The 144179-nt window shown below is 38.6% G+C and overlaps 3 protein-coding genes across 14 annotated transcripts; 2 read left to right on the top strand and 1 right to left on the bottom strand.

Annotated features, from left to right (window-relative positions):
• Positions 1-33969: 33969 nt before the first annotated feature.
• luzp1 (leucine zipper protein 1) lies at positions 33970-81944 on the top strand. Its single transcript, XM_081347202.1, has 4 exons — positions 33970-34225; positions 70381-73560; positions 79826-80007; positions 80166-81944. Exons 2-3 carry the CDS (start codon positions 70609-70611, stop codon positions 79982-79984), a joined length of 3111 nt encoding a protein of 1036 aa, XP_081203328.1. The 5' UTR covers positions 33970-34225; positions 70381-70608; the 3' UTR covers positions 79985-80007; positions 80166-81944.
• A 7602-nt stretch (positions 81945-89546) lies between these two features.
• kdm1a (lysine (K)-specific demethylase 1a) lies at positions 89547-106791 on the bottom strand. Of its 6 annotated transcripts, none has more exons than XM_081347204.1 (21): positions 106728-106791; positions 105516-105797; positions 100515-100692; positions 100250-100383; positions 99490-99568; positions 98433-98525; positions 98174-98280; positions 98006-98087; positions 97793-97887; positions 97258-97275; positions 96382-96524; positions 96171-96261; positions 95960-96094; positions 93856-93929; positions 93642-93753; positions 93321-93453; positions 93040-93227; positions 91452-91566; positions 91010-91137; positions 90625-90771; positions 89547-90540 (listed from the first exon to the last, which is right to left on the bottom strand). In XM_081347204.1, the coding sequence occupies exons 2-21, from the start codon at positions 105774-105776 to the stop codon at positions 90352-90354; spliced, it is 2502 nt and encodes an 833-aa protein (XP_081203330.1). In that variant the 5' UTR covers positions 105777-105797; positions 106728-106791; the 3' UTR covers positions 89547-90351. The 6 variants fall into 6 exon arrangements, with proteins under 6 accessions (XP_081203330.1, XP_081203332.1, XP_081203329.1 ...); XM_081347206.1 differs by having other exon boundaries at positions 100527-100692; XM_081347203.1 differs by having other exon boundaries at positions 100515-100696; positions 105517-105797.
• Positions 106792-108432: 1641 nt separating this feature from the next.
• tmem30b (transmembrane protein 30B) lies at positions 108433-114269 on the top strand. 7 transcript variants are annotated; one of them, XM_081347211.1, is made up of 8 exons: positions 108433-108530; positions 109983-110169; positions 110482-110589; positions 110679-110786; positions 110893-110983; positions 111077-111220; positions 111332-111538; positions 113195-113952. In XM_081347211.1, exons 1-8 carry the CDS (start codon positions 108466-108468, stop codon positions 113374-113376), a joined length of 1092 nt encoding a protein of 363 aa, XP_081203337.1. In that variant the 5' UTR covers positions 108433-108465; the 3' UTR covers positions 113377-113952. The 7 variants fall into 7 exon arrangements, with proteins under 7 accessions (XP_081203337.1, XP_081203339.1, XP_081203340.1 ...); XM_081347213.1 differs by having other exon boundaries at positions 108440-108557; positions 113195-114269; XM_081347214.1 differs by having other exon boundaries at positions 108440-108539.
• The last annotated feature ends 29910 nt before the right edge of the window (positions 114270-144179 follow it).

The following is a 144179-nucleotide window of genomic DNA, read 5'->3' as shown; positions in this document are numbered from 1 at the left end:
TGTGTGCAGCGATTTACAAATGCACAGAAAGCGGTTCACAAATAAATGCCAGGCAGAGTTGTGTTTGTAAAATAATAAAACATTTGTAAATATTTTATTTATTTGCAAATCTTTGCAAAATTTATTTGTGTATTTTATATTTTTTTGTGAAACTCTTTACATTTATTTGTGGATCTTAATCTATTTATTTGTGAATTCGATAAATTTTTGTGAATCTCTTTACATTTATTTGTGAATATTAATCTATTTATTTGGAATATTGCAACAATAATACCCCCATACTCTATTGCTCTCTGTCTCTCTTTGTCTGTCTGTCTGTCTGTGTGTGTGTGTGTGTGTGTGTGTGTGTGTGTGTGTGTGTGTGTGTGTGTGTGTGTGTGTGTGTGTGTCATTTATTACAATTTACTGACATGTTTCAAACATTTCCACTGTAGAAATGTGACCGAACTAGTGGGGGGAGAGCAGTACATCTCCTGTTCAGTGGTGTTACCAGCATTGTGCCACCTGTTCAGCGTTATGGAGCCATCAGATGATGATCTGATCTATGTGTTGAGGTTCAAGAAGGTGTTTACCACAGACCTAGCTAAACAGAAGGAAAGCACCAACCTCACATGGCTGAAGATCGCTACTGCCCTGAACCCCACCCTTACGAAAAAGAAATATACTTCAAGTTAATTTTATGAAGTATACTTAAGTATATTTTTAAGTATACATTATGTAGTAAGTATACTAATGTCAATATGTACTAGTAGTAAACTTGTAAGTGTACTATTTTAATACTGCTTGGGACTAAATTGGCCCACTTTTAGTATTTAAAGTATATGTTTAAGTGTACTATAAGTGTAACGGTAGTAAACTTTGAGTGCGCAACAAGTTCATAATTACGTTTCTCATTTGTACTCCAAGTGAACTTATGGGTATACTAGTAGTTTACTATTTTAATACTTGTAGCAACTTTTAAGTATACTCTCAGTAAACTACTAGTTTAATAGTTTTATACTACAATTTTTCTTTAAGCGAACTTAACATCATACATATAGTTTACTATTTATATATTATTTTTGCTCTTTTAGTGTACTCTCAGTAAACTACTAGTTAATAGTTTTATACTGCAAGTATACTTGCAAGTTTTCTTTTAGTGTACTCTCAGTAAACTACTAGTTTAGTAGTTTTATACTGCAAGTATACTTGCAACTTTTCTTTTTTGTGTACTCTCAGTAAACTACTAGTTTAGTATTTTTATACTACACGTTTTCTTTAACTGAACTTAACATTATACTTATATATATTTTTTGCACTTGCAGTAGGCATATACTACTATGTTCAAATGTTATTTTTTATACTTGAAAAATACCTTTAACTGTACTGTAATTTTAAAAACATTGTATTAGCTTCATGCATCCTTTTTTTCAACACTTGAATGCTGGTAAGTTTCATAAAGAAAGGCAACATTTTAAACAAAAAATATGAGAAAATCACATTTTTGTCAAAGACTACGTACCCTTGATCAGATTCAGAACGATGATCAAAACACAGATGGAGTAGATCGAGTCCAACACCCCCACAGCTTCACAGTCATTTTATCTTCATGGGTTACGCTTCATTTCATTTGGAAACACTGAGCAGTTTTGATTTACAAGCTGTTTATTGTTTGATGATCACATTATTTTACATTTGAGTGAGCAATCTACTATCACTTGTTTCAGCTTCTTCTTCTCCTGTGTTTTGATTCTGTACTAGAAGATGTGTCATAGCGCCCACTACCGTATAACAGTGAAAACATGGATAGCTGGAAAATTCAGTCAATGGTGGGGAAAGAGTAAAGTAGAATTCCTATACATTACCAGTGGACTAGCCAACTTAGATACGCAGAATTAGAAACCTATCTGTTTTGTATCAATATTTGAATCAATATTTTCAAACAATGTAAGTTTCATAAGACTGTATGAAATTATGTTCAAATTATGAAAAGACAATGCAGAAAAGCAGAGCACATGTGGCGGAAGACAAAACTTGTAGTCCATTATAACATCTACAAAGACAGTCTTCATGCTTTCAATATGGAACTAGGCAAAGCTAGACAGACTGTCTTCTCAAATATTATAAACAGCAATTTATACAACACATGCACTCTTTTTGCTACTGTAGAGAGACTGACAAACCCCCCAAGCCAGATTCCCAGTGAAATGCTCTCAGACAACAAGTGCAGTGAGTTTGCTTCCTTCTTCTCTGAGAAAATCAATAATATCAGAAAGGTGATCAGCACATCCTTGAGTTGCGCTGGGGTCAGACAGATCAGACCACCTGAGAAAGTAGTTACTATGTCTGATTTCAAAGAAATTGATGGCAAAATTTTGGAAGAAACCGTACAGCACCTTAAAACATCAACCTGCGCTCTTGACACACTTCCCATATCTTTTTTCAAAAGTGTGTTAAACAGTTTAGAAGCAGATCTTCTAGAAGTGGTAAATGCCTCACTGCTCTCTGGGAGTTTTCCAAACTCCCTGAAAAGTGCAGTTGTCAAGCCCCTCCTGAAAAAAAGCAATCTGGATAAGACCATATTAAGTGGATAAGACCATATTAAGCAACTATAGACTGATCTCAGATCTTCCTTTCATAGGCAAGATCATTGAAAAAGTTGTCTTCAATCAGCTGAACAAATTCTTATGCTTGAATGGATACTTTGACAATTTTCAATCTGGTTTCCGACCGCACCACAGCACAGAGACAGCACTCATAAAGATAATAAACGATATTCGCTTAAATACTGATTCAGGCAAATTATCAGTGCTGGTACTACTCGACCTCAGTGCTGCATTTGACACTATTGATCATAACATACTTCTTGACAGGCTGGAAAACTGGGTGGGGCTTTCTGGGATAGTCCTAAAATGGTTCAGGTCATACTTAGATGGGAGAGGTTATTATGTGAGTATAGGAGACCATAAGTCTGAGTGGACATCCATAACATGCAGAGTCCCTCAAGGCTCAATTCTTGCGCCACTCCTGTTCAACCTGTATATGCTCCCAATGAGCCAAATAATGAGAAAGAACCAAATTGCTTACAGCTATGCAGACGACACACAGCTCTACTTAGCCCTTTCGCCTAACGATTACAGCCCCATTGACTTCCTGTGCCAATGCTTTGATGAAGTCAACAGTTGGATGTGTCAAAACTTTCTTCAGTTAAACAAAGACAAAACTGAAGTCATTGCGTTTGGAAACAAAGATGAAGTTCTCAAGGTGAACGCATACCTTCACTCTAGGTGTCAAACAACTAAACATCAAGTCAGGAATCTTGGTGTGACACTAGAGTCAGACCTTAGTTTCAGTAGTCATGTCAAAGCAATAACTAAATCAGAATACTATCATCTGAAAAATATTGCAAGAATTAGATGCTTTGCTTCCAGACAAGACTTAGAGAAACTTGTGCATGCTTTCATCACCAACAGGGTGGATTATTGTAATGGACTCCTCACTGGCCTTCCCAAAAAGACCATAAGACAGTTGCAGCTCATACAGAACGCTGCCGCCAGGATTCTGAGCAGAACCAGAAAATATGAACATATCACACCAGTCCTCAGGTCTTTACACTGGCTCCCAGTTACATTTAGGATTGATTTTAAAGTAATATTACTGGTATATAAATCATTCAATGGCCTAGGACCTCAGTATATTGCAGATATGCTCACTGAATATAAACCCAACAGATCATTCAGATCATTAGGATCATATCAGCTAGAAATACCAAGGGTTCACTCTAAACATGGCGAATCTGCTTTTAGCTATTATGCCAGCCGCAGCTGGAACCAGCTTCCAGAAGAGATCAGATGTGCTCCTACAGTAGTCACTTTCAAATCCAGACTCAAAACCAGGGGCGCTGCTAAGGATTTTGGGCCCCATGAAAAGAATCTTGACAGGGCCCCTAACACAGCTGAGACTTTTTTCATATTAATTTACATAAAATCATGGTTTATGGTATTTTGACTATCATTCTCATATATTTAAGTCAATCAGACAATTGAACTCCATCCCATATCCACACCCGTAATTTGTCCTCTGTAATAATGCACTACTTCAGTACTGTATAATGTATATACTGTGCATAGCTGTACATGCTGTACATGTGCGTACGCACAGAAAAGTGCCGTAGGCTACGATCATTGTCACGGGCGGTCCACTAACAATTTAGGCCTACTTACAAACCCACCTTTTCTTGTGAAATATTGGGTAACATACTGTCGACCCTTTGCCTCTTTGTTTCACTTCTCTTATTTTTTTCTCTTTCCGTTTTTGACTTCCAGATTTTTGAGGCATTTTCACTTCCTCTTCCGTCAAGTTGATATTCTGCCGGCACTATTAGTGAAGTCAAGCCGTTTGTGTTGCCTGGATACAATTTGGGCGGACTGAACCATTTTATGATAATCGAGAGGGGAGAGGGGCCCACGGACGTTTGTGTTTCCTAAACAAATATATTTTTTTTGACACCAGGAAATAGCAAATAGAATAATTTAAAGAATAATTTTATTGGGGGCTTCTCTGGGCCCCTCTCTAAGTCATGGGCCCCGAGAATCGTCATCGTTTACCCCCCTTTACAGCGCCCCAGCTCAAAACACATCTATTTAGCTGTGCATTTACTGAATGAGCACTGTGCCGCTGTTCGTCCGACTGTTTGTAATGTATTGTATTTTATCTTATTTTTCTAAACTGTTTTAATTATTCTTATTTCTTTTTGTTATTTTAATTTCTTCTATGTAAAGCACTTTGAATTGCCATTGTGTATGAAATGTGCTATATAAATAAACTTGCCTTGCCTTGCCTTGTATATGAAAAACTATGTAAAAAAAGTATATTTAATAGGCTACTCGATCAAAAGAGTTAACACAGCTTTAAGCCACGTATACTTTAAATTAATTATACTTTTAAGTATATATCGCTCAAAAGATTGAGTAAAAGTATAAGCCAAATATACTTGGACTTTTCTCAGTATAAGTCAGGTACACTTAAAGGGATAGTTCACCCAAAAATGAAAATGCTGTCATCATTTACTCACCCTCATGTTGTTCCAAACCTGTATGATTTCCTTTCTTTCCTGACTCCAGCTGGTAACTCAGGGTTTATCTGAAAATCTGGATGTAGCCTATTATGTTTTTTACTTTTTACTCTTGGAAAGAGAAACTATGGTGTTTAATTTCATTTGTGTACCATCTGTTGGCTGTTGAATTAGGCAAAGTATGATATATCCTGCCATGAATAAACAATTATTTCCTTAGTAGCCTATCTGTAAAGATCCTCTTAAATCAGAGCATGACATTTAAAGCTGATATGAAGACTGTGAGAGCACTGTAAAAAAGTATAGGCCTATTGCTCAGTTATGACAACATGTTTTGTTACAGCAAACATATTTTAAACCATTTTCAACTTTTTGTGATAAGTTATACAAGATATCATGTATCATGTAATTTAAGTTGAAATGACTTGATGAAACTGGGGCCCTATTTTAACGATCTGAAACGCAAGTGTCAAAACGCAAAGCGCAAGTAACTTTGTGGGCGGGTCTTGGCGCTGTTGCAAATGAATCTTGTCTAAAATGGGTTGGTCTGAAGTAGCTTCATTATTCATAGGTGTGGTTTGGGCTTAACGTGAAATAAAACAATCAGAGCGTCATCTCACTTAAGAGCAGACGCGCTTGATCTAAAGCGGATTCCTATTGTAACGGTGGATTTGCCAGGCGCGCGCCAGGAGCGGTTCACAGCAGAGGAGAGCAACGCTCTCGTCAGGGACGTTGGGGATGAGAAACCCACCCAAATTAACTTCGGTTAAAAAGGCGTATGATAATTTGGGTAAATGTGTAAGCTAGATGTATGCTTTTATAATAAATTGTCTATCAATCAATCTATCTAGGCCTATCTATCTATCTATTTATCTATCTATCTATCTATCTATCTATCTATCTATCTATCTATCTATCTATCTATCTATCTATCTATCTATCTATCTATCTATCTATCGTAATAATGTATGATTTGCAAAATGAAAACTGCTGCTTCTGTGTAGATGAGAGAATCAGGGCCCTATCTAACGATCTGAAACGCAAAGTCAAAGCGCAAAGCGCAAGTAACTTTGTGGGCGGGTCTCGGCGCTGTTGCTATTATACCGGCGGGATAAATGACTCTTGCGCCAGGCGCAAATCTAAAATGGGTTGGTCTGAAGTAGCTTCATTATTCATAGGTGTGGTTTGGGCGTAACGTGAAATAAACCAATCAGAGCGTCATCTCACATTCCCTTTAAGAGCAGACGCGCTTTTTCTGACTCCTATTGTAACGGCGGATTTGCCAGGCGCGCGCCAGGAGCGGTTCACAGCCAAGGAGAGCAACGCTCTCGTCAGGGACGTTGGGGATGGAGAAACACACCGCTAGATGTATGCTTTTATAATAAATTGTCTATCTATCTATCTATCTATCTATCTATCTATCTATCTATCTATCTATCTATCTTGTAATAATGTATGATTTGCAAAAATGAAAACTGCTGCTTCTGTGTAGATGAGAGAATCAAAGTGTATGCGCGTACTCGTAGTGCTCACGCTACATTGATTATGGCCCAGCATGCGCCCTTAAAATAGCATATGAATAACATGCGCAACGCGCCAATGACTTTAAACTATTTTTTCCTGGTTAGTGGCGCAATTGTTTTCTAAACCTGCAAAATAGCATGAGGGAACGTTTGCGCCGGAACACGCCTCCTTTTTTGCGCTGAACCGCCCAGGGAGCGCAAGTTCATTCCCAAGTTTAGCGACGTGCTTCTGTGGAGGGAAATGCGCGCTTTGCGCGGGTGCAAAATAGGAATGATACATGTGTCGGTGTACAAAGTCAATTGCGCTGGGTGCAAGATAGGGCCCTCAAAATGTATGCGCGTTGTGCACATGCTACATTGATTAAGCACGCGCCCTTAAAATAGCATAATAACATGTGCAACGCGCCACTGACTTTTTCCTGGTTAGTGGCGCAATTGTTTTCCAAACCTGCAAAATAGCTTGAGGGAACGTTTGCGCCGGAACACGCCTCCTTTTTGCGCTGAACCGCCCAGGGAGCGCAAGTTCATTCCCTAGTTTAGCGACGTGCTTCTGTGGAGGGAAAAGCGCGCTTTGCGCGGGTGCAAAATAGGAATGATACATGCGTCGGTGTACAAAGTCAATTGCACTGGGTGCAAGATAGGGCCCTTAAGGTAGCAACTTTTTTTGTTTTAAACAGTATTAAAAACATAACATTTGAATAGAAGGAAAAATGTTTTGGTTGTATTTACTATATTTATGCAATAAATAATTATCTATAACAATAACTTATAGTGGAATCGGATATTGTAAATAATATCTACAGCAGAGATGATTCCTCTTTTTCGAAAAACGAATATCTGCAATCTGCTGATGCAAACTCAAATACAGTTTCTGTTTATGTTCATATTTGCGGAAGTCCTGTACATCACGGGCAAGTCTTGACATATCATGCAGTGTGTCAAGTCAAAACATGAAGAAATCTTCACCAAATATGTGAAAACTGGTCTGCTGAGTGTTTTCTATTAGAGTTTAGTGTTTCAAATGGAGTTTGCTGATGGAAAGAAATCTCCCTAATGACTCATTTGGAAGGCAGAACAATTTCAGATAAGTACAAAGAAAGAGGATGGATATTGTTTGATAATTAGACCACTAATGGGTTCTTAATGCTTGACATGGAGCCATTTGAAATGTAATCTATGTAATGCATCATTAGTGGTTTGTTCACTCAAAATACTTACTTTTTTAAAAAACCTTTGTCTCTTACAGTCACTGGGGTTCTAAACAATACACTTGAAAATACAACTGTAGTTCAGCTCTCTTTTTTCTGTTCCTTGGGGCAACAAAAACAATGTTTTTTTTTTTTAATCATTCTTTTTTTCCTGCATTGACTCATTGTGTTATGATTCTGCCCTTGTGTCTTTAATACTTTTCTTGTCTTAGGGTAGGATCATAACTATGGAAGCTTGTTTCCGCCACAAAATAAAAAAAATAAAAGATAATTGCGACTTTTTATCTCACAATTGCGAGTTTACATCTCGCAATTCTGACTTTATTTCTCAGAATTGCGAGATATAAAGTCAGAATTGCGTGTTTTAAAGTCGCAATTGCGTGTTATAAAGTCAGAATTCTGAGATATAAAGTCAGAAATGCGAGATATAAAGTCAGAATTGCGTGAAATAAAGTCACAATTGCGTGTTATAAAGTCAGAATTCTGACTTTTTTTCTCGCAATTGCGACTTTATATCACGCAATTCTGACTTTATATCTCAGAATTCTGACTTTATATCACGCAATTGGGAGATATAAAGTCAGAATTGCATGATATAAAGTCGCAATTGCGTGTTATAAAGTCAGGATTGTGAGATATAAACTATTCTGAGGTAAAAAAAAAAAAAAAGTCCGTCTTTTTTTTCCCCTTAGAATTGGACTTTGTATCTCACAATTCTGAGAAAAGATGTCAGAATTGCGAGATATAAACTCGCAATTATGTGTTATAAAGTCAGAATTGCGTGATATGAAGTCAGAATTCTGAGATATAAAGTCAGAATTGCGTGATATAAAGTCGCAATTGCGAGAAAAAAAGTCAGAATTCTGACTTTATAAGACGCAATTGCGACTTTATATCTCGCAATTCTGACTTTATATCTCAGAATTCTGACTTTATATCACGCAATTCTGACTTTATATCTCAGAATTCTGACTTTATATCACGCAATTCTGACTTTATATCTCGCAATTCTGAGAAATAAAGTCAGAATTGCGAGATGTAAACTCGCAATTGTGAGATAAAAAGTCGCAATTATCTTTTATTTTTTTTTATTTTGTGGCGGAAACAAGCTTCCATAGACTCTTGTTAAGTGTGCAAGTGCGTGGCTTTTCGGCCCATGTGCTTGTGTTGTCTCGTTCCTCGCCCCGCCCCCTTGTTATCCTTGTTTAGTCTTCATTGCTTTACCCTTGTCACCTGTTTCCCTCATTAGTTTCTCCCTATTTAATCCCCTTGTGTTTGCTGTCCTGAGCCGGTTCATTGTCATTCATTATGTGAAACCAACTGTGAGTAACCTGTTGAAAGTCTTGTGAAGAGTTTGATCCTGTCTTAGCTGTTAGTTTATTGTTCAGTTTTCTGTCTGAGTCTTAGTCTAGTCTTGTTAGTCTAATATAGTCTATCCTGTCTTGTTTTGCCCCCTCGTGGGTTTTGTTTTCCCTGTTTTTCTGTAATAAACTTAGTTCACTTGCATACTGTCTTCATTTGGGTTCATCTCCTTGCACCATCATAACACATTGACCCTGAATTACCTTTCCAGGCCATTTGATGTTTAAAGGGTAACTCTCGCCAAAATTGAACCTAGGCTCTTTTTGTTAATCTAACCGAGTCAAACTTCCATGTAAAAGCATAATTAGAATGGAAACGCCACTTTTAAGATTGACTGTATTTCCGTTTTAGGTCAAAATGCCTTTTGAATGGGAGTGCATGTGGCACTTCTATGATAACATCAAAATCGCTATTTTTAAAACACTAAGAAGGCTCGACACACCATAAAACTGTGCTCGAAGTATCACCAGGGGCTCTACACATGAACTTGAGCACTGACTACATTGTGTACACAAAGTTTACTAAAAAAGGTTTTGTCCGACTCACTTTATCAGTTAGTGTTTCCGGTGGCTGGAACTTTGTCAGTCAAAAGTAGTCGACCTCCGAATGCAACATAACATGAGGGGAGTAAAGATTGTTTCCATATAAATTCACGGATAATTTTTTATCTAAGTTATCATGCTTTTCATTCAGATTACAAGTTCATGACATTTCCTCATATGGAGTCAGTTAATTACGTTGCATTCGGATTAAATGTACCCTTTTATTTTAGTAAGAAATAAAGAACAAACAGATGAAGTCATATAGTCTCAAGATGGGGTTAAGCCAAAACAACAAACAAAATCTGATTCTTTCTATAATAATATTAATACAGTTTTATATAGCGCTTTTTATCAAGGACGCTTTACAATATATGCAGCAAGGAAGGGATAACACCAATAGGGTAGACAGTGATGACAAACAATAGTAGTAGGTTAGAGTAACAAAAATACAGAACAGTAAAAGAAAATTATGTAGACAGGGCAGAATACAGCAGAATAGAGATAAGCACAACGAACAGAACAAAACTTAAGAATGATAACATTCAGAAAATAAGTGAGTTTTGAGTAATGATTTGAATTCAGAAATGTTATTAACACAAAAGAGTGATCAGGGGAGATAATTCCACAGTTTAGGTGCTAAAATGAATGATCTGCCCCCCACTGAAGAGAAGTGATGCCGAGGGACAACGAGAAGGCCAGAGTCAGATGATCTCAGTGAGCGAGTCGAGGTGTAGGAGAGGAGCAGGTTACAAAGATGGGGGAGCCAAGCCGTACAAAGATTTAAAAGTGAGCAGGAGAATTTTGTATTTAATACGATAAGCCACTGAAAGCCAGTGGAGATCATGCAAACTGGGGTGATGTGAGCAGAATGCTTGGTATGGGTAATTATTCTAGAGTTTTGAATACTCTGGGAACTCACTGAAAAGGGCATTGCAGTAATCAGGACGTGATTAGACAAATGCATGGATGACAGTCTTTGACAGTGATGAAGGGACGGAGATGGGCAATGCGACGCAGGTGAAAGAATGCAGATTTTGTGATATAATTAATATGAGCCTGAAAGGAAAGGAATTTAGATTTACCTAGATTTTTAACAGTACTTAATGGTTAAAGAAAAACTAACTGGTCAACAACAGAAAAAATAAATAAACATGGAACTTCGCTATCTCCCCGACTAAACCAAAAACAGGAGAAACCTGTTAAACAAAAGTTGGCACCATGCACCTCCCTACTCAGAAAGTAGTAATTTAGTAGGCTACAATAGATTAAGTTTTTTACAATTCAATGTTAGATGGCACACAGCACACCAATCCTATATTCAAACAACAAATGAAGTTTTCAATGTTGATGTTGTTGTCAATGATGGATGGAAGGAAGGAAGGAAGGAAGGAAGGAAGGAAGGAAGGAAGAAAGGAAGGAAGGAAGGAAGGAAGCAAGCAAGCCCCTCCACACAACAGCTGTGTCCCAATTCAGGGGCTGCATCCTCCAAAGGCCGCATTTGAAGTCCGATTGTGTCACAGCGGTATGACGAAGGCTGTCCAAAGTCGAAGGCTCCTTCTAATGCGGCCTACCGTCAGTGTTGCCGAGTTTTCCCATGGAATTGGGCTACATTTTTTCTGTGGATTGATTTCCAACCCTGTAAGTACAAATTCGACGCTCCAACACCCCCAAAACATACTCACAAATCCAGTGTAGAATTCAGCCACCCGATGGAGAAAAGCCGATGGGGTTTTTGGGCTACTTTTGTTGCACAGACCTGGCAACCCTGCCTACTATCCTTCTTTCCCATGACCGCAAAGGATAGAACAAGGAACAATAGGTTACTTGCGTAACCCCGGTTCTCTGATAGCATTAAGTGAGGTGTCTCACTATGGGATACGCTCCTTCCGCGTATTCCTCAGAAGCCCTATTACACCCTTACTGGAATATGCCAATGAAATCACCTCCACTATCCAGTGCGAGAAACGCTGCTTAGTAATCGGCTTCCGCGTATGTGGTTTCACCCAAGGAAAGAACAGCTGATCACTCTCCCCGATCCCCCTGGTTCTTTCCGAGTAAATGCGTAAAGCACGCACTGGCCACAACACATTTAGCTTTTGCTGTTCTGATGAAGCAAAAGGTGGTGGATAGAAAGCTCTTAGCTCAAAAGTAGTTGATAGAATTAGCTATTTTGGGCATAAATACAGGATTAGGATTCAGAACCACCCCTGCATCCCTGGGCATGAACTGTGTACATGCTGAATGCACCGAAAGTGCGTGAATCTCACTAACGCGCTTCGACGAAGCCAAGGCTAACAGCAGCACCGTCTTAAACGACAATATTTTTTTAAATCAATCTTGTCCAGTGGCTCATATGCTAAATCCTATGAAGGGGAAAGCGGTTTTGAAACTGGCAAAGCACGACGCGTGCCCTTCATGAACCTGCATACTAAAGGATGCTGCCCAACGGTTTTATTATCAAAACTTAGCCTACACTGTTAGAAAAATCTGTAGAAATTACAGTATTACTGGCAGCTACTTGCCAGTAACTTACTGTAGATTTAAATTGATGTTATTTACTGGCAACAATTTGTTCAAAATTAAATGAACATTAAACATCAACAAGTCTTTATCTTTACAGAATAAAACTAAAATAACATCCTCATGCAAAGCATTCTGGGAACCAAAATCTGAAGGAAAAAAACGGAAAAAGGTTGATGAAGATTTCTGGTTCCCAGAATGCTTTGCATTAGATTGTTATTTTATAATTTTATTCTTTAAAGACAAAGACTTGTTAATGTTCAATGTTCATTTAACTTTGAACAAACTGTTGCCAGTAAATAACATCAATTTAAATCTACAGTAAGTTACTGGCAAACAGCTGCAAAACTACAGCAATTTTTTTACAGTGTATGTGACAAACAGAAATAGCGGCACTCATAGAGTTCATAGAGAGACCTAGTCGACGAAGCTCTAGCATTCTGTATGGTTCTGATAACACTGTCAGACAGACCGGTTGTATTCAAAGTGAACCACTCACTGGCCAGGCCCATAGTGCCAAGCGTTCTGGGTGAGGATGAAAGATCTCCCCCCCCCCGCCTGTGACATTAGATCTCTGCTTAACGGGAGAGACCACGGATTTTCGTACATCATACGTATGATTTCCACCAATCAGTATTTCCCTGGCCATCTCAGAGCTCAGATCAGCTTTAGTCCCTCCTCCCTCATTCTGTAGAGTGTTGGGGATATTCCAAGGCGCACTCTGATCTTTCAGGGAGAAAAACAGAGGACACTGAGCATTGTCATGGGACGCGAACAGATCCACTTTCGCTCTGCCGTATATTTCCCAGATCTGTTTGACCACTTCCCTGTTCAATTTCCACTCCCCGTAAAGTGGATTGCCCCTGGACAGCATATCCGCACCCTGGTTCATGACACCCTGTACGTGCTTCACTCTCAGGTGTAAAGACCACCCATTGACCCAAAGACGGAGTCTCAGGGGGAAAGGAAGGGATGAGGGAGAGGGGGATGCAGAGATAAGGAAGGAGAAAAGTTTGGACAAGACAATGTCCTGTGCTCTTTCTTTGCGATCTTCTGTCCAGGGTGCATTTTATTGCGTTATTGTAGGGTGAGTTTTATCTCAGCTTTTTTCTTAGCAGGAAAATCAGTTCTTACACAGGGATGAAAGATTGGCATTGCTCCACAAAATCAGTTTGCGTGCCAGCATGTGCAAGAGAAATAATCTTAGGTCTCCCTGTCGATTTATAAGCTGTTGTCCGTTCTAACAAGAACATGATGCCCTTTCAGAAAAGGGAGAAAATGCTTCATCGTCAGCATTTCCAGTTTATGTGAAAATTGGTCAGATGATGACCCCATCTTCCATTCACTATCCTGCCCTCGTGAATGACTAAACCGGACAACGTTTTCTGGCTTGAACCACGCCCATGGGTACCCCTTGAACCAGAAAGGCTGGGTGTCTCCACTGGCGCAATGCAAAGACTGTCTCTGATGTCACTCTCACTCTCCTCCGGGAGTGCCTTAATGGGTCCAGTCTCAGAGATGCTACCCAGTGTTGAAATTCTCTCATAAACAGTCAGCCTAAGGGAATAACTATTATGGCTGAGGCCATCAGTCCCAATAACCTGAGGCATGTGTGGAAAGAGACATTTTTCCCCCTCTGAAATTCGGCCAGGCATCAGATGAATTTTACAACTCTGTCCTCTGACAGTCGCGCTCTGAAGGTCAGCGAGTCCAGTGACAGCCCCAGATATGTTATAGACTATTTGGGAATCAAAACACTCTTTTCTGTGTTTAATTTTAAGTCCAGTTTCTGTATATGTTCCAGAAGCATGATTGTGTGATCTCTCTCACTCTGACTGAGTTGTCACCAACCAGAGTCAGGTCAGGGCCGCTTCTGTACTTTTTATAAATACTCTTGGGCTGAGAGACATGCCAAAGGGTAGAACCAGGTATTCGTATGTCACTTCAAAGTAAGCAAACCTCAGGAATTTCCTGTGGGGTGGGTATATCTTTTTGTGAAAATATGCGTCTTTCAGGTTTATCTCTCCCCGCCCCTGAGAATGAATTCTCACTTTGAAATGCGGGGGGGTGGGGGGGGGGGGGGGGGAGTGGCAAACTGCAGTCTGCACCCAGCGGGACTGTCTGCACTTTCGGCATTTGTTTATTCGCAGCGTTCTGGTGCCATCGTGTGGCTGAGTCGTGAACGAGTTTGTGGTCTGTACTGTGCATGCGTGGGCACTTAGCGCTTGGACAGAGTCTGAGTGGCTCATCACCTCTAAGGGAGCGATAGCTCCCCGAGGTGATGTTATAATGTGTTCTGTGAATATGTTTTGCAAAATGGTTTGGGGCATTATGTTTTGCAACATTCTCTGGGGGTACAGTGAAAACTTTATGAATTTTGAACATGAAAAGTGCTTGTGACTAGTGGGTGGGTGTGCACCACTGCACCGTGTCTTTTCCTTTTCACCGCTCTGCTTCCCCTGGCCCAACTGGGCTCTGTTTTCCCCACAGAACATCTGGGAACAGTAGAACTCATGACTTGTCGAATGCTGAACGACTGAGGGCCGGGAGCTAGCAAACTGGGGGGCTCCCTTCCCTGAGGAAGACCCTGTAAAACTGTCTTCTTCTTCTTCCTCGCTCCCTGAAGATGGGGATATGAGGTTAAGGAGCTGGCTGGACCGTCTGAGCTGCTGCAGGAGGACAGTTCTTCCTAAACCAGGCAGTTTTCTTAGGTTTCTACCGTTTCGGAATGCAAAAGTTGGGGGGTGGGTGGGTGGGCCGTAGCTTGTGTAAAGGTCTGTACGGGTGGCGGAGGTGGTGTAGTCTGCATCTTTCTCAGCATACCTCGTTGCAAAGCCTCATCATCCCTCTTTTTCTCTTCGCATCTCTTTTGCATCAGTGTCAGAGCTGATCCAAAAATGCCCTCTGCAACGACCGGTGCGTCTAGGATGGCTTCTTTTTCCCTGTCAGAGAGATTAGCCAGATTAAGCCATCGTCTTCTCTCTTGGATAACCATTGTGGCCATGGCTTTCCCAGCAACTTGAACCGTGCATTTCTGAAGACGCAGAGAGAGATACGTGACAACACAGACTATACAACACATATTATTTTTATGTAAGTTATAATTTGTAAATGAAACAAAAATAATGTATGTGCATTGTTTATGTTTGTAATGCAAGTTATAACTTGTAAATGTAATAAAGAAATGATTCTGTATATTTATTTTTGTCATGTCAATTAATTTTTACATTATTTTGATACAAAATAAATTGCTCTGTACATTTTTACTTACAGTAGCCTACTTTTTTACAACTATTTACAAGAAAAGTTGCGTTTAAGATAAGAAAAACAAAAATAATAGTTTAAATTAACAGTATACATAAAACAGATTGGAAGAAAACTACTCGGTTACTATCGTAACCTCAGTTCCCTGAGATAGGGAACGAGTATTGCGTAGCTATACGCAGTGGGGAAACTCCTTTTCCTCGATTTACTGAAGCTTTTATTTAAAACGCATTTGCAGCTGCACAGCTAGCACATTGAGCGTGGCTCGCTCATAGGCTGTGCTGCAGCAACTGCTTAAACCAATGGCGCGGGCGCCTCAAACAGGCCACCAATGAACAACATTGTACGTCAGAGCTCCCAAAGGGGGCGTGGCCTTAGTCTATATCAGAGCCCCGCATTCGCCATTATAGCAGGTTCCACGACTGAAGCGACAACTCACCAGGTTACTATAGTGCGGCCGGCTACGCAATACTCGTTCCCTATCTCAGGGAACTGAGGTTACGATAGTAACCGAGTAGTTCCCTTTCGAACGGTCACTTCGTATTGCGTAGCTATACGCAGTGGGGACGCCATGCAAAACATCGCACCAACAGTAACTGGTTGCCACTGAACTCAGGACCCCTGAGCTCAACAAGTCCGAACCATTATAATATATATTTTTATATATAGACCAGACACCGTCGGGCCTTATAAAATATATGTGTCAGTAACAATACCAATCCAATATACTAATGAACCCAGACACCGTCGGGGCTATTTAGTAAATAGAAAATAACCAGCAAGCGGGTTTTATATATATGTATGTGAATGATTATGCACCGTACACTGTAGAGAAGACCGGGCACTGCCGGGTCTTCATCATACTGAAAGCACCTTCGCATGCAGAGAAGGAACTTCCATATTATAAATTTTCATAAATGTGGAAGGCGAGGACCAGCCGGCCGCATCACAAATATCCTGAATAGGAAAACCAGATGACCAAGCCCACGATGAAGCCATGCCTCTAGTCGAGTGGGCTTTAATACCTATGGGGCAAACCTGACCCATTGAAGTATAAGCCATAGATATAGCATCCACAATCCATCTAGACAGCCTTTGCTTGGTGACTGGATCGCCTTTGGATCGGCCACCAAAGCAGACAAATAGCTGTTCTGACTGCCTGAAAGACGCAGAACGCTCCAGATAATTCTCAGTGCTCTGACAGGACACAGAAAATTCACCTCCCCATCCTCGGCAGAGGGGGGAAGAGCTAATAACGTAATGACCTGTGCTTTAAACGGAGTTGAAAGCACTTTAGGCACATAACCATGTCTGAGTTTGAGGACGACCTTAGAGTCACCTGGGCCAAACTCCAAACATGAGGGGCTCACTGAGAGCGCCTGCAGATCCCCTACTCGCTTGATAGATGCCAGTGCCAGCAGGAGAGCAGTCTTTAGCGAGAGAGGTTTCAAATCAACCGACTGTAGCGGTTCAAATGGTGGGCCCTTTAAGGCCCCCAGGACCCTGGAGAGGTCCCAGAGGGGCACAGAAGGGGGTCTGGAGGGGTTAATCCTCCTAGCACCCTTCAAAAACCGCACCACCAAATCATCCCTTCCTATCGACTGGCCAGCTATCAGGGCATGATGCGCTGCAATAGCTGCCACATACACTTTGAGCGTGGACGGGGAGCGGCCCGCATCCAACAGCTCCTGCAGGAAGGATAATATTGCATCTACCTCACATGACTCTGGGTCCAAACAGTTTTTCGAGCACCAGCTGGAAAACACTGACCATTTCAAAGCATATAGGCGCCTAGTAGACGGGGCCCTAGCTTCGGAGATAGTGTTTAGGACCTTCCTTGGAAGGTCCCCGGGTACCCGTTTAGGGGCCACACATGGAGGGCCCATAAATCGGGTCGCGGATGCCATATCGTTCCTTTCGCCTGGGAGAGGAGGTCTCTCCTCATCGGAACAGGCCAAGGGACTATGTCTGATAGCTGAATCAGCTCCGGAAACCACGGTCTGGATCTCCAGAGAGGGGCCACCAGCAGGACTGGGCACCCGCTCTCCCTGACCTTCTTTATGACTTGTGGAATCATCGAGACAGGGGGAAAAGCATAGAGGGGGCGATTGGGCCAACGATGGGTCAACGCATCCCTGCTCTTCGAGAAGAACATCTTGCAATGAGTGTTGGATCTCGAGGCAAAAATGTCTATTTCGGCCTCTCCGAACACACTCCATATCAGACGAACCGTCTGAGGGTTTAGGGACCACCCGCCTGGGGGAGTGTTGCCCCGTGAGAGCATATCCGCGCCCAGATTCTGAACGCCCGGGATATGCATCGCTCTCAAAGAGCGCAGATTGCTCTGTGCCCATATAAGGAGTTCTCTCGCTAGGGCATACAGGCTGCCTGACCTGATGCCGCCTTGGCGATTTATATAGGCCACCACTGACATGTTGTCCGTGCGGACCAGGACATGGTGGCCTTTTAGGTTTGTTAGTAATGCTTTCAGGGCCAAACCAACCGCTTTCATTTCCAGACAGTTGATGTGTAAGCTCTGCTCCGTGCTCGACCAGAGGCCGGAGACAGGCTTGCCCTCGTGCAGAGCACCCCAACCTAGGTTGGATGCATCTGTAAACACTACTTTCCTTCTGGAAACTACTCCCATGGTCACACCCTTGATGCACCAGTCCTGAGCTCGCCAGGGAATCAGGGCTCTTATACAACCGTGATTCACCATGATGCGCAGGCTGCCGGACTGCCATGCATAGGTTGGCACACGGCGTTTCAGCCAGTGTTGCAGCGGGCGCATGCACAGTAATCCCATACAGAGTACTGGCGATGCTGCTGCCATGAGGCCGAGAAGTTTCTGAAATTTTTTCAGGGGCGCGCGCTCGCGCGCTCTGAACGAGGCTGCTAGCGTCTGCACTGCGAGCGCGCGCTCTCGTGTGAGCCGCGCTGTCATCTCCACTGAGTCTAAAACTGTGCCCAGAAAAACTACAGTCTGGCTGGGTGTCAGTTTGCTTTTGGCAACATTGATTGTGAGACCCAGGCATTTCAAATGGCCGAGAATCAAATCTCTGTGAGCTATCAGCTCTGCTCTCGATTGTGCTAGCACCAGCCAGTCGTCGAGATAATTCAGCACGCGCACTCCCTGATGTCTCAGGGGAGAGAGCGCTGCCTCCATACACTTCGTGAATGTACGGGGTGCCAGGGACAGGCCGAAGGGCAGGACCGTGTACTGATAGGCTTGACCCTCGAAGGCGAATCTCAAAAATGGCCTGTGACGAGGGTTTATCTGAATATGAAAGTACGCGTCTTTCAGATCCATTGTTACAAACCAGTCTCCCGGGCGAATTTGCGCTAGGATGTGTTTGATAGTCAATATTTTGAACGGCCGTCTCATGAGAGCTTTGTTCAAATGTCTCAAATCTAGTATGGGTCTGAGACCGCCGTCTTTTTTCGGAATTAGAAAATAACGGCTGTAAAACCCTGAATATGTTTGCGCTGGAGGGATTAATTCTATCGCCCCTTTTGCTAACAAATTCTGTACTTCGGCGCGAAGCACGTGACCCACGCTGCTTCTCACTGAAGACTCGACTACCGCCTGAAATTTTGGGGGTCTGCGAGCGAATTGGAGCGAGTAACCTCGCTTTATAAAGTTTATGACCCAACTCGACACACCAGGGATGGCTTGCCAGGCCTGCACCCGCGTGGCTAGGGTTTGATACACAGTTTGGGATGGGCCGCCTAACACAAGGGGACCTGATACCCTTACATTGTGATTTGTGCACATACTGAGTGTTGGACTGACTGTACAGGCTTTTGTCTGGGGAAAAGTCAGTGTAACAACTGGGAGGGGGCCGCCTAGCGAAGGGGGACCGTGAACCCGTGTGTTGTGATTGTGAAACATACTCTTTTTGTGCTTTACGTGGGTCGCCGTGAAAAGGCGTTTGTTTGTAGAGGCGCACGCAGTGCAGTGGGCCTGTTGACAATAATAAAATCTCCAGCCACCTGAATTAGACAGGGAGCTGTGAGAAGTGTCATGGGATTTTGAGCAGTGACTATCTGTGGCGGCGCACGCTTCATAGCGGGCGCGCTGACTGCAGTGATAGTGTGCGGCATTAGTGGCACGCTTGTAACGGGCCTAATGACTGATTTGAGAACGTTCCCAGCTACCTGTGAGCGGGGGCTGTGGGGGAACATTTATTTCTCACTCTGTTTGAGCTGCTGTGAGAACAGCGATAGTTTGCAGCAGTGCACGGTTTACCGGGCCCCTAGACTGCAGTTATAGCTTTGTTAGAATCGTGATTCAACATGACTAGCTGGCCATTCTTCTTCCAATTGCACTCCTACTGGGTTTAGATGGGGGCGGGGTCAACGTTGAGCCCGATCAACCCCTTTCCCGGACGTTGCCAACGAGGGTGAGTCACGCGGGGGCGGAGCCGACGTGAACTCGTTCGCTTTGGTGAAAAATTTTAGTCCAGCCGAGAGGCGCGAGAGTCTCAGAATCCACCACTGACAGAGAGGGATTGACAGAGAAAAACTCTTATAATACTTAGAATGGCAGCTTGTTCTTGCAGTGAGAGAGAACGGTTTCAGCGTGGTTGATTCCAGGCATGAAAACGCGCTGTTGTGTCTGAATCACGGAGAAGGTTCTGCGTGATGAACAGAATGTAAGGGAGCGGTAGCTCTCGTGTTTCGTAAAGAGAGATAGCCGCGTGCACATCTGACCGCGCGCTTCTTCCGTTGCTGCTGCACGAGAGAGCATTTTCAGAGAAAACGCGCTTCTGTGTGACATGCAAAACAGAGGGCGGGGTAGCTCTCTTGTGTCGTAAAGAGAGCTAGCCGCTCGAAACATCTACCCACGCGCTTCTTCCGTCGAGGCTCGACGAGGGAAGAAACGGGGGGGAGCGCGAGAGGCGGTTTGCCGTCCCAAAGGAGAGCTAGCCGCGAGCGCATGACGTAATAAGCCGATCCGCACATCTGACCGCGCGCTTCTTCCGTCGCTGCTCAATGAGGGAAGGAAGCGGGCAAGCGCATGAGAGCATTTTCAGAGAAAACGCGCTTCTGTGTGACGTGCCAAACCGAGGGCGGGGTAGCTCTCTTGTGTCGTAAAGAGAGCTAGCCGCTCGAACATCTACCCACGCGCTTCTTCCGTCGAGGCTCGACGAGGGAAGAAACGGGGGGAGCGCAAGAGGCGGTTTGCCGTCCAAAAGGAGAGCTAGCCGCGAGCGCATGATGTAATAAGCCTCATGCAGATGCATCCGCACGTGGCACACATCCGCCGGCAGAGAGTGCATTTTGCGTGGAGAACTCCCAGGCAAGAAATGCAGCTCGCGTGTCCATCGGCCTCGTGCAGCTTACCTCCGCACGTGGCACAAGATGAACCAGGCATATTAGAAACATTAATTGCTAGTAAAAGGATATGTATCGTCGTCGTCGCCGGATAGCCACAGGTGAGACGGCGTCAGGGGGAAACGGCAGAAAGGGCGTAGTCCGCTGAATAGATGCTCGCTCAGGCTGAAGGGCTTGTTCAAACGGCGAAGCTCAGTAAAACAGTCAGAGACATGAAGTTGTCGCTGAAGGAGTGATATCTGCTATAATGGCGAATGCGGGGCTCTGATATAGACTAAGGCCACGCCCCCTTTGGGAGCTCTGACGTACAATGTTGTTCATTGGTGGACTGTTTGAGGCGCCCGCGCCATTGGTTTAAGCAGTTGCTGCAGCACAGCCTATGAGCGAGCCACGCTCAATGTGCTAGCTGTGCAGCTGCAAATGCGTTTTAAATAAAAGCTTCAGTAAATCGAGGAAAAGGAGTTTCCCCACTGCGTATAGCTACGCAATACGAAGTGACCGTTCGAAAGGGAACAGACTTTTATTGAGCTAAGCAGGATATCCTGGATGGGCTGCACAATAGAGACCCTGGTAAGGTCTATACCAGTGGGACATCATCTGGGATCAGTGCATATTTCCATTATCCACTAAGGTTTGCAGGGCTGTCTCAGTCGTGGGCTGCCAGTCACTGAAATGTTCTCAGAAAGAGGGAAGAATAAAAGAAATTAACATGCAAAACTGTCCTACGAGCTAAACTCTGGATGACAGCGGCCCTCCAGGACCAAACGTTACCTATCCCTGGTATATAAGACATATTTTAGTGTTTCTATATATACACTGTTCATATTTTTTTTTGTAAATAATATCTAATATCATAACACAAATGTGAATCATTTCCAGTGGAGAGAACGCTGGCGCATGTTGGCTGCCGCTTCTCCATCCGGCTTTCTTTATTTTAATTTATTTATTCTTAAACAGTGTTCATTTTATTAGTTGGTGTTTTTTTTACACTGCTTTTAACGATACTGGAATTCTGTTGTGGAGTCTTTCGGTGCGTGCATTTATTGTTTTATCAGGTTTAACACCATTGGATCGCTGATCCTGTCAACTTGGAATGCTGTGGGCTGCGTGACTGCTATCTGTGCTGCTGTGTGACAACAACGTGTCTGGATTCTACCTCAAGTAAATCAAATAGGATATTTCTGTTCCTATCATGCGGATTTCCCTGCTATCTATTGTCATCATCATTTTGACCCTGTCTGGGCTTCGTGGAGACCGGGTCCTTCAACAAGTATAATTTTGAAGTACTTTAGATTGTTATTTAACTCCACTTCATCTCAGAGGCAAATATATTGTACTTTTTATGAAAAACTGACTTTTTACACATGGATATTAGATGATTATTATTATTATTATTATTATTATAATAATACTAATAATAATACATTTCAATTTATAAGCAAATAAAATACAGAAGTACAAGAGTAATACAAAAATAATCATTACAGTACAACACAGTAAAATACTAATCAATATGTGTTACAAGTATTAAACTAGTAAACTACTTTCTGAGTAGGGTGGTGGGTGCCAAATTTTGTTTAACAGTTTTCTCCTGGTCAGTAACACTAGTCAGTATAAGCAATATTAAAAAGATGAGTTTTTAACAACTTCTTGAAACTGGCTAATGTGGGAGCACCTCTTAACAATAAGAGGAAGTGCATTCTATAACCTGGGTGCAGCAACACTCCCCATAGATTTTAATATACAAAGTGGCTGCTGAAGAGTTAGTGAATCAGTAGACCAAAGGGAACGGAAAGGCGCGTACAGGCTGACTAAGTCACAGATATAAGAAGGGACTATTTCGTGAATAGCTTATGTTAGTGTGAGAGTTTTAAAAGCAATATGGAACAGGAAGCCAATGCAAGCTATAAAGCACATATAATGTGCTGACGTGGTGAAGTGTATGTAAGCACACATGCTGCTGAATTCTGGATATACTGCAGCCATTTTATAGATTTAGTAGGTAAACCAACAAAGAGTGTGTGGTGGATTTTTAATAGATAAAATAGTAAACTGTATATTAAACTAACATGTTGAAACACAGTGTACTAAATGTTCTGTCCTGTGTTTTTGAATGTTGTATGTTGTGTTGCCATACCCCTTTGACTTTGGTTGTGTGAGTGTAAAAATAACAAATATAGGAAATGAAACTAGACAACTACCTAGTTTAGAACCATGTGATTAACAATGAAGTAATCATTAAAACAAAGTTTGCTTTACCTAGTAACAGAAGGGTTAAGCTAAGCAAAGAAAAGGCATATGAAGAACCAATAAAATTCATATAATTTTGCCATACCTCCCTATTCTATAAAAACTGTTGTATTTTTGTTAGCTGGTGGGATTCTCAATGGAATTTGTCTGAGATCCTCCGGCCTTGCTTCTTCTTGGGGGAGATTCTCTGAGAACTGCTCGAGAGATCCTCCGGCCGTGATTAAAGCATTTAAAGGACATTTGCTGAAGTTTGTTTGTCGATTATTCCTGCGCAGGAAGTAAGCTAGTAAGGGGAACAGGTATTAGCACCCAGCCGACATCGATGTGTAGACGTGCTGGGGTATAGGATTAGACTCAGCCGACGTCGATGTGTAGATGCGCTAGAGTATAGGATTAGACTCAGCCGACATCGTTGTGTAGACGCGCTAGGGCATAGGATTAGACTCAGCCAACGTCAATGTGTAGATGCGTTAGAGCAGTGGTTCTCAATTCCAGTCCTTGTGACCCACTGCTCTGCACATTTTGTATGTCTCTCTTATCTGACACACTCAGTTCAGTACATGGAGTCTCTCCTAACGAGCTGATGATCTGGTTCAGGTGCACATAAGGGAGACATACAAAATGTGCAGAGCAGTGGGTCACGAGGACTGGAATTGAGAACCACTGCGCTAGAGTATAGGATTAGCCTCAGCCGACGTCGATGTGTAGACGCGCTAGAGTATAGGATTAGCACCCAGCCTACGTCGATGTGTAGACGCGCTAGAGTATAGGATTAGCACCCAGCCTACGTCGATGTGTAGACGCGCTAGGGTATAGGGTTATACTCAGCCGACGTCGATGTGTAGACGCGCTAGAGCAGGTGTCACCAACCCTGCTCCTGGAGGGCTACTGTCCTGCAGACTTTAGGTCCAACCCTGTTCCAACACACCTGCCTGTAATTATCAAGCAACCCTGAACAGCTTGATTAGCTGGTCCAGGTGTGTTTGATTGGGGTTGGAGCTGAAATCTGCAGGACTGTAGCCCTCCAGGAGCAGGGTTGGTGACACCTGCGCTAGAGTATAACCCTATACCCTAGCGCATCTACACATCGTTGTCGGCTGGGTGCTGAAAACAAACACGCCTGTCATGGGTACGCATGAAAGATTTGCGACTGGAATTTGAGTGAGTCCCTCTTCTAATCAAGTGTGAGAAAACTTCCATCACAGAACCTACAGCAGAAGGGGTAGAAACAGCAGTTCGACAATCTAAACAGAAAACATTTTGGTGTCCGTCAGCACAAACTCAGACAAAACTGCCACATCCGCAAGCGAAGTGACTTTCTGTTTGTTTAAATGGACAACGACCCTTTTTTAAAGTCTTCCAACAAGAGTAATTCCTGAAGTTGCTCAAAAATTTTCAACCTTGTTGGAAAGACACCGCTTCTCAAAAAGTGTAATTTTCTCTCTCCATATACGCCTGTTTGACTGTGGATGAAATATTTGCCTGTAAGCCTCAGGGACCAACTCATACACATGTAGAATTGAAATAATCCAAGATATTTGAAATGAACAAAGACATTTGCTTGACTGTTTTTCTACCCCCTCTTTCTACCACAAGGACCATTTGGAGTTTCTAAAAGCACAGATGGGCTGATAGTGATCTAGGCCTGTAGGCCAAAATGCTTGTATTTTGGGGGTCAATTAATTGTCACACCTTTAGTACGTGGGGGAAGTTCGAATTATCTGATTGGTCAGCTTAAACGTCTCACAGTTGGGTTAAAGTCACATGGTCAGGAAAGGATAAAAGAAGATTGAAACTGTTGCTCTGTCTCTTTTTATGCTCTGGCTCTCTGATTATCTGGGTCCCTTTCTTGGGTCTCTCTCTCTCTCTATTTTTCTCTCAGGTAACATTTTTCACATATGCTGGGTACAATTAATAATATAAGTTATCATCATCTATATACATGTACATCTATTTTGTAACTATTTTAAGTGTAACCATAACCATATTGTCATTAAACCTTTTCAATTACAACTAATGTTCTAACTAGTTCTGATTTTGTACTGACTTTGAAGTGCTACCTATTGCAATACAATATTGCCACTCTCTATAGCCATGCTCTCCAACTTATTAAGCTATTGTAACTGCGTTTATTCCGTTGTTGGTATAAGTGGCAGTGGGTGGAATAGACAAGAAATGTACAGTTTTCTCCCATCTTGCTAATAACATTTCTTTAGTCATTCGGCAGTCTTGCAACTTGAACCCCTGCAGGAATTCCACCCTTACACACACATAAAACTGTGGACTTCACCAAGTCATTGTCAAGAGATTTAGAGTTTTAATGGTAAGGCAGAGCAAAGCTATTGTGCCTTAGCAGTAAAACTACACTGCAACAATAAAGCCCTTATAAAATGTCTTTAGGCCATTTTAACTTACCTGCTACACGCTCGAAAGCTACAAAATAAGTGTTGACTTCTGCTTCTCTAAACGGTGGCACAAGTTTGATTAATTAACTGGAATCGAACTTAGAGGATCTGTGATCAGAGTCGTCAGAGAAGGCAAGACTAAATACAGACAAAGGCAATGAAGTAGAGTTTTTTTTTTTTTTTTTAGATTGAGACATTGGCACAGGCTTTTTTTCTAGCCGCTGATCCTCCGGGTCCAATCTGTGCAATGTAATGTCTCTGTCTGCCTCAGCCTCAACAACACGAAGCATTATCATCTGAGCCTCACATTCTTGCTTTTATATCATGAGGTCTAATTATTTAAGTTAACATTAACAAAGGATCCTGTGGGCCTTCCGTCCCAGTGTTGAGAAGAACCGCTTTGGTTACAGTTTCAACTGTTGCCTCAGGTTGTTCCTCAGCACTGCCCTCTGAATGTCCTGGAAAAATACCAGCCTTCACAAGATTTCCAAACAAGTCCTTTTCAAAGACTTTCTTTGTAGACTCTTTTGGAATATCAACATTAAATGAAGTCTGCAGTCAAAAGCAGATCTTCCTTTCTACAACAATTGAAAACCTCAGTGGAAGGAGAAAGGGTAAACGATATTAAATCGAATTCCATTTTGCCGCTCCACCACTCCCTCCACAGTTGAAAACAGTCAAACAGTTATGGAAATAACAAAAAAGAAAAGAACTTACCAAATTTCAAGATTTTTGATCACAACAATCTACACAATTTACAGTAGGACGAGCCCCCAATTGTTATGTCACTCCCTAGTCTAGGGGTATCAGGAACGACGAACAAGGTTAAATAATTTGAGAGAAACAAGTAGGTTTTCCTGTCTCCAACCAAGACACTTAATCTGGTCAAATAAAATGTAGTCTTTTATTTTAGTAAGAAATAAAGAACAAACAGAAGTAGTCATATAGTCTCAGTCTTATGCTAAAACAACAAAATCTGATTATTTTATATGGTTAAAGAAAAACTAACTTTCTTGTTTAACAAAAGAAAAATAAATAAATTAACAGGGAACTTCCCCATCTCCCCAACTGAACCAAAACCAGGAGAAAACTGTTAAACAAAATTTGGCACCCACCACCCTACTCAAAAAGTAGTTTTAATACTTGTAACACATTTTTCAGTTTATGGAAGAACACTTTGAAGAGTAAACTATAGATTAGTAGTTTTATAATGCAAGTATATTTGTAAGTTCTTTAAGTGAACCTAACATCATACTTAGAGTTTATTATTTATAAATTATTTATTATTATTTATTATACTAAGTTCCTATTTAGGTATTTTATACTTGAAATTACATAACTGCACTTTTTTTGTAAGGGAAATTGTAATTTATTTCAACATATCCTAAGAATTTGAATATGATAAATTCTTGTAAAGTGCTAAACATACAGCACCCAAATGAGAAACCCACATTATGAACATTTTAACATGATGTATTAACTCAAAATGTGCTCTAACAAATTGTTGAAGTGCCTGTTAAAGTGTATGAAAAATAGAAGCACGCAATCATGCATTTTCCACCTAATAAGTTATGTCTCTCTCTCTCTCTTCAATCTACAGATGTCATAGTGGCCACATGGGGGCACCAAGTCATCAAGAATATTGTCTCGTTTCATTTACTTCTGTATTGATTCCACAAATAACAACAAAAAAAAAATCTCAACAAAAAAGATAATGATGTGCAATCTGTAATTCCCAGTTAGAACCCCATATGGGTGAGGCTCACCAAACTAGTTCCCCCCACTGTAATCACCAAACTAACTGTGAACATAAAAATAAAATATTACAACAAATGTAATAGTGCTCAATATACAGCTTCCCTATAAATGTGAATTATATATTTATCCATATTTACAATTCAAGTAAAACAAGCAACAGCACAGAAATATTAGCATAGAATGTTAGTTATGGCAATGCAACAACAGAAAATCAGACAGAGCAGTCACTCCTCCTTCAGACAGGTAGGCTACAACAATTCCTTTTATATGTTCTCTCACAGTGCTCACATAAGTCAGAGACAGTCAAGAACGATCCCATTCTGCAGAGGATAGAGTAAGAAAAGAAAATAATAAAACAGCAACAAATATTCTCAAAATTATGCCACTTTCATTTCCTGTTAAAAGACAAAGGTCATACATTTGAAAGAGAGAGAGAGAGATTTTTTTTTAGTTGAAGTACGTTTCCTCATGCAATGCTACTTTATTTTTTAATAGATATTAACTTTAACAACATGCACACAACACAGACACGCAGCCCTAGTCCTGATGGAGCCACAAGCTAAATCCTGGATTAAGGTTAATGATAGTCTCTAACCAAACTACTGTTTGTTATGATAATGCCTGCAACAGAGATGAGAAACATGCTGCTGGAGCAAACCAACCATCCATCCATCCACCCGTCCGTCCGTCTATCTGTCTGTCCTGATACACTCCAACAGCAGGTTACATCACTAGAAGGTGGTGACTGTCGTTATGAATCACTGAATCATTCACTGAACCAATTCACTCAAAAATACAGATTCATTCTGGAACTAAACCACAACTGCGTGTTGTTTGGAGACATATAAAATTAATTTTGCTGTGGCTTCATTTGTTGTGTCTAAAATATCAAGTCAAGAAAACTCTAATTTATTTATATAGTGCTTTATAATAGGGTACAGCTGTCACGGTGGGTGGCTGACACATGATGAAGGAGATACTCAAAATAGATCTTTAATCCAAGAATCAAAACAATAAACAGGAGAATAACTCGGAGGAAACACAACCACATACACATTGATGTTAAACAATCCAGGACAAAGAACTGACAGGAACTGAGGGTTTAAGGGCAAACAAAGGAGCTAACGGGATCATTAACAAAGGACAGGTGAAATAAACGAACCAATGAAACACATGGGAAAACTGGGTCAAAGAAAAACAGGCAAACAGAAACTGAACACAAAACAGAACATAGAGCATAACCCTGACAACAGATTAAGGCCACATTTACACATACCCGCGCTAAACATGTAAACATAGGGCGCTCACATGACGTTAAGCATTTTCTGGCGCATTATGTGACGTTTGAGAACCTAAAACCCCATTTCTCCCAGTTGACACGGCAACACATTGGCCGGAGTTTTTAGAAATAATCGTTTTCTGTGATAAAAACTGGGTTTTCGTGTAAATGAGTGTAAATAGTGAAATGTTGTAAAACTCATCAGTTATGAAACAAATTCAATTCCAGTAAAGAGCTCTACAAAAAGACATCATTATTCAGCTCAAATGAGTTCAATGTTGTTTTAAATTCAGTTCAATAACTTTGTCAGTGTCAATTATGAAACAATTATGAAACAAGTTCAATTTAACTTTGCGCAGCTCTACAAGCGGCAATATTCAGCTCAAGTCAGTTCAATGTTGATTCAGTAAGTTTATGTACTCAGAATTAGCTTCTTGTTTATTTAACTGTATCACACTCACAATTATGTTATTGGTAATACAATTATTTCCACATAGGCCTAACTGAGAAACCACACTAATGAGTGAATACTTTTAAAATGCACTGTCTGGGCAACACACCATCATTTTCATTGCAATTCTTAAAACTTCAATCATTTCTTACAGAGGGCAGGTCTTGCAGATGGAATCTAGAAAAGCAATGGAGCAAATTCACCCAGGTGCTCTTTGGGGAATGTTGGCCTGCAGCCCAAAGGCATCATGCGATATTATGGAGATAGACGGAGCCACATTCCAGAAAAAGCTGAAGCACATTCTGGTGAGCACCTTTTGCAGCACACAAACACCCCTTGCAATGAGATGACATAACAACACATGGTTTGCTTACGTCTCAGGGCTGTGCCGTAAACAATAGTGAGAGAGAGATATGACGGTGAGGCGTCTTAGTTCTGACTCTAGATATTGTTTGGCTGAGCGTTTCAATACGCCTAGAGGCTCCTCTGAGTGTCCAGGTATATAAAGGATGATTCACAGCTCAGCACTTAAGATAAAACAGCTTTTATTTCACTCAATAAAAAAAAATCTCTTCTCCTTATAACTGCAAGTTGACATTTGAATGTGGGAGAGAGAGAAAAATATGCCAGCACTCAAGACCTCTCTCTTGTGTTGTGACACACTGATAGGATACCTGGGCATGTCCCATCATGCCATGCTGTTTTAAAGCATGCATTTCACACGTTTGAGGCTGTTCTTTCAATGATTTAACAACCACTGAACAGATTTTATGGGATTCAACTGTACAGTGACCGGGAGGGGACATCTTCGGTCCACGTCGTTGGCACGACATATTAACTTGTGGGAACGTGATAATATGTTGCTTCTACGAAATATTTAATTATTATTTTCATATTAACTTGTTGTGATCTCGCAATGTGAAGTAAGGGCCTCAAGATCCTATGGTGACGGAACGACAGAACAAATAAATATTGTGTCTGCGATCTCCATAGCCTATACTTTTCTTTTTCCCAAAGTAATTCCACCTTGCAAGCAAAGCATATATACTAATTGTGTATATTATTTTGTGAAGGGGGCGGTTGGGGGGGTTCAAGTCTATGTCTATTATGGTGGTCACCATGCTTTTGCCAGATATCTTCCTGGATCAACATATTTGGTTGATCCTGGAACAACACTTTACGAAAATTTTGTGATAACCCTATCCCACCCATAACTTACCCCTAAAATCAGAGACAAATGGGTGAATAAGAATGGTGCATAAGCCCCTAACCCTTGTTGTAAGCCTTAACATGAGAAAACTGTAAACTTGTCCCTCAAATCTGATTGGTTGATTGGAATGGGTTAGGGTTTGTACAAAATGTTCCTGGATCAACATTTTGGTGATCCAGGAACATGTTGTACTTGGTGAAATCACCTTCACCCTAGTAAGTATTATGTAAGACCAAATTTTTTCCACATATTTAGCACACCGTTCACCAAACAGTGCGAACTTGGGATTTTCTCCCCACCTACAGTCTCTCCTGCTGTGACATGCAGTGGCCTTATTCAAAAATAATTGAAGAGTGAAGGACTTTGTTTTGATTTAACCAATGACAGCTTGTGTAGGAGTGAGAGAGATCTGAAAGCCACTTGTGCTTTATCCCATGACGTTCAAACTCATAACTACATCTACAGATGTTCAGATATGCAGATAAATAATAGGTAATTATATTGTTATATTATCAGGATAGCTGGATATTTTGCTGTAGTTATTAATTTCAAACTTTCAAACTTTCTGTAGAAGTCATCACTGAATATTATATAATGGAACATCAGTTTAAAAAAAAATCATGATTATTTGCAACAGGATCTGCATTTTCACGGGTAAAAAAATTTACTTGATTTCCAAAAGACAACAAATTTGTGACAGTTGAATGTGACATTTTTGATAAGCCAAATAGCCTATGTCAGTCTCTGAGAAACAGGTCATTTATTTAAAGGGTTAGTTCACCCAAAAATGACAATTCTGTCATTAATTATACTCACTCTCATGTCGTTCCAAACCCATAAGACCTTCGTTCATCTTCGGAACACAAATGAAGATATTTTTGATGAAATCTGAGAGCTTTCTGTCCGAAGATGAACGAAGGTCTTATGGGTTTGGAACGACATGAGGGCGAGTAATTAATGACAGAATTTTCATTTTTGGGTGAACTAACCCCTTTAAACCACGAAATAAACTTCAATCCATAAAATAAGTATAAAGAAATAAGTATAATGAAAATAAAATGTACAGTCTAATAATGTATAGTCTAATAATAATATAAAGTATAGTGAACTTTTCCAGCACGTTTTATAATTACCCCAAAATCAAACATAGTTCACCTCTTACGCACGTTATCATGTCCGTCATAAATTTGGCTGGCTGGAATATTAGAACTAAAAACATTGACACAACACAATCATGGGCATCAATCACTTCACTTAAAACTTGCTGGCTAAGAAATAAATAATTATTACCTTTTGATTAATCTGTTTTCAAATCCACATCATTTGAATATCACAAAATCGATGTCTGTCGAAAAATAACGTGCACAATACACACGGTAGTATTTACGAGAAGCAGAGGTCCAGCGAGTACACGTTTCCTGGAAAACTCACACAACCATATGTTTTGAATGCATCATTGCTTTCCGAGAAGAGGGAGAAAATGGCAGCCTGAGCGGTTTCAACATGCTGTCTGTCAGAGACGATAACGTGCAAAATACATAACGTGAATATAAATGTGTTCTTCACTCACTGAAATTGAATCGGAATGATCAGGGAACTGAGTGAAATACTTCACAATGCATGCTAAAGACAATAAATGCAATCTAAATGAAAAACTTTGCAGGGTTAGTGAACATCGTTCAACGTGTTAGTTTTGCGGGCATTTTTTATGCACAAACTACACATTCTGATTCCTGATTTGAATATTGTCAATAATTTTCTTTTCATGGCTGATCTTTTATTTCATAATTTTGGCAATAGATGAACTGTTAAATGAGTGATCTTGAAATGAGTCCCTGTGGTCTTCCAATCTGACTCTTATATGCTGATGTCATGTATATTATAAACTTGACAGGTGATTTTTATCAAATGTTTAAATACTATCTTCTCTGTTGTTTAAAGGATTAAGGCAATTATTGAAGTTTGATAAAATGTTGTTTCATTTTACAATAAAAGATTATTCATTTTTACATGATTTTGTTACATTTAATTTCCAGATTTTGACAGTCCTATATGGCAAAGTAACCCTCTTAATGTTTGATGTTTGCAACATGCAGTAAGAGACAGTTAACTAAGATATATAATCCAGTAAAGTGTAAATTTGAAATAGGCAAAGTTAAAAATACTGTTATATGGCAAAAACATAAATAGGATAATATAATACAGCATAAGATTCCAAAAACAGGCAAGTCAAAAGCATATGGTGAAGATTATCCTTGACTATGGCAGGTGTAACTTTTGGTTGGTTACACTTCAGCCACTCTGAAGCTAGTAGGCTGTTTATAGCATTTTATTTCTGCTATGTGCTTATTTAGGATCACTGCCGCTGGAGAAAGAGTAATTTTAACTGCCATCCATCCCCAACAGAGCATATATGAAGCTTGGACTGTGATAAAGTGAGCCTGGTTCATTGATTGCTCTTATCTTATTTTAATACATTGAAAGCAACTAAACCTATTCATTATAGTTTTCAGTCCCTACACATGGACCTCAGTACATGACCGCAGTGTTTGCCTTACCATGGTGGGCAGATTTGACTTTGTCATACACTTTTCATGTTGTAATAATGGTTCACTGAGTTCACTGAGTGCTTAAATAGTAAATTGCAGCACAAGAATAAAACTTGGCCACCGCACTAATACTTGTTGCTTTCAGAAATAAATGCTTTCCTTTCTTTTTGGACCAAAAACAGGATTGTGTGCATTTGGAGTGGATATAAATGTTTCTGAATTCTCTTTTGCAAATAACAGTCACGCCTTCTCTCTTCTCAACATCAAAAAAGTGGAGCGAGAGAGTTGGTTTTCTAATGAGAAACCACTATGCATTGCTTTGAAATGACTCTAATGAAGAGTAAAAAGAATGCAATCAAAGTTTGGTGAAACAGTGTAGTTGCTAAAAATATAAGGGTGTTTGTGATTTTGGTGGTTGCTTGCGGGTTGAGGCTCTACACCAGCAATCAAATGCTGGTTCAGATCCCACTTTGGAAACGTAAAGTCAGCTTTCTACTGGACTGGGTTTTTTTTTTTTTTTTTTTTGTGCACTATTTCTGACCACTATTAAGTGTCTAAAGGGTTAGGAAATATGTTTAATTTAGCCCGGCCCCTAGTTAATGCACTGTTACCTTTGGGTAAGCAAAGCACAATACACAAAAAACTACAATATTTTTTACACAAAAACAATAATAATCAAGATATGACTTTGAATAAAACAATACGGGTGATAATATTATTATATTTGTTATACTATTCGTGGGTGGTAGGCTAATGTTAATATCTTTTTCTGGTATGGTGTAATTATTACAATTAAAATGTATTACATATCATTCATATTGGAATTAAATACCATTTAAAACATTTAGAAGCATATTATCTATTTGCATGCTACAAGGAATGGCTTAAAGGTTTTTTTTTTTTTTTACTGCAACATTACCTGACAGTGGAATGGACACTGCAGTGCTCACCTTTGCAGTGACGTCACTAATTCTGTCAATACAGAGAATATTGCTGTTGTCATGTTGTTTTTTATTTACGTTTTTGAATTATCCATTGTCATTTTTTTTACTCACTTACATATAGTGCATGAGGAATAACGGAAACGGCGTTAAATGTTTTAACACCTGTATTGATTAGTGCTAAAAAATAAAGTCCAGCTTGTGAACTCAGTTCCGTTATTCCTCAAGCTTCCTCTAGAGCTCTCGACTGATCCACTCTTTCACTCTTCGCTCTGGGAAGGCGGGACCGTATTACCCGGGTAGGGCGTTCTTTCTGCGGTCACAGGCGGCGTAGTCGTTCTAGGGGTGGGTCTTTCTTGGCAAAGGAAAACCCACCTTTTTCATTGTTTGGATGTCGAAGGAATGTGATGGTTTGATCTTGCGGCGCAAGGGAGGGGGTGAGTGAAGGAACTAGCGAGGACCCTGCGGAGAGCTGATCTATTCATCCTCAAAAAGTCAAACGCGACTGAGTAGTTTGCCCTCCCAGAGAGCTACCTCCGAAAAATTCTCACTACTCTTCTCCTGGTGCTCAAGGTAAGAGAAATCCGAAGCGGGGCTATTAAGATAGTTTAGTTGGAGGGGAGCTGAATGGTCGAAGCTTGCCCCCAGACACAACTCCAAACTGCGGCAACTTTGCCACCCTCCTCCCCCTCCTGTTCGCTGCAGCGGAGGAGCTCGATACGCCGGACTGCGGTGATTTTAGTCAAGCTATTTTGTGGCTGATGTAGGAAACAGCTTCGTAGCGATGCGGTTGTAAACTTTAACCGGGACTTTCCAAACGACGGATGTTTAGTAGTCGAGCGACAACTGAAATGTAATGGAGTATGTTCTGATTTTAGGAAGCTGAAACAGAGATTCCCTCACTATGATTGTGATGTTCTTCGTCAGCAGCATCGCACTATGTAGCGAAATAAAGTTTACATTTACGCTGTATTTGCACTAAGTTTGTCGCGCGCGAGCATTGAAATGTCAAATCGATTTAAATTCCTCGCCACGTAACGTTACACCCGACGTATTATAGAATATTGTTTCCAAACAGGAAAAGTCGCTTTCTCTAAGAAAAATAGCGCAGAGTTTGAGAACTTGGGTCGGTTAGAGTTTAAAAAATGTGATTTTATTCCTACAGTTCCCCCCCTCCCCCGGCAAGTCCGGAGTGGGACTGTGATTATGAAGCTCATGGTCGCTTGTCAGATAAACCGTGTTAAATTTATATTTCTGCATCGTAACGTGTAGCTTTTTTGACGCAGTGTGTGTGTCTCGACCTGCACTACTGTCGGCACGTACACGAATAGAAAATGTATTTCAAGCTGTTGCTATTAATGTTGACAGCCGTTATTAGAGATGCGAGGTGCGTTCACACACGATGACAGGCACAATTAAACGCTTTTGATGTCATTAAGCAGAAACTTAACCTTACATGGCTCATATTTAGGCCTATATTAGAAGTGGAAAGTCCTGTTTTTGCCTTGGCCTAAAAATCGGTGTTTATTTTTGACTCGAGTAGAGGCAAAGACTTTATATACCTAAAGGGACTTTGGTAGAGGTCAGGAAGATTGAGGCTAGCTCTAGACTGTTTTGGCAGTCTGTGCATATTGGTGTGTTGACTGTGTACATGTCTGAGATTATAGACACATACATTTTATTCATATCAGTGATTCGAGCCTTTGAATCCACCAAAAAGGTTTGTTCTGATATGTTGAGTGACTCTTTTTGCAGGTTACATCTAGGGATCGACCGATATGGATTTTTTAGTGCCGATGCCGATACCGATTTTTTTTCATCAGCCTTAGCCAATGACCGATACGGGCTGCCGATTTTCTTGGGCCGATATTTGGAGCCGATACTGCTTTTGCTCACTCAATTTAAATCATAAAAATGACACAATGATGATAACAAACGTTACAAGTCTCAATTTAAAAAAGGAACATTTATTGAACTTAAAAAAAACAAAACAATATTTGACAAATATTAAAAACATGTGAGGTAGAACAAGTAAAAAAAAGTTCAGTGCTAAAATTACTGAAAATAAATATTTAAGCATAATTCAAATTCTTTAAGTAAATTCTGAAAATAAATATTTAAGCATGAATAAAATAATTACACTATTGCACACAGTAGCAACAAGCAAGCAGCATAATAAACGTCTGTCGTTGCTATGCAGCCATGAACTGCGCTCTCCATGATGACATGGAGGAAGGATTAATTTATTTCCTGCCCTTTACGACTACATATATTTATCACAGATGCGGCATTCTGAAAAGTTGAGATGTTTTTATCTCGATGCGGCGCGGACACGCTTGGAAAAAACAAGCGCGTCGCTTCCATTATGAGCGCGCATAATAAAACTCCCACAAATATCACGGAACAACGTCGGCATTATTTAATCCTATGACCAGTGTTCGTAACAGCTGCCGTATGCATATGGATAGCCTCAAACTTAGCTATTTGCAGCTCCTTAAATACAATGACAAGCAGTTTTATAGATGAGGCATTCGCGTTTTCCATTTGGAGCCACAAACTTGCTTAGTTGCACACACATATAAAGCAACGTGTTTCCACTTTTAAAGTGTATGGCAATATTTCAGCTAAGTCAAACAGTTAAAAGATGCTTTGAAAGTTTAAAACTTGCCGTTGTCTTGAAGAGGCTTCCAGCACTCTGCTAGTGTGGGAGGGGCAGTGCATGGGCTGCACGTGAACTGCAGCGTCTCCAGCAACACAGAGCTGCCTGCGGACACCTGTCTGTAAATAATGCCGGGAAAAAACTATCGGCGAACGCAGCAGCCGCGTATCGGCCGATGCCGATACACGTCAAACCCGCAAATATCGGCCCGATTTATCAGCCGACCGATATATCGGTCGATCACTAGTTACATCGTTTCGCCAGTAGGTGGCGAGAACTGAGTCACTGCATACCTACATAGTACGCAAAAAGTATGCCAGATAAGCAGAATAGTGGAATACGCAGTATTTATGAAACAGTAGCAAAATCATACTTTAATACTTAAATATGTGGCAATTACTTCCCTTTCCCATCATGTAATGGGAGTCATCAGATTTGAAATGTAAAAAAAAAAAAAAAACATTAAATTTGATTTGTTCACAAATGAAAAATGTCCTTGTTAATTTGATTGTTCACGAAACAAACATTTCCCAGGTTTGTCACTCTTTTCATACTTATGCACTTTTCTATGCCGTTTTGTAGTATAAATAGCGTGAGTAGTGTGTATACACTGAAATTGCAACATTGCGTGAAAATGTGCACTTCAAAAACCCAGATGATGCTCTTATTTAAAGGGGTTATAGGTAGAATAATAGACTGTCAAAAATAAAAATAAATAATTAAGATGGACGACGCACCTTCACTTGCTTCCATTGTAGAACAGTGAAGCCGCCAATGCCCCAATATGGCGCTGATTCGGGACCCGAGTCTGCGCAGTAGTGAGCGTGAAGTGGAGCCACGGTATCAAGGCCCCGCCCACACTCCCACAGAAACGGTTAGCACAGTTTACTGCAGAACAACTCATTATGTCGGTGTGATATGGAAATGTAGAAATTACATTTAAAGCTCCAATTTTCTCCCAAAAATCCTGATAAAAGTCTGTTGGTGCCTCTGACTACTTTGCTCAGAGAAGCTGTCAATCTCAGCTGTCAATCATGACATTACACTCTCGGTTTTATAGCATCAAATAACTAACTTTATAAAACCAAATTTATAATAACCAAATTTATAAAAAAATAAAAAATAAAAAAAAACTTTTGAATTTCAACGCCATAGCTACCTAAAATGACAGACACTATCTTTGGACGAAATTATTTAAAGTGTAATTTGATTGTTTAGTTTGTCTCACGTCCCATTAGATGACATGGAGAGACATGGTTTATGACCTATACTGGGTCCAGCCACCCGGGGGTGATCGAAACGTTTTGGCTTCACTTTTCAGGACTTGTGTGGCACATTTGGGTAGAATTCAGATTCAGAAACCCTTGTTATTATTAACACTAGTGGCCGTTATGTGAACTGCAGCTAGCAACCTATAGGCCCCGAAATAATCACTGCGAAGTTCTTTTTCGTTCTTAGCTTAGAAATTAAAAAAAACTGGTTGGAAATACCTTTGCAGCGATATGCTGTTAACGAACATCCAGACGCTGCCCACCCTGAGAGTGATGTTTAGATGAATGTAAATATGTGCTGTGCGTTTTCCTCTCAACACAACAAAAATGACAGCGGTGAAAAAAACGGTAGTTAAGAAAGCATCTGAACATAGCGATGTGGATGTGTTTGTACCAGCTCTGAAATTCACCGGCATAATGTCAACAGATGAGATAATTGAAATTATATTGTTATGATAGTTTGATTATAAGGTCTATAGGCCTATGTCACGAAAAAATTGAACACCGGAAGTACGTCTTTTAGTAGGGATACGGCTCTTCCGGTTAGCTTTTTACAATGGCGGTGTCCGATAGATACCGCTGGACCAAATCTCTCCACAACCTGCCTGAAGTCACATATGAGGATGTGGTTCGGATGGTAAATGAAACTCTCAAGTGCAGAGCAACCCGGTAAACTACAACAACAGCTGCGGGTGTAGCCTGCCATTGTTGTTATAGCTCTAGCCGTTCGCCAGTAAGGTAAACGTTTCTATGGTAACAGCGAGTTGGACCAATCAGCAGATGTTGCTGCTACGCTTAGGATTGTGGGTAGTGTAGTTTTTTTTCATAAGATCGCGGATAACAAATGTTTTTCTTAAAACAAGGTTGATTTCATACAAACTTATAGCTTCTACAGGAGCAAAAACCTTCGTTTCACAACCTCATAGCTCGTGGTCAGTCTACCTCGGATGGTTTAGACATTATGGCTGATAATGTAAATCCTTATCGAGAAATACTGTTGACCGGAAGTTCTGAATCCCTACTCCGCGTTCCGGAAGCAGGAAGTGTGACATAGGCCTATTTGAGACACTAGACTATATACTGTAGATCTGACTGTGAGACTACATAGTTTGAATGAATACATTTTCTTTGCATGACTACATTTGCATGGACACTTCACACACTTAAAAACTAAAGTACATTGTAAATCATTTGGGACACAACTAATAACTCTTGCAGTGAAAGGGGAATGTCTTCATCAATAGATCCAACCAATGATGTTCGTTCAACTACTGTACTATGCACTATAGTTAATCTTTAAAGGCAAGAAAGCAGGCGAGAGACAGACTTAAGAGAATGAAAAAAATGAGTCGGTTTGTGAAAAAGCATTTAATTAAAAAACTCATTAAAAACACTGATTTGTTTATTAACAAAACACTGCTAACACATATACACACACGAGTATGCATTTGTCAGGTAAGCTGCATTGGGGGGTGGGGGATGACAGAAAAATGAAACACTAAGCACAGAGAGAACTGCAACCCCCATATAAACTCCATTGCATTAGGCAGGTGGGGCCCATAAAGCAGATAGAGGGAAGATGAGTACAGAGAGGACCTGCCATGACCTGTCCCAGACTCAAATGCAGAGCACTGACGGATTTCCAGTAAGACCTGAGAAGCAGCGCCTGTCATAGTGACTTTAGAACACTTGTCTATTTGTGTTTAGTATGAACATAAACTAGCTCATTCAACTAAAAACTGCTACAGTTACTGGCACTTAACTTTTACAAGACTTCTTTTAGCTTTAGACTTAGACTATCTTGAATACCCTGAAATTTTATGGAGTCAAGATCAAATATTTGCACTTTCCTGTGAGTTGCTTTGATCTTTAGTTTGAGATGTGTTCAGTGACTGACTAGAGAAGAAAGAGAGACAGTATAGGTGTTGGTTTCTGAATGGAAGTCAAAGGGATTGCCAAGGTGAGATTCTGTATTGTCTGTAGTTAAAGCTTTTAAAAATGCAGTTGAAAGTAGTTTAATGTTGTTTGAATTTAAGATTGTGCTGTACCTAGTTTCACTTGTGTACAGTTTCTTGAGCAGTGGTCCTCAGGGCTGGGTTTTTTATTAGATATTAAATATATTCACTGCTTCTAATAGTTTTCTAGAAACAGATGCATTTTTTCTTTGAAAAGAAAGTAGAACTGCATTTATTTTAAATTGAATATTTTTGTAATGTAAGTACGTCTTAAAGGCACAATATGTAAGTTTTGCTGCTAGAGGTCACTTATTCAAAACAAAAACAAAGGTGTAGCTTGATGACGACGTGAATGAGCGTGAAATCATTGGAGTTGTTGTCTTCACCTCCACAGCTGATGGAAAGCAATCTGATGGGATTGGGCAGAAATTATGTTCATGGATGAGCTAATGTATTAAAGTTTTATTAACGTTACTGTGGTATGAAACTGTTGTTTATTTTATGATTAAAGTTATGGTTAATGTGAACTTTAACTTTGTTACAATTATGTTTAATAATTTATATTCACATTATTTTATTTCATTCTAATGAAATGGCCACAAGTGCCGAATAACTTCACACGTCACTTTATTTGACAAATTAAAATTGTTGGTTAACACAGCGCTTTTTAACTTGGTCAAAGCAATCATTCTACAATATATTCGAGTGTTGAAAGTTATGTTAAAGTTACTCTGTGCGTTAGTTCTGTGGATGGTATGAGACACAGTATTGCACACTGCAGTAAGCTAGATTGATATTAGAATATGCTGGATGACTTGTGTTGCTAAATGGCATGCAATTATTTTAAAATATATGGTAGGCTATGTTGGAGAAAATGCTTTATTACTGTTGCTACAAATAAAGCTCTTTCTGATTATGCCATGTTAGCTGCTTGTCAAAATAGTGTTGTCTCTGAGGCATGGCACAAACTACAGCTGCATGATAAATTGTTTTTGCATCGATATCATGTGCGCATCTGCGAAAAGTCACATGTGCGATGTAAAGTATAGGATCGTAGTTGATCTGTGATTCATATGGACCAGGCTTCACGGTTAGAAATGCACATGATTCTTGGATTAACTGCAAAGTTTAGCCATCATAGAGTGAAAGGTTATCATTTGCATGTGTTTTTAGATCCCGTCAGTTTAAACATTCAAGCAATTTAAAGCCATTAGAGCTCAAGAAGACGCAAAAGAGAACTCATGGGCTGTTTTCTGTGCGCACACACAGAGCAGCACAGACAGCAAGCGTACACCGAATTCTGTTATAATGTTAAAATACCCGTCTCAGCGAGTGTCCTTGTAAACAGTCACAAATGGCTTACGTGAACCTAAACAACTGAGAAAGAAAACAGATGTATCATTATATTGGATCCATGCATTAGCTCTTAAAGTGACAGCAGCCCGCAGCCCACAACCCGCTGCTGTTTTTAATGTTAATCAAAATACAAAGAGAAAATCACTTTTGTATTTTTAACAAAGATGAATTGCAGTGTTACACTATGCAGTGTTATTTTACATTTGATTGTTCAATTTCTGTAACTGAATACTGTTAGACTTGACAGAAAAAAACATAAAGCACTGTATATTTAATTTGTATCTTTGTTCTATTGTATTTATCTAATGCTTGCAATTTGTTTATTATTTTCCATGCAGATTCATTCACTCCCCTACAAAATCACGTCAATCATTCTAGAATGATTAATTCTTTCCAAATCGAGCTATTCAAGTCATCTAGTGAAACTGTTTTTATATTGCAAGATATATTGCAGAAAAACTAAATATCACAATGTCAGTTTTTTCTAATATTGTGCAGCCCTAGTACAAACTTACTTGTGGTAAATCAAGAAAACAAAAGATTCAAACAATAAGACTAACCATGTTGGTGACTAACCATAATATATAACAATGATTAGATTTCGGTCAATAAAGGTGTCCAAACAGTTGTTCACCAGCCTAATAAAACACATAATATATTATAGCATCTTTGGTGTTTGGTTTCCACAGAAGTAAAACCGGCAATTGAAGGTTATGCGGATATATGACGTCATTGACAGGCAACGTAATGACACGGCTGAAATGGCTGATTTCTCTGGATTTAAACATTGTTGGAAACATTTAGCATAATACTATATTACATCAGTATTTTAGTGCAATTTCATTTGTCACTTTGTAGATGCTAAGCAATTTATGCAGATTTGACAGGTTGTGTGAGATGCCCTCATCCTTAAAAAATATCAATAAAAACTACATAAGGTCAAAGAAAATATGACCCAGACAACATTAAGCATTAAGAATGGTATGTGTTTGGTTACCACTTGTAACATCTGAAAAAAAAAAAAAAAAAAAAAACTGAGAGCCACTGTATTAGTGTATGTTCAGCTGGAAATCTGGACTGCATTCTAGAGCCGGATGTATTCTCTTTCTGCCAAATGCCGGCCAACACTCTTGTGTTGTTCTTTGTCTGTTTCTATCTTAGCTTATCTCTGCCTATCTCTTGTGTGTCTCATGACCTGCTATGCCATTTCACTTGTCTCTCACCTTAGAAGGGCAAAGGTTGTTTTATGATGAGCTGTTATTCTTGGTTATACAACAGTACATGTGAACTTTGTCAGCTGAAACAGGATGGGTGTGTGTTCATGAGAGAGTGAAGGCAGGGGCAGTTCTCGCTCAAGAGAAAATTCGAAGACCGTTTGCCCAATGAACAAACGACGAACACCGGTGTGCTGTAATTCCTGCCCTCCCTCTCCGCTTTTCTTTATGAGCAGGTCCTGCTTCTGGTTTTGCCAGTCTACTGATCGCTTTTCCACTTGAAGGAAGCATGCAGCGAAACGCTTGTGATGGTTATCGGTGTCCAATAAGAGTAATTACCAGACTTAGCACCAGACCCAGGGATTATGGAGAGGCTAAATGACTAGTTTGAGGTTTAAATTAAATACTGCGGTTCACTCCTCTTGTTCCCTCTCTTTTTCTCTCTTTCATTCTTGCTCAAGTGAACTTATAGATACTGACACCGTTTTGTCAGTATGTCTTCATTCTGTTGCAAAATCTCAGTTCTCAATACAGTTTTAGTTTTACAGGGACATTATTGGACAGTTTGGTACTTTACATGACATCATTGTTCTTCTTTCTCTGTGAGAATGAGGCTTTGAGTTGACATTGCTCTTCAAATTAAAAGGAAGTGAAATTTGTTGTGTATTTTACCAGATTTACCAAATGGTATGGTCGTTAAACGTCATCAGTGGACTTGGCTAGCTTTTGACAACCTGTTAACAAATTCCCATCCCAGCACTGCCACTGACATTAAAGGGACACTTCACCCATTTGCATTAAGCTTTGCATTGTTAGAAACCCAGTCATACTATTGAATGGTCGTGCAACACTCTCTCATTTTCCCCTGAGACGGGAGAAATCTGTTATTTACCTCTTACACTTCCTCCTACAATGACGCAAAAATCGTCATTTTGCGTCATTGTAGGAGGAAGTGTTAGAGGGGGGGATTTCTGTTAAGACTACAGACACTAGTTTCTCATCTTTCCCAGGGTGGGGCGCGCTCACGCTACAGACCTATTACAGATCATTGGGTGGGACTTTACTCTCTGAAACTGAAAGCAATATCCTCCATCTTGTTTGAAGCTAAGCTAACAGGCGCTGTGGAGACAGATGTAAAGTTATGACAATAGCGGAGGAGAGTGCTCAATATGATATAGAAGAAGAGGATTTCGGAAGTCTGATGCTTGAATCAGGTGTTTGTGGCTACCTTTACAAGCCGCATTATAGCGAAGAGCAGCCGAGGCAGAAGACCTGCCTGCCGCGGACGAGGAGCCCGGACTGGCTCGAGTTAGGGCGGACTGGTGGCGCCGGTGATCTCACAATGCAGCTACGAACCGCTACGAACACAGAGATAGAGTCCGTCTGCGGCAAAGAATTTCAACGATGACAATTTCTCCTGGACGAAATCTCTGAATCAGACGAGGACACGGACGTTTGTGTTGAGAACTAGTTTCGCACCGCATATGTTCTGACTGAACATCCAGGTACCATGCAATAATTCACCTTTTCGAAAGAAATACAAACGAGGAGTAATGCACTATATGAGTTCGCCAACTAACTAGACATTTTGTGTGAATGTGAAATGAATTTCAAGCTCTGGTAGTAGCTAGCCTTGTAGACGGAAGAGTGATTTCTCTTATAGGCAGATATGCGCTTTCTGGATTAGTGGGAGTGGCTTGCGGAGCTGTGCAATGTGGTGCATTGTGGGAGTTGTTGTCTTTCATACAAATGCGTTCTGAAGTTATTTTTTGTCTTTTCTCGGTCACGAAGGCACCAAATTCAAAAATTATTTTACATTTCGACTACATATATGACCCACTTTAAATAAAAAACAATGTTCAAATGGGTGAAATGACCCTTTAACAACCAGCTGTTTATCTTGAAAATGTACATTTTTATAATGGAATGGTATACACAATCTTGAAAAAAATTACTTAACTCTTTCATTAATTCTCTGTGTTCCTGCGAACTGTGATATATAATGAGGTGTTTAGGAACTTGGATGACCAAATCTGGTGCACAGCTGAATGTCTCTAGTTTTGTGCTGTCAGGGAGTGGGAAAGCTTGCTGACAGACATACAGCTTGAGGAAGAGGTGTTAAACTGTGAACACAAAAAGATTACAGCAGCTCCTCCCACACACAAACACACACTGAACCAGTCCAGCTGTCCCAGTTTGCCCTGAGGACTGATCTTCACACAGTACCAAAGGACTTAAATCAAGAGTGCTTCTTCCATGACTATGTTTACACCTGGTTTTATGTGTGAAAGATATTTTGAAAAACTGTTTTTGTCTATACAAAAAAAGTCAATGGTGCCCAAGTTGTTTTGGACCCCATTGATTTTCAATGAATGGACAAAAATGTACTTTGTGTTTTAAAAGGATCTATTTTGGGCCATTTGATCATTAGTGTGCTAAATTCAGGTGTAAACGTGGTCCAAAATGTTTTGTGATAGGTAGTCGAAAATGCATGTGATCACATTTACCATTGTTCAGTTAATTTTTGAAGGCAATATACAGTTATTTTTAATTAGAATGCAAGTGATTAGGAATTTTGTGTGATTTCCCCACACAGATTTCACATTGTGTTCAAGTTGTTCACACAAATTCACTGTGTTGACCAAAAGAAAGCTGCTTGGTTTGAAAGTTTCTTTTGTGTGAGCTGTGCTTCACACATTACTACACTATTGACAATAGACAGTAGACTTTTTTTGTCCGTGAAATTTCGTCAAAACGTCGCTAACATGACCGCACATTAATCTTTCTGTCCATTTGAGAGGTTGGTGTAAACAGAAATCGTATCACCCGAGATGAATCTTAATACATCTTAAAGTAAGCAGTGCCTGTAGATTTAAAAAGAAAAAAGAAAAGATGTTTCAACATGTCTAGTTGATGTTGTGTCACAGATTTGAAGTTATTATTTGTGTGTCCCAGATGAACATTTGCCATCATTCTTTCTAGTGTCAGACAGAAAACTTTTTACATTTTTTATTTTGAATACATTTTGTCTTAAATTGATGTTCATTGGCATGATACAATTTTGCATATTTCATTTGCAGTCATTAAATTGCATTATTATATTGTCCATTGGCCAGCTTTGTTATAGGCATTGGCAATTAAAAAACCCATGTCAGTTGACCACTATTTGAATGGAAGAGCTTACAACAGTTAAGTAACAAAGAGGTACACAGCAAGAGTTGATATCCTAAGTACTGCACTGTGTCTGGGATTGCTAATGTGCTTGGATTTGCTCAGACCTGCTCCTCCTGTGATGTTTTACATCATAGAAAATATTTGTAAGAAGAGCTCATCAGATTCCCCAGCTCTAAGCACTCAAATTCATCTGTAAATTATGCTGAATGTCTTTTCTCCTCAAAAACGCCCCACCCTTTCTCTCTCTTACCTGCGCACAAACACACCCGTGTTTACATTTGAGCATATGTACAGTACAGAATACAGAAGTTTTAGTGTGTGTGTTAACCAGCAGGTGTGTATTTTACACCTGGAATTAGGAACTGTGTTGGTGATCCGATTACAAGTAGTCAGCAGAGAGCGAACACTGTTCAACACCTGGTAGTAATGTGCATCTCAAATAAATCAATTAGCAAATGAAAACCTCATCGACCTTTGACCTTTTTTTTTTTTCCACCTCCCCCATCCTCTGTGACGTTGTTGAGGAGTGTGGGTGCGAGAGTGGGAGCGCGTTTGAAATATCTCTAAGGTCTCCTGAAATAGCTCAGCTGAACCAGAGTGATGCACACACAGCAGCCCACATGCTCTGTGATGGTGTAATGTTCCCTCAGTATCCGGGACGGCACACCGTGACCGGACACAGCTGCAGCACTCTGCCCGCTGCACAGAAGTGATTATATTTAAGTTCATTAGCTTCTGTGCATGTTTGTGTTGGGTGGAGATGGGGAATTCCATCAGGGATTTGACTAATGGATCTCAAACACTGTCCTGATTTCCTTCTCTCCTGTCTTGTAAAGTCTAGTGTGCTACAGAGGGCTAATAGTCCTCTACATAGTTTTTCCCACCTTTAGTCTAAGAATCAATCTCTACAAATCACTTGATTTGTGTTGGCTATATAAAAGGAAGCAACATTGATGCATTTTAGTATGGTAATTAAGGTTCCTTAAAGATCTTGTGGTGAAAATCAAGTTTTTAATGTTGTTTATATAGGTCCTATGTCTATGTGGTGTTTTTAATATGCTTCAAGACAAACCATGTGCATATTCATAAGTCAACACCATTGCAGTGAAAAAAAGACAGTTTTAAAAACAAGGTTTGAATTCGCTGGTGTTTCTTACGTCACAAACTACCTTGGCTTGTAACCAATCAGGAAACGTGCGGGCGGGCTTTAGCATATCTTTACTATGCTCTGAAGCAGGGGAGTCTCAAGACATATCTCTGTATATTTTTCTGTTGATATGAAAAATCATAAACATTTAGCAATAAAGCAGGTGAATTATGTATATGATGTAGGCTATATTGCAATGTTATGATAAACTATATGCCTTTATTTCTTTCATGTTCAAAGTGTTTCTAAGATACTGATTTTTAGAAGGCAGCTGTCTGACTCTGAGATGGCGAACAGGAACATGGTTTGTGTAAAATTAGTAACACATTATTAGCTGTTTGATAATGTAATCAAGCAAAAGGCTAATCATATTAATTACCGTTATGTGTAATACACCAACTTGAATACCATTCTGATACAATTATTGACTATGGGGGACTTTAAGAGCACGCTCTTAATGTCTTAGGATCTGTCTTGACATTGATTTTTTTATTTATTTAATGAATAAATAGGATAAGTTAATATTACAAACTGTTTCTGCATTTATTTTGGATTTATTGTCAGTACTGGGCTCGCAGTTCACATTGGTAGGGTACTTTGTACTGTGTGTATGGATGACCGTGTTCGTCCACCACTACCGAAGACCTTTTTTGACCCAGAAATAACCCTGTTGGGTCGTACAAAAAGTCATATCCAGTGATCCCGGATTTCCTCTTCATTTACCATGAGGCTGTTGGTTTTTTAATTCTGTGCTGTACTGCCTATTTATACCCTCCACTTGGAAACACAAGCAGAGACTTTTGGGTCCAACACTGACCTGATTTCCAGCAGAGAGGTTCAGGCATGGGCAGGGAAAGAGTCCGTGCCCTTCCTCCCTCTGCACAGTTTCTCACTGATGCATGAACTCTAGTTTTAGCTGACGTTTTAGCCACGTTGCTGACTACACACAGTAATATAAAGAAGCACAGAGTTAGTGTTATTGAATAAACAGTGAATGAACCCATCTGTCAAAGATCTGACAGACAGATGAAAGATTTCTTTGAGCCATTGCCTTCACGGTAATTGTTTACTGTAATCTGAGTGTAACGCTGCAAGAAGAATTTACATCAGATTTTCCTTTATCTTGAACATCTACCATAACCTATATATGTTAATGCTCTATAGAGGACAGCAACACTCAAATATTGTGTACTTGGGCAGTCCCTGTCCTAAATGCCACCCTAAGCCCTTGCAGTCGCAAGGGCTTAGGGTGGTATTTAGGATTGCACTTTGATGTAATGCTAGTAGTCTAGGTTAGTAGTGCTCTTTGGCCATTATGATGTCTGTGAGTTCACATCAAGTTCACCATTTGGGATTTTGTTTTAGCTGGTGTATGTAAGATGGAGTAATGTAATTAAACCAAGATCATGTCATGTGAATGCTGCATTTTTTATCGGTGTTTATCGGTACACGCCCTAATTTTTCATTGACCAACTCTTGCTAACTTTTTCCTGAATAGAATCACAGTAGCTGCTCTTTCAGGTACACTTTGCTTTTACGCTGCATGTGCCTACGTTCTGAAACAGACTAGGGCTGCACGTTTAATCACAATTTCCATGTAATGTTGTGATGTTTCCATCACGATTTTGAAATCGCAAAGGCTGCGATTTATTTTGTATGCGCAGGTTGTCATTGATGTACGGCTCTGTAAATGCTGCTCCATCTGAAAGCACTGTGATTTTGAAACTGTGAAGTTTGAATCACTTATAAGGTGCATAAAAGCAACACGCGTCAAAACAGCTTTCCAAATGAGAAGCATGTAATAAACTCTCGTCCAACAAAAATGTCCCCTTGTCATATTGTATGTATGTTTGTATGGACAGGTTGATGGCTAATTTCGCTGATACTTGTGACTAAGTGACAATAAAGGCTGCTACTACTACTACTACTACTACTACTAAAAGACAACATTTAATAACATGCTTTTACTCAACTAACTTCATAACGACAGTTGAGCATCCTTCTGTGAGATGATGTGGCTTCTTGCACATTATAAGGCAGTTGTGTGTTTATTGGTCATGTCTAATCAACCGAAGCATTTCAATCTCCTGTTTATTCAGCTACAGCGATAGGGATTTCATGGAATGCCAGGCGTTATCTACTTCTTGGGCGGGGCATATTTGGCATGTCTGCACGAGAGTGCCCTCTGGTGTTCAGATGGAGCAGCATTTACTAACAGCCATACTACACTGACAAGCTGCACATAAAATAATCGCAGCCTTTGCCAAATTGTGTGCGGCTGTTTTAATTGTGCAGCCCTAAAACAGACCTAGGCTAAGTGTTTTCCACCCTGCACACATCCTCACAACAGACTCAAGCTTTTTTTTGTAATCAGCTACATGCAAAGCCTTAATCTATTTAAAAAATGAACGGGCTTAATACATTGCCCAGAGGGATGCCTCATATTATGCTAAAAGAAACCGCATTTGATCGTCATTTTGAAGTACTATCTTTGCTTGGCATCACAGCAGTCAAAGAACTGTATCAGCTGCTTCCATTTCCTGGTCATGATTCAGCATTATACTGTAAAACCATATATGCAGAGTAACCCCTTTTGAGGAATAACTTAACATACCCTTTGTCTTTACTCTCACTAAATGCAAGACGTCTCTAGTGTGGTTTATCAGGGGACAGTGGAAATGCACTATCTTTTATTAGAGGCAGGATGGCTGTGACCTGTGAACTCTAATATGTAGAAAAAGTTAAACTGAGGCTGACGCACGTTTGGTCTGCTCTGGTTCGAGGTCTATTATCCCTTATCTCTGATAGAAAACATGTTTCTACTGTGACACTCGATTGTAAACATTTTCCTGAGTTCTGTAATGGTTTACATATGGTTGGGAATTTTTGCCGTTCGAAAGGGTAGTTCAAGCCTAAAGCCTGAAAACTCTGCCCTGCATGTCTCTTCCTGTTAAAACGCAGTGCCTGGTAAAACTTACACTGCTTCTGCTTTTACACCTGCAACGCAATGTAAAAAAAAAAAAAAAGGACAGTTATTTTATTAGGACGACCCACTGAATTTTGTGGACCTTTTTATGTCAAAAAGATACTGTGAATGAAAATAAAACCTGACAAAAAGCCGTATAAGATCTCAGAACCAACTTTTTGTTTTTGGTGGTGTAGACAAAGCTAAACAAATGTAGGACGTCTTCCTGAATGTTCTCCAAAAAGCTCTTTTAATGCTTAACTAAATAGAAATTACCTCTAGGAATGGCACACATTGTGTGCAGATGTTCAGAATATTGTTTTCCCTATTTTGTAAATCATTTTTTAGAGAAATGTTACATATTCAGAACGTCTTCCAAGAATGTTCTACAAAAGCTCTTTTAAGCCATAACAAAATATAAATTACCTCTAGGAATCGGACACATTGTGGACAGATGTTCAGCGTATTGTTTTCCGTATTTTGAAGAACATTTATTAGAGAAATGGACGAAATGTTAACATTAGGAATAATGTGTGACTGGATGGAACAAGACTTCCTTATTTCACAGTCAAAATAGATTATTTTTTCCATCTGGATTGGTTTATATATGATTAATTGAGTACTAAGTTCCACTACGTCTCTTGGATGTTTGCTGTTGAAAAATAAACTGCCTAAAGAAGATTGTCAGACATAAAGTGGACAAGATGGAACCTAAAACATGGGAATTCAAAACATTTTAAAAGGTTCAAGAGCAGGGATCTTTAATCTTGTGTCATATTACTTTTGTGAGTCCGAATCCTCTGGACCGGCTCATATATTTATGTCTGAGGCCTCAAGGGGTTTTATCAGGTTTGTCCAAGTCTGTAAAAGCCGTTCTCTCTCTTTTCTGTAGTCATCAAAGCCAAGAGATGTCAGCTCAAACCAGGCAGTGCAATGATTTCTCTTCCCTTCTCTCGTTCTCTCTGTTCTTGAGGTATTTTTGGAACTTAATGAAAAGAGAAATCTGAACTGCTTGGCCTTAAAAGGGATGTTTCGGTCAGCTGAGTGGAAAGTTGTGTTATTAATTCGTTTGACGTCTCTCTCACACTGTGTTTTGTTAAAGGGGCTGGAGAACACAGGAATGCTCTGGGTTGGATGGTTAAGTTGGGCTGGACTTGATCTTTGGGGAGGGAGAGTGGAAAAGGGGCATAGTTAGCATTTTTTAGAAACCATTCCAGCTCCCTTCAAGGTCCACTTTTTGCACTCTGGGACATGCTATGGATGAGGCTTGTGTAACATTTAGCTTTCTGTTCTGTACTGAGGACTTGAAAAAGTAACTTAAAAGAACATTTACTAGAGAAAAACAGCATGAGTTTTGCCCATTAAACAAGTCTTTCTGTCTCAGCAGAAACTTTGGGTTTTAACAGCTCATCATGTGGATACTGATCTCTTTCTTGTGTCTTTCCCTTGTATGATCCCCATAGATTGTTCTAAAAATTGTACTCGCTTCATGAAGAAATGCTGTATTTTGACTGTATGGGTGACTGCGTTACAGTCCATTTCCATGCTTATTAAAGAATGGATGAAGAAATAGTTGTTGTTGAGATTGGAGCGTATTGGTGGTTTTCCATGATTATTATCTATAATTGTGATGAATTATAGAATGTGAGCTGCAGAAAAGAGTCTTTGTTTGAGGTTGACTTTGTGTTGCCTTGTTACAGGTTTATTTGTGAGGGTCTGTTTTGTACTATAATGACATTTAAGATAAAGAAAAGGAAAAATATTTTAAAAATCGTCACACAACATGACATTTTTTAATTAGAATTTATGACAAAAATCATAATAAGGTCAAATCATTTATTTTAAGAGACTCATTGACCTTGACACAGTCAAGTAGGTCTGAAGTGGTCCACTCTGACAATCATAAACTGTTTTGTTTTTGTTATTGTTTTTTGGTTTGGCTGTCAAATAATAATAATTATTATTATTATTATTATTTTCAGATATTTAAACGCAGCAAAGCAGTTTTATTTGATTCATAAATTAAAAACATCATTAGAAGAGTTTAAGACATGCATGTTTAAATGTTTTTTGAATAAATAATTACTATCATGTCACTGACCCACTAATTTAGTGTTAGTGAAGGTTTTGCTGTGTAGTTTAGATGCAGTCTTCTGCTAAACTCCATTGCTGCCTCCCAAATCGCATACTATCTGTCCTAAATAGTGTTAGAATTAGAGTTAGAATTAGTGTGTCCCAAATCATAGTACGTTGAAATGAGAATTCCATAGATACCCGGATGGTCGTCTTTTTCCGGTTAGAATCCGAAGTGGCGAACCGTGCACACTCTACCGACTAATATTGCCGACAACCAATTGCGCATTGGACGAGGAATTCGATTAGAACTACAAGTACAAACACAAATGAAATGTGTTAAAAAAAACACAAACATGGCGGATGTGAGAGTCAGACCTGAAAGTCCTGCCACATGTTTATTCCATCCATGAACTGATTTCACTAATTAGTTGTATCTCCTGGCTGAAAAACTGTGCTAATTAGCAAATCCAGGTGTTTTGAACAAAATACTGAGGATGACTTTTACTTTCTGAACCTGGACTTTACTCCTCTGGTTTATATAAAGGGGTTTGAGTGATTTAATAGTCAGTATCTAAACTGACGAAAATATATTTATTCAAGTTATTCATGTTATCCACGTTATATTTCATCTGCAACAGCATTGTGAACTTCTGTAAAGATAGGTTTAGTCATTAACTTTTAAATGCATCATTATGCAAACACATGAGGAGAGTCTCCGCATGAAAGACCCATGACTGGCAGATCAACATGTTACTACATTTCTCTTTGAAACGGTCGGAAATTTAATTAAATTGAATGTGGAGGATTTGAACTGTGACAAGATGATTGACAGGGCAGTTGAAACGTTGACAGGATGCACGTAACTAAGCGACAGCTGTCCGTTAAAGACGTGATTACGACAAAGTAGTGTGTCCCAAAGCTTGCCTACTATTCTGCTACACACTCAAAAGTATGTATTTTTCCTTCACAAAAACAGTACATACTTTTTATTGGGACGCAGCACATGTGTCACTGCAACAAGACTGTTCTTATCTCACTGAAAGAGGAGCACCTCTGCTTCTGCTGAATGAAACTATAAAAAAAAAAAAAAAAAAAAACACTGATGTCATTGTTACCCTTGGTGATTCCTGGTGACCTGCATTTCCATTGGAATGGCTGCCACGCATATTCTGACCATCCCACTTCTTGTCGATTAGTGACGAGGTAATTGGATTTAGAGCTGTCAGTCTGAGTAGGACTTAAAGGCCTAAATAGATTGATTTTACTTCATTCTTCTTTTTTGATCTTTACTGACAGTTTTTAGATACTTTTTTTTTTAAACATTTTATTTTATTTAGGCTATATCCCACACCCTATTTACCAAACAAGATATTGTTAATATTGTCCTATAGAAGGAAAGAAAGGGAATTAGGAATAATTAAAACTAAATGCAATAAATTGAATCAGAATGTACATAATGATACATAATACAAATAAGGTAAATGATGCATAATACAAAATATACAGTGTAAAATTGATTTACACTACTGTTCAAAAGTTTGGGGTCGGTAAGATTTTTGTATGTTTTTGAAAGAAGTCTCTTATTCTCACCAAAGCTGCATTTATTTGATCAAAAAAACAGGGGGAAAAAAACAGTACAATTTTGAAATATTATTACAATTCAATATAACCGCTTTCTATTATAATATATTTTAACATGAAATTTTAAGCTGAATTTTCAGCAGCCATTACTCCAGTCTTCAGTGTCACATGATTCTTCAGAAATCATTCTAAAGCCCTATTCGTATGGGACTAATTTTCATGGAAGAATGCAAAATGTCTGTGATTGCCAATATTGTATTATTATTCTAACGCTTCTCCTCATGAGTTTTTTGACTTACTTGATCTACCATTTGCCCACCAATCTTTCGCATGCTTTCTTTTCATTTCAATATGGATGATATCCGACAAAAAAAAGTAATTCTAAAATAAATAATCAATGGATCCAAAACACGGACACTGCCAAGGCTGCCCATTTTAATAGGGTCAGGTAAGATAATTGTCTAGATTTCTCTGCTCACTTATGTGGGTTTATTTTAAACAGCCACTTCTGAACTCATGTGAAGTTTATTTAAATGAGATCTAACACCCACATCAAGAAAACACACTGCAACCTCCTCTGTAATAAACAGAGATTTTAGTCCCTACCGATTCGGTAGCCTACATGAAATCACAGACGTTGGGTGATTAGAATTGTAACTCAACTGTTGTTTAGAAAACTAGTCCCGTCTGAATAGGGCTTTATATGCTGATTTGCGAAAAACGTTGTCAATATTTTGTCACTTTGTCTATTTATATGAATAGATGGTTCAAAAGAACAGCATATTTAAAATATAGTAATTGTAAGTAGCAATGATAACGTTTTTACTTACACTGATCAATTTAATGTGTAGTATTAATTTAGTTTAAAAAAAAACTTTTGAACTGTAGTGCATTTCTTGTGTCATGTCTCAGCTTTACAAAGGTCTGTCTCTCTGCAGCAAAGAAAAATGGGGGACAAAACTAGATGGATAGATAAAAATCAGATGTGTAGAAAGAGGTTAAAGAGTGCCTGGATGTATGTGAGAGAGGGAGAAAGAGGGGCGGTGCAGGCACCTGTATCAACATCCTGAAGCTGACTTTCATAAATCCTGTGCTATGGTTGGTGGGATTGATTGGGTGGGGGATATCAGTGCAGACACTGAATCAGGAAGTTAGCCGAACACATGGGGAAATTCAATTCCAGACGCTCTCCTTGCCTCTGAACAAGAAACAGGTTCTAGGAACCACATTTCTGACCAAGAGACAGAATGAGAAAGTAAGAGTGAACATGAATGTAAAGAGGAAAAAGAAAGCAATGGGGGATTAAAAGGGAGAGAATCGGAGCTGAAAGTTGGCTGGCGTTTTACTCTGCGGTTGGATTCCAGCGCTGCTGTCAGTCCTTGTTATGTCATCATCCGTCTTCAACTCTCAGTCCAAGAGCGGGACAATAACTCCACGTCTGTTTCTCACGTCCGACTTTCCATCTGTCAATGGTTGCTCTTTGATTAAAAACCTCATTAGACACACAATGTTCGGTCAATTTGTTTTGATTCGCCTGATTGAGTGTCAGCAGGGCTTTTTGTGAAGTATTTCAGCATTTGTCAGCATGTACAGAGAAACATGTTCATGCTGATTTAAGAGCTTATTAACTTTTTGATTAACTGTAAGCAGAGCTGGAGGCAACCGTGATTGTGTTTGCCATTAAAGTAAGAGTTTGTTGTGACTCTCACTGTCTCACACTCCATTTATGCCAACCCAGAAGAAGAAAAAAAAATAGCAGAGAAATTGGTTTTGTTCTGGCCCCTTAGACATGCTCAAACCAGAAACGGTGGAAAAGTGTTATGGGAGGTGTGTGCTCACCATAGATGAGAAGAACCTTCATCAGTGTAATCCTTCTGAAGTCATGAAACCCTTTCAAATCTTCCGAGCAGAGTTGCCACCATTGAAGTCTATATCTGGGCTTTATTATGGATTTAAACATTTTATAATGTAAAATGAATGGAATGGTTCCGGAACATAATTCAGATAACATGATAGTGTTATACTTAAATTGTTATGTCTATGCAAGCAAAAGATGCAAATACTAAAACATTCTAAAAAGTCTTTTTTTATTTCAAATGTTCTATGTTATTTTCAATTTTCAATGTTTGAAATCATTGTTATGAAATACAGTACTGTGCAAAAGTCTTCGGCATGTTAGTATTTTCACCCCAAAGGCAGTACCTAGGACAAAAGCTGTTTTAAACACAAAGGGTGGTCACACCAAATATTGATTTGAATGAGTTGATAGAAGTTAATTGATAAATAAAATCTATTTATGACATTATTTTTTGAAAGCATCCTCACTTTCCAGCACTTTTACACAGGTTCCTAAAACTTTTCACAGTACTGTAGCTTTGCAGGAAGGTTTCTTCAAGCGTCTTGAAGACATTGCCACAGGTCATTTGGATTTAGTCTGTTTCAGTTTTTTCAGTTTTGTTCATGTAGTCACAGATGGACTCTGATGAGATACCGGCTTTTTTCAGAGTCCTTGTGAATGCAAAAATCTCACTGGATTATTACAATTAATGGCAAAAGGAATATATTTCCTACTGATATACTACAGCAAAAGATACCTTTTTTTTTTTGTCTGTATGTGTGTGTAAATACCACAGTGCCTACGGCATTTGCACAGTACTGTATGTTTTAATTTTATAAACTGTACATATTTTATTTTTATATTTTATTTTATTAATTTATTTAAAAAATGCAAAATAGTTCATTTTCACTAGTGGTGTCAGACGTTCTAATCCCAGTGTATATTAGTGTCTATAGTAGAAAAGGTCTCTCTCTCTCTCTCTCTCTCTCTCTCTCTCTCTCTCTCTCTCTCTCTCTCTCTCTCTCTCTCTCTCTCTCTCTCTCTCTCTCTCTCTCTCTCTCTCTCTCTCTCTCTCTCTCTCTCTCTCTCTCTCTCTCTCTCTCTCTCTCTCTCTCTCTCTCTCTCTCTCTCAGCATGCAATCTCATGGCCCTTCTGTGCTGGATTGTTTTTCTCTGTGATCAGTGAAAATATACATGTTCTCAGAGAGAGGAATGTACAGGCTAACATGTTGCAGGTCCTCTGTCTCTTCTCTCTCTTTCTCTGGTTCTCTCTTAAAATATAAAGCAGCATGGACCTTCCACTCTCTCTCCCTCTTTTCTGTCTGACAGATTGGTGGTTTAGACCCTTGTGACCAGGCGTTTGTATTGTGAATAGTCTGAGGGGCTTTTGGCACCGCTGATGCTCCTAAAAGAGGGATGTTGTTGATTTTGGCTTGTGTTAAGTGAGGTTTGCTGTCTCTGACTCATAAACACATCTTCATGGTCTGACCATCTGGATGACAATGCATCTCATTTTCAACATTCCTCTTCCTTTGTTACGCACTCATTCTTTATCATTCTCCTTCTCTCCCCCATACACACTCATCATTTCCTTTTCCTTTTTAAGACTATATTCTCAATCCATTTAAAGTAGCTAGTTCATTAATTTCTTTCATGCCTGACGTCACTGTGGCTAAATCAAAGTCTGTCTTGTCTATCAGATTAAAAGTGTTCTATGTCCTCTTCCCTGTCATTAGTTGCTTCCTGATATTTATAACTGAAAAATGAATACCTGTGTTCAGTTGGTTGAATTCCATACCGCATTATGTCATTTATAACTGTGGAAAGCCGCCGTTAATCTTTCTGAATATCCGCTTGTATTGCGCAAAAGCGTATAATTATCTTTTGCGATACATATCTTTTAAAATTTCAATACATTACTAATGTCTTAATTAGAGAGGGGGCAATTGACCCTTCGCAGGGAGTTTGATTGACAGGCGATCTGACCAATCACAATCCGCCGTCCGCCGAATACGCTATTTTTGGCTGACAAAGCAGTCAGGAGAGTAGATTAACGTTGGAGGATTTGAACTTGAAAAACGGAGTGTACTGATGTCTTTCCACGGTTAAAACCAAATTCCTTGTTATGTACATTCATGTTTATTTGATGCTAAAAATTAACTAGAAGGATTGAAGAGCCACAAAACTGTATTTATTGTTTAAATTTCTTTTAAAATGACCAAATTTGAAAGGTGAGACTTTGTTTCATATAAAAATTAACCTGGTCTGTCCTGTCTGTCAGTGCGTTGTCAGTTTCCTCTCTGCTCGCAATGTATTTTTCACTGTGTGAGAACATGGTGTGTGGCGTGAGAGCAGCGTGGCTTGTCGGGCATAGCAACATTAACTTAAAGGGGGCGGGTCTTTGCGAACGGTCAATTAGCCTATGTGTTATTCAAAGAAGGAAAAATGGAAGCTTAAAGGAACACTTCGACTTTTTGGGACTTTAGCTTATTCACCGTATCCCCCAGAGTTAGATAAGTCCATACATATCTTTTTCATCTCCGTGCGTGCTGTAAGTCTGTTTGACGCACCGACCGCTAGCCTAGCTTAGCACAAAGACTGGATGTAAATGGCTACAGCTAGCATACTAATCCCAATAAGTGACAAAATAACGCCAACATTTTCCTATTTACATGTTGTGATTTGTATAGTCACAGTGTGTACAAATAACAAGGTAATATGAGACACAGCCATTTTTTAAACGTTTAAATACTGGGAACTATTTTCTCAGAAGGCGAAGCACTGCTACTTGGGCGGAATGATTAGCGCAGCACCCGAGAAGCACCGTTCTGTCAACAAAGCCAACGTGACTAACTAGCTAGTAGCGAACATGATTCGTGATCATGGCTGACTTTGAGGAATTGTCAGAGAATTTTTATTTGGTATCAAACCAAGATCCAGAACCATATCGTTTTGAGCCAGAATACACAGACGAGGAGTTACAAACTTTGGAAGCTGATAGACAAGATGCCGAACAGACTGAGGTTGAGGGGAGAATCAGAACGGGAGTAGCCTACTATTTCACAAACAAGGTCACTGTTTCTCAAAAATGAAAACTGCCCATCGCCCCCTCCTATTCATTAGCAAGTTGAAGGCTACAGTCCTGAAAGTTACCTTTAGCGCCGCTTATTTGTTACTGGGGCGATAGAGCGTGTTTGTGACAACACAATACTAACATTACAGGGGATACATGGAGCCTGGGAACAACTGTATTAGTAGTGAGCACCCTATTCATGTCACTAAGGTTACATTACATATAGCTAATGGCACTGTAACAGTAGGCTAGTCATCTAAAAACATAACGGAACACTTACCGCAGCCGCAGGTGATCCACTTTGTCCTGTCTTTACTATCGATAGGATGGCCATATCCTTCAGCATACGTTTCATGGTCCGTGTGGCAAATTCCATTTTTTCAAAATAGTCGTCCTCAGTGAAATGTTCTGAGCAAATGCGATAGTCCTTGATAATGTCTACAGGTGTGTTTGGATCTATATCCAGAGCAAGTAGCCACTGATTCATCAGGTCAGCGTTTTTGGTTGGAATTCTATGAAACATCATGGTATTACCTGGTCTCCCCTGTTTATTGTTGCAGCTCTTTACAATACAGCGAACACCCATGATTGTAAACTTTGCATTTACTATCTAGTAATTGCTGACTCTTTTACTCCAACTCTGAGCGAACTCTCTGCTCCTCACCACGACATGTATGACTTATCTTTTATGGTGAACATGAATGGAGATTTTTTTTTTTTTTCTAGATTATTATGACCATTCTTTTCCAAATAATGGTTGTGAATGAGGAGTAAGGAGGTCTTTTGAAGTCATACAATAGCTTTGGATGATGAACAGACCAAAATGTAAATTTTTAGTTGGATAAACTTCCAGTGAGCTGAACTTTAAAACTCAATCAGTCTGATTCTTAAGTCATTGAGAATTGATTTTGAATGGTTTATGATTCTGAAAAACTTTATCAACTGATTCATTGAAAATATCTGACTCAAAAGAACGATTTATTCACCATTCGGGCATGCCACTTCTCTCAAGAAATTAAATGAAACCGCCAAAGAGAGTTAGGGCAAATGGCAAGATATTCATTAAATAGTTTCTTAATGAAGTCTGTTAATAGTCTTAATAAAGACTTCATGTTTTGTCTCAAGATGCACACAAGGAATGTGTTTTTCTAAGGCACGTTTAAAAAAAGCTATTTAAATGTCCTAATTGAACTAAGGCCTAATCCTGGCTTAATCTAAGCCCTGTGAAACCAGGCCTAAGAATATTTTTTTTTGCACGATTCTTACAAAATTTTTGTCATATTTTGTACAGACATACTCGCTCTTTCTCATCATGTCAAACACTAATCATATGACAAATAGAGCAGTCATCAGTCTTCCATAAATTGTGCAATCAGTCAGTTAACGATTATTATTTCAGTTTCTACCCGCGGCCCCAAAAGCTGTCAGTCTGTCAGCCGTGCTGCCTGGAACTATGTCAACATGACTCTGACCTGACTCATTCCCACCCATAATAGGATATAGACACGACCTCCTGCTGCAGCATCAGTGCCTTTTGCAGAACAAAGTCTTTGTCCTACAAAGCACACACACATGGACAAACAGAATCAGGAATTCTTTAGCAGAGTGAGGCTGCCCAATTCCTGATGGATATCAGAATTCCCAGACAGTTTCCAAATGTCCAGTAACGTCACAGCATGATGAGGCAATTGTCTTCCCAAGAATTCCGTTCACTTGTGTGTGGGAAGTGTTACCAGTTGTGGTTTTGCGAAACTTTTTTTTTTGTGCTTGTTTTTACTGTATTCCACATACTCCTGTTCCTGAATAGAAGCTGTAGTAATGTATATGTGTGTGTTTTTCAGTGTGTAAGTGTGTGTCCACCCAATTATTGAGGGTAGTTCGGAGAGGGCTGCACAAACATACCACACATTCAAGCGATTCTTTTTTTCCTCTCGTTTGCTTTCCGTCTGTTTTCTACCCCAAAGTCAAGACCGAAAATGGTGCCAAAGGTCAAGCATATTAAATGCCCACCCACTTTGATATATTCATCCCTTTTTTTCTTTTGTTGTTCTTGCTCTGGAGAATGCAGTGTAAACGATGCTGTTTTATCATTTTGGGCTTCTGGTATTGTGTTTGTAGGTCATGCCAACCAGATGGATTTAGAGGGAAAAGGCTCTTTTTTCGGGCCTTATAAGGACATGATGCAGGCAAATCTCACATTTAGCCTAACATTTGCACTTGGCATCTCTCTTTCTTGCTCGTTTGATCCATTCCCCCTCTGCAGCCAGGCGCTTTACATGGATTATATAAGCCTGACACTTGTGCAAAAACTATTTCCGAATTTATCTGGATAAAAAATAAATAATTGAAACATGTGGCAAGTTCTTAGAGATGTACTATTGGTATTCAGGTTCGTTTCATATGCTTTTGAAAAACATATCTCCCCACCCCTTAAATACATGTTCACATCTTAATTGTTATGCAGTATTTTAAAAAGTGTCATGATTTATATATATATACACAGTATATAAAAATTTAAAAAAAAAATGGAATTGGGGGGTGTCAGCACATGAGATATTTAAATCTTGCTTTACCATAAAAAGCTCTAATTATCTGATATTTATGAGACTTATTGATGTCAGTTAGTTAATCAAATTAATTTGATTTGGTGGACAAAGTTTTTCAAATGTTAATATTTTAAACAAAAACCTCCTCACTGGTTATTTTTTTCGAAGAAATAATATGTATAAAAATTCTATAAATAACACGTACAAAAAATTCAAAACTACTTAAGAATTTTTTCACCCAGAATTTCATTCTTTTTTTTTACTGAGGCTTTTTTTTCTTCATTATGATATCTGGACAGTTGTATTACCCCCAAATTTTTTACTTTATGCCCCATTCTCCAAAAATGAGTGTCATGTCACTGACCCAAGCTTTTGTTTTGTTTTTCTTCACATTCATCGGTCTTCTGTAATTGCTCATCCAGTTGTGAAAGCGGCCTGTCATTTGAAATCACATTGAGGTTAATTCCTTGGGAGGTGGCTGGGAGTGTTTTGCATGCTGCACAGAGTGTGTGTGTGTGTGTGTGTGTAATAACACATCGAGAACATGTTCTTCAGGTCGGACTCAGGCGTTTTATTTAACATTCCTGTCTGTCATAAAATACGAACATAAATACAAAGCATTCAGCTGCCAGTCTACAGTGCCAGTAGACAACAAAAAAATGGATTCCAAAGATGTTACAAGGTTTTTCTTTTCTTCTCTTTAATCACACATTAACTCATCATTCATCCCTCCCCCCTCAATTCTCTTGCACTCTTCCTTTCCCTCTCCTTCGCTCTCTCTCACGCACACACACACTGTCTTTCGTGCCATCTTTTGATCCTTGTACTTCTTTGGGCGTCCCGAATTCCACGTGTTTAATTCGGGCATTCCTTCCCTTTGCTCGCAGACAAAACAACAACAACAAAGAGCGAAAATTCTCTGGACCGTGAGCTCCCCCCTTCTAATCACTCTCAGGAAATGGGCTCCTGTACAGCATGAGAGAAAGAGGGCAAAACAAGCTTTGGATATATCTTGTGGTGCTTCTGAGTCCATGGTTGTTTGTGCTCTGGTAGGTTTCGTGCTTTAACGTTTCTGTTAATGTGTCTTAGTGTGGTTAGTTTGTGTAGATTTCAAAACTGGATTCAGAATGTGATTAGTAGTAGTTGTTCTTGATAGGCTGGTTTTTGTTCCAATCAGCTCTCTTGTTGTTGGCGCACTAAGCTGTGTTTGCTCATATCTGCACGTCCATAATCTGATTTTAGGCTTCTAGTTCCTATCCAGATGGACACATTGGCCAACAGTTATGATACTCTTTGGCTAATTTATTTTTGCTCCCTGGAATACTCTATTCTGATTGGTCAGTTATAGCATTCTTTGTCAAATATTGTTGTATAGTGATGAGCAGAAATACCATCGAGTCAAATTATGTCACTCAAAGTCACTCAGACAAGTGTCAAAAGGTCTTTAAATAATGAGAAATGAAGTTTTTATGTACTGTACTTGATCTTTACTTGATGATGATGATGATGATGATCATGATGATGTAGTTTTCTCGTGCTTGCTTATAGGTCTATAATATTATTAGGATCTGTATTCCTGCTAAGAGTGAGAGAGGTATGGAAACGAAATTAAAATATTATGTATCAAGAGGGAGAAAGAACTACAACAAAGCAGCACTGAGTGTCTGTGGTCTGAGTGTGGATATGTGTGTGTATTCCTCTGGCAGACCTCTGTTTACTTTGGCCAGCATCTTACAAAGAGTTTACTCATCTATGAGGGAGAGCAAAACTACCAAACATGCACATACATGGCTATCTAAATGAGAACTTACCACATATGTTGTCATTTATAAAAGCTAATGATAAATGCATTATAAAATATAATACAATATATTACAAAAAAATAATATTTCTAAATTATATATTGAATATAGATAAACACACTACCGGTCAACAATGTAGGGTCTGCTTTTATTTAGCAAAAACTTAAAGTGGCTGGAATCATAAGGGATAAAATAGATCTTTTTTTAAAACTGTAATAATATTTCACAATATTTCATTTTTTTTTATTTATTTTTTATTAAATAAGTTCAACCCTTCATGAACATAAGAGACATCTCTCAAAAACATTACAGACTCCACATTTCAGAATAAGGTTGTGAAATGTTGTTTCCGAACTTCTGGAGACAAAGTTGTCCCCAATGTATTGCTAAGTAAATTCTCATGGACTGATTTCTTCTTGTTTTGCATTCTGAATGTATTACTTGTCTTGTAATTAAAGTTATGGGCATTAAAGTCAGAATGAATTTGTGTTCCACAGCAGGTTGTGATGGCTGACGATAGTAAAGTGATTCACTGATTTTTGCATCTGAAATTAAAAATGTGTGTTGTAAGAATAAAAGAGAGTGAGACACACCAAAGCTTGAACTGAATAGGGAAGGAACAGTGGCGCCGGGTTTAAAGGAAGTCACTCACAAAGGGTTCAGATGGACTCTGAGACCGTATACACACTAACAAACCATTTCCTCCTCAAAACTCTCACACATTGTGAATATGTTAACTGATTTTACACTAGCAATGAACTTTTGGTTATCTGGATGTCAAAGAATGAGAATGACATACATTCCAGGAATGCATCCTTTCAGAGTGTGTCAGTAAAGAGGAGTCAGTTATTAGAGCTGGAACAAACAAGAAACGCATCACCGCCATCATCAGCAGTCTCTAGAAATCTCTCTGTGGACAATAACCTTTGATCTTTGACTCGGGAATACCGAACTGTCTCAGGATTGTTTCGTTTTGCATTGTTGGCATAACATGTTCTTGTACCTTATTCAAAATGATCTCGTACTTTCCATGTGCTTGCATGCGTGGCATTAAACTATTATGCCATATTTTGTGGCACTTTTGTTGCTAGGTTTTCTTTGGTCTGTACTCTGTACTTTGTCCAGGTGGTTTTCCATGATATTTGAGGCAGTGTAAACTGTCAGAAGGTATTTTAGTCATAAATGTTAGTGGATCTCGTGGATTATACCTTACAACGCAGATGAGATCTAGGTCTTTTCCAACTGTAATAGTTAGGTAGTTCTTCTTTAGTATTTCCTGCTGTGCTGTAGTCCCAAAGCAGCAAAAGCAGGTCACCTAAACTGAGCAGATGCTTGATTTCTGTGTCATCCAGATTGAGACTGTGAAGTGGTCATGAATTCACGTTGAATATAGACAACTGTTTCAAAGTTTGAGGATTGTTTTTTAAGATTTTGAAAGTTTTATGCTTGCTAAAGCTTCATTTATTTAAAAACAGTAACATTGTGAAATATTATTATAGATGTTTTCTATTTTTAATATATTTTAAAGTATGATTTATTCCAGAGGCAATACTGAATTTTCAGCAGCCATTACTCCAGTCTTTAGTGTCACATGATGATCCTTCAGAAATCATTCTAATGTGCTGATTTGCTGCTCAATTATTATCAATATTGAAAACGGTTCTGTGCTAAAATATATTTGTGGAAAAAAAAGTGTGTTCAAAAGATCAGCATGTGAAATATAATTTGTTTGTAACACTTGACTGTCACATTTGCTCAATTTTGTGTGTATTTGCTAATTTCTTTTTTTTTTTTCTTTTTTTTTTTATCTTAGACAACAAACTTTTGAACAGCAGTGTACGGTCTCTTAAAATTTGTTAGATTTGTTTGTGACTTTTATGATAATATCAGCTGGGAGAATTCCTGTCCTTAACAGTCCCGCTTCATCACAGCCTCACCTTTAAATCTTACGTCATTGTTACACTTGTTTACTAAGCACAAAGAAATCCTCACATTTCTATTTCATTGAATGATTTGATCATCACTGTACCGTCACTTTCACTCATTCAAGTAGTTTGGAAAAACAGAAAGTTGTATAAAGCGCGTGTGAAAAAGGCATTATAATAGTGTCATATTACAGTTGTTCAATTTCCAGGTGAGTGATTTATGACAGTGATTTATGACCGTGATTTTCGACAGGTTTTGCTTTATAACCTAGATTTTATATTTTATATTTATTGGCGTTTATTGTACAACAGTGAATAAAAATGCCCTTACAATCAATCATTGATATTCCTTTTTAATTATTTGTTTAAAAATAACTTGTATTCATACATTTTTATATATATATACACACACATACATAATGAATGAGAGAGAGAGATATTTTAATTCCATAGTTATATATATATGTATATAAATATATGAATGCGAGTTTTTAAACAAATAATTAATAAGAAAAATCAATGATTGATTGTAAGGGCATTTTTGTTCACTGTTGTACAATAAACGCCAGTAAATCTGAAATATAAAATCTGAAATATAAAATCTAGGTTATGAAGCAAAACCTGTCGAAAATCACGGTCATAAATCACTGTCATAAATCACTCACCTGGAAATTGAACAACTGTAATATGACACTATTATAATGCCTTTTTCACACGCGCTTTATACCACTTTTTCTGTTTTTCCAAACTACTTGAATGAGTGAAAGTGACGGTACAGTGATGATCAAATCATTCAATGAAATAGAAATGTGAGGATTTCTTTGTGCTTAGCAAACAAGTGTAACAATGACATAAGAATTAAAGAAAGAAAGAGATTTTTTTTTTTTAGTTCCAGAAGTTTTGTTCATGTTTGATTGGAAACACAACCTTAACCTAATCTTAACTATGCACAAATATATAGTTAGTTGCGTTTAATTATTAGCATTTTTCCTCACTGTCCATAGTCCTATCAGAACAGGCCCATTTTTAGGTCATGACCTATCAGTTGAGAACCAATAGTTAATGATATAACAGACATTGTTTCATTCAGTTCCTTGCCTTTCCTGTTTGCACTGCCAAAACTAATAATGAGAAACAATTAATCTCTCTCTGATGTCATAACGTTTTTCAAACAGACAGACCTTCTCTTACAGCTGTTATATGGCACCGAAACGTGTTATACAGACTCACACAGAGTTTTGTAGCCCTTTGGATGATTGTAAATGGCAATTATGCAGTTTTCAGTAATGCGTCTGCTGTGTTCAATATGCTGACCCTGAGGACAAATGCTTTGCAGTTTAGCTTCGCATCTTTAAATATACTGACACAGCATGCAGCACTTCACATACCCAGTGAAATTTTGTATCCCTGCTTTATAGGGACCTAAACTGGTATTCTCAGAAATGCACACATAATCAAAACACAATTGCAAACATACACACAGCGAGCGAGCGAGCCTAGACCTCTCTTGAAATCTCCACAGAAACTCAAATAACAGCATGAATTCTGTTCAAGTACCTGCGTTTATAACAAACATGTGTGGCGGATCTCTCTCTTGCTCTCTCCATTCTTTCCTGTTTGTTAAGTGCGTATATTGGGCTGAAAACATCTCTGGAGTTGAGCTTTGTTTGTGTCTGCTGGGGTCAGTGACCGGCGTGATGGATTTGTCTCTTTACTAAATCAAAATTGACGTGTAAATGTTTGCTTGCTGTAACTCAAGAGGTATAAACCTCAAAATACCAAGGTAAATAACTGATTTTTTGAGTGTTTGTTGTTTAACGTATTTGTTGCTGTTGTCTAGGAGATGAAGAAGAGTGTGTCTGTGATGTTGTTCCTGCAGATGCAGGGAATCTTGCTGAGAGAAGAGTTGAGAAAGATACAAGAAAGATTATTAAAGAGGAGTAGCTTGACTATTTAACACACTATTCCTGTGCACCATTTATTATGGAGTAATGTAAAAAAGATTTTTGAACCAGTTTGGAACTAAACTTCCATTTACCGATGTTCAAAATCATGGCAACGAATGTTGGTAGGTTTATGTATATCGCAGCCACCACACTAGTCATTGTTTTAAATCAATTGCAATTTTGAAGTGGAATGGAAATGCAGCTTCATTTCGACTTGAAATTTCCTCATTACAGTTGCTCATAGTAGTAAAAAAGTTTTTTTTTTTTTTGTTTTTTTCAGTCTGCATTAGCAGAATTTATGAAAAATAAAGACATGTTGTGTTGTTTCACAGGGGCCCCCAAAGTATTTATTTGGACACTATTGTTATACATTACCAATGTATGTCTTTTTATAACAAAATGTAAAAACCAAGTGGTCTTTAAAAGAAAGAAAGAAGGAAAGAAAGAGAGTACAGCAACATTTTTAAGCAAAACTTTTAGTAGTAGCCCTTTTGGATTTGAAATGATAAAACAACAGATATATTGTTTTAGATATAAGTTTTTGAACTTTTTGGTTGTCATATTTCAGTAAAACCTTTTAACAATGTTAAGTTAATGTGATGAACCACACTTGTGGTAATTCTGACATTCAGAGAAAAATGTCTCAAGTTAGTTCTGAGAAAAGCTCTAGCATCACTTGTTTGGAGATGCCACTTCGTTTAATATGTTATCTAAAGCAATAACATTAAGATATTTTTCAAGTGTGTCTTAAATGTCCAAATACTTTTTTAGCTGACTGTATATTTATATTCACTAAGTTTATATTTTAAAGGGTTTGTTTGCTTATATTGATTTGTGTTTTTCTTTTGCCTGAGTGTGCTTAAAGGAGTCCTGTTTTCTTTTTTTAATCTTTAACTCTTGTGAAAGTCCAAACAAATCTGTATTCAGCATGTCTTTATTTTAAACACTAGGCTGTTCTTTTCTCACCAGAGTCTTTTTGTAGAACTGCTGTCTGCTCTGCCGTTCAGACGTACAGCCCCACTAAAACATCAGACTTCCTGTCCTTACTTTGCCATTTTTCCAAACGCGGTAAAGAGAGCTAGAAGAAAATGACATGACTGCACAGGAAACAACAAACTGAACATTATAGGCTGGTTTTTGCTTTCATGGAAAAATGTAAAAAATTGCTGCTTCAAGCTTCAGGTTGCCACTATTTTGTGGCTTGTCAGTTTTTGCCAGAACTGCACGAGTTCAGAGAAGGCCAAACACACACTCTCATCATCTCTCTCTCTCCCTCGCTCTCACTTTTTAATTCAGTGTGCTTTCTTGGCATCACTTTTAACCATACAATATTGACAAATTATTCAGTCAGTACAGGATCTGGTACAAATGAATGTTCACTTCACACATAATACTGATGTGCAGCTACAAAGCAACTGGGAGTCATTCATATTTCTTGTGAATTTAGTCATTTCAGGTGTCTGGTGTTAAGAGTTGAATTAGATGAGCGATGATGTTATGCAATGACTGGCATAAAAAGGAAAGACATTGGACCACACGTGATCCGTCTCCTTTCAGATATTTGGCAAAATGGAAAGATTCACTATACAGTATGTAAATTCTGCACTCCTACAGAAACAGACTGCTGCAATTTCAATTTTTTTTACAATGATTATTTCTTATTTTTCTCTTGTATTTGTCTGTTAGGATAGTGTGACTTTAAACCTCACCTTGCAGTGATCAAATAGTTTTTCATCTGGAAGCCATGTTCGTAAAACGTGAACTCCCTCTGTCTCTCGGGTGGTTGTGATTGGCATATTTTCTGGGGTTGAGGGATTATTAAGGGATGTTTATAAAGAATAAAGAGCTTCAGGCTGGCCAACCAAACTGATGTCAAGTGCAGGGGAAAGTCTTTTTCCCCCTTTCCTCCGGGGGAAGAGAATGTTCGTGAGGCCGACAGATTGCTTAGCGTGGCTTGGACTAATGATATGGTGCATGATTGCATGTATGGTGCTCTTAAGAAAGAGAGTTTGTGTGAGAGACTAGAAGCTAAGAAGCAAGGGGAAAAAAGTAGTTTTTTTGCTTTCAGGTACTTTACCATGCCATCAGTTTCTGTTATGTTTTTCCTTATGGATCTGTTTAATTTCTTTCTCACCACTATAGTTGTCTTAAGAGAAATTTGAAGAGTTTTACTTTCCTTTGTTCAGATGAAATTGTACTTGTAATTGTCATGCAAAATGTCTTCTCATATATTCTAGCTTGAGCCCCTAAAGACATTGCATGATGAGACAACATTTTGTGTTCCTAGTTTGACCCTCACTCTCTGGTGCAAGGCAAACTTGAAACCAGAATTCACAACATAGAAAAAATGTAGCCCAGTTATTGATCCTCTATAAAGCTATTTCCATATGATTTTCCTCATGATTGTCTGATTTGGTTAAATTTGATTTGTTTGGTTGCAAGGGGTAGTGAGTGTCTTATTACCCACCTTTAGATTTCCAAATGTGAAAGGACCTTGCCTTTTTTTTGACACGTTTTTAAATTCTTCTACAAATGTTTGCTTGTCCCCACCACACTCAATTTCACCCTCTCATTATTTTTTTACAATAGATTCTGTATTTTTGAAAAATTTTCAAAATGTACATCTTGTCTTTTAGATCCTTAGCTTCTAAGATCCTTAGCTTCTGTGATAACTGCCTCTCAGTCACACTTTCATTCTCCCCTATACTGATCTCAGTGTCATTAATTACATAGTTAGAAATGGGGTCATAAGCCAAAGGTTAAGTCATAAACTTAACCCATACTATGGATGCATATTAGTTAACCATCACTTCAGTGTGTGACTCCCTGTTTAGATGGCTTGATTGATTAATAATGAGAAAAATTTTCAAGCATAACCAAACTTTTTTAAGTGATACAAACACGCAGGTTACAGTTGCATTTCTACAAATGTGTTTTTAGGTCATGTGGAAAAATATAGAATATGCTTCTGTATAACATTGCTTAAGAGACATACAGGATAATATTGCAGAAAATTGCAAATTATTTGCAGCCTAGGTGTACAGATTTAACACTTGAGGGGCAGTATGAAATCAGACCATGAGACCTATGTTGTAAATCCATTCTGTGCAAGTTTGTTTGGATGTATCGTTGAATCGTTATCCTTGGTAGATAGACATTATAAATGTGAATGTTAGTTTGCTCTTGTGTGAATCATTGTGTACTTTAACCTGACCTTAGAAACCCCTTCACTGAGGGATCTTGCTAGAGTGATTATGAATGTCATGTGTCATGGAAATCTGCCTTAGATGTGCTGGATCTCCATCCTGCTTGGCTGGTATATTTACTGGATGACTCGTTTCCTTTCTAAACCCCGAAGTACCGCTGCCTGCCTCTCACACCATAAAATTATGGGATTATGAAAGTATTATAACAGAATTCCTGCAATCCACACACAGCAGCTCATTCATTTGGGCCAGTCTCCATGTTGGTGGGCCTGCCAGTCGAACGGTCATATTGAAATGCACTTTAGATTAAGTTTAATAAAATGCTCTAGTACCTCTGGACCTGCTGTTACTATGCGGGCTTTCATTGTATTTAGTGGAATATTTAATAAGGCTTGGGGTTTTACCAAAACAACTGACAGCTATCAAGACATTCTGCATTAGTCTTAATAAGAGTAATTTTGAGTCATCATGAGATTTTGATTGGTAGATTAAAGTTATAAGCTGTAAATTAGTGAGAGACAGTGGCTCATAGTGTCAAATTTTTATTTTTAATTTGAGGAGGCACTGCTTGTAGACTACTTATAGTGTGCGTTGCTGTGGCCAGAACTGTCTTGGCGTGCAAAACATTCTAAATCTTGTTCAGTGTCCTGAGGATGTGGTTTAGAGTGGCTGTCACTATGAATGTTGCCATAGAGATGGGCACATGGACAGAGGCCACTGTCAGTGAGTTGTGCTGCTGTCAGCAAAAGTGCAGCAAGAAATCGATGCTGAAATGATCATAGGTTGATCCTTTGTCCTTTACCATTCTTTTCCCCTTTCCGAGGTCTTCCTTTGCTTATTGTCCTAATCTAATCCAATCATTCAATTAATTTGAAATCTGTAAACACAATTTGGGGAATTACATATATTTCTCATTATTTTTTGTGATTTAAATCTATCTTTATCTTTAATTATTAGGCACTCACACTTTGTGTTTCTTTCTTTTTATCTTGCAGGTGATCAAAACTCACTACGATCACTAGGGATAGTGGAGACAAGGTGAAAAAAAAAATATCCAAAACTTCCCCCTAAAGGTAAAAGGAAGACAAAAGGACCTGAACTTTGAATCTTCGATTTCTTCTTAAGAGTCCTAGAGCCACTTAGGAAACACCACCATACAAATGTGTACCCCTCTATCAAGCAATAATAAAAACCTCACAGTAGATTAGTATCAGTAAGAAAAAATGACAGACACAACAAATCGCCATCTGAGGCACAAGTTGCAGAGCTTAGGACGACGTCTGGATGAGCTTGAAGAGGCCAGAGGAAAACTACAGAAAGCTGAAGATGAACTTCTTGACATTCAGGACAAAATCATTCAGGCTGAGGGGAGTAATTCCTCACTGCTCGCCGATGTGGAGACAATGCGGAAGAGATTGCTCAAAATTGAAGGCAAAGATGAAGAGGTCAGAAAAGCAGAGGATCTTTGTCGTGACGTTAGGGAGAAACTAGATCAGGAGGAGAAACTTACCAAGGATCTTAAAGTGGAGATTGAGCGTCTTCAGCGCAGAATGTCTGAACTTGAGAAGCTTGAAGAGGCTTTTGGTAAAAGCAAGTCAGACTGTACCCAGTTGTGCCTTAGTCTTAATGAGGAGAAAAACCTGACCAAAAAGCTTGCAGTAGAGCTCGATGCCTTGAAGGCACGTGTAAAGGAAGTGGATACCTCTGAAGCTCGACTGGACAGGGCAGAAAAATCCCTTACAGCAGAGATGGAGAAACTAAAGAGTCTCACTCAGACATTTGTGAATGAACGCAAACGACTTCTGGAAAGGCAGAGAGAGGATGAGAAAATCATACTCAAGCTGACAGAGAAGCTTGAACGTCAGAAAAACAAACTAGGCACAGCAGACCACAGCCAATTTGATTCTAGAGATCTTCGAATTGAGGATGAGTTCTCAACAGGCCTTACATGCAAACTGGCCAGGAAGAAGAGTTTTGAATACTTAAAGCATTCAGATGACCTAGTTTTGAGAAATAAGTCAGAGAATGAAAAAAATAGCTTAGAGGGACAGGAAGACAATAAGGTAAAAGACCTCAGTCAGGAAGTGGAAAGATTGAAAAATCGTTTGAAGCAGATGGAGTTAGTAGAGGAGGACTTGAAGAACGTGGAATCCAAAAATGCTGAACTGATAGAAAAGTACCAGCAGGAGAGGAACCGTAGTCAAGCTCTCCATGACCAGGTTGAACAGATGAAACTGCAGCTCAATGGTTGCAGCAATAGTAATGGAAACTCTGCAATTAGCAGCATTTCAAAGGCCCTGGAGAATGGCAAGGCGGAAAATGAGGAGATTAATGTACGAGGAGGCTTCAGACAGGAGACACCTAAATTCCTAAATAGGAGTCCTGCTGCTTCCGAACCAGTCATCTCCAAGTACAAAAGCAGAGAGGCATCTCCTCAGCAGAGGCGAGAAACTAAACTGAGGAACAAAGACCTTTGTCACTCCACAGAATGCTCCCCAAAGACTGTACGAAGGACTCTAAGTCCAGCACATAATGTCAGGAAAGGTTTGAAGACTGGTGCTTTCACTGCTGTGTCTGACAATGAGACAAAAGATGGCAAGAAAGAAAAAAAATGTGGAAGTGGCTCATCAAGTGCTCTCAGTGAAAGCAAGAAAATGTCAGTCCTTAGTCGCTATCCTCCAGCTGCTCATGACCAAAAGCCTTGGAAGCCATCAGTCAAGCAAAATGACAGTGATAGCAAGAGGAATCAAGCGGAAAAGTTGTCCAGGTACCCTGGAAGTGATAATGAATCCAACACTTCTGATGGGGCAGTCTTAATATCAGCCAGGGCAGCTATCGTTGCTGCATCTGAGAAGGGACTAAATGAACCTGAGAGTTTAGATCAAGATGCTTCTGCAATGTTGAGTCTGTCCAAGGCAAATGGATCTTATACTGCTTACAAGTCTCAAGTATCACCATCTGTTCTGAGTGATCACGGTTCTGATGGTCACTCCTCAGCCTCTGAAACAGAATCCACTGGCTCCAGGCGATCGGCAGGTGAGCAAAGTGACCCCCTGATATCAAGTACAAGTGGAAGAACATCAAAGTACACCAGATACTCACGACTGCAAGAATTTTACTCTGATGGTTCCTCAAAGGGCCCCTTAGGTGAGGAGCAACACAGACCTCTTATGGTAGAAGGAGATACCCAAGAGATACCTATGCATACTACCTCAGGTATTGAGATCCGCAGGGTATGCAGCCCTCGTGAAGCCCTCCGGTCAAAAGCTGTCATCAAGCAAGCCATTGTTGAGATTGACAGGAAGGAAGTGATGTCAGGGGGAATCACAGAACCTTTGACTACCAGTGGAAAGCCCAAGATCTCCACTAAGCCAGTATTGACTAGCAAGATGACCAGCAGTATCACCTTCTATCCCAATGACCCCAGCTCCTCTCGAACAAGCAGTCGGAGCAGTAGTTTGTCAAGCGAGCCCCCTTCCAAGGAAAGGCACACTTCCACCAGTAATATTGTCATTGGTCCCAGCAGTGAGCATAGGGGTAGCATCTCTATACCTTACGAAATATCCATCCCTAAGAGTGAGATCACACTGTGTCAAAGTGAGACTGATGCAGACCTCTCTGAACCTCTCAGTTACCTTGAGACAGTTCCCATGGAGGCAGCCCTCCCGTCTCAAAGCAGCTTCAGCCTCCAGTCTTCAGATGCTTCAGACTTTAATAATGACATTGAGTCTGGGTTTGAGAGCAGCAGTAGCAGCACCACTGTGACCAGTTGGAGAAGCCACCGTCAAAACCACCACTCATATGATGACAGTTTGTCAGAAATGAGAAACATCACTGTCAGGAGCACTTGGAGGAGCCGTGGGGCAGCTTCTGTGGATGAATCTCCTCGAGCAATAAGGCAAGATGGCTCAGAGGATGAGGGTGAGGGTGCAACCACCTGGAGAGCATATAGGGCAACTACAGTGTTGGACACTCCATCAAACACTAGCACTGTTGCTAACTTTGGAGGTAAACCAAGCCCAGCTGAGGTATACATGCGTAGGATCAACAATGCAGCGGTGTCTATCCCTGAACAAGGACGAAGGAACAAGAAGACTCCTTCACCAGAGAGGGCTATTGCACATGAGCCTGTCAGTGCCCAGCAACTTCAACCAAGAGGCCGTAAACAACCCATGGTGAGTACTAACTTTTTACCTTTTGGCCATAACTAATAATGTAGATTCCAGAAGTGTACTGTAAGCGATTTGTTCTGTCCACCAATGGTTGTCTTTCACTGTGAGCGCTGTGAGATCAGTGAAATCTTAAGATAAAGACAAACAGGAGCATAAAATGTGCTTGTGCAAAGTATCTGGTCATTCAGATCCAATCTTTTATGTTTGTTCTATTTGTAGTTTTTGTCCTTTTAAGTTCTGTGTACTTGTTGTCCTACCACCTGTTAATGATCTCAGTAGAGCCTTTAAGTCTGTGCACATATTTGGTGCCACCATGCCACCAACTTGATTAATATTTCTTAGCCATGGAATTTAACACATTTGTTTCTAAAAGTTGTGTTTGATTTGGAAGTCTTCCTTGTAATCCTCTGCATCTGGAAGAAGGTGAAATGGACAGATATTTTGTAAGCATGAAGTATTTTTAGATCATTCTCCATCTGCTGAAAGAGAAAAATAGGCCCTTGAGGTATCTCTCTCTTCTGTTTTCTTGATATTGAATCTGTACTGGGAAACGGTGCTTTTCAGTTGTTGTGGCCTGGGCAGTTTTTGTGTTTTGTGTCTGTCATCAGTCATTTCAATACATTGTCTTGCATGTACTTAAAAAGCTAAATCGTGACGAAACAAAATAGATACAGCCGACTCAAAAATGAATATGACGTAGTATACTACATGTTTTTTTTATATTTGTATAATAAAGCTGTTTTTTACTAGTAACATTTGAGTGTAGTATTAGATATTGATACAGAACATGTGAGAAGGGTGTTAAAAGCTAATGATCAAACAGGTCAGAGATCATGCTTTTGTTTTTAGAAAAGCTGTTAGTCAGGTCAACTGGCAGTTTTTGTCTCAACAGCTAAACCAATTTGAGTCTGGCGTCACCCCAGCAGTCAAAACAAGACAGGGAAAGCCGACCCTTTTCACCAGCTTTCACTCTTTTTCACTTACTGAGAATACAAGTAAGAGAATAGAGCTGCCCCCTATCAGAGCACCAATTACCATCATCCTCTCATTAAACATCTCAAACAGCTCAGCCTTCAAATTTACCCACAAAGATCTAATTAATTCACTAAGATGGCCCTCAAACATGGCCCCCTCCTGGCATACGACTTCAAAAACGGCCCCTTCTTCATTCTCCCTTTTTTTTTGGTTTCTCACGTTCTATTTCATGCTATGTTTGTTTTCTATGTCTATTGTTCTGATGGATGGCAAATGTCTGATCATTTATCTGAGAAGCTGAAAGATTTATGCACAAGTGAATTCTAGCACTTGCATAAGCATAGGTCAGATCATTTGTCTTACTCCCTTCTCTCTATCACCCAAGTTAGTTTTCTTTGTACTACAGATGGTTCTTCATGCTGTCATTGCAGCTGTAAGTTAATATACTGCTATTGTGATCACATTCACTCTTATTTTTCTCTGTTGGGGATTCTCCAACATTAATATTTTATCTTTTTTTTTTATCTTTAAAGCATCTTTCCATCTGTAGAAGTGAATGTGATTTGTACTATAAACCTTTAAACCTTCCTAACCAAGAAATTTAAATTGGAAAAAATAAAAAGTTGGTTCCAGAGAGTAAAGATATGTATGGATGTTTCTTCCACTGTGAGCATTTTTTGGCCTTAAACACACTCCCAGTAGTTTATTTTTCTATACACATTCTTTACAGAAGAATTCTGTAATTTCAGTCCTTTTTCTGTATGACTCAATTTCATGAACATTTCCACTACAGTGTCATTCCACCATAGTGGCGATGGAAATTACATTTTTAACATTTTCAGAATAAAATAGTCTAATTTCATAGCTAGAATTTTTATGTATAATAAATATACAACTGAATAATATTTTTAAACTTTTTTGCATAATTTGACAAATCTTGTTTTTTTTGGAAATGACAACTGATTAAGCCATAATTTGTGTAAAGCATTGCAGTTTTGACATAAAAGTATTGAAATTATTTATGCTTATTTCACTTGTTTAGGTAATAATTATTTAAAAAATGTAATATATTTTTTTTATAATGAATTATCATAGTTTTAGTATATTGAAAATATGGGTTTAAGATGAGGCTGAAACAATAATATCTATACAGTACATAAAATAAACATAAAATAAATGAATGCCCTTATTTGAAGAAGCACCCACATATTCTCAGTCTAACAGGCTTCAACAACTGATTGAAGGCAAACTTCATCCATTCCCACTCAATCTGGAGTCCATTAGGGAAGGATTTATCTAATCAACCATGGTCAGGCATGCATTCAGCTTTATCTGCAACTCATGTGATTTCTTTTTTCCCCCTGAATTTAGACTAATCTTCTCAATAAATACCTCATTCAGGGTTATCACAATGATTGTGACACACACAAACACGTACAACATGATCAATGTTTAAATGAAGAAACCCTTTAAACTTAGAATTTGGTCTGCTTTTAAGTTGCATGTAGATTATTACGAGTTACATTGTAAAACTAGAAAATGGAACGGAAGAAAATTGCCATCACAACTGTGGATGCAGTATTGAATTGCTGATTCCTTTATTTCTATTTATTTCTCTGGACCCGTATAGCATCGTTCCTTTTTATCTCTGCGTACTCTACAGTGGAATAGCTTGACCATGGGTGTCTTTATTTAAACCTTCAGACAGATTTCCAGACTGTGTCTTATACAGGATCAATACCACAGTGATTTAAGGAGATTCAATCCGTCCATCAATGATGCGGTGTCGTTGTGCTGACAGATGTAGAGGTTTTATCTCCTCCATAATTAATGAAGGCACATGTCCAGGACTGTCCTCGAAGATCAAGGTCATCTGTTTCATGTCTCTGACACAAAGCCTATGTGAGTCAAATATATGTGCTGAAGTCATTAATACTCCTGCTGCAAGGAGAGCTGTATAAAGTAAAGTAATCCTGTTCAGCCAGATGTCATGTTATGTTTAGAGCTGGAATGACTTTTCATCCGTGCTTAGAAAATTACACAAATCTGGAGTGATTTATAGAGGAATTTTGATCACAGGTTCATTCTGTATTTTTTTTTTTTATATATAATTTATTTTCTAGAAGTTAATATGGGAAAATAATGCTCATGCAGGCAACCATTAGCTGCTTACTAATGTAGAGTACTGAAAGTGACTATCTGCCGTAGATTTAATAGCACTTTGCTTAATGGTAGGCCTACCTGTAGTGTGTGATTTTAAAAGCTTTTAAAAGCTTGTCTGGACAAAGTCACATTGTAAATTTGAGGGCTGAATTTGTGATCCCTTTTACGTTTGTTCTTTCACTTTGGGTGTGCTTTTATCTTGTTAAATGTCTCTTAATGAGGAGACACTTCCAACTAAGTAAAGGGGGAAAAAGTGCACTAGCACTAAAAATAATTGATTATTCATTTTTAATAATTTGTAGTGTTCCTAAAAATGCATAAACCTTACAAGAGTACAAACTAAGTAATGTTATGTGGCAATACGATACATTACATTTTAGAAGGTAATACCATAGTACTTTAATATACAGTATGCTTTGGTATTGAAATCATTGAATCAAGGTATTCTTTTAAGCAAGCAAGCAAGCAACTTTATTTATACAGAACATTTTTAAACAGATGTTGCCCCAAAGTGCTTTACAAAAATTATGACATTAAAATCATACAATAAAACGAACATAACTTATTAAAAAGCTAAAGAAAAATAAATACGTTTTTAAATAAGGCTTAAAAGTGTCAATTGATGGAGCTGACCTCACGTGGAATGGGAGACTATTCCAGAGTTTGGGACCTACCACGGAAAAAGCACGATCTCCTTTTGATTTCAAAAGCCGTTGATCTGAGGACCTGAGAACTTGAGGAGAGTAGGGAATAATAAGATCACTGATGTACTGGGGGGACAAACAGGAGAACTTTTAAAATCAATCCTGAATTTAACAGGAAGCCAATGTAAGGATTGCAGTACAGGGGTAATTTGGTCTCTCTTTCTCACCCCTGTTAAAAGCCTTGCTGCTGCATTTTGCACTAACTGTAGGCAGACTATCATAGTCTGGGGGAGACCAATATATAAAGAATTACAATAGTTAATCTTTGATGAGATAAAAGAGTGAACCACAATTATCCTTACTGGATAGAAAATGCTTTACTTTAGCAATTGATCTCAGGTTTAAAAAACTACCTTTAACAACGGCACCAATCTGATTATTAAAATTGCAGAGGAGACGCACTAAAATTAGTGAGGAGTCCATAATTACCCCTAAACTCTTTACATGATCTTCAATCTTTAAGGACAAGGAACTGAAATGATCATGAAAGGTAGGTGAGATGGGAGAACCTACAGTCAAAACCTCAGTTTTACTCTCATTTAATTTGAGAAAGTTGCTAGAAAGCCATAGTTTAATGTCACTGTAACATTCCTGTACTTTGTCCAGCGAACCGGTTTTATGTAAGCTCACAGGAAAGTAAAACTGGAGATCGTCGGCGTAACAATGGTACGCAATACTATACTTCCGGCTATACAAACGGTTGAGAAGAATCTCATGGTCAATCATATCGAAGACAGCGCTTGGATCTAATAAATCTAGAACAATATGTGATCCTGAGTCCAACGATAATAATATATCATTAGTGACCGTGAGCAATGCAGATTCTGTGCTGTTCCCATTAAAGTATCTTGTAAATCCCATAATTATTACCTTTTTGGTACTTTTTATTGTATTTCTAATTTAACCAATTAGTGTATTTCTTGATAAACTAACCACCAACTAATAATTTTAGTTAAAAAATAAAATAAAAATAAAGTTTTTAAGGAAACAGTAGTTCCATAACTACAGACTTGCATAAATGCATACTTGAATCACATGAAACACACTGGTAATAAAATAGTGGAATTTATTGAATTAGCTTTTATTAAAACCTTTTCAGAATGTCTTGTAACAGGCCTCATATGTTCTACTCTTAGTACTGATTAACTGAGACACTTAAAAAAGAAAAAGAAAAAAAAAAGAAACATTTGCCATTTCAGCACAATCACAACTATTCTCATAATGTCTTTTAAAATTCATGTAACATGGACTTACATGGAACCCATTCCGTCATGACATCTTTCTTTAAGATTGTGCTTTGGTCGTTTCCACCCGTTGCCCCTTCCTGAGTGACACGGGAAGTTGCAAGGTTGCGCCTGCCCATTTGGCAGCCGATGCATCGTAACTGGTTTCCTGTACACCCACCTCTCGTATCCCAGCAGGCCTCAAGCCCTATTATGGACAATTAGCATCTGTCTGCAGCGTACCAAATTCCACAGCAGTGTGTGGCATATCCTGCTGCCTCATTTGGGAACTTTTTATAACTGACGTCATGAACCATTTGGTTGGCTGTGTAAAGTCTCCACCTTCATGGTAAAGAAAAGAGACAATAGCCGTTCTATATTGGGACTTGTTCTGCGGTCTGTGCAATTTCTCTCCTCTGACGTGTCCTATAAGAGTGGTCTGTACAGAAATTACGTATTGTTCTACTTCTGTCGGAATGGACCATAATAATATTTTTTGGAACCCAGCAAATTTACATGCTGGGATATTTTCCCACAGACATTGAATACCTGGAAATATAAGATTTAAAATTGTAAAACTTTTTTTTTTTTTTTTTTTTTTTTGAAATTAATGTTAAAAAGTCATGGAAAGCATCCTGGCCATTTTAATTATAAATACTTTATTATTATAAAGTACATTTGTTTATTAAAAAAATCTCTTTGTCAGTCTGTGAAACTCTATGCAATTAATCTTATGCAATACACAATCACAAATGAGTAGGAATGTCACAAATTAGTCATTGGTCATTATTATTATTATTATGAATATCAGAATATTATGCAAGAATTTTTTTTTCTGCCCTAATGTCTTTAAGCAGGTTCAACCTGTAATGGCGGTTTTTATACTTCACATGCTCTTAACGCATTACTGCACCATCATTTTTTTTTTTTTTTTTTTAAGTGCATTTCATTTGCTTTAAATTCCTGTCACAGGAATTTCCGTTCAAATAAGGGAATCTTGTGTCCAGGGTATTCACTAATCATTCATATTGCGTATAATAGATCAAATAATCATGGTCAGGCAATTATGTGATTGTAACAGGTCTTCAGAACATGACAGAATTTGGTGGATAAACAGAAGAGCACTATAAGTGGAAAGTTTTGAGTCTATTGAAATCATTAGTGTACTGTATCACATTTGTTGTATGTTTGTTCTCTTCCCAGTCAGCAGATGATGGAGAACCTGTTCCGTCCTCATGGCGAAGGCAGCCCGCAGGTGACGTGGACCCGTACGATAGGCCTGGGAGTCGTGGAGCTTGGTCTAGCAGAAACCGCACAGCCGATGGAAGCCGGTCGTGGTCAAACCGACATCTGGAAAATTGATCCAAATTGACATTTCCAATTAGGTATGTGTCTTCTTATAGCCATATTCAGTTAAACTTATCAAAAGCTAGAGACCATAGAGGATTCTGGGTTATACTTAATTAAAGCAAGCTAGAAGCTAATTACTCAAATGTTAATGAGTCCTGACCTAAAGTGTCCTTGTGTGTTTTTATTACCTCAGTTCTTACATCTCAAAGCAGCCCCTGTGTGCAAGGAATGAAGCTCATCCCATCTCTTCAGTTATGCCATGTCTTCAATAGACCCATCAGCTGATCAGATTTCCAGGTAGACCCCAAAAGACCCCTGGGAACCTTGTCATACTCATACTTGCTTTGGGAACGGAAGTCACATGGTCCTACAGCGATGAATCCTCTTCTGCTCCTCATAGTGTATTAAAGTCGTCAGACATGACAAGGGAGAGGTGCAGACATGTGACTGTTTTGACGTTGGGAATATGTGAAAGGGGCTTTGGGTAATTGATCAGCATTTTGAGAACCCCACACAGACCTTTCTGATGCCACAGGTCTTGAACTCCATGTGTTATTCTCACAAGGAGCAAGTTACAGCTTGTGGCTTCTCAATTAGTTCTATCTCACAATTTTTTTTTTTTTTTCATTGGGATTATTGCACACAGCTAAAATACATTGATTATCTAGGCGATCACACATTGGTGTATACATATCTGTTTATTGTCTTGTGTCTTAGGAGCCAGTAGTGTCAGCCACATTCTTGGAGTACATGCTAAGGCCAACTTTCTTCATTATACATTGATGTACATATGCCCAGTTGTCCAAATTTATTTGATCTCATTTGTAATGTGCTCCTTGAATCTGATCATGTCAATTTATTCTGTTACTAGTTTGTATGTTTCCTTCATCTTCTATTTAACTGGATTTGATGATCTCACAACCAGCATAGCGAATGCACAGGGCCACCAACACTAAATGTTTTTAAGAAAAGCTGGGAAATGCATCTGCATGTTGACCTTTCCTCCAAGGGATGCTGGCTTTGGATTCCAAAACCACTGGAGAAGAATCCGATCACCTAGAGCTTGTCCATCTGGGTAGCTCACTGGGATTAACCCAAATTCTGGACATTTATTTTTCAGAGCCGACTCTTTACAGCCGCTCTACTCTACTCGCTAACTTTGCACAGAAAGACAATGATCCGAACTCTCTTTGTGTCACAGAAAACCAGCGTTTGGGATTCTGCTGTTCCAAGTGAGTCTAATAAACCCCTAGACGGGTTGTGTTTTCATGTAATTTCAGCCATAGAGCTTGTTGAGTCTTGAAGGTGGCTAGCATGACACCACAGAGGATCCAGAATGCTTCAGTTAGGAATGCCTATGCCTGGATAAATGGCCTCACCATCGAAAACATCGGAATGCACATCAATTTGTCCTCGTGTGGTTAGTACTTGTTGAAATATAATTGAATAGAGCTGCTGCAGTTGAAATGTTGTGTACTGTTTCTATTAGGTTTTAAACTCCAGTTCAGTGCCACCAACGATATATTTTCTTATTCCGGCTCCGATTCCTTTTGTCCTTGTACACTACTCTTAAGTGTCTGTGTGTATTAATATCTCGGACGATGACGACAAAGGGTCAATTATCCATCAGTCACTGGAATGTGGGATGTTTTACTTTTTTGTTTGTTTTAATCTAATGCTGTATGTGTAATGTTGTTCTGGGGGTTGATGTTTAGGCGTCTCACTCGGTTATTACAGATTTAAAAAGATCCACACCTCACCATCACGGTCAGTTTAGCTTTGTTCTGGTTTCCTGTGCTTCTGTGTCCTGAATAGTTATTCATTCCTTTGATTTGGGCTGGATAGAGTCTTTGAAACAAAAGTGGACATTTCTGTTTGTTTATCGATTTATCTTTTTTATTTAAGTCATTCTAATGAATTTGTAATTGCACTTAAATCATTAAAACAGCCTTACAAAAGTAAGAAAACAGTCTAGATCTTTCTGGGAATAATTTATTTCTAATGTATAAATAATGTTCTGAGCTTTGGTTGTCTCTGAAATAGAGAGACTACACATGATTGATGTGGCTTAACAGCAAAAAGTATTGCTTGCATAAGTTAACACCACATTTCGCTTAAAAATATTGCCAACCAACTTAAAACGCATTTCATTTTCTACACCAAGCTGCCCATGCAAAATTTATATGTATGTGTTTTATTAAAGTTTTTCAATAACTCATTTGACTTCGGGCGGCAGTTTGGTTTTGTGCTTCTCAAATTTGCCCTACTTTATTCTGCACAGTAAAAACAAACGTTTGTCTTTCCAAATGAATATCCCAGACTTCACCTCTACTTCCTGTTCAGGGGTCTTGGGCTGAAGCGAACACGCTGGCTCCTGTATCTCATGCCCTTGCTTTCTCAGAATACCCTAGTGCCCTGGGCTGCTGTAATCCAAGCTGCCGGTCCCTAAAGCGATTTTATTGGCCGGCTAAAGCAGCGGCAGCAGCAGGCCTGATATACGGTCCCTGGGTTGGTTGCAGGTCGGAGGTCAGCGCTGCATTTGATGGCCTTATAACTTCTAAGGGAGGAAGTGGGACCAGCTGGCAGCAAATAAAAAATAAAAAGCGAAAGAGGAAGCAGAGTGGGTGACCGGGATGGTGTCCATGTGTGGTACCAAGAAGAACCAGGAGGGTCAGCCAGGATTCTGTAGAGATGGAAGGTTTTAGCTGTTTCCCAACTCCCGCAAATAGTTTTAGGCATTATGAATTGTAAATCCCTTTATAATAAATGTGTGCCCACTCAAAGCTTGCAAACATGATCCTAAAACTGCAGCATGACCCAGATTGATGTGATGATATATAGCGAGTCTGTACTGGAAATACCAGCAGACTACATCTCCCTTCCCAACCCCCCGGCCAGGCAAAGGTCTCCCGTCTGCTCTGTGGCTTCAACGCACAACCACAGCTGTCGGAAAACGTAGATTTTATGTGCTCACGAGATAGTCCAGTGTTTCTTTTTTTTTAAAGAGGCCGACAAACCGCAATTCTCAAGGAATTCTTCTTCGTTTCTCAACCCCATTTACTGATGTGTCAATGTGCCGTTCACCCTCAGAAGTCATCTAACACATGTCTCTGATTTTCTTTCCTCCACTTCTGTCTTGAGCTCTCTGTGGAAATAATCGGTGCGAGATTTGGTTACACATCTCAGAACGGATCAAAGGTTATATAGTTTCACATATTGTTCGTTTAAAGAACTAAATCATGAAAATACGTCTTCCTACATCAAGATTTTCCCATCACTTTCATGGACATTTTAGCTAGCCAAACTTAACCTAGCTATGACACCAGTCAGGAAGCATTACCATGGCAATCTTCTAAGCCTTATTGAGAAAAGTAGTTGTAATTATTGTTTAAAAGCCATTTCTGAGCAATAAAGTAATATTGAATGCACATAAGAGAACATTTGAAGGCTTTGACATGTTGTGCCTGCATTATAAGCTGACATTGGCCTTAAAAGGCCAAAGATACGTCAGTGTCATGAAATATCACACTCCAGAATCCGCACTTAACCAGCACTTAAATTACTCTTTTACCCCTTTCCTTAACCTTTATAGACTTCATTTTCTAATATACCTGTTTCCCCCCCCCCCCCTCCCCCCTTTTTTTTAATCACTCCCCAATTAAGTGAATGTACAGCCATCAAAGATGTGTAAATATGTACATGTGTTTTGTGCACTGGCCAGAATAACAGAATAATTTCACCTGCAGCATTACTGTGAGACAGCTCTTGTATTTTTCTGGGTTGAGAGATAGACTGTCCACATTATTTGTATAGATTGCAAAGTGTTTTATTTTCATTTGTGTCATTACTTTTTTCTTTCTTTTTTTCTTGTAAGGCCAAGTGCTATATATTTCAGTTGACACAATGTGCCAAAAATCATTCCAAGGTATTTTTGTAGTTTACATGGAAACAAATGGCTTCTTAAAAGCAATTATGAAATTAAAAGGGTAAATATTTCTTGTTGACAAGCTTTTCCTTCTGTTATCTGCCTTTTTTCCAAACTACAATCAGATAGTTTTATTTAAATGTATCTTGTAATTTTGTAAAGTGGGCCTTGTTTAAGATATGTTAAGATTGTTCCCCCCTTTCTCTTGTTTATTGTGTAGATGTGTACCTTATTGGGCTCCTGGAGAGTGTTTTTTTATTTTATTTTTTATTTCAATCTTATGTTTTATTCGTAATTCCTATAAACTATTAAAGTTAGACTCAGTTAAAAGTGTTAATTAACCAGCTTTTCAAACGTTGCCAACTTGTGCTTTTTTTCTATCATTCTAAGAGAGGTTTCTGGGTGAAGTGTTTATTAAATGTAAGATGGATATGTTGAGCCAGGGGTTCAGTATGGTTCAGTTCTGTACTGTTCTCATCTTTTATTAACTGCTCAGACTGTGGGTTTCCCTTCTGTTCATTCAGGGTTCATTCATCTCCTGTGCTGTATTAAAAGCGCTGCCAAAGACAGATTTCAGGCCTTAACACATGCCACACACAGCAACTGAATTTAAGTTCACTGATACTTGCTTACACGGTCTCTAACACACTGCACATATAAATACAGGCCTGCATTGTTAAAGAAGGGAGACATGGTGTTTTTCTGATAAAGCAGTGTTTGTAAATGGCTGTCAAGCAGATGTTGGTGTAGAGTGAACCTGCGGTGAGGACACAGGTGAACATGCTCATTGTATTCAGCCTCACAGTGTCAGCAATAACACACACTCTTATGTTTCAGGCTTACACCTTTGTACTGCAATATTTGTGCATGTTTCAGCATTGTGCATGGAGCTAGACATCTCTTTAGGCTGAACTGCAGACTATATGTATTCCAGCTAATATAATAAAAAAAAGCAACTTGTTTGTAACAGGTTTGGCTTTGTGTGTTTATCTACTGGTTTATTAAATTAGGGGTTTGTCAATATAGCACACACTCACACACGTTTTTGTCATTTTGGAGCCTGAGAGCTCATATTCACTTTAATTTAGTGGAAAAATTCATGGGGAAAAAATATATATAATTATAACGATAAAGTTCTGAAGTAGCCTCCACTGTAAAAAAAAAAAAAATATATATATATATATATATATGGAGTACATTTTAAAGTGTCTTAATTTTAATGTGTCACTTGTTGCTTTGTGAAATTTATTAGCAATTTCTGAATGAATTTAGTTTCAAAGTAGTTCCTACACCATTTTTTAATAGCCTACACTACAGCAAAAGAAATGCAAAGGAGGCTCTCGTCCTAAAATGTTTAATTTCCACTTTCTGATCTTAGGGTTTAAAAAGCAGATGGCAACCTTTTCAAAGTGATCCCGTTCGCATGGATTCACTAAAGTTATTAAAAACGCTGTATTATGCTGCCAGGCCAGCAGTTGGCGATGTCACTTTGTAAAGAAACTACGCAACGACTGAACACCTAACGTAGCCTAATACGCAAGCACATGACGTCACTGTTTTCATAAATTCACATTTTTGTAGTTTACACAGACGATGGGGGCATCGTTTTAAAAACAATTTGCACTCTGAACCCGTTTTCAAACGTTTGCGTTTTGAGGCCCCCAAAACGCAGTTGTTGTGTAAATGAACGGCCAAAGCACATAAAATGTTTTGTTTTTTTTATTTCTTTATGTTTTCGCACGTTAAAAAATAAATACGACCTCATGTTGTGTCAATCACGTTTACTAGTTGTGTACTCAATGTTTACTACTGTTACACTTAAAGTGTACTTAAAAGTATATTTTATACACTAAAAAGTGGGCAAATTTAGCCCCAGTACTGAAGTAGGCTACACTAAGTATACAACTAGCTACATAAAGTATACTTAAACTTTACGAAATAAAATGAACGCGAACATAGTAAAGTAAACGTATGGTCTGCGTTTTATGGCCTGGTAGTGTTAAGTAATGTTGACAGAGGAATTTAAATGAGTTCATTAGAGGTAACCAAGACTATTTAGATGGAAAGACACCACAAATCAAGATATGACAGAATGCTGCACATAACTTCTAAAACCATAGAGTTCGCTCAGCATCAGAATTCACTATTGTTCATCCAACTCCTTGAAACGGCTCTTAAAACTTTAATCCTGTTCTGAGACTGAGAATTATCTGCCTCAACTGGACAGTTATTTGAATGACATTCAAATTTCGACAAACTGGATAAGTGAGAAAAGTCTAGACAGTGAAGTAAATCTTGATCCCGCCTTTTCTTCCAGTCTAGAACATCCATCAGCATTACAGAAGAAGAGTTTTAAAAAGCATTTTAGTGTCAAAATGAAACTGACTAGGTGAATAAAAGTAGTAAAAAACGTTAGACAGCCTATCTCTGTGTAGAGGTAAGCTATTGTATTTGTATTTTTTTTCCATTTGAAGTATTCTATTTCTGCACTCAGGGTGTGTGGGGTTTGTGTTGAAGAGCACATTGTGAAGTTGTTGTGTGGGTGATTAAGTGTAACATCTGCCTGTGAACAGGATGAGTCAGGTTTGAGTTCTGACACGCTTGTGTACCCATTACTGCAAGGCCTGTGCATCAGAAATCACTCTCAAAAAGAGACATACTCCAGCAGTGAAATATTGATCAGATCCCTGAGGGCATCCAGGTGTCTTTGAGAACATCATGAAACATCAACGATGTAACAATACAAGTTAAATGGTCTAAAATCAGTTTTAATATTATGCAATCAGATCGTGGAGTCTGTCCTGAGGCGGTGCAGCTCGTGCATCATCTCCTGCTAGCCACTAACGTTGTGGATCTAGGAAAGTCAATAAATCTTGAGGAACTCTAGAGGAACTGGTCTTGAATTTGCCTGCAGTTAACAGCTCAAGATAAAAGCATCCACAAAATACCATAATATCTAATACACATGATTTGAGGGCAATTCGGCTCTGTGGTCAACGAACCAAATGTACTCGCATTATCAAAACCGCTGGTGGACTGCAGTATTATGAATAAGAATATGGTTGTGGCATCTTAGTGCAGGCTGCTCAAGGCTCTAATCACGAACCAAACTGCTGGGGCCAATATCAGCTCAGGTCCCTCAGATTCCCACAATGCAGTGCAGCTGCCAGGGCCCACACCACACAAACTGGGGCTGAAGCCAGAGGCCTGGAGGGGTTATAGCAAGAACAGAGGGAGGGAGAGAGATGCCAAGAAAGCCTCTGGGCAGCATGACATGTGAAGAGACTGGATAAACTAAGTAGAATAAAAACAAAGAAATGGTCACAAAACTGAAAGAGGAGGAAAACACGAGAATGTGACAAGGTAGCTTAAGCTAAACAGCCTAAGAAAGTGTCTGACTGAAATATTAAAGGGCACCTATTATGCCCCTTTTTAGAAGATGTAATATTGGTCTTGGGTGTCCACAGAATGCATTTGTGAAGTTTCAGCACAAAATACGCCAGTTAATTTATTATAACCATTTGAAAATGTCATTTTTGGGGCCTGTTTTAAAAAGAGCTGTTTTGGCGTCTACCACTTTAAATGTAAATGAGCTGCATATCCCCGCCCTGCTGCTGGACCCAGATGATGAAGAGACTCCGGCACAAAATAAACACTAAAGAGAATGGTTTAAACGTCTCGGAATGGTTATTTGATACATTTCTGTACTTACAAAGTTTTAATCGCGTCCCTTTTGCCATTATGGATGTGCAACACACACACATACACACACACACGAACTGTGATAACGTTCGCGCAATTTTTTGAAACTACACACACACACACACACTACTGTGAAGTACAAACGAATTTTTTTATTTATTTCTTAAGGGGAGGGAGATAGACGTTTATATAGCCTACTGTCTATGGAGATAGATCAGACCTTAATTTATTTACATTTGTAAATGCTGCAAAAAAATGCCTACGTGACATAAAACTGTCTGACGTTGTTTGTTGAGACATCCTATGACGACGACAATAAATAGCTTTAGACGCATTTGTTGTTGAACTTGCTGACATCGATTGAAATGACTATTTGCTCAAAAATCATAAAATACACTTACTTTTTCTGGAGGTGACGTTGGATCGCGAACTGAAGGCAACGATCCACACTTGAGGATTAACTTTGACCCTCGTTCACTAAACAGTCAGTCAGAAAATGAATCTCGTATTTAGGAAGTTTAAGTGGTGCCTTTTCTTCATAAATAAAATCCATCCGCTGCGTTTTCAGTGGCTCTGATGTCAGTGAAGACTAGTATGTCCATTCTTACATCCCACAACACACTTCTTAGGAGACATTACCGGCTGTCGCTGAGGATGCAGATCACCGAGGGCGGGGTCTATGCCAAAACCAGATGTCAATCAAATCACGTCGGTGGGGCTTAGCTCATTTCTACGTCACAATGAGGAAAATCTAGAACAGGGTGTTCTGAGACAGTGCTTATGATTTATGGAGATAGTAAAAAAACTACTGGGTGGATTTTTATCATTCTAGGGTGGTTTTGCTCACACACTGCCAACACACATTTATGTTCAAACACCATGTAAAAGTGAATTTTGCATAATAGGTGCCCTTTAAGTAAAAAAAAAAAAGTGTTCACACAGGACACATAATTGCATTTAACAACTGAGACGCATCACTAAAAATTGCGGTCACAATGAATGAAGCACAGCTCACACAGAAGTCCCTTTCAAACCAAGTAGCTTTCTGTTGGTCAACGTGCTCAATCCATGTGACCAACTTAAACCCACAATAAGAATTATGCGACGGGAAATCATTGGGTTTATGCAAAATTCCAGATCATATAGATTTCTATTGAAATAACTTTTATCTGCAGAAAATCGATGGACAGCAGAAATTGTGACCACATCTCAACGAACAGAAAAGACATAAAATAAAAATAAAAAATTAAGTAGCAATGTAATGGAAGTACCAAAATATCATTACGGTAGTTTTGTATAGTGATGTACGTCAAAGAGAAATTGATTAAAGAAAAGAAAAGAGGGGCAGGGATTAGATGCTTGGATCGGTTGTTGATTGGATGAGGCATATCTGAATGCGCACTAGGTCAGATTTAAGAGAGGGGCAGGTTTAAGCAGACTAAATGATTAGAGTAGTCTAGTATAAGTCACCAGAAAATTTGGTTATTCATTAAAGTACAAAATGAAATTGTATTTTTTTTTAAATGAAACCTACATAGATTAATTATTCACAATAGGACCAATAACATGCATTTAGAATTACCATTTCATGCTAACTTTCATTTGACTTAAGGCAGAACTCATGTGTGTAACGGTGGAACGCAAAAGCACATTGTGTGAAACAGACCTAGGAACGCAAACTTGAGAGGTTCATTCACAGAGAGCGAGATGCACCACTGAAAAATGGAAAAGAACAGAGGTTCTCAAGACATGTTTTTAAAAGTTGAATGGGGCACCAATGTGCAAAATACTGAAAAATAATTGTTACCTTAAAATTTTTTTTACCTTAAAGTAGTGGAAAACAAAAATGCATTGTCCAAATCAGCTCTTTGAGAAGGCAAATTGTATATTGCAATGATTAAATAGAATAAAACCCACAAAGAACTATAAAGAAAATGACAACAGGGAACATGAAGCTGATTTCATATTTATTTAATACCAAAACAACGAAATATAAAAAAAAAGATCACAATGACCACAATTAAACAAATAAAACTCAAGAAAAACTTCAACTGCTCAAAAAAGATACAAAGCTATATAACTGATACTCTATTTTAACAGAAACAAATAATATTAGCAATTTAATGTGCATTCCAGCTAAGACCATTTTTCCTAACAAATCATTCAAGCTACAAAGTGAGGGACATAGCAAAGTCAAAATATCTGCTTTGTTTTTTCTTCTTTTTATTATTCTGAAAAAATAAGAAGGAATGGATTGTGTAGGCAGTTGGGTTTCAACTAATGCATTAATGTCCATCTCCTATCTGTTTTTTACAACTGAAATTTTAGTGCTCTGCCTTGAAACATCTGATACTTTGAGACATGAGTAACATTAAGTGTAAACACTTGTCTTTATATGTGCCTTAGAAGGGAGCAAACCATTCCAGGTGAATTCCAACATACCTGGGAATTCGTCGGGAACCATCCACCTGTCCTTTGAGATGACCTAGAAGTTAGCTGGCATGACATGAGGGAACTGAGTGAAAGGTTCCTTTAAATCCTGGCTCCAGCTCTCAGATTAGTGAATAATTTCCCTAAAGGCATGTATTTACACGTAGACAAACTCTCCCATAAATACACACACATTCTTAGTCTAAGGAGTCACCCAGTGTCCTGACTTGACCCTCCCGCTCTTTATCTACCAAGACATTCTTTCACTGACAACCCCCAACTCCTTCTCTCTCTGGCTGCATCATGTACAGGGTTTAGATGTTTATTGGATGCTGGGGGAGGGCTGTGGGTTTGGATTGGCTGTTGCTTGGCGTGGCATAGTGTACATGGCTCCCAGGAACTGATCAGCGATCCTTCCTGCCTCCCTCAGCCCACTCAGCAAAGCGCCGTGCACCGTAGCAGGGTAGTTTCTAATCGTGTGTTCACCCGCGAAGAACAGACGTGGAACAGGCTATGAAATGCACACAATCAGCATGACATCTGCTTCAGGTAACACGCATATCAGAGGAAATGAGCACTAAACTATGACACTCACCTGTGAGGCTCCAGGTATGGCAGGACCAGGTGTGATGGGCTGGGCCATGAGATCATAGTCGTTCCCCGACGAACCAGCTGCTACATACGAGTAGGACCCACGAGCCCAGGGGTCGGCCCGCCAGCGACTCACCACCGTCTCTTTTGGCTACCATGACGACAGACACATAACACATAGTCAGTTTGTTGTCGTTGGAGCAGAGCCAGAAGCTCCATACCGCGGGAATGAGCCACAAAGTCTCGAGTGTGTACCGAGATATGAGAGCACTGAACTTTTCAGTAGATTTAGGTTGACGTTTCCTCTCATAACTGTTACTCACACAATCTTTTGTTGTACAGTATCCAACTACAAATGAAGCAAGCTACTCTAGCGTATCTGAGCTCACCTGAGGTACTGCACTGCTTCCAAAGATGCCCTTGAGGATTGCCAGACAACGGCCAACGATGACATCATCACTAATATTCTCCATAATGCCTGCAGCCTCTCCTGCCATCAGAGCCAGCAGTATGGGTGCTGAGAAGGCAAAAAAGGTCAGATTTAATGTGAGCTTTATGTAATTATAAGTAAAAATTCAATTACATAGTTAAATGTAGTCTTTAGCAGATCTCAAGTTATGGTCTCAAGATATGTTGTTCATAATTTCAATAATGTTGAGATGATTAAATTTACTTCTTGCATTTTAAACTTTTTCATTTTTTTAATTCCCCACTAAATTGTAAAGATTTGTATAAGTCATTTATTGGTTATCACCCATAACATCAAAATTATGATCAACTTATTAATCAGAATTTTAATATTGGTGCAGCTTTAAACTGAATGATAATCACCTTTGTAGAGGTTCCAGAAGAGAAACAGTTCCCCTCGACTGGCTGTGGTACTTCCCACATGTCCAAAGAGGTTAACACTGGGGTCCCAGAATACTCTATCAAAACACAACACCACCTAGGACAAGGACGACACGGATTAAGTCAGAATATATCTTTTTAATCACACCATTGTTAGTGGAGGACAGTAAAGGACAGTATAGTTCACCCAAAAATGACAATTCTGTCCTCATTTACTCCGACTGAAATATGAATGCAACACGACCAAAGATATCTAAACGAACCAAAAACAGGATGTGCTGTCACCAATGCAACCCTAAATAGGACAATTCTCAAGCCTTCCTGTTCTTTCTCGTCATTGCAACTACATTGCCTAATACAATTCGGTACAGGCATCAGAAACGCCGTCTCCTTGCAGCAGGATCTTCATTTGCGTGTGCAACGGAAGAATTCCTGGTGCTGTTTTGAGTCCTTTACATACTCTTCACAAGTTCTCAGTTGGTAAAAAAATACAATCATACGCATATACACCAAGCGCATTTGGCCCGGCACACAACACTGTTCTGCAAGTTCCGTTTGCAAAATATACGTAATAAAAGCTTTTTGTTTTGTATTGTCAGTCTTAAAAATTACAGTGTAAATGCTAAGCATACCAGGACTAAATGTATCATTTTATTTTTTGGCCTTGTACTTGGAGAAATGTATATTTTTTTGCCCATACAATGGAAGTCAATGGGCACCAAAACATTTTGGTTACCAACAGTCTTCAAAATATCTTCTTTTGAGTTCATACAGGTTTGGAACAACATGAGGGTGAGTAAATTGACAATAAAAATTTTTGGGTGAACTATCCCTTCAATTAAACCCCAATAAAATATTAGCAGTCTAATACCGCATCAACATAATACAAATATATTCAAGACCACTTACAACAAGCCCCTATAAACTACAAAACCCACATTATGCAATTTCTTTATCACATGTACATTTTGTTTTAGCAGATGCTTACGAAGCAAAATCACTTTCCCACAACCACAAAAGCCTAAAGCCATTACCGAGAGATTATTTTTGTCACTAGAATGATACAAATTGATAAGGAAAAAACACATGTAATCTTAAAAAAGTAGCTGAAGCTTGCTTTCAATAGAGAGTTAGAAAAAGCATTTCAGTGAACATTTCTGACATCCTGCGGTGTATACAGACAGCTGTTTCTGATATAGCAGCACTGTGAATGAATCTGGTAACACACTGTGCCCCCTTGTGACAAAAAACGAGAAATGGAGAAGGACAATTGCATAATACTGCAGTATTTTTCTGCTGCAGCTGAACAACGAGAGGGAGAGCGCAGTGAAGGAGGATGATGACGCATCCTGGACACCCAATGTGTGTGAGGGTAAATTTGTTCAGGACTCACACTGATTAAATACACACACATATCTATCGTATTAAATATGATTTGACCTAACCAGCTTCATTCTGTATTAGCCAAAGTGGATTAGTTGGATATACATATATCAAATGTCCCATGCTGACACAAGCCAATTTTGTCATTACATCAACGACTTCCCGCCTGCAAAGGAATTATTCACACCTTGTTGAGGTTCCCAAAGCCCATTCTCTGGATGGCAGCCGTCTTCCATTCCGGCAGGGGAGGCACAAACTGCACGGCTGGCGGCTGCTGCTTCATCACTCCCAAAGGAAGGGTACACAACACGGCATCACACTTATAAATAAACGTCTGGGTAGTGGAGCGGGTATTTACCGCTATCACCTCACAACCTGAGATGGAGAGGAAATTATGTTTAAACTTACACAATAAAAAGCACACCAAAATACAGGCACAAACAGCAGGAGCTGGTCTGACTGACTCACCAGATGATGTGTATCGGACCTGTCTCACTGCAGTGTTGAGTTTGATATCCAAACCCTCTGCAAGTGCCACTGGTACGCACGAGTATCCATTCCGCACAGTCAAGTGACTTCCCGTGAACTCGAAATCATCGTCCTACTCAAACATAGAAGGAAAAGGGACAGGTTGCAGAGGCAAGATTTGTTTTCTTACATTTATATGCATTTGACTGGGAATCGAACCCTTGGCCTCGCCATTGTAAGAACCATTTTCTACCAGTTGAGCTACATGAACACTATAAAGACATTAAAGGCGTTTTGCAAGAAAAGGTGGGCGTGCAGTACCTGATCCCAGTGTTTGAGCGAGAGCGTGGACAGAGGTGTAGCATTGGCAAACTCAAGGTTTGCAAAGTGCCAGTCAAGAATCTGTCGGTCTCTCGAAGACAGATAAACATCACTGAGGAAGAGATCCAGGATGACATTACTTGGACTCATTAGGGAGGTTAGACTCATGTGGCCTCACTGTGTTTGATTACATGCATGGGTTTTATATGATTACCTGGGTGGGTTGGCTTCCAGCTCTTGTAGTCTCTCCTCTAGCTTAACCTGCATCTCCACCAGTTCGTCATACTCCTGCAGCAGATAGACGGGATTATTTGTGCATTCGTTTTTTTATTCTTATTGTATACCAAAGGATTACATATTCTTAAGAGGAAGAGGTTAAATTGAGGTTGAACCAATGTAGGTTTATAAATGACAGATGGCAATACCATATCTAAAGAGCAGGGTGGCCAATGCCGGACATAATACAGATTTATAATGTATTTTAAATATAGATGGGGGAATTAATATGCAGGCTTTTTACATCATTTAATTCCTCAAATAAATAAGGGACAAAAATTACCACAAAATTGGTAATATAAGAAGTTGATTCTTAACTTATATTGAACCCAGAACAGTTAAAAATAAGGCCGTCCTCTCTCCCTAGCACCTAAGTGTGAGGTTTTCGGATGTGTACACTCTTCAGTGAACGGCTGAAGGCAGCAGCAGTGGTTTCATCCCAGAGGGCAGAGTCATCCCTCTCTGAGAGGGCCAGCCGTTCACCCAGCTAACCAGCATGGGACTATTTAAAGAAAAGTCTACCCTTAAACCACATCACACAACTTTAAAATATCCCGCTACAGTTTCTCTGTGTGTCAGAATGTTATAGTCTGCAAAAACGTCTTTTTAGTCACATGAAGACCACAAGCACAATGTATGGTATTACTCTCCACACAAAGTTAAAGCACATTCAATAGCATGAAAGAGAAAATTACAGGTATAGGTAGACATTTCGGTTGCTCTTTTGAGTCCCTTTAAAGCCATATGCACTACTGTTCAAAGGTTTGGAATCAGTTTTTTGTTGTTGTTGAAAGACATGAATTATTTTATTATGCAATTACAATTGATCAAAAGTGGTAATATAGACATTTATAATGTTACAAAAGCTTTCTATTTCAAATAAATGCGGTTTATTTGAAAACTTTCTATTCAAAGAATCCTGAAAAAAAAAAAACACATCATGGTTTCCAAAAAATATTAAGCAGCACATCAGTTTTCACCACCGATAAGAAATGATTCTTGAGCACCAAATCAGCATATCAAAATGATTTCTGAAGGATCATGTGACACTGAAGACTGGAGTAGTGGCTGTTTAAAATTCAGCTTTGCCATCATAGATATAAATTACATTTTAAATTATATTAAAATATAAAAGTTATTTTAAATGGAAATAATTTGTGATATTACTGTTTTTACTTTATTTTTGATTTAAAAAATGCCCTGGTGAACATAAACATTTAGAAAATCTTACCAACCCTAAACTTTTGAATGGTAGTCCATATCATGGAGAAAACAATTATTTGGCCCCTTTGAAGACTAATCAGTTTATGTATATTGATTTATAAAAAAATCTTTAAGTTTTGATTTTGAATATATGAAAATGTGAATAAAATAGTTGTCATTTCATAGTTGTCAAGGCCAAGGTTTAAGGCTTCATCTCTGAGTCACCCACTAAAATTATCTCTAAAGTTTAAAATGAAGTTAAACCCCAATGTGAGTGAGCAGGCATCGAAATTCATGTTTCAACCATAAATGGTTCAAGTGCCTCTAATAGGCTACAATTGAGAGTGATTATGTTAATTAACATGCTAAAATCTCACCAGTGTAGACCGCTTAAGTTAGGAATTTAACTTTCTGCTCTGTGGGTGCTAAAGAGAGTCCGGCAATGTTAGACTGCGGTTTGGAAAATGTACTAAAACAACCCAACTGAAACAGCAGGCTGAAATGGTATTATGCTCCATTACCAAGCGCAGAGGTGTTTGGCATGGTTGGAAAACACTGCTGTGCAGTAAAAAGATATTAAGATCGAGCATGATGGATCCAGAGGTGTCTTGAGTTGCTACCAGAGAAGACCTAATTAGGAGATTTCGTAAGGGATGCTTGGCTGTTGAATGTGCATTAAGCATCAGTGGATTGCAAGAATTGTTTGCAACAAATTGATTGTCTTTGACATGTGGTTTTCTATCAGCATGTCTAAATGTGTGAGCGGGCACAATGTTTACATGGTCATTGTGGGGTGATGTCATATGGGTTTGGTCAGTGTGGGGATTTTGGTGTACTACCTTGCAGAGAGCTGTGAGGTCTCGGTGTTTGCTCTTCACCAGGAACTCAGCTGTGATGTCTCTGGGTGGCTTCACCTCACTGGCCTCTTTATACTGCTGATGCAGCTCTTTTACTTTCTCCTTAGTACCCACCATCTGAAGAACACGAACAAGCAAATTAACTGTGTGATGAGTAAGCTGTAACTGAGGGATGTGTAACTGTGTTAATTACCTTGTTCAAAAGGTCTCTGAGCTCCTCTTGAGTCTTCACAATCTTCTTCCAGTGTTCGATCTGTTCATCTTTCACATGTTTTTCCTGCAGCCTGAACAGAGAAAAGCAGCATGTCAGTGCTATGCTATTGACGCTAAGGGCAAGAATTGTTTTTATTGAGGTTTAATTCTTAAGGGTCTTAGACAACCAAATAAATCCAGTGTTTACTCACTGTATGACGACTTCTAGGGCTTGTCCCAGAGACACAGGTTTGTTGTTAAGAAAGTTGAAGTCCAGCTGGTGGCTGAGATACGATGTCGCCTCTAACAGGCGATTGAACTCTTGTTCTACCATCTCATCCTTCTCTTTAGGGACCTTCAGCAGGGTTACAACCATTAAATGAACATATATGGATGATAATCTAAAAATGTCCTTTTGTATTTTATAGAAGAAAAAAAAAATCATACAATTTGGAGCAATGTGAGGCAAGTTAATTTTTTAATTTTAAGTTAACTATTCTTTTAAGTGTAAAAGCCAGTAAAGAACAATTAACATAATACCATATTGTTCCAAATATACGACGACCTATGACGAGTATATTTACAAATAATTTACATGTAAAAGTCTAGACCTGAATATAAGACCAGTATATAAGAATAAAAGAATATAAGACTTTTTCAGATGTAGGCTATTTCTAAGAAGAAAAAAAAAACACACTGACTTATATTAGGAACAATACGGTATTTATAAAAACAAATAGTAGCATTTTATTAATGGTGATTCATTTTCCCAGAGGGATTATATTGACCTTAACTGATAGACAGAGCTTAATTATTCATAAATTCAGTTGCATCATCAAACAATGTAGAAAATTAACATCATGCATTTAAAAGATCAGAACGCATTATGAAAGCAGGATGTCTGCCATTTAACAGGTGTTCATTTCCATCATGTTCTTGGGTAGCAAACTGTACTGAACAGGTGTTCATTTAAAAATGAGACAAAGCTGTATTGAATATGTAATTGTTATTGGGTGTTGTGAATAAATTAACTGGAACAATTCCTCTAATTATATGTGTTGTATGATATTATAAACAGAAATACTTACACTTGTGCAGCGCTCTCCCTGGATAATCACCATTTTAAGAAATGAAAATGGAGTGAAATCAAGTAAGAGAAAAACAAAAAGAATAGGATGGAATGTAGCAAAGGGAAAATGTGCAGGGGTTAAGAGGGGGCAGAGAGTGAGAGAGAGAAAAATACTGTTAGAATGTTTTTTTTTCCTCTAATTAGAGTCTGACTGCTTGACTTTAAACATAGTTAAGATGCCAATCAGAAGAGAATGGGAGGAGCACTGACTTTTCATATTTGATTTAAACATCATGTTAACTGGTCTGATAAACAACTGCACTATAACTGTGAACACACTGAGGTAATGGATGGTGTACACATCTACTAATATCATTATCAAAGTTGTGACACTTTTAACATTATATTCCAATTTTCACATTAATTTTACTTTTGATATATTACTTAATACTTTGATATTCTGATCTTATACATACAGATATACGAGTATATGATACTGATCTGTGTATGAAACCAGAGTGATGCGTGTCTGCCAGTGTTTCAAGAGCACTCACAGCCTGTCCATTGGCCTCATAGAGCGGACACTTCTGTTTGATCTTGGCCAGTTCCATGTTGACCTGTTTGCTGATTACAGCCATAGGGTTTCCACCTGAAAGAGATGTACACTTCAATTTCAAACTGTTGCAAAAATTCTGAATGAACATATGACTCTTTTCCATGGTCAACAGAGCCACTTCCTGGAGAAAAGTGTATTTGATATTTCTTACCCAGTCCAGTCACTACCATGGCACCCAGGTCAGCTACATAGTTCCCTTTTCTGAAAGTGGCCACTCGCCCTCCTACACGATCCTATCAAGAACAATCAAGGTTTGTAAAAGAAAAAAACTTGTCTCAGCTGTGTGTAAGATGCTGTATCGTAGCAAAATTTAACTTACTCGTGCCTCCAGAACTGTCACATCCATCCCAAAGCTCTGCAGTTGTCTTGCTGCTGCCAGCCCTGACACCCCACCTCCAATCACTATCACCTTTCCAGTCTTCTTTGCTGCAAGAACATAAGAGAGTATAATACGAAGAATACAGAGTTGTCTCTACACCAGAAAAATTAAACATAATTGTGAAAAAATACTGTTGTCTTCCTGTTTTAGACATTAATAGCTCTAGTTCTGCTCTGTTGTAACATTAAGTCTCAATTACTTGGCAGAGGCTTTACTCTCTTGTAGACGCCAAAGTTGATAAACCCATGTCTCTCCAGGTAGCTGTGTATCCGGTGCACCAGCACAGCATCACCTGCAGAGCAGACAAATTAAAAATATACACAAGAATACAAGAATATTTAAAAAAAACAATTAAAAGGTACACTATGTAACTTTTGATGTTCAAAATTGAAATAATGAGTCAATACATCATCAAAACATGTTTTTGCCCTGATTAAATAAGGTAAGCCTTTCCTGACATATATAAGTGTTTATATTTTAGACCTGTCTGGATGGTTTTCGCAGGAAATTGCTTGCATACATCACCCTTGCGGGTCTCGTCATATCCATAATAGAGAAAAATTTCTCCAGCTACTTTGCCGTGTGTATGGTGTGGTAGTGAGGTTGACATGAAGCACGCAAACCTCAAAAATCTCTTCTCGAAAAATGCCGAACAGCAGAGAGTCTGCTGTCAAACAGAGAACGCGACCAAAAAAAAAAAAATCAACACTGTCTTGGCTTTTTGAAGATGGCGAGAACTGAGGGATTTTAAATGTTGTAAAAGTGACGTGAAGATGGTGTTTTTATCTGTAAGTTTTACATTGCAAAGCATTATCTATTGTGAAGGGTCATTTCATTGAGGTTGTTGCGCTGAGCTGGAATTTATTTTCAAGGAAGTACTGCGTCTATTGTGTATAGCTACTATGATGTCTTTAGCTAGTCAGTTTGAGATCCTTTCCATCTAAACGTAAACCTAATGGTAAAAGTTTTGAACAGTAGGATAAATCTCTCTCTCTTTTTTAGTTTTAAGAAAGTAATGTTATGAGAGATTCATGTGTTATGAGAGTATTTTAATGTAATGAGAGATTCATCCACAGTCACACAGAGCCAAAGCACAACCAAAACAAAGTTCTTACACAAAATGCATGCAGTTTTTTAAAAAAACTGCTGGAGGGCCAAAAGTTCCATAGTGTACCTTTTAATACATTCAATGAAGTGTAATAACATCAAATTTGGGATTTTTGGAATCAGAGCAATGTCAGGTGGAACAGACTTACTGTTGTATGGAGCTTCTAGCTGTTGCACAGTGGCCTCAAAGGTCAGTTGAACTTTGGGGTTGTCCAACCATAGCTGAAGCTGAACATTTGAGAGAAGATATTTTCACAACTGACTGGAAAACACATTTAGTTGTTCCTGAAATGTTTCTGTTGAATCACCTTTAACTATACACTACTATTCAGTAGTTTGGGTCAGTAAGATTTTGCTCACCAAGGCTGCATTTATTTGATCAAAAATATAGTAAAAACAGTAATAAAGTGAAATATGATTATAATTAAAAATAACTGTTTCCTATTTTAATACATTTTAAGCTGTAATTTATTCCTGTGATGGAAAAGCTAAAATTTCAACAGCCATTACTCCAGTCTTCAGGGTTGCATGACCCTTCAAAATATCCCAATTTGCTGATTTGGTGCTGAAGAAACATTTATTATTAAAAGTGTTGAAAACAGCTGTGCTGCTTAATATTTTGTGGACACCATTTTTTCAGGATTCCTTGACGAATAGAAAATACAAAAGAACAGATTTTCTTTTGAAAAGATTTTATCAATTTAATGCTTCCTTTCTTAAGTTTTCATTTCTTCTTTAACAAAAATTTATTACTGACCACAAACTATAGAACAGTAGTGTATTATTATCCAATACGACTTCTAAAAGAGTTTCTGCCATAATAATGATGTGTCTATTTGGCTCTTGCTTATCAGCCTCAAAAAACTTAAATCAAATATCACAGAATTGTGTTTCCAGCTGTGAACTCACTGTGCGGTTCCGGATGTATAAGAACACCTTCTGAGTATGCTGTGGTCCACTGATAATATCAGGGAAGCATGCAGCTTCCTGTGATGTCATACGGTCATGTGGGAGACGGCTCTGGAAGGCAGCCCCCTCTACACCTGTAAAGTTACAATATTTCAAATTCATAGACTCACAACTATTATGTCAAAATGACAGGAATCATTTTGAAATGTTTGTTAAAGTGCTTTTAGAATTCAGTAAAAGGTATAAAATGATAGATTAGGCCAACCTCTTTCCATACCTGATGGTTCCTCAGGTTCGCTGTCATTCTCCTCCTCTATTGGTGGGGCTGGTGGAGGAACCACCTGTTTGCGTTCTTTCTCAGCTTTAGCGTTCCTCTCTTCCTCCGAGTAATACTCATCCTCCGACAGATTGGCGAGACTCTCATCCATCTCCCTGTACTCCACCTGCAGCAGGAGGCACAATAAAAGCTTCATTAAAACCTTGTTCTGCTTCACCTGGGGTGAAATGGGACCATTATTCTCTTACAACTTACGGCAAAGTCCCTTTTTGTTGCAATTTTTGGCATTAAAGGGATTATATAAAACAAATATATAGAAAAGAACAAAGGGAGGAAGCACATCACAAGTGAAACATACAAGTAAAACACATAAAACCTCCACCTGAATCCCTTATTTGTTATCCTTGACTTGGAAGTCTGCTCATATACGTATCAAACTCTGAAGAAAGAAAGGATACATTACAAAATACATAAGCAATGCCACTTTTTTACATTTTTTGTGTGGTAACGTTTTATCCAGTTTCTACTTAACCCCTTAACTGTCACCATCCTACCGGTGGGACGTTTGCCATTATTTTTTTAAACCAATAAAATCTTGGTCACTCTAAACCTAAGGTAATATTGACAAACTATGTATCATTTGAAAACTTGCAAACTCTAGTTTTCATATTTGGTGTGGTTTTTAATAGAAATGACAGTGCAGTAAATGTATTACAAGAACTGCAACAAGAATATTTTCAGACTCATAAGGCATGTTCAGACCTTTATTTTGAAATAGTGATATAAATGAAATATTATGAAAGATTGGTAGAAACCTCAATTTGTTTTCATGCCAAGAGTTATAATAATTACATACAATCTTTTCTTCTTTTTTTATTTTATTTATTTTTTAGAATTTTTTTTTTTACATTTTTTTAAAAATAAATAAAGAAAAACATTAGATTCTTCATTTGTGATGCGGCGAGCTATGACGCACATCTGTGTTCTTTCCGCATGCCTTTTGTGTGTTTGTTAGAGGTCGAATTCAAATCAAATACTGCCCATAAAACTTCTGAATAGATTGTCTACTTCATAAATTGTATGAAAATTATATATATATATATATATATATAAAGTGTCCTTATTTGGTTAGCAATAGAGCCTGGATGTCATCTAGAGGAAAAGTTTGGTATTACGTCCAAACATAATCTTTTTTTTGAGATCAACCTAAAATTTTGAACATAACTTGTTCAGATTTTAGAATTTCCAGCAGGTTGAGTAAAACATGTTAATTTGTTGTTAATAGTTAGAAATGTCATTTTGGGGTTTATGCCTATGGCATATACACACGATGGGGGAGGAGAGAGAGCTCAGTGCACAAGACAGAAATGAACAGAACAACAATAGAAAGAGAGAGATGGCAGAGAAAATGGGAGGGTCCTGAAAATAGACGCCTAGGTTGCTTTATTTCTTCTCGATACCCGAGCAACGTTGGTTTTGCTGTGTTTCACAGAACTAAAATATGCTGTGTTTTCTTGAATATGCTCGTGTGTCATCTTAGCTTGTTTGCACTATTCTTATAAGCTTGGAACGTCTAAACCTCCTCCAACACCTGTTCCAAGCATCAGCTCCCAAAGTGTGTCAGAAAAGTGAGATAACATACTCCTAATATATGTTATTTCTTTTGGTTTCTTTTTAGTGATTGCTAGAACTCCTTAATCTTGTCACATTTGTAATATTAGTTACTTGAAATATGGTGTTATGTAGGGAGCTGTTGATGAAAACTAGGGATGTACGAGACAATTCGACTAGTCCATTGAACAATACTTCTGCTGCTAGTGGACTTGTTTTTTTTTTTTTTTTTACACATTTAATGTTTTGCTTATATTTTTACAAAGGCTACGTTTAAATTACTATCATGTTCATTTTAAAATTAAAGGGGTGGTAAAACACGATTTCACTTTTCTAACTTTAGTTAGTGTGTAATGTTGCTGTTTGAGCATAAACAACATCTGCAAAGTTACAAAGTTCAAAGTTTAAAGCAAAGGGAGATATTTGCTTTTAAAGAATTCAATTTCTAAGAACTACAGAAACGGCCAATAGGGACTACACGACATTCCTGTGGGCTTGCTGACATCACTAAGCCCAATATTTACATAAACCCCTCCTCTGGGAACACAATACATAGAGGGGGCGATGCCATTTTATGTTGCTTTGGAGAAGAGTTGTTGTGGTAGTAGAGTGCCGTTGCCGCTATGCCGTCGAAACGCTGTTATTTTCACCCAGATTGCAGGTCCACTTTGTTCAGTCTTCCTAAGGACGGTTACAATTTATTTTTAACTCGGTCCCTCATAATTATAATCCAAATGTCGCTCTCTGTGCTGCACATTTTCTGGAGGAAAGCTTCCTCAATCTACACGAGTTACAATGCAGGATTCACACAACGGCTTGTCCTGAAAGATCGAGCAGTTCCAACTTTAAAAACAGAAGCTGTTGTTTACGAGCCACAACATGTAAGTATTATTTTTTCGTTGATGAGTTTTCCTGTAATAGTTTGTATTGTTAATTGTACATCGTAGCGAGCAAGTAAACGAAGGACAACGCTGTTTGTCTCCACAAACCAGTTTGTTAAATGCTAACGTTAATTCATACTTATCCGACAAACACATACAAACTTCTGTTTAATATCACCAGCGCAGCGAACTTTGAATGTTCGTGGTTGTTGTCGTTTATGTGATCACTGTAAATTATTCTTTGATTATAGCTTTTATGTATTGTTTATCTACAGGCATGCTAAACATGGTTTGTGTTTGATTTGGCTACTGTTATAAAGCCGATGTTTAGTGTTCGTATTGGGTTAATAGTTCCGGCGACAGATATTTAGCTACAATCGTTTTAAATATACAAAAGTAACAGTGTCATATAGCGATCACAATAGATCTGCAGTCTTAAAAAAAAAAACATACCTTTCTGAAACGTCCTTTAACAGCCGTTCTTGAACAGGTTCTGCTCGATCCTCTCAACTAACATTCTCTGGGTCTGATTCGGGCTCAAACTGGTATGGGAATATTAACGCCGTTGTTTACTGAAGCACAAACTACCGGTGAGGGTAAGGGGCGTTTCCGAAACAACGTGCACTTGGCGGTTAGCGAATCACAACACAGTGGTCCAGCAAACCAATCTGAGCCCATTGCGTATTTTTGAGGGCGGGGCTTCATAGAACCAGGAAATCATCCGACCGTTTTCACAAGGAGGGACAGAGCAGTGTAGAATAATGGTTAAATATGTGAAAAATAATGCGAATTTTAAAAAACGAAGCATGAACACATGTTACAGTGCACCCCACAAACACGATCAAGCCTTCGAAAAAAGGTGTTTTACCACCCCTTTAATATATTATTTTGAAAAGTGTATATCTGGAGGAGAAAAACAAAATCATTTCATTTTACCTGTGGTTTTCTCTGTGGCACTCGCAGCAGCTTCAGATAAATTTTCACTTGGAAGATGAGCAACATGACGCCATTGTCCAATTTTTTTTTAGCAGTGACAAAAAAATCTGAAGGCCGTCTGTCATTTTGACAGATTCCACTGAGGGTGATCTATTGTAACTGTAATTATTCCCACCCCTGTCCAGTTGGTGACGAGTGCGCTTCAGTGTGGCAGCAGTGCGCGAGTTCAATTTACAGAATTAAATGAAAACTGACATGAGAAGTCAATGCGTTTGATTACACACAGGCGAGCACCCAGTTTAAGTCCATTTTATAATAATAAGTTAAAATACTTATACTTACATAATAAAGTTTCTAATCCAGCTCATTTTGCTTTAAATGGTGGCTGTTGTAAAAACTTGACAGATTCATTCAAACAAAAAATATGATTAGGCTATGTAATATGGTGCATATATTTAACAAAATGCTCCTCTCTAGAGTTATTTTTCTTGCCGAAAACTGAAAAGTGACATACAGTCTTTGTTCATCTTTCTTTTCATAATATAAATAAATGTATAGTCTATATGCTTGTCCTGTAAGTTTGTGAAATGAAAAGGTGATTGAAAACAGAAGCTATTAAATGTCTTATTATCATTAAAATATGAAAATTAAAATGACGGGTCATAATAGATTATTTAGAATTTGTACAATCCTATCCATCTAACACTCTGTGAGGGAGTATTTTGAAAGACTACACAAAACTTTTCAGTGTTCTTCTATGTCATTGTCAAACTAGCATAGGCTATAACAATAAAGCTTGCTTATACTACTGGTTATGAGGGACAATATGGTATGAAATTTTATATTGGATTAAAGGAGAAACGTTATGAATGAAACTTAAGCCAGGCTCAGACTACAGGAGTTTCAGGCCGATTTACCCCTCCCGTTCATAAAAAAAAAAAAAAAAAAAAAAACACGCACCCAGGGCATCAGTTGGTTCCGACATTCTAGGTTTAGACTAAACTACCGTTTAAACGTTTATGAAATTAGCTGTTTGTTTTTTGGGATGGAAGGGATGATTTTGCCATCGAAGGAGTAGAGGAGCTAAATAACATTTAGACATTCAACCTGAATTATCATAGTAACACAAATAGCTTTCAGTTATTGATGACATCATACCCTCAGGCGGCAGGCACAGAAGATTCCGCCATAGTCGTTGCCTGTGTTGCATAGTGTGTACGTGAACATGGGGTTGGAGGCGTCAAGATAGGGGTGTGAGCATGTTTGTTTAGGTGATTTCAAATATCAACATTTACCAGAAATTGGTTAAGGAATTGATGTTGGATTTTTTTTTAAACACTATACCACTTATAAAAAAATATATATATTATATATTAAGTATTTTGATTAGTAATCAGACCAATTTAAGTATCAGAGCAATAAAAAGTAATGTATTAATTAGTGCCAATTAATTATTTTACTTCACTTTCTGTCTCAGTTCAACTCAGCTAAATAAATAAGCCTGCCTTAATCATTCCTGTTCTCTCTTCAAAGAACAGGAAACATTAATAGAGATGTTTACCTTGGCCCTCTTGCGGCGACTGGTTCTGCGCCCCTCTGCAGAGTCCTGATCAATCCCTCCTGGCCCAGGAGGGTGTGAGAGAGGGGGTCCACCTGGTTCCCCACTTGGGGAGGCTCTCTCTTTCTTTTTCACATCTGCTGAACCCGGGCCAGAGGGACCGGCCGGACCAGCCTGAGGGGCAGGGAGGATTTCAGGAGCACGGTCACCGCCGTTACCCCCTGAGGAAGAGGAGCCTGGGTCTGACTTCTTATTGGACAGCATCACAGGTGACAGAGGACTCTCCTGAAGTGAAGAAAAAAGCTGAATGTAGGTGCACAAACAAAAGATGACCAGCAATCTAAAGAGAGACAATACAACATATTCTCCATCTATACATCTTTAAGTCTCTGTCATAAACTAAATGCTTCAAGATTAATAATGATCATCTTGGATTCCTTCCAAACGGTTTGGTCCCATACCTAACAAAATGAATGTACTGCTGGCTGTCGCACATTACATGTGCCAAAGGATTTTAATGTTTATCAAAACAAAAAGAGGTTTGCAGAAGTTTAACGTCGCACTAGTGCACCTGCTCTGAACAAACAGGCATTGATGGAGACACTCAGGTTGTTCAGGTATGAGAGGAGCTTAGAGATGTTGGGTAAATGTTGCATAATGACTTTGACTGTAACGTTAACGTTACATCATTACAAAACATAGGCTATCTTATTCTGGCCCAATGCTCAAATAGATCGTGAACAAACTATGTAGCATTAGTACTACACCAAATAAAAGCTATATTTATATATTTACTTTTAATCAGAGACCAAAGCGATAAATGAGCGGCCTTAATATAATTTACAAGTCTAACGTTAGCTGTTTTCATAACGATAGCAGATAAACGCTATACCGTGCATAATTAAAGCCAGGAACACCAGTCTCAGCTCTAAATGTGGGCTAACGTTAAATAATTAATTTTATTAAACATTCGCAAACAACATATTTTGTAACTATGAAAAATAAGACTATAACTGACGCTCGTGCACGGGTTAGCAAACATGCTATTGCTAGCGGCACGAGCTCTTTCCTCTGCTCATCAATCTACAGAAAACCTTAGTTCTTCATTACTGTTCATTTATTATAATTATCATATAATATATATATATAGAAATTATGCGTTCGTCTCATTTAAGGCCTTGTGCTCTGTTTATAAAAAATATTATTTATATTTACCTCCTCGCGGTTGTGGGAAATCTAGCACAAAGAAAACAGACGCTTGTCCCTACCGGAACACCGCAGCCAATCAGGTAGGCGACGAGAGTAAAGAAGGCGGGATCTAAATTGTCCAGTGTTGTAATTGGGTAAAATGCCATCGATCAAATATTTCGGAAAGTCAGGTTTAATTTATGCAAATTCTACTTGCGTCGTTTAACTGTATGCAAAATTCATGGACTAAAAAAATCAACAACGTAAGGTTCCATTCCTTAACCCTCAAGTTATGATCGAATTCTGCATACTATCCAGATGCAGTCGGTCAAATTGACACTAGTTATCAATACAATTTCCCAAAAAATCATATGAAAAAACAAAATCCAAAATCGAGAGTAAACAATTTACTTTTTAAATATCAATACTTTTCACATTTAGGACGGCCCCTCCCCCACATACTTGGAACATTTGCCTTTACACATTTATAACAATAATATCTTAGTCTAAATCTAAAGTGATCTTTACAACCATTTATCATTTGAAGGGTTTCAGATTTTAGTTTTCAGATTTTTTGTGACTGATTTTCAAAAGAAATGACAGAACAATATAAATAGCGAAATATTCTTCATGCCGAACTATAACACACGTCCTGTTTTTTTTTATTATTATTTTTTTTATGTGGGTTTTAGAGATGAATACAAATCAAATATTAACATTACTGCCCAAACCACTTCTGAATAGTATGTCTACTTTATAAATTTTATGAAAATTGTGGTAACATATGGTACAGATCGCTCAAAACATGATGTCATATTGGAAAAGTTTGACAACAGACCTGTTGCTCTCACGTTTTGAAGACATGGTGTTGGCTGACCTGAAGGACATCACTGGACCCCTTGCTGGACCCCCTGCAGTTTGCTTATTGAGCAAACAGCTCAGTGGATGATGCAGTCAACATGGGACTGCAACATCTGGACAAACCAGGTACTTATACAAGGATCCTGTTTGTGGACTTCAGCTCGGCCTTCAACACCATCATCCCAGGCAGCACCACTCCAGACTAAGTTAACCCAGCTCTCTGTTCCTAGCTCTATTTGTCAGTGGACCTCTAGAGTTATAAAATTCACCTCTAACACCAGCACAATCAGCACTAGGCCTGTCTGGCGCCCCAATCTCTCTCCCCACTGCTCTTCTCCTTGTACACGAACACTGCCAAAGACCCTTCTATGAAACTTCTGAAGTTCGCAGACGACAGTCATCGGCCTCGTACACAATGGTGATGAGTCTGCACATAGGCAGGAGGTTAAACAGCTTGCTGTTTGGTGCAGTCATAACCTGGAGCTGAACACGCTCAAAACAGTGGACGTGATTGTGGAATTTAGAAGAAACTCCCCAACTCGCCATCATGAACAGCACTGATGAAGCAGTTCCTGGGCACCACCATCTCTCAGGACCTGAAGTGAGACAATATTTGCTCTACTGCAAAAAAGGCCCAGCAGAGGTTATACTTTCACCAGCTGAACAAGTTTAACCTGCCACGTGCTGCTGATGCAGTTCTACTTTGCAGTCATTGAGTCTGCCCTTCCGTAACTGTCTGGTTTGGCTCAGCTACAGAAAGCTCATTCTGGTTCTGTTCCTGATCATAACAATCCACCAGTGACCAGACTGAAGTGGAAAAGGGAGGGTTAATGTATTCGACGTAAAAAATAAAAAAAAGTATTCGACGTATGCGCTTTGGGAGGACGAGCCATGTGTGTGACGTATGCGCTATGGGAGGAGTATACGCAAAGCGGAAAAGCTGATTCAGGTGCGGCCGCTACGGGACAGGTAAAACAGGTACTGGACTGTGTGAAGGTGTGTATCCTGTTTGTCGATGTACTGTACAGCGCGATTTTTTTAAAGCGGGCAACTAAAATAGGCCAAGCTGACTGCGCGGATCTTTTCCTAAAGGTTAGTTTTAACCCGTTTATTAAGCTTTAAGGTTTCTGATATCTCAGATTGAGTGATTACTGATTGAGATTCATGAAGCACGGTTTTGTTTTCCTGCGACGTCACCCGTTGTTGTTGTTATAGTGCTGGTGAGCTGATTCTCTCAAAAATTTCTTTGACTTTATCATGGTAGGCTATACAACATTTTGATCAGTTTTCTATATTTATCGTTAACTGATCGTACATATTTATAAGGATCCAATAATAATAATTACATTAAAGGCAAATTTATTACTGATATTGACCAAAACAATATGTGACTTGCACGTTCAACCAACCAACAATTGGTTGTTTCTTACTATGGGCACTGTGTGGACTTAGGCCTGTGGATTTAGGCATAGGATTTATATATATATATATATATATATATATATATATATATATATATATATATATATATATATATATATATATATATATATAACTCTTATTAATGTTTAAACACTGTTTAAAACACGTTTACTGTCAAACGTTTTATTTGTTTTCACTGTCTACTGTCAATATCTAACTGTACATGCATCAGAAAATATATATTTTTTAAAGTTATAAACATCTTGACCACACTTATCATGTATTGAATTTAATAACATTCTGTAATGGAAATTACATTTTTTGAATAAAATTGCATACTTGCTATATTTATCCTGAATACACATAATTAAATTACATTTGCACTTTTTTATATAATATGAATTGAAATGAATTGAAAATAATGCGTAATTTAAATGTGATGGTTACTCTTTTATTAAATCATTTAATTATTGTTGTGTGTGTGTGTGTGTGTGTTCAGCACACATCACATGTGTCATTTTATCTAATATTTATGCTCTTAATTATTGTTCTGTGGGGTGGAAATGATGCCACAATTGAGAGGTATTTTTAATCATTTCTACACAATAAATAATGAAATAGTTTATAATAGTAGATAGTTCATATTAATTCATATTTTTATGGTGGATTTTCATATTTTTAAGATTCAAGATTTTAAAATGAAAAATAAAAATCTATACATAAGTCTTTTGAAACGTCATAAATGATGAATGTTTCAAATGCAGTTTTAAATGTAACCTTCATAAAACAAAAAGATAAAAGTTAAAATCTAACAATAAAATCCCAACGTCCGGGATATAAAAGTTGCCAAAGATGAAGAAACAACCCTTTTCTGATGTATTATTTGTTGCATTGAACTCTGATCTGTTTTCCATTGGGCTTTAAAAAGAGTATTATTGTTTTATCAATGTAATTTAGGTGCACACAGTAAGCTTGTCCTTCCTTTTCTTAAATCATCAGGATGAAGATCGAGGGAGAGACGGCTGAACGGCCTGACAACACAGCATTCACACAACAACGGCTCCCGGCATGGCAGCCCATACTCTCAGCTGGCATTGTCATACCTGGCTTTCTACTCATTGGCTTAGCCTTCATAGGCATTGGTGTTGGTCTGTTTCTGACTTCACAGACCATACAAGTGCTAGAGGTAAGTGTTTACTGCAGGACAACAACAGGAGCCAGTTCACTGGGTGGATGACATGGCATTTTACTGTAGAGTTTGTTCAGCCTCTCTAGTAGTTTAACAGTTGTACTGAGGTTGGTTTTTGCTTGTTTGTTAAAGGATAGACAACACCATTTAAACATTCAAGTCTGTTTCAGAGTTATCAAACCCTTGGCTCTACATTACACTGCCTAGTAGTTGAGTTAGTTTTGAGGTGTTATCACACCAGGGTGTTTGTGAAAGGTGAGAGATGTTAATTAAAGATTAATGCTCTGTTTGTTTCTCACCATGTCACAGAGGGATTACACAGGCTTTGAGAAGGATTCACCCTGTTTCAGCTGTACGAACCCAAACACCCAAAACTGCACCTGTGAAATCACATTCGCCCTCAGTGAATTGTTTAAGGTAAAGTCTTTGAGTTTGACTCTCTTTTAAAGCCTGATATTTCTCTCTCAATGTTAGAAAGAGACTGATAATGTCTGTCGTGCTTACAGGGCCCCATCTTCTTTTATTATGGCCTGTCTAATTACTACCAGAACTTCAGAAAATATGGTGTGTCAAAAGACTACTATCAGCTCACTGGCGATACAACATACTTCAAGGTTTGTGTCTGGACAGAATGATCTTTTAAATGTTTTTTTTATTTTATTTTTCTTTCCATGTAATGGATCATACGTTTCTTGTTTTTATTTTCATCTGACTTTCTAGAGTCCGCAAGAATCCTGCTCTCCATTTGACTATGACTCCAATAAGAATCCCATTGTCCCATGCGGCGCTATTGCAAATAGCATGTTCAGTGGTATAATTTCTGTTTGGTAGATTATCTTTATGTATGGACTTAGTTCTGGGATGGATTACTAATATATTTTTTTGTTTATTTGTTTCTGCAAAGACACATTTGAGCTTTACCAAATAATCAATGGTACGAAGAAGCAGGTGCCATTAGATGGTAAAGGAATCTCCTGGTGGACTGATTACAACCTCAAGTACAGGAATCCTTCGTCTGTGAATGGCTCTTTTGCAAAGGCTTTTGATGGTACTTAGCCTTAAATTGAGCAGTATAATGCAAAAGTCACTATCCCTGGATTTGGTTTTTAGACTTGGAATATAACCTAAATGCTTTATCTTTATTAATGCTGATTAACAGGTACAGTGAAGCCCATAAACTGGACCAAGCCAGCATATGAGCTGGACCTCACAGACCAGAGCAACAATGGTTTCCTGAACCAGGACTTCCTTGTGTGGATGAGGAGAGCAGCACTTCCTGAGTTCAGGAAGCTGTACCGGCGTATCACAGAGGGTGATTATAGTGCGGGGCTCCCTGCTGGGAACTACTCTCTGACAGTGCATTACAGTATCCTTCATCTGCAAGTCAAATTTGATTCAAGACATTAATTTAGAATTAATAGTAGGATTATCATATTTTATTCATTCCATGTTCTTAAGTTTGTAGGATTTCATCTAAGCCACGTCATGGCTACAGTCAGAAAGTCTTCAGATATTTGTAGGCTCAAGACCGCATGGCATATGGCTTCAGTCCTGTTTCGCAGATGTCTTTTGACAGTGTTTGCCTGAGATCCAGGCAAACAGGTTTTACATGTTGGGTGTGGCTTTTAGTTGATCCAGAGCAGAATGTAGAACACTGTAAAACCCAACAAGTTAACTCAACTCAAACCGATTGAGGAAACTGATTGCGGCAAACCATTTAAGTTTAAAAATAAATACATATGAGTACCGTATTGTGAACTTATATATATTGATGACTCAATATTATATAAGTTCACAATACTCATATGTATTTATTTTTAAACTGAAATGGTTTGCCGCATTCAGTTTCCTCAATCGGTTTGAGTTGAGTTAACTTGTTGGGTTTTACAGTGAAGAAACAGTGGGTTTTTTCTTTTGAATATGCATTATGTGTCTATGCAAATCAATGAAAAGGCATGACAGTCAAAAGAGCAGCTGGGCAGCTTACAGGTGCACTTGTAAATTTCCCTCCTCAGTAAACTATTTTCTGTAAAGCAGCATAAACGAGCGAATGAGACCTGAAGCCTCACACATTCAAGTTACAAATGGGCGCGCCCGCTCTTACGTTTCAAATAATGTGGATATACAAGTTTTACACATAAGGAAATTAATTGAACTATTAAAAAACATGTTTATGTACACTACCGGTCAAATATTTAGGGCTGGTAAGATTAAAAAAAAAATCTCTCTTAAAAAAAGTATCTTATGCTCACCAAGGCTGCATTTATTTGATCAAAAATACAGTAAGGAATATTGTGAAATATTGGTACAATTTGAAGTAAATGTTTTCTATTTTAAAATGTAATCTATTATTGTGATGGGAAAGCTGAATTTTCAGCAGCCATTACTCCAGTCTTCAGTGTCACACGATCCTTCAAAATGTTGATTTGGTGCTCAAGAAACATTTAATATTACTATCAATGTTGAAGACAGTTGTTCTGCTTAATGTTTTTTTTTTTTTTAAGATTCCTTTATTAGTAGAAAGTTCAAAGGAACAGCATTTATTTGAAACAGAAATCTTTTGCAACGTTCTAAATGTCTTTATCGACACTTTTGACCAATTTAATGTGTTCTTGCTGAATTTAATTACGGTAGTGTACATTCACATGAGATTAAGCTCTATATAAAAGTAGATGTACATGGAGCTGGTCTCCTAATTTTTGCTCACATGACCAGCTGAATACGTCTCTGTAACCCTCCTGTCATTGGACACTTGTGGAATCAATTGATTATGACTGACATTAAATAGAGTATTTCTACAATGGTATCAGTGATTAAAAACATCCTTTTACTTTAAGTGTCAGTATGCGTCCAAAATGACTGGCTGTGTAGCATGATCACAACATTACTTATTGCAGCTTTAAGGCAAAGTTTTTAGAAACACTTGTTATCTGAGTAAGCTTTACTGTCTTTTTTACTGCCATAGAAGTGCTCATGTGCAGCATGAATGAACTGTGTTTGTTCCTTACCACGTCATTTCCAGACTACCCAGTACTGACTTTTGATGGACGTAAGAAGGTGGTCTTCAGCAATGTGTCTTGGATGGGAGGGAAGAACGACTTCTTGGGCATTGCTTATTTAGTGGTTGGCTCCTTGTGTGTGGTCATGTCAGTGGTTATGCTTATTGTTTATGCCAAATTCAAATTCTCAGATGATGATGCGTAGTGATGCATCCAAATGAAAGGAAAGAAATAAGTGGCTCATTAAGATGGAACCAAATTTTGAAAAACATGAAAAATCAAGTTCTTGCTTAAAAGTTTTAACTTCAGGTCATTTATTTATTTCTTTTTAATCAGGAATTATTTATTAAAAGAACTTTAATAACAGGATATGCATTAGACTTTAGGAAAAACTCAATTATGCTAATGTTCAAAGAGCAAAAATCTTCAATCAGTGTGACATACATTAGAATCTGAAGATCAAATTGGTTATCCGATGTCATTATTCAGGGACTGTTACAGGTTTTTAGTCTGCTTAGACTGTCTCAGGTATAAAAGATGAATTAGCAGTTTAAATGTGATCTCTTGATAACACAAGAAATATGTAACCTATATATAGACAATTTTAGGTGCCATGTCTACCTGTCAAATGCAGGTTTAGTTTAATATATGGAAAATTTAAATTGATTGTGACTTGTATATTTTCTGTAATAAACTTTATATGCTGTTTTATAATATTAAAGTTTACACGAGTATTTTATTGCTGTCTTATAATAGCCATAACAGCAGCACAGGTTTTGCTGTGAGCTATGACCGTAATAAGCATAAAAGATTTTATTTCCAACCAAGGGAAGCTTTCTGCTTTTAGATTGCCATTTGTACTGGACAAGTTAAATGAAAGTGAAGGGTGAATCTCGACTGACTCACAGAGTCTTTGTTTGCATGCATCGGTGATATTGATCCCTATTAGTGAAAGAGCAATATTCTGTGCAGAGTTTTTCTGCACAGTGGTTCAGTGTTTTGTGAAGATAAAAGCGTTTGAGAAGTGAGGATAAAGCTTTGTTTGATCTCACTCATAATTAAATGCTTTGATCAAACTGTAATATTTCAAACTTTTATATTTTCTGGATCTGATTTTTAAATGGGCTACAGGCCTATGTAGAATTCAGAAACCTGTGTTATTAGCGACACCGGTGGCCGTTAAGTGAACTGCAGCCAGCAATTATTGCTCAGCTCAAGTACGTACAAGAGACTGAACGTGATTCAAGGCCCTGACATACTCATGGCAAACATTTCCATTCTTCGTTTAGATCTAAAGAAGCTGGAAATACCTTTGCAGCGATACCTTTTAAACAAATATCCAGATGCCGCCTTCGCTGCTGAGTGCGACGTTTATAGAAAAGAATCACACAACAGAAATGTCAACGGTGAGAAAACAGTATAACTTAGTTAAGAAAGCATCTGATCATAGCAATGTGGATATGTTTGCACTAACTCAATTCACCGGCATCATGTCGACAGATGAGGTAGCCTAATTAAAGTTATTTTATATTTTTATTATCAATTTGCTTTATTTGAGACTATAGACAAAGTATATCTGACTATTTGAAACTAGTTTGAATTAATCCATTGTCTTTGCATGACACAGCATTCATTTCAACGGAGGCTCTCGGAAGCGCGCGAAAACGTCACATCCTTTTAATTTTCCAGGCAAAAATAAAAAACACTCTAGGCTTTCACAACCTAGGAGCTATAAGTTGTTAAAGAAAGCGATTAATACATGATAATATATAACGTTAGTTCAAAATATGACCTATACAGGCCTTTTAATTTAACTCGAATCCTATGAAACCTTATTGTTAAACATGCTGCCTGCTGTCCGCACGTTTGGTAAGTAAAGGTGACAGTTATATGATTTTTTTTTAGAAATAGGCTAAGTTACTCTTACTTTTAATGATTTTTGGGGAGGCGTGGTTTGGGGGAGAATGCTTTAAAAAATACTTGACAAATGCATTCACAACCTTGCAACTATGTTATTGTACTTTAATACATAAAGTAATACATCCTTTCCATTCAATGTGTGGCCCGCAACAATAGAATACTATTTAAAAAAAAAAGTTAGCTTTTAACACCTTTTACATGACACTGTTTCTTTTCATGGCCATAGGTTAAAAATCTACTACTAAAATAAAAAATCTAAAAAAAAAAACAATTTCAATCCTCCTGGTGTTCTCTTGTAGCCTATACTTTCCTTATGTGGGCTCATAGGTACTTATATAGGCTACCTATAAGTACACGCTTAATAGCCCAATGAAAAATAATGAAAACCAGGACATTTTCATCACTTTATAAAAAACAGACAGGACGTCCAGGACAGGACGTGAAAACAGGACATGTCCTTAGAAAACAGGACGTTTGGTCACCCTATACTAGGCTACTATGTAGGCCTACTATTACTTTTATGTCATTAATTTAAAATGACTGTTTTCTATTTTAAAGTGTATTTTATTCTGTGATGACAAAGTTGAATTTTAGCATCGTTACTTCAGTCTTCAGTGTCACATCCTTCAGAAATCATTTTTATATGCTGGTTTGGTCAAGAAACATTTCTTAACATTTTCCTGCTTTAATATTTTTGTGGAAACTGTGGTACACTTTTCAGAATTATTTGATAAATATAAAGTTCAAAAAAACAGCATTTATTTTTAATAGAAATCTTTTGTAACATTAATGTCTTTACTGTCACTTTTGATTCATTAAATGTTTCCTTTCTGAAAAAAATAAATCTTCACATAGTTATTTGAACGGTATTGTAATATAAGTATAAAAAGATTTTGATTAAAACAACATTTGCCAATGATAAAGAAGCAAGTGAGCCGATGAGCATCAGGAATGAAAATCGTAACACTGCTCTATGTGCACTAGGTGGCGTGGTTGGGTCAATGTTTGCAGTAAAACACCTGCTGCCACCATCTTTCTCTTTTTGTAAACTTGTAGCTGTTTTAGGCCTTTAAATATCTACTGTGTAATTAACCATGTTACGTTCCAAGATGGCTCTATTATTAAAGCTATAGTAAAGCTCTGCTCAAATCCCTTTGTTTTTAATCTCATTAGAAGGATAAAAGCCTCACCTTCGCTCGGTTGTTACGTGTGTATATTTGAGGTGCACCGGGATGTTTTGAGCGTGAGTGAGCATGTGGCGGCTCTCTCGCCGATGACTCTGTGCCGTCGTGGCCAGCCTGCTATCACTGTTTTGTATTATTAGCCTGTGATATGAGTGCCTTCATTTCCTGTTCTTTCAGATGGGCGAAGCAGGCCTGATATTGGAAAAGCTGAGAGAAGCAAGTGAAAAAACAACAACAACAACAAGGCCAGAGGTGCGTCTCTTTCTCTCACTTTCATTCTCTCTCTCTCTCACTTTCATTCTCTCTCTCTCTCTCTCTCTCTCTCTCTCTCTCTCTCTCTCTCTCTCTCTCTGTCTCTCTTCCTAATATAGGCATTGCATTATAAGTGCAAGTGATGATGGATCTTGTGTGGGTGATTTCTCTGAAGAGCGAGTTTATGAACAGAACAGGTAGTCATTATTATCCTACTGGGTTCCGCCCTTCTGGAAAGCTTAAATAGGCTATATTGTCAAGTAATTTCATTTTTCAGACCCCGACCAATAATGCAGAGCACTTTGTCATTATTGATGTCATAAATGTTGCTATAACAACAAATCCTCTAATATAATGACCAGTTTCATGAACATAACAAGCACGAAAGGTTTTTATTTTGGAGCAGTGTGATCCTGAAGAGCCATTAGGATTGGACAACTTAAATGAAAGTAAAGGGTCGAATCTTTACTGACTCGCCAAGACTTCATTAACACACTGCGGTGATATTGATGTCAGTGGAGGAAATTTTAGACTAGTATAGGCTAGTCCTCACAGTGATTCAGTCCTGCACTGTTTGCTAAACATCAATTCAAACGAATTCAAGCATTCGAATGCTTTCGCACATCCTACTGTGACAACACCCTTATTTAAATGAGTGCACTTCACTCAATCTTTAATAATAGATTGATTCCACGTTATCAAGCAATTAGGTGCCGTGTTATGGTTTCTGAAGTGATGGGAAGCCTTCTCTACTCCTGTGAGTTTTTAGAGAGGGTTTTAGTGCGGATTCGGCATCACGGAATGCCAAACAGTTGCACAGCCTACGTGACCGCAGGCATTTATGCAAAAAATACATGAGCAGATGTATCCAGTGATGTCTGGGTGTCTGTCTGGAACCGTGATGTCGCACACGTCAGTTTCACACAGATAACAGCTTGCTCATTGACCAATAGGAGAGAAACAACACTGAAGAGGGGTGTATTAAAGGATAGGAGGACTATGTCAGAAACTGCAAAAAACAATAAAAAAAAGTATTTGTGTCTTTTTGTTTACCAATACAGATATATCCAAACATCCAAAAAACTAGATTTGTTTGCTTGAGAAGCAAAACTGACCAATACACTTTTGGAGTTTTTTGTTTGTTTGTTTGTTTGTTTGTTTGTTTGTTTGTTTTAAGCATAAACATCTCTAGCCGACATTTTTATTAAATGTAACCTATCCTTCAAATATTTCCAGTAAGATTTTATTTTTGTTTTAAAGAAATTAATACTTTTATTCAAGAAGGACACATTAAATAGATCAAAAGTGACATTAAAGACTTTTTTTTTTGCGTTTTTACATCATTTTTACATAAAAATATTAGGCAGCACAGTTTTTCTTTTTTTTAAATAATTGATAATAATAAGGAATGTTTCTTGAGCACCAAAACAGCATTTTAAAGTATATTAAAATGGAAATCGGTTATAAATTGTAATAATATTTCACTGAATTATTATTGTTTCAGTGTATTTTTGGTTAAATATATGCAGCCTTGGTGAGCATAAGAAACTTCTTTAAAAAAAATAATAATAATTGCAGACCCCAAACTTTTGAAATGTAGTGAATGCTTAAAACAAGAAAAGGTCATATACATTGCCTTCCCGTTTGAACTAAGGTTTGAGTTTGATAAATGATTTGCATATCATGCATATATAATGTAATTATAAACCAAAAATGTGGAGTAAATAAAGAAGAGCTCAATTTATTCATGAATTGGATTAGATATTGTGTGCATTCCAGTTAACATTGATTAATTCGCATGTTCAATGCTGATAGCTTTAAAAGGACAAACAGCATTACAGTGAAATTACAGAAAAGATAAATATCCTGAAATACACATAATTCCCTGACGTATTTAAAGATTTCCTTTAAATGGTTTTCCATTAACATGAAATGAAACTTCTGATAACTGCACCCTGCAGCTGAGTTTTGCAAATGATCATCAATCTCTTGACATTAATTAGAAAAAGATTCCCACAAAAGTGAATGCTGGTCCACACTCCCTCTGGCCACCTTCATTTGGGAAAGAATTCAGTGTTGGGCTGCACTCTTCACTTTGGTAGAACCATTATCAAAAAACTATAAGACGTTATGAATGCCAAAGAAATATTATAAACTGCGAACAGAAGATTCTTCATTTTGAATTTTAATGCCTAATCTCTATAACAAAGTGGGCAAATGTATAATGTACACGCGTGAACTTGATCTGGAAGAGGTGCGACAGAAGGAATGAAAGACATAATACATTTCAGGCAGTAGGAAAGGGAGTCTTGACCTTCGGCATCACATTTAGCAGGTCTAGATACAGTCTTAAATTTGCATTATCATCTTTCTACATTGTCTCTCTCATTAAACCCTGATTTGCCTCTAATTGGAAGTAAATGGCTGGCAGTTCACTGCTAATCACTGTAATTGTGGTCTCATTTTGTGTGCTTGAAAACTAGCCTGCTCTGACTTCATCAGCCACCCAAGAGCAGAGTTTGAGGTATATTTCATTTAATCAAATTAATATTGATTTAAAGTAGGGCACAATTCTTGCGTTTTACAACACTCAGCTCAGATAGTTTCAGAGTGCCCCTACACTCAATTATTTGAATCGGTTTGTATGTTGAGTTGCTTGACTTGCATTTGTTATTTTTTTCCAGCAAGTGAATCTGTAAACCCTTCACAACAAATTTGAGGAAGTGCCTTGTTGTTTTGCTCTGTGTGACGGTAATGAGAATTGGCATCTTTATTTTGGATCTTGTGAGAACCCAACGGTTACCCATCATTGCATGACTGAGGGACACAAAAGTTTTAAAATAAGGGACTGATCGTTGTGTTTGACTGTCTCTTTGCTTTCTGTTTCTTTCATGTCAGATGTAGCCACAGAGATGGGCTGAATCTATGCAAAACAGGGTGTTAGTTTCGAGTCCGCATGGATAAATTTAGCTACTTTGTGTCACCTCACTGTCTCCGATATAGACATAAACTCGCTGGCTGAGTTTGGGATTCAGGCCATTGTGGTTTCTAGGTTGCCTCGTGACTTTGTCTGTTTTTGTGGCAGTCCTCCTGAGATTTTGTGCTGTTTTTATGCACTTGTTATCAAATCTGTAAGAAAATAGATTTAGTATGGAACTATACATTTGGTGTTTTCATGATGCACTCTGCTTTACATTCACTTTTGTACTGACGATTGTGTGCATTATGTAAGTGTCAATTAGGCCACAGTACAGCTGAAGCCACCAAGAGCTGTAATTGTGCTTTTGCATTCTCACAATCCTTTGGAATTAAGTTATTTAAAAATATGAAAATAAAATCTAAAATTGTAAATGAAAAGTAATACTATTTATATTTAATTCAGCATGAATCAGAAGTTGTGACAGTCTTTTCTTCCCTATTGTGATGGATACCTAAGTGAAAAGGCTTCTCAGACAAGAAAAAATGTAGGGCGGGTCTTGATTGGATGCTTGTGGTTTGCTATTGCTGTGATCTCATGTGAGTGACGGATCGCCTCGCCCTCGCGCCAGTAAACACGTCATCAGAGAAGAGATGTCGCTGCAAAAGGGATGTGAATTTAAAAAAGAAAAATGATGAGCACAGATAAAACAATTGTCATGGCTGGGTTGCAGAAACAAAGATAAATTGATCTAAATGCAGCATTTTTATTAACAGAACTCAAAAAGACAAACACTCAGGAGCAAACTTGAGGCAGGAACAGAACAAGTATAGCGTAACAATAACGGACAACTGAACTGAACAAAACACAGAGCTCAAATGAATCAATTAACGAAATTAACTTTAGGAGTGACAGAAAATAAAGCAATAAAAAACCATGGAAAACTAAACATGTACCAAACCAACCCATAAAAAGAAATAAAAACCAGAATACCCATAGCAATAATAATTACCGGAATATTCCATTAAAAAACAAGATTTGTCCATTGTGGATTCATGGTGACTTTAATAATTATATCAATAAAAGTTAATATAATTCAATATTGAATAATATAAATTTAATTAAATTAATTATTATGTATATTTCAAAGAAATTAAATGTTATTTTATTATTATTAGGAAAATATTTTATTTAGGTGATATGAGCCTTGAAAATAAGCTATGAATTCAGAAGTTAATACAGATATTTTCATATGTTTTTTGGTCAGGAGCGCTTGAAGCAAATGCAGCATATTTATAAAATGCAGCATAGGAAATATAACGTTTAGTTATTTCTTACCAAGTGGTTAGTTTTATATGAGCTTTTTTGTTTGTTTTGTTACTTTTTCAGACCCAGAAATTACTGCAGTTCGGAGCAGTAATCATTCTGGGCAGATGGCTTTGCTTCTGGAGTTTAAAATTGTTTCATATTTGTCAACTTTGGCCATTCCTCCCAAGATTTCTTTCTTTCTGGCACTTAGACTTTTTCTCGCAATGTCCTTGTGCTTGGTCACCGGGGGGTTGACATCCTAAGCCGCTTTCTGTAAATCTCCATTGTTGAAAGCCAATTTACAAGTTGAAATCCTTAATTCGAACTTAGAAATGGCATTTCTGTGCCAATACAATGTGTATTTATATGTGTGTTTATCTCTCTTTCACACTGCTTTTAATCTACTACGTGACTGATATTTATCTCCCGCTCTGACGCTGCATTTCTTTTTCTATAGCGTCCCTCAATAAGTGCGTTTTGATAACATTCGCAATGACTTTGGGTCTACAAGTCTTTTTCTGAACACACACAGAGAAGACTGTGTAGAAATTGGCCAAAAGTTTTCATTGTCTGAATATTTTATATTTATTTTACAGAGGTTACTCTCGCAAAAGCTTTTAAGGATGATGCTTTTCAAACTGAGCACACATGCACAGACCTATAACATGTCAGAGCTTTAGCAAAACGGGAAGATTTCCTGTAAATATTGATGGTCCAATTCCCACAAAGCTACTACATTGCTTCAGAATATTAATGCTTTCATGGTGTTTTTAATTGTCTTTTTTGTCCTTTGGTTTATGACAACCGTGGGCACAATTAATTGTATTTGTATAAAAATAACAGCATATGGGTTTGGAATGACAGTGAGTCAAATGGTGATATAATTTTAGGTGAACTATTCCAAGTCTCTCTTATTCTGCCCTCCTGTCTAGGAGAATATATTACAGGTCTCATTTGGGATTTTTCTTTCTTGTGATGCCACAACTTTGAATAGATCTTCCCACATTTTGCAATTTTCGCACCTCTCATATTCTTTGAGCCTATTAAGTGTAGTTTTATATTTATGTGTCAGTGTTTGATGGTGTGCAACATGGAAAAGCTTAACGGGAAAGTAATGTTTCACACTGCCACATCCACTCAGTGCTGAGCAGATGACACTGCCCTTCACACACTCTGTCTTCCTCTGCCCTTCAACCCTGAGGCTGTTTCAATCTCAAACAATCCCTTTGGACTGACGGAGCAGTTGGCATGTTGTTGCATTGTGGAGACTGACTGGAAAGCTATAAGGAGTGACAGCAAAGAGAGAAATGCTGTGACATCACACAAAAAGTGTGTGACACCACATCAATTGGAATTCAAGGGAATGTTGTGTTTAAAGGATTAGTGCACCCGAGAATTAAGCCTGTCATCATTTATTCACCTACATGACTTTCTTTCAAGGGAATTGAGTAATGTGCTGGGTTCTATGAAATTGGCATGAATGGGGACTGGAGTTTTCAAGCTTTAAAAAGTGCAAAAAGATTACTGACGGAGGATTTGGTGTGCAACAGATCCTGAGCATCATTAACAAATATCGGTATACTCCATATACACATAGGGCCCTATTTTAACGATCTGAAACGCAAGGATCAAACGCGCGCTGTCTCGGGCGCTGTTGCTATTACATCGGCGGGATAGAGGATTGGGTTGGGTTGGTCTAAAATGGGTTGGTCTGAAGTAGCTACATTACTCTTAGGTGTGGTTTGGGCGTAACGTGAAATAAACCAATCAGAGCATCATCTCACATTCCCTTTAAAAGCAGGCGTCCTTGTTCCATGGCGGATTGCTATTATAATGGCGGATTTGCCAGGCGCACGCCAGTAGTGGTTCACAGCCAAGGAGACCAACGTTCTCGTCAGGGCCGTAAAAGACAGAGAAGTGACATTGTATGGGGATGGGAGAAACCCACCCAAATAAGCTTAGGTTAAACAGGCGTATAATAATTTGGGTAAATGTGTAAGCTAGATTTATGCCTATTTTTTCACATCTTCATGGACACCACAATGATTTCCCTCATCTGGAATATTTTTCTTTGTAATTATGTATGGTTTGCAAAAATGGCAACTGCTGCATCTGTGTGTAGATGAGAGAAGCAAAGTGTATGCGCGTTGTGCACACGCTATATTATGGCCAAGTATGCGCCCTTAATATAGCATCTAAACGCGCCACTGACTTTAGACTAGTTTTTTCCTGGTCTGTGGCGGAATTGTTTTCTGGAACTGCAAAATAGCACCAGGAAACGTTTGCGCCGGGACACACCTCCTCTTCTCGCTGAACCGTCCCTGTGAGCGCAAGTTCATTCCATAATTTACCGACGTGCATCTGCCGATGGAAAAGTCTGCTGTGCGTCGGGTGCAAAATAGGAATGACATATGCGTCGGTGTACAAAGTCAATTGCGCTGGGTGCAAGATAGGGCCCATAATGTCACAAGTTTATTTACCGGTGTGAAAAAAATCCTCAACGTGACATCCATAGTTCATAAGCCATACGATAGTTTTGAAATTGAACTTGTTGTTCATTGATAATATGTTATAGCTGCACCAAGATCAGTGAGTTAGTGAGTTGAACTCGGGAACTAGATTAGCTCAATTCATGAACAAATTATACACACAGATTTTGTAAACTGGTGATATAAAAGAGTTATTTGTTCAGCAGTGAGAATGTGCTATCATGTGCTGTCACATATATGACTATTTATTTGTCATTTTTGAGTTTGACAGCTCCAGGCCTCATTCACTTTCATTGACCAGCATTCTTTTCAAAACAAAAAAGAAATTCATACTGGTTTGAAGCAACATAAGGGTGAGTAAATGATAACAGAATCGTCAGTTTTGGGTGAGCTATTCCTTTAAAGCATTTTCAGCCCAGAGCTTTTGATGAACCCACCAGTGTTTGCATGAGCCTGAAGAGCTGTCCATTTCTGTGGGTAGCAGGTGTATTGCTGTATTCTCCTTCATTACATAAAGCATCTTTCTCCATACACTTAAAAAAAATTATCCAGTTTTTTATTTTTTTTATTTTTTTTAAGTTTTAATGTTTGCACTGGATCACTGTACACACCTGTGTAATTGTGTGAACATCAGCTTTTCCCTGTGGCACATTACTATAATAAATGCTGGGTTGTAGCTTTCACTGAAATAATAATAATTATAATAATACAGATATTTCACAATTTTGAAAATTAATGTTTTGTTAATAACCTAACACCATATCATAACAAGATCAGGCAGGGAAAAGCAGCAAGTGATAAAATCAATAACATTTTTTACAGAGTAAAAATAGTAGTTCCATTAAAAAAAAAGAAAAGAAAATTCTGTAGTCAATAATTGTATCCCTTAAAACTCTTTGATCACCAAAATTACACATTTAAAAAAATTTTTCCTTCAAAAACAAAAACAAAAAAAACAAAAAAAAAACGTCTTAAAATAGCTTGAATGTAACTACACCTTTGCCTCATTTAGTATATGTGGTTCTATGAATGTGGATATAAGCCCTGCCTCCACACACCAGCACAGAGCTCCACTTGTTGACAATCACACATTGACATGATTGGTTAGTTTGTGACGTCAGAAACACCAGTGATTTTAAGACTGTCTTTGGTTCACTGCAGTTTTAAGGAGAAAATAGCCTACTCTGCAATGGAATTTATGAATTTGCACATGGTTTGTCTTAAAGCATAACACCACATAGACATATAAACAACATTAAAAGCTTGATTTTCACCACAGGGGGACTTCAATATTTTGAATGCCTCTTATGCCCACCAAGACTGCATTAATTTGATCAAAAATAAAACAAAAAAAGTCATATTGCAAAGAATTATTGCAATTTAAAATAACTGTTTTCTATTTTAATATATTTTAAAATGTAATTTATTCTGTTATGGCAAAGCTGAATTTTCAGCCGCCATTACTCCAGTCTTCAGAGATCATTCTAATATGCTGATTTGCTGCTCAAGGTAACATTTATTATTATAAGTTGTGCTCCATAATATTTTTGTAGAAACAATGATATTTTTTTTTTTTAAGTTTCTATTTCAGTCATGTCAAGCTGAGTAGCCCTCTGTAAAATCTCATTCATCCAAAATCCTGCTCACTGTACATTAAACATCCAATACATTCTGTTTGGTTACTACGTTTACATACACTTCAATTCAGTTCAATTTTCAGTCGACTAAAGCAATAAAGTCTTTAAATGCCGCACAAGTGCTGTATGTATGTTGTGAAATCATGTTAGTCCAACATTTTATTTTGTGCACAAGGTGTATTTCATTTATCAAATATTCGATTATGCATTGTGTTGTGTATTTAGGCAGAGAGCTGAAACTTGACAATGCAAAAATCTTCTGCAGCTTGATCATAGCTTTGCTTGTAAATGAACTTTAGGTCATGCAGCAGTTTTGCATTTATTGTGCTCAGACAAATTGCTTGTCACTAGAAATCTATCACACCCAGGGACGGACTGACAATCTGCGTCCTGGAAAAGTCCAACCGAGGGCCGTCGGATCACTTATACGCTGCGTGTAAAAAAAAAACAACTGAGGAAGAAGAGTCGGCCTACTAGCCACTGACAGAAAGTTAGTTTTATAAGGCTTATGCTACCTACACTCTCAGAAAAAAAGGTCCAAAAACTGTCACTGGGACAGTACCCTTCAAAAGGGTTCTAATATGTACCATTTAGGTACTAATATGTACACTTTTGGTACCAATATGTACCTTTGAGGGACTAATATGCAATCTTTAGGTACAAAGGTGTACCTTTTGAAAAGGTACCGCCACAGTGACAGCTTTTGTACCTTTTTTTCTGAGAGTGTATACTGCACTTTTACATTTGCTTACATTATATTTGAATAGTTAAGTTATAGTAGGCTATATAGCAGTGGTCTCCGACGTGGTGCATGTGAGTTGCCCGCTAAACACATTCTATAAATAGCCCCAACTTGCCAATAGCGATCCACTGTAAATCGGGGCTCCAGACCTCGACTAAATGGTATCATTTTGCGACCTTTTTTCGTGCCAGTGCAACTAAACATTTGCACTTTTGTCTCTACAAAATTACCCAACTCTCTTTAATTATACGCTGTCATTTGCGTAGAGTATGAGAAACATCAAATGGCAAACGCTCAAAAAGCGGAACAAAACTTGTTTGATCTGAGCAGCGCAGAGCATAATCAGCTCGGCCCAAAAAACAGCGATCGCGGCCAAAGCAGCTGTGCGGACTGATCTCGATCACGCGAACATTATTACACAGAGCTGCACGATCCACTGAGAAGCAGTTCAATTCAGCGCAGAATTCTCTATTTCTCTTATAAACCCACAGATGACATTGTGATTTAAGCTTGTTAAAAGCCAGCTTATACAGCGCTGATATTCTCAACATAGATGCAAAAAACAGGCGAAACATTGTTCCAAGAACAAACCAGTTAGAAGACATTTCACTCCACAACTTATGAATTAACTGTAGTAAAACTGTTGTAAAACAAGCATTTTTTTGGCAGAAATGTGCCTGTATATATTCATATTAAAAATGCTGTTATATTAATATAGAATAAATGTATTAAATTTTATGCAGTAATGTTTTTGTTTAGAAGTTATGGCAGTTTATTTATTTATTTTTGCATTTATATTTATACTAGGCTAAATGTTTGGGCTACTGTTTTTGATAACACATACAATAGGTTTATAGAAAATCAACAAACAAAAATCAATAAATACTTTAATAATTTTTCAGGAATTGTTGATTTTTTTTTAAACGCTTGTAAGTCTGAACCAGAATATCAAGATATTTTATTATTTCTCATATGATGGTGAAAAGTAAAAAAGCACCAGCATGTTATATGTGTATAATAAATATTTTTGAGTATAACAAACAAAAATCCCTTCTAGATTATTTTATCCCTTGAGGTAGCCCTCGCACACAAAAAGGTTGGACCCTGGTATATAGTAACTATATGTTTTATAATTACAAGTTTGTGTAATTTGGGGTTTCTGTTTGCCAGTGACATTTCATTATTGGTATTTTATGGCATTGTACATTTTTTGTTTTTATTTGAAGGCTGAGGCTTCATCAATAATCATCATTGTTTTGAGATGTTACTTGCTGTGAATACCTTGTCTGATAGGCTACATTATTGTGGCATAGTATCAGGACATCCTGGCTAGTGTCTGTTGCACACAGCTAGAGGCGAATGGATGATGGGCCTATTTGGGAGAAAGTCCAGGGCTGTCTTTTAGCCCCAGTCCGTCCCTGATCACATCTGGTTAGGACAAAGAGTAACCTTGTACCCAAGATCCTCTGTGGCACGCCCCTTCTGACCAGTAGATATAGTTAATGAGGCCACAGCTACCTAAGGCATGAAAGAATGCTAAGCGGTGTGTGTCACATTTCCACAGCCCCTGAGGCTTTGACCTGAGTCTATTAATACTGTTTTCACACACATGTAGAGCATGATAAACTCTGAGCAGTCTTTGTAACCCCTGACTGCGGTGCGAAAGCTGTGAGCGGACTGCTGGACAGCTGGATTTCCTCCACGCTGACAGCAGTGTCACAGAGGTCAGGCTTTCCCTCATTCTGATTAAGGGCTTGGATCTGCCAGGAGCTCATCATGTCTTTTATCAGCGTTATGACAGCTCCTCTACTTTACTGGGTAAGAACTGTCAGACATCAATCCCCTGGCCTCCCAAATAGGTAGGTGTGCGTGTGTGTCTTACTGTACTAGGACATCTTTATTCACCTTTCACAGTGAAGACCTGAAAGAGAGAAAAAAAACACAGGCGTAGTGTTGTATTGTGCTCGGTTTGAGCTTAGAAGAGAAAATATTATAGCACAGTATATTATAATATATTTTATAAATATATTAAAACACAGTTGCGCAGGCCTGTTATCACAGCAGGGATAAGTAACTGCAAATAATAAAATACAATTACATAACCATGTATTGTATAGGTACATTACATTTAGAATTCACTTGACATTTACCAATCAAACACTCTAGCAATAAAGAATGTCAATTACACCTCTGCTGGTGTTTATGCATTTATGAAATTGCTACTCTTCCTGTTCATTTTGCATGTTAATCATTTTGTTGGGTTTGTTTGTTAGGGGATTTACAGTTAAAGACCCAAGAACCAGATATGATTAATTAAGACCAGGAGTTAGAAGTGCAGTCAATTTAAGACAAGAGTCAGAATTGTAATAAATGAAAGAATTTTTTCTACAGAAGATAGTTTGCAGTTTCATCATGCAGAAGTCAGCTTCAAGACTCGCAAGGAGTTCGTAGGCCGCCCCGCTTACAGTTACAAAGATCACAGCAATTATACCCTTCACCAAGGTCTATGCTACGTCCTTGCTTCAGGTTTAACGATTCTGATTGGCTAAGAAATAGATAAACATAAGTCCCTTTCACACAGAGATTCTGGAAAATACACGGATAATGTCGTTTGATTTTGATTCACACTGCCAGTGATTTTCTGGAATCTGTGAGTGCACTCACACACATCCCGTAAAGATTCTGTAAAGAGATGTGACGTGTAACGTACGTGTCGAAAACATGTTGTGGTACAACAGCGGAAGTGTTTGCATTGCTTTGAACATCATGGCAGCTGATCAGGCACTAACGCATCGCGTAGCATTCCACAAAGCTGAGCTCCCTGGTCTCTGCTTCATTCCAGTTTGCAGACATTTTTTCATTCTTTCTTTGTTGATGACGGACACAAACTTTCTTCTAAGAGCAACAGTCAATCTCCAATAATGCCAGTTGTTCCTTAACCTGTAACTAAGAACACAAACACACACAGCTTCTTTAAGGTTGGGTTTGATTGGGCTCTAACGATAAGCAGGAGAGTCTTCCCAAAACATCTAGATAACATGTTCTTTCTCTCAATAAGAGGACACTAAAAAATGGTCACTTAAAGGGATACTTCACCTCTGGAAAGATGAATGTATATTTAAAATAGGTCATTTATGTAGAAGAAATGTGAAGAATCTTTTTAATTTGGAGCTTTCTAGACTGAGAAAAGCCAGAAAATGTATTTTTGGCTTATGTGGATGAAAGACAACAACTCCCAGAATGCACTTGCTTCGCTGCCCTAGGAGGCCAAGCCTACCGGTTAGAGAGCGCAGTTGAAAACAACAAGGTTAGGCTACCAGTGAGTCTCCGTGACGAGTCTGCCTGGGATTTCGAGTTCGCCCAAAATGTCCGGGATTCGGCTTTTGCGTTCTACAGTCGCCATTCATCATGTTTACTGTGGCGAGCAGGACGAGGCTGACGGCCGCGGGAGAACAGCGCGAGGCCGGTGGCGTCATTACTGAGACGCGCCGGTCTCTCACGGAGGTGCGGGAATTTTCTTAGCAATTTTAAAACGCACATCAACCGATCACTTGTTTAGCGTTCATGTAAACACTACATTCAGATTCACCAATCGGAATGAATTCAGTTAGATTGAAACAAGAGGTGTGCATGTAAACAATGAATGGCGACCGCAGAAAGCAAAAGCTGAATCCCGGACATTTTGAACGATCTCGCCCGCCGGACAAGTCCGGGAAAAGGAGGATGGTAACCCCTACTACTCAGCTTTCTCCTACTACTCAGCTTTCTTCACAGAACAAGAGCCTGCAAGCTTAGCTTCCAAAGAAAGACGGCTGACTGAGTGTACATTATGTGAGTGAGATCCCACCCTCTATGGGCGGGTTGAACACATGCGGAACAGCCCCTACTACTGGCTGTAGTCTCTAGCCTCTGGCCAGAAAATCCTTTTTTTCCAGACAAAAAATACATAAATCTCTCGTCTCAGGGGGATATGAGGGTGGAAAGCACGGTAATTCGAAAATACTACAGGTTTTCTACTAATACAAAGCTTAATGCTAAATCCTGAAGTATCCCTTTAAACTATTGGTTCCAATGACCCTTATATGTTTTAACATGTTGAAGACCTTTCTCAAACAAAACGAGTGCATATCTGGAAGCCGGGCTAAATGAGCAAGCACTGTTGCTGTATTCCTAGCATGGGCTAGACCCGCAGTCACCTCTCAGATATTTAATACAAACATTAGAGAATACATGAAAAGAACATTTCAGTAATCACACTGGTAACTTCTATAACAAAGTAAAATCTCATTAGCCTAGAGAAGTCATTCAATTCGTGTGATATTTAGAAGGAAAAACATTGATTAATACCTTGATTATAATCACTCATTAGATATACATTGAAGCAGCCGTGTATTCCAGAATCCACCCCTTCAAAAACATTTCAATGTTTGCTTATGGTACTTTTTTGGATGCGGCAATTCTTTGCCCTCAAATATGGGACAATTTCATATTATACGGGATGGTTGTCAGCTTTATGTGTGCGTGTTGTTGGTGGTCTTCTATATCTCCAGGTTGTTTTGATCACAGTTGGAGTGGAAACAGTAAAAAGGATTTCTCTCCGTTTCGTCTCCACTGTGAAGTTCTCTACTCTTTGTGTTCAGATAAACTTCACACGCTATAGAGTGCTGACCACCAACCCTCTCCTTCCTCTGATCTGTGTAATGGCCCATCTCCTTATCCCTCTGTCATTTGAGTTTCCATTTACACTTTCTCGGTCTCTCCCCTTCATCTCCGCTTTCAGTCTGTCCTGCTGTCGCATTGTCCATTTCTCCTTTTCTCTTTCCTGTTTATTCAGTCCCTTTCTCCAATTCTCCATTCCTTTCTGTCTCTCTTCTGTCATTTTGAGTACCATCACATGTTCATTGGCTCTTGGCCGATAGAGCTCTTGGGCTCTGAGATTAAGTGGCTGTCTGGCCTAATCTGAGTTGTGCAGCAAGCTATGAAGTTCAGGTTGAAGCAATGGCCAGCCTTTTGAAAGAGATAAGAGGCAGACAGAAGATTGGAAGTGTGGAGTGTGGTATTTGACCTATAAACAGAAATGATAACCAGTCAGGAGTCTTGGACACAAAAATATCTGGAGTCCCTTCATGGGCTTGATTCAGTATGGATGCTGCAACATATTGAGTAAACGCACTATCTCTATTTCAAATCCTATACTGGCAAGTAACTAGATGAAGGTAGCAATGCCACTTTGTTTAAACTTTGTTTAGCTGGTTTCACCTGGTCTCTTGGACTGACCAGCTAAAAGGTGCCCTTTAAAACCAGCCATCAGACCAGACTGTAAGAACTGGGAGATCATAGGTTCCTTTTTCCAGCAGGGTATTTACAAAATATTTTAATGTGTAGTTAAATTCTACTGATCAAATGCTGTTTAATGCTTTTGCCTTACTAAGCTGGCTACTTTTTAGTACCTTGTAGTGTAGCTAACTACTTTTTCAAAAGGGTATCTTGATGGTAGTTCAACTTTAACTTATGGGCCTACCTTGTAGCTTGACAAGCAAGTCAGTTACACTTGCTATATAGTGCACCTCACATTGTATGAGGGACTTGACAAACTATTGTTAATTGAGACTAAGTCTTACAGTTCTTTTCAACAGAGCCATACATTAGCTCTTTGCTAAGCTAACAACTGACTCAGTTCTTGATAATACTGCCTCAAACAACATTTAATCATTATAAAGTTGTCTATTGGTTAAGTTTATTCAAGTGTGCTATTATTTTGATAGTACTTTTTGTTTTGTCGCCCCTTTTGAATTTACTTCAAATCTATTTTACTCTTTCCCTGCCATTGACTGAATTTTCCAGCTTTCCATGTTTTCACTGTTATATGGTAGGGGGTGCTATTATGCATCTTATGCAAACAGTACAGAATCTCCGGATCAAAACATAGGTGAAGAAGAAGCAGAAACAAGTGATAGCAGATCAGAATAATTAATTAGTATACTTAAAGTGCAAAATTATATATAAATAGTAAACTATATGATATGTTCACTTAAAAAATACAAGTAGTTGCAGTATAAAACAACTAAACTAGTAGTTTACTGAGTACAAAGTTATTTTCTATAAAATAAAAAATGTGCTACAAATATTTGACTAGTAAACTATCAGTAAACCTATAAGTTCACTTGTTGCAGTACAAACGAAAAGAAAAATAGTTGTAAACTATATGTAAACAGTACTACTGTTACACAAAGTATATTTAAAAGTATACTTTTATACTTTACAAAAAATAAATAGCACAAATATTTTTAGTAAGGATGTTTTATACTGCAAATTTTCAGTACTGAATATAGAATTGTGTTGATGCCTATGAGATGCTGCTTTAAATGGATGCCTACGGTTTATAACAGCCTTCAGGTGACGGTTGTGAACAGAGCCTCTTTCTCTCCTGCAGGGTGCTTTGACAGACGCATTCTTAACACCTTTCCCTAAACGTGAATCGAATGAGAGGTAGATGAATATTTAGCCTGCATGAAGGTTTTTTACAACTCTGAGGCTTGTAACCAATTAATGATGATTTGTTGCACTGAGACGCCATTAGGGAGGCTTGAGGAAAAGAAAAGTTGAGAATACTTTAGGCAGAAATAGCAGAAACAACTTCTACTAGTCCTGAAAACTAAAGCTCGACTCTACGTAGACTTTTTCAAGCTCTGCAATCATTATTCAGAAGAATCCCCAAAGTGTTTTGTACATGAAACACTGGCCTTTGTGCTAGGATTCTACAGATTTGGCTGTGGTTGAACATGAGCTTAGTGCATAAATCCTTCCTGTCTCTCTCTGGACCTTCAGGTTGAGTCCTGGTGGAATGATGAAGTGTTGTTGTTTTACAGAGTGCCAGACTGCACTGATTTTGAGAGCGGTGAACAGCAGTAAATGAGCTGGAAAGTGTAGCAGTAACAAACAAGTCTCTTCTTCACTCTAATTAATCCCATCATGCTCTATGGCAGAATTCAGAATTCCATGGCAATCATGCTGATGGAATCAGGAAGTGTGTGGGTTTTTTTCATGGTGAGGATGAGTCAAGTGTGTGCGTTTCCCCTTCTCCACACACTCATCTCTGACGCCATAATGGCGGTTGTATCTTCAGCACGCCTCATTTCCTGTTTGTGGAGGTGAGCGATAACACACATGTAGAAAAGTAGGGTAAAGCTTCTGTAATTTCCTCTTTTGCCGGCAGGTCTCCACTGGGGAGATGTGTTTAACATGTTCACTCTCTCTCTCTTTCTTTCAGCTGCTCCTGTCACCACATGTTTAACATGTTCACTCTAGTTTGGAAAAATTGCACTCTCTTTGCCCTTAACAAACAAGATGTGAATGATTCAGCAGATGCAACCCCACTCTTCATGATGCATCAACGCAAAACATGTTAGTTCTGTTAAAGTCCCCCTGTAGTGAAAATCAAGTTTTGTCTATGTGTTTTATGTGTATATGTTAAGTATTTTCTCTTGAAAAATGCAGTAAACAAAGAGACAGTATCAAAAAAGCAGTTTGTAATCGCTGGCGTTTCTGACATCACAAACTACCTTGTAACCAATCAAGTCAATGTGTGGGCGGGCTTTAGCATATCATTAACAGCGAACTAGCAGGGGAATCTGGAGAGATGCCAGGTTATCCCGGTTATCTTTCTGTTGATATAAAAAATCGGGTAGATTTAGGGTGCTTTCACACCTGCCTCATTTAGTTCGGTTGAATCGCACTAGAGTTCGTTTTCCCCACTGGTGCGGTTCGTTTGGGCAGGTGTGAATGCGGCAATCGCACTCGGGTGCGCACCAAAAGCGGACCAAACAAGCGTACCGAGACCTACTCGAAGAGGTGGTCTCGGTACGTTTTGAAACGAACTCTGGAGCGGTTTGTTTGTGGTGAGAACGTGATCCGAACAGAACCAACTGCCAAAGAACTGCGCATTTTTGGACTAAACCAGTTGCCGTAGTCAGCTGCGCTGTGATTATGGGATGAGGAGAAATGTTTGTTGACAGTTTGCACTCGCGGACAAACTTTAAGTTGTGAGGAGGTGCAGACAGAGCCTGATATAAATTATTAACAGCCGCATCCTCGCTTCATTCTCAAATAATCTTGTTTGTCTAAAGTGGTGAAGTAGACAAACTATATAATAAAATATGACGAAGGATACAATCAGCCCACGCAGTCGTCTCTCCACAGTAAACAGCGGCGTGTTATCTGCCGGATTTTCCCGCACGTTAATTCTGACCAAACGAAGTGCAGTTATGGAAATGCCAGACATATCTGGCCAACGAGTGATGTGGATGTAGTCACGTGACTGCATTTTGGTTCATTTTATCAACTCATAAACTGATTCGGACCAGAGCGATCTAGTGTACAATAGGTTTTGAAACAGAGCTAATGTTTCAGTAAATTCATTAGTGCGATTTATTTTTATAGTTATGAACTCAATGTACCCCAAAATAATCCATATGTATAAAAAAGAAAACAACTTTACATTGAGGTTTTGTTCAAAATTATTCAGAAACTTGTTCACAGTCTGCAATGCAGTGTTTGTTCAATAGCTTTTTATTGAGTACTGACAAATAAAAGAAAAACATGAATTTATTCATGTTTACGCAGTCACACGGTTGATGCTTAAAATCACAGGCCCTGGAGCTCACAGTAAACATGTGAAATGTGAGAAAAAATGCATTTGTGCTCTTTTTTTAGTTAGTAGTATTACATTTGGGTAGCCTGCTTATCAATTTAGTTGTCTCAGGTAAGCATTAAAAAATAACATGCACAAAGACATGAATGTGAGCTATAGATACAGAAATCAAATGCTTAATGTGGAAAAGTATATTTCTGCTTTCTTGGTGACATAGCAATAGCAGCCTAATGGTTATTATTATAATATATGCAGTTCAGGTGAGTTATGTTGATTCTGCTGCTATGATGGATTTGGCGAGTTTATTTATTGGAGGATTTGTGATGAACTTGTTCAAACTGGTAAATCCTTAGTTTGTGAGTCTTTTGAACAATGTCATGTGAGTCTTTTTTTGGTTTGTTTTTGTTTGTATATAAGCTCCTTCAGTACTATCAGCAGCTATCGCATTTCTCAGGAGCTAATTACCCTCCTCCATCCCCAGCTCCTCCTGTCGTGCACTCAGTATTTGGCCTTTTGAGTGCCCTTTGAATCAGAATAAATTCTCGAATTATGTTGTACTTTAAAAATGTTGAATCAATGATATCTGCAATACATTCATGTTGGTTCTGTTCTGTTTACCCTAAGGGGGGTTATTGCTGCTCTCCCTGGTCTTATCCATGCTAGGCTGCATGGATGCGCAGGGAGTTCTTTCCCAGAACAGAACCTACCGCCAATCCTAAACTGTATGCTAATTGTCAATCGTATTTGATGAAAGTGGTCCTGACAGAACTTATACTTCTTAATATTTCTGACATGAACCTGGACTCGCCACCATTCCAGATAAAATTCCCAGTTGCTCCTCAAGGTGAATGAGTCATGTCATTATGTGTATGACTTGTCACAGTTTGGCATTTCGACAAAGATTTATCATGATATGAAAGAACATTGAGTTCAAGTGCAGCTTCAGAGAGGATTTAGCTTTTGTCTGAAGTAATATGGACACAAAGGAGCACATATATATCCAATCAGCCCAACATCAAGCTAAGTTTGACAACAGACGGCTGCAATTTGTTTATGACAGAGACTGGGTTTTGACAAAGGACATAACAGACATTGCCTTATCCTTCCACTTGTTTTATATAATACAGAGCAGACCTCATCTCAGATGGATGGCAGGCCAATACAAAAACATTCATATGTAATACGAATGCTCCCTAGACTATCATCCATTTCCAAACTGAGTTCAGATGAATTAACCTAAGCTCTGGACCATTTGTTTCACATCAAGGTCTATTATACAGTTATCACTTTGTGTATTCTCTCTCTCTCTCTCTCTCTCTCTCTCTCTCTCTCTCTCTCTCTCTCTCTCTCTCTCTCTCTCTCTCTCTCTCTAGCTGTCTCTGTCTATCTTGCTCTTCAATTCTCCATCTCCATTCAGTTGCTGAATAATTTATTTTTTCTTCATTATAACTATTTTCCTGCAGGGTTAAGCATTAAATCAGTTTTGCAAGCGAAAGAGAGATTGTGAACAATACGTGTGGTCTCAGCCCAATTGCTAATCAAACCTGTACCAATCACGTCCCAGTAAAAAAACGTGTTTGGAGGGAAGAAACAGCAACAGTGTAAAAGTAGCCCAATCCCACAAGAAAAACATGGACTTGGCAAAACTGGAGACTGCAAATGCATTTCTTTTTTCTTCAAATAAATAACTATTTAAATATTATTATACATGAAATACTTGCTGTTTATACTGTATTTATATACAGTACTGTGCAAAAGTCTTAGGCATGTTAATACCCCCCCCCCCCCACCAAAAAAAAGGTTTTAAATTAGATATTATCTTTTGCTGTAGGAAATATCAGTTTACATTTCCAAACATTCTTTTTGCCATTAATTGTAATAATCCAGTGAGATTTATATATGCACAAGGAATCTGACAACAGCCAGGATGATCTGATCTCACCATCATCGAGTCCGTCTGTGATTACATGAAGAAACAGAAAAAACTGAGACAGTCTAAATCCAGAAGAACTGCGGGAACGTCTCCAAGATGCTTGAAGAAACCTTCCTGCAAAGCTACCTGAAAAACTATGCGCAAGTGTACCTGGACAAAAGCCGTTTTAAACGCAAAGGGTCGTTACACCATATATTGATTTGAATTATTTAATAGAAGTTAAATCATAAATAAATTCAATTTGTGATTTTATTTTTGAAAGCATTCTCACTTTACAGCATTTTAACACAAGTGCCAGTACTTTTCACAGTACTGTAGCTTTGCAGGAAGGTTTCTTCAAGCATCTTGGAGACATTCCCGCAGTTCTTCTGGATTTAGTTAGTCTCATTTTTTTCTGTTTCTTCATGTAATCACAGACGGACTCGATGATGGTGAGATCAGATCATCCTGGCTGTTGTCAGATTCCTTGTGCATCCAGAAATCTCACTGGATTATTACAATTAATGGCAAATGCCTAAGACTTTTGCACAGTACTGTATCTGACAGACATCGGACAGACAGACAGACAGACAGACAGACAGACAGACAGACAGACAGACAGACAGACAGACAGACAGACAGACAGACAGACAGACAGACAGACAGACGGACAGATAGATAGAGAAACAGACACAAGCGTTGACCATCTGTTTAATCAAATTCATACCCTTGGCTTGACCATCACTGATTGGTCAGTGTTAGCAACTCTGTGTGGCTTGTGCAAAGCTCTTTGGCTGAAGGACTTGGAATGGAAAAGAGAACTTAGACTATGGAATCAATATAGCATAAAGCCTGTAATTACAAATGTGAGCTCAGTAATGCCTGCGGTCTCTCACACTCTGTTTCTCTCCTAATTCTCTTTCGTCTACGCCTCACGTCTTTCCGCACAGCAGATAAGAGCAGAACGACTATCCACTGCTCTCCATGCATACCAATGTTTAAACCTACCCACAGGCAGAGAGTGAGACACACACACACACACACACACACACACACACACACACACACACACACACACACACACACACACACACACACACACACACACACACACACACACACACACACACAGAGAGAGAGAGAGATGATCACTGACATGCTAGAGAAAACAGGGAATTTTAGCCTGACAGCCGCCTAATGATGGAACCTCTTTTCAAGTGATTAATGAGTTTCATGTGCAGAGATGCACTGTAACAGCCAATACAATAATCTTGCCTGAGATTTCTATGCTGAAGTGGGTAAAACTCAAAATTGATGATCCTGTTATTTTGCAGTGTGTGTGTTTGTTTGCTCTGTGCTTCATAATTGTTTCAAGTGTGTATTTTTCCACTGTGTGTGGCGGTAAGATTCATTGTTATTTATTTTATTTATTTTTTACATTCTGGTATGACTGAAGAAGAGAATGTATTCTAATAGCCTCATTTAGAATAATAATCATTTGTGTCAAAACATAGTTAACCATGAATTCTTGTGGCTTTAGATCCTTGTAATCACCCATTTGTAATCACCTTACAATAAATTTAAGGCTTTCTACTTTTCCTTTTGACTTGAATTAATTCGGACTTTTACTGATTACACTAGGTTTGTCTCTAATGGTGCCACTGAAATACCGTCTAGGCTCCAACAACTTTTAAAAAATATTGTATACTATACATTTACATTTATGACTTTGGCAGATCAGTTCATGCATTCCCTAGGAATCGAACCCTTGACCTTATCATGTAATAACATATATACTAGTGCTTGGGGAATTGTGCAGATGCCTGTGTGCAGTCTGTGCAAGCATGTAAAAAACAGTATTAAGATACCAATAAAACTTTAATGTACAACAAGACAATTCAAATACAAACTCAATTTGCACTTGAGTTTGTGCATGACTATATTTCCGCAAGACCTCTCTCACACCACATACTGTTGTTTTGCATTACATATGAAATTGGATCATGTTATGTGCTCACTGCTTTTTCTCCATGGCTATGACTCTAATTTTGGATGTCAAAGTAATGGGTTCAGCTTTCCTCTTAAAAAAATGTCTTCCATCTGAACAGGGAAAATGGCATTTTGTGGTATTTTTTGGTTGAGCATTTTCAGTGGCAGAGATTTTGCATTTAAGTGATCAAATTAAATGACTAAACCTGAACTTTGTAGTCCTTCAAAATCTTATTCATCAACCTTTAACTTTCATTTGCTTCAAAATATGTTTTGTTACAGGCATTAATAAGAAGACGAGGTTCTTTTCAAACTATCTATATTCTCTTCAGTTTTGACAGCAGAGGAAATACAGCACTGATGTTATAATGTGCTCAACAAAAGCTCTTCTTTTGCTTAAAAAACATTGCACTTTTAGCTCCTCCTGCTTTCATGAGCTTAAATCAATACGGCACACTATTTTTCCATTTCACTCGCTGTTGCGGTTTAATATAAGCTACTTCAAACACAATGGAATTCACACACCATCAAAACCAGTGCAGCAGGAGTCCTCGAGCATGCATTCAACTTGTTTGTGTTTCAAATCAGCATTTTAGGCAGTGCGGTGTGCCCTGGGATATATACTAAAACATGACCATGATATGGGGGTGTTGCACCACAGTGCAGAAAAACCCAGGATGATTAATTCATGAGAAGCTGAATCTAAAGTGATTTGGTACAGGTGTGTCTGTTATGAAAAATTACACATTCTGTAAAGGTCTAAGCACATCATGGTTTATTTATGAACAGTTGGATCTAAAGCAATTTGGAATCTAGTTTTTAGGAAACTTAACATCTTGCAGGAGACCATTTAAAAAAATTGAACAGAGAAGACAGTTATTGTGAATATGTTCAAATGGCACTTTAACAGAATTGAATATAGTTATTGGGGGGTCTCGCAAAGGTTTCTGCAATCTGCAAAGTTGTCACCCATCTTCGTCACGAGAGAGACGAAGAATTTAAGTGTTCAGTTCAGGAGAGGCTCTGCTAAATGGAAAGGTGTTGAGTCCAGGTGAGACAGCGGTCAGGGTTCAGGAGAGAAATGTGTGCCGCTGTGGGTTTTTGAGCACCTTTTATGGCTGTTGTGGTCCTCTCCTGCAAACTGAAAGCATCAGAATGATAGAACTACATAATGCATGACCCAATTTATTTTACATATTTTTATGTATGTTATTTTCTACTTGTTGTGAAGTGTATATGCATGTACAAATCTTTGTATAATTTTTGTTGCAAAAAAAACAATGGTTTTAGTAAAGCGCTGCAGAGCTTCTGGTCCGACAGTGGAAACGCAGCAGATTTTGGACTCAGTGCTACAGTGCTTTTAGCCCGGCATTGCCCTGAAAATTATATTTTCAATAAGAATATTTCCCTCTGTTCTTTCCTGTCAGGATTATCACACACACTCTGCAATCTACAGTATGCATAACAGTGAGATTTCAGCTGAGTGTCAAGTTAATTCAAGTTGTTGTTAAGCCCTGTTCAAAGTGACTGTGATGTCAAGTGACGCTGGACATTTGCTGTGGTATTCAAATGTGGCAAATTACTGGACATTGGTGGACATCAACATTTAAAGTCTTGTGGCATTTAGTCAATATCAGCTTGCCAAAAAAAGAGATAATAATAATTAATAAATAAACAAAACATTTATCATATACCATTCAAAAGGTTTGGGACAGTTAGATTTTTTTATTTATAAATTAAGATCTAGTTCATTCATGAAACCCCGGGGTGCAGGTTGATAGGTCCTTTACATGCAATCTGCAAGCAATCCCATAATTATTGCATGGCACAAGCTGATTGGCCTCTGCTGATCCTGCAGCCAATTACATTGCTTGCTCAACATTTAAATAATCTGGTTCATTGTTTCCCCATCTCCACCTGCCTAGTTCTGCTATGAGATTTATGTATGTCTATTTTGCAGCAGCATATCTTACATGCTCACAGTAGTATATCTATTAGTCTGTATATCTATTAGCAGTAGCAAGTCCTACTTGCTCTGCAGCAGCATCGCAGATCTAGTCCACCAAGACCAAATACATTAACATTGCCATATTCAATAACATGCTAAAACTAGTCAGAGTTTATTGAATGATTGAAATACTTTCAGCAAGGACACATTAAATTAGGGTGGCCATTTCCATAACACCAAAAAGGAGGACACTTTGCGGCATTTAGTGAGGCAAGAATAATTGCATAGGACTCTGGTGTACTCGCAACTACAGTACAATTTTGTCCATCATATCGATGGTATCATGATACAGTGATTCTGAAATAGTCTATTCTTTGCCAGACAATTTGATCTACGATATATTTTGATGTAGACCTATGTGTAACAGAAGAGGCAAAAAAGTGTTTGTTCACAGTAGGCTATTTGTATTTATTCAAGACATTGTGATGTCTGTGTGGCGAGCAGGACGAGGTCGAGGGCCGTGGGAGGACGGCGCGAGATCGGTGGCGTAATTGTGATGAGCTACACCTGTGAGACGCACCGGTCTCGCATCTCTCACGGAGGAGCGGAGGCATAAAGGAGGAGCGACGACAGTGAAGAGCGAGAGAGGACAGGCCTGTGTTTTAGTTCATGTTTTGTTTTTGGTTTGTGTTGCCAGCAGTCGTCCGTGAGGGGCTGCTGGCTTTTACTTTCATTTTTGTATTTGTGTGTTTATTTATTAAAATCTTTAAATGTTCGCCGGTTCCCGCCTCCTTCTTCCCGTAACATCTGAATCTCGTTACACTGGTGCCGAAACCCGGGAAGAGGGAGGGACACGCTGTCGGAGAGCCCTCGCTGCTGGGAGGAATCGCGGTGCTGAGGAGGTCGGGCAGCACGAGGGAGCGTCGGCCGCCGATTGCTGCCCGAGGCGATGGTGCTGGAGCGATGGAAGATCTGGTGGGACAGAGAGCTCGACACCGTGCTCCTGGATCGAGGAGGGGTGGCTGCCGTCAAGAGGGAGCGGAGGAGTCGCTCCCGTTCGCCGTGGGCCGGAGCCTGTTGCCGTCGGCCATGATGGGGGCGGAGCAGGGAACGGGAAACTCGCTGCCGGCTGCCCTCGAGAGGAGTCACCGCCGGCCGCCAGGAGGCGGAAGGGCGTCGAGCCGTCCCCCAACGAATGTCCAGTACCATCGCATGGCACCGCGAGTGACTCTCAGCTGGTTGAGGACCGAGCGGCAGTGTGTCCGGGAACCGGATCAAGAATTTTTTTTTTTCCTCTCTCCCCTCTCTCGTCTCTGTCGCTCCTCATGCTTCCGTCTCCTGTACTCTCGCCTCGTCTGTCCATACCCCCAGGAACGAGTAGGGTCTGCCTGCAGAGCCGGAGGCTGCATTTTCAAGACCCCACTTTTAGGACCGCATTTCTAGGACCCTAGGTTTTTAGTGACAGCGCCACCTACCGAATTAGAGGACCAGCGAAGATGGATGACAATCAGAGTGTGAGTATCAAATGCGAATAAATTTTTACAATTGCGATGCATTTAATTGGAAAGTTAACGTAGCAAACGTGATGGTGATTTGCTAAATAAATAGTCTTGAATGCATAGCCATAGTATTTAGCCTCTAATGCTTGAAAATGAATTGTTAGCACGTTCATTTAACGGAACTGTTGCTTGAAAATGAATTGTTAGCACGTTCATTTAACGGAACTGTTGCTTGAAAATGAATTGTTAGCACGTTCATTTAACGGAACTGTTGCGTGATAAGCCTGTGTTGACTTATTGACAGCACAATAAAACTGTAGCATGTTCGTTCTGAAAGCTTGTTAATTACTCATTGTTCTTCCATTTTAATTCAGTTAAAATAATCTTAATGTTTTCACTGTCACGTGCTCACAGTCAGCCTGTTTAACGTTACCCACAATACATGTTATGTGTAGTATGCGTCTACATGCGTCTCTTCATTTTGACATGGTTTTATAATGTGTGCTTTAAATATTATACATATGTAAATGTGTGTGTGTGTGTGTATATATATATATATATGGTCAGAAAATAAGTCATTATTATTTTCAATGTTACAATGTTATTTCTATTCAGATTTCTCAACTGAGATGGGCTTTATTGACATGAGTGTTTCTAGAACCTTTGTTCCCACAACATCAAAACCTTTTTTTTTTCTCAAATCTTTGAACAGTATGCAATAATAGTATTATGAACATTAATTGATATGTGTGCACTGTTTGGTAACTAAGAAAAAAAAAATTAAAGAGTAGAACATGTTCAACTAAATGTTCCTTATTTAATTCACTTCTCTTTCTCTCTCTCTCTCTCTCTTAGGAGTCAGTGATGATGTTGTCCATGAAGTTCTGTTTGTGGTCCACATCATGAACAAATTTGTTTTTGTGTGTGTTCAAGTTCAGTTATTATATATTATTTTGTAAAATATTTTGTGTGTGCAAGTTCAGTTATTATATATTATTTTGTAAAATATTTTGTGTGCAAGTTCAGTTATTATATATTATTTTGTAAAATATTTTGTGTGTGCAAGTTCAGTTGTTATATATTATTTTGTAAAATATTTAGTGTGTTCAAGTTGAGGTGTGATATATTATTTTGGAAAATATACACAATCTACCCCCAGAGTCATCCTTGTCTTCCCTCTATACTTGAAAATGTGGTCGATCTAGTGACTGAAAAGACTATAACATGATTCCTTGTTTATTTTACTTGAGTTATTATATTATGCTAGACCCAATAATTTCTCAACATTCCTAGGAACCAGGTTTAATTGCAATAAATAAAGTAGTATTTGGGTGTAATAAAACTGTAAAACTCTAATGTAGTTAAAACTGGGTGGGTGGAAATACTGCCTGGCACAACTAGGGTCCTGGAAATGCGTTCCTGAGACTGCGGTTCTCCGAGTCGGTAGGTGGCGCTGTCACAAAAAACTAGGGTCCTAGAAATGCGGTCCTAGAAGTGGGGTCCTGAAAATGCAGCCTCCGGCTCTGCAGGCAGATAATATTGCCAGGAACCGCAGCCGCCGTGATCGGTCCCCCCGGGGAGGGGGGGAGGGGGGGAGGGGGAGTAGGCGCAGCCTCGGTGGTACCCCCCGGCCTGCGAGGGGCGATGGGGGTATGTGGCGAGCAGGACGAGGTCGAGGGCCGTGGGAGGACGGCGCGAGATCGGTGGCGTAATTGTGATGAGCTACACCTGTGAGACGCACCGGTCTCGCATCTCTCACGGAGGAGCGGAGGCATAAAGGAGGAGCGACGACAGTGAAGAGCGAGAGAGGACAGGCCTGTGTTTTAGTTCATGTTTTGTTTTTGGTTTGTGTTGCCAGCAGTCGTCCGTGAGGGGCTGCTGGCTTTTACTTTCATTTTTGTATTTGTGTGTTTATTTATTAAAATCTTTAAATGTTCGCCGGTTCCCGCCTCCTTCTTCCCGTAACATCTGAATCTCGTTACAGTCTGTTTCAAAAACTGACCACTGAGATGAACCTTTCTTGAAAAGTGCACAGTGCCAGAAAACATAACTTTTCTGGACTTCTGGAAATAACAGAAATACATAAATAAACAAATAATGAATGCGAAAAAAATAAATACATACAATTAAACGTACAATAGGCCTATGTATTTTTTTTCGTCGCTAGGGCTCGCTAACCTCTTACAATAACAAGGGCGTAGTTTGATGACGCAACATTTGCTAAGAATTATGGATCCATGCCAAATTTGGGAACAGCGCCACCTACAGGTCATGAGATCTGGAAAATGGCTATTTTGGCCAATAACTTTTGAACAGTTTGTCAGAAAATCATAAATGTGGTATCTATGGATTCCTTGTGCCATGCCGAAAATGTACATATTCAACTCCATCCCAAAGATGCAAAAGATGTAAAAAACTGATGAAATACACAGAATTTATGGTCATGTTTGCATTATCCTGCTGGAATAGCCATTTGTGGATATAAAGGGATTCAAATGGTCAGCATTCCAGCAGGCAGTGGTTTTTAAATACTGCTAAATAGCTATTAAGGAACCTAACAT

Source organism: Scardinius erythrophthalmus (genome assembly GCF_964197995.2).
Source record: "Scardinius erythrophthalmus genome assembly, chromosome: 19".
Lineage (NCBI taxonomy): Eukaryota > Metazoa > Chordata > Actinopteri > Cypriniformes > Leuciscidae > Scardinius > Scardinius erythrophthalmus.
The sequence above is the reverse complement of the archived record's forward strand: the minus strand, read 5'-3'. Positions and strand labels throughout refer to the sequence as shown.

What these genes read in the sequence shown, in the direction of transcription:
- luzp1 (XM_081347202.1), top strand. Translation starts at nt 70,609, where the DNA reads ATGACAGACACAACAAATCGCCATCTGAGGCACAAGTTGCAGAGCTTA. An exon ending in GAGGCCGTAAACAACCCATG is followed by an intron (nt 73,561 to 79,825) that starts GTGAGTACTAAC and finishes TTCTCTTCCCAG; the next exon opens with TCAGCAGATGATGGAGAACC.
- tmem30b (XM_081347211.1), top strand. Translation starts at nt 108,466, where the DNA reads ATGCGCTATGGGAGGAGTATACGCAAAGCGGAAAAGCTGATTCAGGTG. An exon ending in GTGCGGCCGCTACGGGACAG is followed by an intron (nt 108,531 to 109,982) that starts GTAAAACAGGTA and finishes TTAAATCATCAG; the next exon opens with GATGAAGATCGAGGGAGAGA. An exon ending in GCGATACAACATACTTCAAG is followed by an intron (nt 110,787 to 110,892) that starts GTTTGTGTCTGG and finishes CTGACTTTCTAG; the next exon opens with AGTCCGCAAGAATCCTGCTC.
- kdm1a (XM_081347203.1), bottom strand. Translation starts at nt 105,776, where the DNA reads ATGCTGTCCAATAAGAAGTCAGACCCAGGCTCCTCTTCCTCAGGGGGT. An exon ending in CGCTCAAACACTGGGATCAG is followed by an intron (nt 93,454 to 93,641) that starts GTACTGCACGCC and finishes ATGTTTGAGTAG; the next exon opens with GACGATGATTTCGAGTTCAC. An exon ending in CCATACCTGGAGCCTCACAG is followed by an intron (nt 90,541 to 90,624) that starts GTGAGTGTCATA and finishes TGCATTTCATAG; the next exon opens with CCTGTTCCACGTCTGTTCTT.